A 131,499-nucleotide genomic window follows, 5' to 3' on the forward strand; every position below is an offset into this window, starting at 1 on the left:
TGGTAATCAGGGCTTTTATTTGTTTTGTGTTTGTTTTGTTTTTTAGGCAATTGTCCATTACACTGTCAAAAAGTTACTCATACTGTTCTCTTATTTTTTAAATTGCTGCCACACCTGTCATTTTATGCCCTTTTCATACATAGCATTATATAGTGTTCATTCTTTTTTCCTGGTTAATCTTGCCAAATATTTATTAAAGTTTCAAACAACTAATTCTTGCCTTTTTAAATATAATCTTTATTATAATTTTTTCCATTATCACTTAGTCCCCTTATACCTCCCTCCCCTCATCAATCGCCTCACTGTTGTCCATGATCCTTTTATTTTTTCCTATTTATGAATTTATTTTTAAAATTATCTTCATTGATTGATTTTAAAGAGGTGGAAGAAGGGAAAGAGACAGAGAGAGAAATGCCAATTTATTATTCTACTTATTGATGCATTCATCGGTTGCTTCTTGCAGGCGCCCTGACCAAAGATCAGACCCACAAACTTGGTGTCTCAGGATGATGCTCTAACCCACTGAGCTACCTGGCCAGGGCCCTATTTCATTAATTTCTGTTATCTGTATGTCTTTCTTTACACTTTCTTTAGATTTAGTCTGCTATTCTTTTTAACTTCTTCAGCTGAGTCCTTCTTAACTCAGTAATTTTCCATGCTTTTTTCTTTATAAGAATATAAAGCGACAAAATTTCCTCTCAATCTACTTTAGTTATATGTCACATTGTTGTGGCATGTAGAATTTGCAAAACTCTTCAGTTTTATATATTTTCTTATTTCTATCATGAATTCTTCTTTGACCCATTTAGAAGTGTTTTGTAATTTCCAAGCATTCTAATTACTGCTTGATTATTTAACTTTAACTCAATTTCATTGGGGTAAAAAAATGGCCTCTACTACCACATGCACATGGTCTTGTGAAACTTAATGAGGCTACTTTATAGAATTTTCATGAATTGCTGTATATACTATATATCCAATTCAGATCATTCTAGTTTGAAGTCTTCTAAATCCTTACTAAGTTCTTGTCTCCTAAGTTTATAAATTACCAAGAGTATGGTATACTCTGCTGTTATGATGGTGTTTTCTTCAATACTTCTTGTAAGTTGTCAATTTTTTGCTTTATATATTTGGGGCTAGGTTTTAAGTTTATGTGATTTTACAGTTGTAATATATTTCTGCCCAATTGAACATTTTTATCACTATGAAGTATTTTTATCTCTAGCAATGTACTTTATTATTTATCTTCACTCTCATTCAGCCTTGGGTACAATCTTTTGGAGTTAGTAAAATGGGAAGAACATCTGCCCTACTAACCTCATTGTTTGTTTAGAATTAAAGAGGACAAATAAAATAATGAATACAAAATCCTTTGTAAACTAAAGGGCACGATGAAAATGTAAGATAGAACTCTGGAGAAAAAATATTTTAATCCCATAGATACAAAGACTTTTTGACCCTGATACAAACGATCACATATACACACATCTGTAGAACGAAGTAAGCTTTAGTGAGATTTGGGTATAAAGGTTTAAGAGCTCAATTGCAGCCTGGTCATTACATTAGTTTTAGGTGATGTTTCCTTACCATTGAGGCAACAGTGGAAATACTAATAAATGCAGGTGGTGATAGTGAAATATTTTGGAAATTTGCTGTTGACAGAAATCAAGTGATTCTAGAGGTCTAATTACATATTTTCTTACCTATCATTAGAAACTACTGCACGTGTCTCTCATGCTGTTGTCTCCAGCTCTAACAGATTAGTAAGTTTTTAAAACTAGTGTCCACATTCCACAGTGTATTTCTACTTGGCTTAACAGCTACCAACAAACATTTCAGAACTATATTATTAGAATATATAGACAAAGGGATTATTCTAGTAATACATGAGATATTTAATTACTAATTGAATTATGAAAGTGAACTGAAATTTTCAGTAAAGGCCTTATGAAAGTTTGGTTCTCAAGGACTCCTTCTCCCTATAAGCACCCTGCCTTACACAAAAATAGATAAAAACAAAAAATACTTTTTCCATTTCTATGTAGACATAGAGAAACTGCACAATGTTATCTCATACTAATAAAGTCGTTAACTCATGTTGTCATTATTTTTCATTATCCAATGTACAGAAGTTGATAAATGACCATATGTCCCAAACATGTGTCCATGATGGTCATTTTAATGTAAAAATCAAATTGAATGTTGAATCTTTCTTGATATTTATGCATATCATCTTAAAATTCTGATCCAGGGTTTAGGGTTCTGCTCTTTGCCTGTCTTCATGTGCCACCTGCTTGGGTTAGAAGCAGTGCAAAGAGCTCTCATTGTAGCGTAAACTAGGACTATTGAAACAGTGACCTCTAGGCCTGGCTGCTGTGGCTCAGTGGGTTGGAGTGTTGTCGTGTAGACCAAAGGGTCATGATTCCAACCCCCATTTAGGGCGAGAATGACAAGACAAGCAATTGATGTTTTTCTTTCTCTCTGACAAGCAATGAAAAAATGTCCTCAAGGGAAGATTTTAAAAAACCAACATCATCATTTGATTCTATGGTAAGCATTATGCAAAGCACTCTGTGTGCATTACTTCATTGAAAAAATCACAACAGTCCTGTGACAACAGTAGTGTTGTTCTGCCCATTTTACAAGTGAGGAAAGTGACACTTACGGGAATCAAGCGGTTCGAACAAAGTAAAACTAGTAGGTGACACAATGGTGTTCCAATCGAGCTCTGTTGACTTCAGAGACTATCTTCTCCACAACCCAATGCCGGAATCTCTCCAGAACGCTCTCGGGGGAAAAAATGCAACATGACAAAAATGCAAGGCCTAAAATTTACATAGGTTATTCAGGAAACGTCTTTAAGCTCTCCTTCAATATAGGTTTACTCTTATTTTACTGACTGCAAGCTTTCTTAGTTACCTGAACACCAACTTCACAAAACAGAAGCAACAAGGAAGGCGATGATGAGCTTCTGTGGAAGGTCATTGATAGCAGTGTGAGAGCCGACAACTCGACCCTCCATAAGAAAAGTAATAAAAATAATAGATTAAAATGTTTGGAGTCAAGGTATAAGGACCCTTAATATACACTGAAGGAGCTCTGACCATTGAGTGGGGCACATCTTAACTTTGCTTCTGGTCCATCAGAGATGGAAAGCGAACCAAGCCAGAAAGGCCAAATATTCACTGTAGGGCGCTAGTGGGGCTAGGAAGTGACCACCAACTAGGCAATTTTCCTGGTTAGAAATTAATATCTTTCCTAAAGTCTCTGTTTCAGATATATGATGGATATTTAATTTTATGTTAATCATTCACAAAGTTTCCTATTGAACCATGTTGTTCCAACTATATGACCACCAGCTGTAGAAAACCCTTGCCCACCTCCAAACAGAAGAGGAGCATTTTTCTCAAGTGAGAACTTCAATAAAGAACAAAGAAAAGTAAAACGAAAAAAATATAAAATATATACAGTTTTACCTGCAACACACACTTAAATTGACTACTTATTTTTCTATTCTCCCATATTTTTGACTTGTTATTTGAAAAGAATTTATTATTCAGTGCTTTTAATACATTTTCAATGATCACACATTAATCATTTATTTACAGTATCAGTTGGGAATGAAGGCGAATAGATGGAACTAGAACCATAGGGTTTCACAACAATGCAGTGTACTAAGCCTTCTTTAGATGCTAGAAAGGTGGGCAGAACGCCCATTTTAAATGTAGTAGGTGGCATTTACTCAAACAAAATTACCATTGGGCATTATGCACAATGAGCTCTTGAGAGTTAGGATTTAAGAATATTCAGCCTGAAAAAAATGCAAATCAAATATCTTAGATGAAAATGTCCTTTCTAAAAATAAACGTTTAAAGGAGTGTATTTCTGGGAGAGACATGGAGTCGCAGGAAAAGAAGCCACCTTGTCATGGTGACTTGCTCACAGAAGAACACACAGCAGTTTTTTCTTCATTATGACCAGGAGGGAGCTAGTATTAGAGCCTGATCAAGGACATGACATGATCCCCATTTATGAGGCATCAGATTCATTGAAAAGCTCAAAGGAAAGGGATTTTCTGGTTCAAAGATAGTCCTATCTTATGGGCCATTGGGGTCTCATGTCATCTCTTTAGTTATCTTTGAAATTGTAAAAGAACATGGTACTAAAATATAAAAATCTAAACCCTTAATGCTTCAAAAAATGCTCACTTTTGAAAGAAAAAAATCACATTTAGGAATAAAATTGCTTGTATTTTTTTAATTTTAATTTTAATTTAATTTTTAATATATTTTATTGATTATGCCATTACAGTTGTCCCATTTCCCCCCTTCATTTCCCTCCACCCTGCACACCCCCTCCTCCACCTTCCCCCCCTTTAGTTTATGTCCATGTGTCACAAGTTCTTTAGATTCTATATTTCCCATACTATTCTTGCCTTCCCCATCTGTTTTCTCCCCACTGTCTATGCTACTTATTCTCTGTACCTTCTTTCCCCTTCTCCTCCCCCGACTCCCCTGTTGCTGACCCTCCATGTGATCTCTGTTTCTATGGTTCTGTTTCTGATCTAGCTGTCTGCTTAGTTTACTTTTGTTTTAGGTGTGGTTGTTAATAACTGTGAGTTTGCTGTCCTTTCACTGTTCATATTTTTTTGATAATTGGAAAAATTATGACTATTGTTCTTCTGAGGTCAGTTCACTCAGAAATAACAGATGGGTCTGTAAATGGCTGGTCTTGGCTCATGTTTCACAACTTCCTAAATCATCTTAAATAAGCAACAGCTGGCCCCAGTGAGCCCCCCTGCTGCCTGAACCTCTTCTAAGTTGCCCCAGGTCCTGCACTAGCACCAGTCAGCTTAGATTCATGGCTTAGCTTCACCTGGGAACCTCTAAGCCCAGCACAAGTAGCAGCCATCTCAGATTGCATCCTAGCTCATGTAGGGTGGCCCTGGTCAGAACACATGTTGGGGCTGACCTTGGCCTGCACTATCTGGGAAACCTCAAATCCCTCTCATTGACATGTCAACAGCAATCAAGGATCAACTACAAGAGGAGTGTGTACTCAGCCACACAAAATGTGCACCCTGAGTACCCAGCTTTGGTGATAGGTGAGGCTGTGCCATGGGACCCTACAGGATGCTTACAGATGACCATGTTACCGAAACAGGGAGTCATAGCAGCTTGACCTAATACATAGAAACAAACACAGGGAGGCTGGCAAAATGAGGAAACAAAGAAGCATGGCTCAAATGAAACAGATCAAAACTCCAGAAAAAAAAACTAAACAAAATGGAGGTAAGAAATCTATCAGATGCAGAGTCAAAATGTGGGTTATAAAGATGCCCAATGAACTCAGTGAGGACCTTAACAGCATAAAAAAGATCCAGTCAGAAATGAAAGATTCATTAATTGAAATAAAGAACAATTTACAGGGAATCAACAGTAGAGTGGATGAAGCCAAGGATCAGATCAATGGTTTAGAACTTTAGGAAGCAAAAAATAGCCAGAATAACAAGAAGAGAAAGAATCCAAAAAAATTGAAGATAGTATAAGCAGCCAGTAGGACAACACCAAGCATTCCAACATTTTCATTATAGAGGTGCCAGAGGAGAAGAGGAAGAGCTAAAAATTGGAAATCTATTTGAAAAAATAGTGAAAGAAAACTTCCTTAACTTGGTGAAGTGTAGGGGACCGGTTTGTTTTGGTCTGGCAAATGTGACTCAGCTCTGTATGGAAAACCTACAGAAGCAAAGTGGTGGACAGGGGCCAGACCTTCAAACCGGGTTTTACTGTGGGAATCAGGCCTAGAAAATGCACACAGACTGGCATGGCTTGCTCTTGCTAAAACTCCATCACCCTGGTCTAAAACAACAAATGTGTCTCGTCTATCTTCAAGGTAATTTCCAAAGCCTGTGTGAGTTTTCCCAAGGACAGAGCTAATCAGCTTATCGACATTCCCCTCTGCATGTTATTTTCATTTTCTTGATTGTACCTAAAATGTAGACAATAATATTCTATGTAATAGATAATAAATCTTTCTCTGATGTAAGACCCCAGGAGAATAATAAAAGCCTGTCTAGGCAAGGATCACAGCTCTCTCGTCTTGAGGGAGTGGCCAAGGCACCCATAGACACTCTCCCCTTGAGAGAGCAGCTGTGCCGTTCCCTTTTTCTCCACAGGATTGTTGTCGCCTCTGCATTTATTCTCGTCGTCAGCCACAACAGGCGGACTCTGCTGGCCAGAGTCCACCACAGTGAAGGAAATAGACATGCAAGTCTAGGAAGCACAGAGAGTACCAACAAGATGGATGTAAAGAGAACCACTCCAAGACACGTCATAATTAAAATGCTGAAGGTTAAAAATAAAGAGAGAATCTTTAAAGCAGCAAGAGAAAAGCAGAAAAGCAGGGAAGTTCTAATGAGGCTGTCAGGTGATTTCTCAAAAGAAACTTTTCTGGCTAGAAGGGATTGACAAGCAATATGCAAAGTCATGAAAAGCAGGGACCTACAGCCAAAATTGCTTTACCCAGCAAAGCCATCATTTAGAATCAAAGAGCAGATAAAAAGCTTCCAGACAAGGAGAAACTAAAGGAGTTAATCATCACCAAACCATTATTATATGAAATGTTAAAGGGACTGTTTAAGAAAAAGAAGATCAAAACTATGAATAAAATGGTAATAAACACATATCTATCAAAAACTGAATCTAAGAAACAAACTAAGCAAATGAGAAGAACAGAGACAGAATCATGGATGTAGAAAGTGTTTTGATGGTTGCCAGATAGGAGGGTGGTGTGGGTGAATGGGTGAAGAGGTGAGGGGATTAAGAAGTACAAATGGGTAGTTAAAGAATAGCCACGGAGATGTAAAGTACAGTATAGGAAATGGAGTAGCCAAAGAACCTATACGCATGAACCACAGACATGAACAATGGTGTGGGGATTGCCTGTGGAAGCGGGTGGGACTGGGTGGAGGGGGCAAAGGAGGAAAAATTGGGACAACTGATTGTGCTATTGATTAATAGCATAATCAATAAAATATAATTAAAAAAAGAAATAATAGATGGACCTTCTGATCCACTAATACGCTGTCAACTAAAGCAAAACTGAATCGGCAAAAATTACCCGGGGAAAAGCATCATACTGAGTATTCAACTAATGTAACTGATCCTCCCCACCACCAAATCTTTACTAAAATTTCTAAAGGGTATCCACTTGAAGAGAAGTGCTTCATTTTTAATGCTGACTTCTGTTGTAAGCAAAGTCCAAGTCCAAGGAAGTAAAGAAAAGTGAAAGAAAATTTGAACAAAGGGCCCATCCGGTGCAGGAACCAAACAACCCAGAGGCTGCACAATCCCCAGTTCTCGTATCAGTTATGTAAATTGTGGTAACAATGTCTGGGCTGCAAGAATGGCATTTATTTAGAACACCTTGTGAACATTGACAAAGTTAAAGAAATTTCCATTTTTTCAAAAGGAGTCACAATAGCAAGCCTGGCGATTCCCTTTCATTCAACTTTAACCAGGTGTACTAATAAATCACCAAACTAACAAATAAAATGTTTATTACTTATGGCGGTTTTATTTAAATAATTAGAAGAAATCAATTGTTCATAATGAAAATAAATCTGGCAATTTGCTTACAATCTCACATTTGGAAATAAGTAAAAATTCTGTGAAACACATAAAGGGAAAGGTTACCATTTTCATTAGAAAAAACCACTGGGGGGCAAAGGATAGTACTAACAGAAACACTGAAGTCTCTTGGGTTATGTTTTAAAATGCTTTCATTCACAGATTTTAAAATAGAAACAATAAGTCACCTAATTCTGAAGAAATAAGTTTCTAAATAAGTACATCTCTCATTAATTTAAAATACATTCATCAAAATCACCAGCATGGATAAGTTAAATGATAAGTGATAAATTAAATGCCTGCAATGCATCATAACAGTAATGTTAATATCCAAGCTATTTGATTGGATTATGCTAAACGTTCTGTCCAGATAAAAGAAATGATAACTGACTAAACCCGCAGGACTGCCTGCTTTAGTCCCAGATTGCTTCTGGAGCTGCAGGGGGAAAAATCGATTGACTACTGACGACAACACAATTTATAAAGCACACGTGTCCCCATTCGGTTTCTAATGAGTTATCTAGTGGTTGCCCCAGTTCCTCTGACTTGAAAATCTGTCGCGGGACTGCTTGAAGGAAGAAGCAAAAACATAATTTATATTTGTTTCCAGGATGCTCAGCAGGTGATTAGTGGTAGAGATTGTGGAGTCAAAGTTGTATTTTCCTCTACTTTCTGAAACAAAGTGACACAAAGTATTCCTGTCCACACATACAGTTAGCTCTTTTCCAACTCCCAGTTTTCACCGAGTCAGCTTCGTTTGGTGTGGTTGCCGTAATGGGTTAGCTGACCAGAGAGCATGGGGCTACTCAACCCCCACGGCAATGGGCTGCGCCCCATGGGAGGGGAGAGGAAAGCTACGCTCCAGGCTCTGGAGACCACAGCCACTGTCACTGGATGGAGGAACGCTGCAGCTGTGCTCGGTGCCTATACGCACCTGGGGCTCCTTCCTCCATGATGTCGGTTGCACTGACCCTATGTAGTAGAAACAAACAAACAAAGAAATTTTAGAATTACCATCATTCCCAATCTTTAACAAGGGAGACTCTAATAGTGGCGGCTGAAGAACAGGCCTGAAATATGCGACACAAAATGAACCCATTCCCAGGCCACTCTGGACTCGATTTTTAAAAAAAATTTTTTAGATTTTTTATTTATTTATCTTTAGAGGGGAAGGAGAGAGGGAGAGAAACATCAATGTATGGTTGCCTTTTGTGTGTCCCCTGCTGGGAGTTGGCCTGCAGGGAACCAGCCTGCAACCCAGGCATGTGCCCTGACTGGGAATCGAACCGCGATCCTCTGGTGGACTCGATTTTTTAAAAGTTAAAATAGTTTGGTTGCTTGAGATGACTCAAAGGACTGTGTGTTACCTGACATTGCTCTTTAGCATTCCCTGTGTGTCTCCTCTCTCCCCATCTGGCCCACAATGACTTGAGAACAGAGCTCAGGCGTTAACCGCACTTGCGTTCCTATCCCCTGGCAGGTCGCTCTGCCCCTCTTGTGCGGCTCTGCACTTAACCTGCACCAATTGATGTGGCTGAGGGCAATGGATACGGTTCTCTGGGCCCACCACTAATATAACCTGCGTTTTAATAGGTTTTCCAGGAGCAGAGAAGGAATGGGCAGAGAGCCAATCTTGATCTTTTATCTCATTCTCCACTCTCTTCCCACCTCCAGTTGCCATGTGCACTTTCACCACAGGCATTTATGAGACAGCTGGACATGATGGGGGATGTGCTCACTCAAGTTAGGAGACAGTTATACGAGTGGCCCGCAGAGAACGGATCAGATTGTTTGCAGTCGAGTGAGCAAAAAGAGAAATAGTCCAATCTATTCCTGAGTACTCAGCTGAGTCCTTTGCTCTTTTCTGAATTTAACCATACTCCGGTCAAATCGCTGTACCATTGGTCAATTTGCAAAATATATGTGCCTCTAAAGTAGATTACCTTTATAACAAAGAATTATGTGTTTTTAGCTCTTCAAGAAAAAGTAGTATGTTACTATAAGATATTCCATTACTTTCTAATGCTACTAGTAACAACAAAATCCAAGCAACTTTTGAAAATGAGGAATGTTTTCATTATCTAGGTAACAACACTGGTAACAGTGTATATAACACTCTAATATTTACCGTAATTTTAATAGTTAATTTTTAAGTGTATGTTAATATTCAGGGTCTTCCTCAAATTAGAAAGTGGAGTTCTACTGAATTGGATTCCATGGCAATACATGTATGAGCAGTATATTTATAGCATGTTTTTAAAATAAGAGGCCTATATTCTCTCCACAAGGAAATATGATGAGAGTATGGTTAGTAAGCATATTTGTGAAGGACAAATATCAGAAAATATAAGTGCAGCTTAAATACCAGCAGATGAACTATTTTTGTTGGCTCAAAGTTTCTCTGTACCTTTCTCAAGGCTTATGATACAACCTTGTTCTCTAAGTTATGAAACAGATCTTTGACATCTGAGACTAAAGCCAAAGAAGCTTAGCATAACACAACTGTCAAAGGTGTTGTGTCAAAGCATATCCAACTCCATTTCTACCTGAGGCAGATTGAGTTCCAGAGCAGCCTGAGGACATGGATTGATTCTGTGGGCCCCCTCCCAGGGGCATGGCTGGATTTCCCAGGTGCCCAGTCATCCAGCTGAGGGTTAGCCCCTGATAAGACCTGAACACTCCCTGATCCCTAGGAACCCCCTCCCCCTGCCCCGATCCACTTAAGTTTACAGGAACCTTTCCTACTACAACTTGAAACACATTTTCTAGGAGCCATTGGCAATTTCACTGCAGTTATTCTTACAGCTACTGATATAAACCCAAACCTCAAGAATGACCTCAAAACCCACCCTAACTCTAAATAAGGAGTCAACTCATGGTGTGCTTGCTCAGAGTTGTGAGTGAACACAGTAACCTCACTTAAGACAGGAATCCAGTCCAAATATCTTTCTCTGAGGCTCAGTGGCATTTCAATACAGCCCAGCTGCTCACATAGCTTATCCATTCTAACTGTTGTTTCTGTACTTAGATGAGACCTTTATCATTCAGGAAGGCATTCAGGATGAAGGTGAAGATAACCACCGGCCCGGCCCCTGGGAGAAAACCTGGCCGACATCTGCTGCCTGGACATCTGGAAGGGCCGCAGGTTGATTCCCATTGCTGAGATTCTGGTGTTCCTTCACAACCACGAACTACAGACAGCAAAAGTGAGGGAGAAAGAGAACATTGTACAACTCGTAAATTATTTCAACATATGTGAAATCAGAGTTTATGGCTTCCTCATGTTCATCCTACGGAAGCTGAAAGCTGAAAGAAAGCCCCTGTCAAATTTATTTCTCTGGCTAACGAAAAATTTAGTTTCAATTGGGAAATTTAATTTAAAGCAACCAGCCCCTATCAATACCTCTACTGAACAATCTATCCTGATTCTAAAATCCCAACTTTTGGGTCATGTGCTGTTTTATTTTAAGCAATCCAAGAATCTGTAAGTGTTCTAACCATGGCCAATGGGCCAGAAAAATAGTAGCTCATATATGTATGTGCTCCAACTTTTCCCACATATGTGTGTTCAGTTAATAAAATCCATTTAAACACGCTGCCAATTTCTAAGTAATTGGGGTCATGCGTGGGTAGTAATAACTAACAGTGCAACTACTATTTGTAGGGATCCATCCAATGCTTTTCCAGGCTGAACACCGTGGGAACCAAAATTCTAAATGGCAGGCTCAGAAAGCATTTCCCTGTAGTCAACAAAATGATTGTTTTTATTATTTGTATTATTCACAATTGATGTGGTACTCGCAATGGAGGCTGACCGGAGTTCACTGGCTCACACCAAATAAATTAGATATTAAAATAGATCAATGATAAAAGAAAAGAAAAGAAGTGACCCCAGACCCCAGGACAAAGGATGGAGTTTGGTGAAGTCCTTCCTTGAGGATCAGTGACTTCGAGGATAGGCTGCCCCAGGTTAGGTTTCAGCTGGCGAAGCTCAATTGGTTCAGACATGGGCCCAGAGGAAGGGCCATAAGTCAGCGACACAATGAAGAGAAGGGGATGGATACAAACCTTGTTCACATTTCTCTCTGAGAGAAGTGTAGAAAGGAATGATGAGTGGAGCTGATTAGGGAGGATACGTTGATCGTGGAAGAGTGGACCCCTGAACACGTGTTTTCATTTTCTTATTGTCCACAACACTAATCACCCTCCTGTTCTGCAAAATCAATACACGGCTCTCTGTGTATGGGCACATACCTATTATTTATGGCTCAAGTCAAACTCAGCCCTCTGAACTGCCCATTTCCAACTATATGTCTCTCTGTGAGAAGAACATAGGTCCCTAAGTCTCTGACTGAGATGGGATGGCCGCTGATAGAACCAGACTTGTTTCTGCTGCTTCTCCTCCTGGTCTGGGAGCTCAGCTCTGTCCTGCTCTCGCTGATTTCTGCAGCAGCGGTTGGCATTGGCAACACTTATGGTGGTGCCCTGGGAACTGCGCTCAGGAGCCCGGGCCGCCGACCGCAGCTCTGAGACCACAAGCTGCTCGGGACAATGGCAAGCACTTTTGATTTTTTAAAAAATAAGATATACACAGACTGTGTGCCTCCTTCTCCTATGATTGAAGTTGGATGAATTAAACTTGCTACCCCAAACCTGAATGAAACACGACACAGACCGATAAGTCAATCTAGAAATAATTTAGAAGTCCACTAGGTCATAAGGCCTGAAAGAACTGAGGACATTCTAGGGCTCAGTTCAGCCAGAATCACACACTCATGGAATCTCTAGACAGAAGGAGACTTGGAGCTGATCTAATTTAGATCCCTTGGTGTCCTGGAGATGAAGCAGCGGTCCAGTGACCTGCTGAAAATTAGACAGCCAATTGGTGGCAGAGTAAGGCTAGAATTTGTATTTCTTATTGTATTTCCATACTCAAATTCAACCATAAAATAAGTATATGCTGAATACCTATAACAGGCAGGACACTTGTTAGTCAAAAATATAGCTATAGGAAAGCTATTCTCTGGGAATGCACCTGAGGTGGAAATCGGGCAGAATGATGTGAGAAGGACCCCAAAACGTGCCTTTGCCCCTTCATAATCTCTCCTTAAGACCCTTTCCCTGCTTTCCCACAAGTTTCAATCCCTTTTGGACTTGCCATATATTCTAGCCTCATCCATGACGTATCCTGCAAATTATACCAATAGCACACAGTGGACCAATCAAGTCATCTCTGACAGGTTTCTGGAAACCAAAATTCCAAGTTTCAGGGGTTTAGCCTGTCTCAAGTCTGCCCTCTAGTGTTCTAGATTCAGTTACTGAAGTGGGTGTTCAGAACCTGAGTACACACTGATGCCAGATAAAACACAGGACACCTGGTTGAATTTGAATTTAACCCTACACTTCCGGGTATTCATTAGAATCGAACTAAGTGTCCTGTATTTTTGATTTGCAGAATCTGGCAACTATTTTGCTGCTGAAGTTCAGGGATTTAAAATGTTTGTGAGAAATGAAATATGAAGACAAAAACCTTGGGTTTTTAAGACATCCATCGGAAGGGGATCACCTAAAAATTGGGAAACACTTTTTGCTTACACATCAAAATCTAAGTTATAGGAAGAAACTACAGAATGGGGGGGGGGGAAGACTCCATCAGTTTCTCATGTCATTAAGTTACAGCGCTCCTGTTGCCTGTTGGGTTATTTCACTTTAGGGCAGAGATTCCCACCCACCCCCGCACCCACCCAGGATTGCCCCACTCACTGTGGTGCCAACAACATTAGCACCCCCTGGAAGCTATGACAGCTGCCAGTCTCTCTGAACTCAGAAGAACAGGAAAAAATGCACTGGGATTAATATAAAGCCAATTTCTTTATGTATTTTGGTCACATTACCCAAGGTTGGGGGCAAGAGGCCGTCCCAGCCTCTGTGTCTGCAGGCCTGCTAACGCTTGCTTCTCTGTTCGACTCTTCGTACGGGCTTTCTGGACTTTTTGATAGCAGCTTCTGAGTCCTGCAGCCAAAGAAAAATGCGAGACAGTCTCAAAACCAAACAAGAGTGGCCTGCTCAGTGGTGTGCGGGGACAACAACTATGTTTGCTACTGAAATTTAGGTACTTAAATGCATGGGAGAGAACAAATATTAAGAAAACTATGTGGAAACACAACTTTGGGTTTTTAAGGCACTATTTTCTGTAGAAGTTTCCAGATAATGTTTCACTTTTTCCAACGTTCGGTGAGATGTGGGGCAGCAGAGTGGGGGTGAAGTGGGGAGCCCTGTGTTTATTTATCTGTGGACAGACACGTCTGCTGAGTACCAGCTACACCCCGGACACTGTCCTGGTACTGGGAATGCAGCAGCCAAACAACAAAAACCCCAAGGCACACAGCTAACTAGGGCAGCCCAGGAGCTGGGTCATAATGGAACGGCTCCCAGGCTCCTTCCCCTGGGTCGCTGCATTCTGCTCACAGGCCTTACTGGCAAGAACACAAAGAGTGGAAGACCCGAGAGCGTATTGTCTCATAGTTGCCAAGCCAAGAAACAGGTTAGATCTTCCGCCCCTGAATTGGGTTTTACAAATACTTACTTGGTTGATAAACATCAGGCACTAAGTCTATACCATGTATGGTGTCATGCTCTAGGGAGGACTGGGGAGATGGAGGGGGCTCTAGTATTAAGGTGATATCCCTGTCCCCAAAGTAGTGGCTTCTAGAGGGAGAGAGACAGGTGTGTAACACATAAAGTAGCCGCAGAGTGCAGGCAAGGATGGAAATGGGGTGGTGAAACCGCCAGCCAGCCTCCAGATTCCCAAACTGCACTGCCGCCTCGGGTCCACAGCAGCCTAATTCCCTGCAGGAGGGCATGCCCAGGGCCAGTAGGCCTGTCTACACACCTGAACTAGGGCAAGAGACAGGTGGGAGCTGCTGTGGAAACCCCGTCTCAGGAGCTGTGAATTCAATGTGAGGGATGTTCCCAGGAAATGGTGTGGCTAGTTCCAGAACATTGAACCAAGTGGCTAATGTAATCAGTTTTAAAGTGGCAATGTTGCAATTTGTGACAGAATACTTCCTATTGTTTCAAAAATTTAGATTCATGAAGTAATAATATAACAATACCTTAAAGATTATTTAGTTTCACAATCTTTTGAGAGATACATGAGACAAATAGTGTCAAGCAATCTAGATGCGACAGACAAGGACTGATACAAAGTGAGGAATAACTGACTCTAAAGAGTGACAAAAACTCATAACTCAGTGTCAGGGCTGTATTTATTGGCATACTTTAGTGACATGGCAATATTTAGACTGGCAGTTTTAATTTTGATTTTATCAGAAACAATACAGCTACAGTACAAACATAGTCAAGAACATAGCTGAAAATCTGCAGTGGGATGAGTAGCTTCACTGGCCAGAAGCTTGGTAAAAAACCATAGGTAATATGGCTTGGTAAGTAACCAGAGATTTGTTCAGAAAAAACTTCACAACTCTGAATGCATTTCAGCCAAAAAAGAGGGAAAGAGTTCAGGTGAGTTTTCTTTTTTTTTAAAATCCTCACCAGAGGGCATTATTTTATCACTGAGAGAGAGAGAGAGAGAGAAATAGATATAGATAGATAGATAGATAGATAGATAGATAGATAGATAGATAGATAGATATTGGTTTCCCTCTCCTACATGCTCCAACTGGGAACTGAACCTGTAACCTGGGTATGTGCCCTGACCAGAATTGAACCCTCAACCCTTGGGTCTACAGGACGACACTCCAACCAACTGAGCCACACCAGCCAGGGCTGACCAGTGTTTTTTTGAAAAACTAGTCCTTATCATTTTTTATTCTAGGTGTACAGGGATCAGAGGCTAGAGACATTTTTATCTGTGTAAAGTCTGTGGTCATCTTTCAGCTGAGATGGTTTTTGAATTATAAGTAAGAAAAGCCAGCAATCTGCCATTGGCTCTCAATCCAGAGCTCTGAAGAACACCGACAGAACATAAAATATGCATACTATGCCACAGCAGAGTAAGAAAAAAATTTAATAATTATGGCACACATAAACTTAAGTTTCTTGCTCCCAATTTTTTCTACACTTTTATTTGCCAAGCATTTACTTTTCTTTTGTCATTCTGTCCAATGGGATGAGGCACTTATTATTTAATATTCTTTCCACAGACCTCTAAGAGACTGGTTGAATACCATGCTACAAACTACTGATGTACCACTGAATTAAAATTTCAAGTTGTGCCTGAGAATCTTATGTCTTGAGATTGAAAACAGTTTGGAACATGTGACTCTTTGGGAGCAGATTACAGTTCCTAGAAAGTCATAATAATAACAGATAGGTCCTAAATGCCAGACCCACACTAAATTCTTCACTTAGATTCACTCTGTTTCACAGTAACTCTGAAGTGCTATTTTTGTTCCCATTTTATAGCAAAGGAAATCATTGAAGACAAAGGTCTGGTGACATGTATTTAAACAGGAACTGGGAATCAAACCAGTGCAGTCTGTTCTAGAGCTCATGCTCTTAACCACGACACCAGGACACAGCAGGACCCCGGACAAGCACGTCTCAAATGCTATTTTGAATTCTCTATTATGCAAGACATTCAACATTTGAGTGTTTGTGTGGTACCAGCAAGTGTGGCTGGACTTGTATCAGCAGATGGTGCTGGGGGCTCTGTATATCCCAGAAAACCAGGACCATTTAAGTTAAGTGGGTCTGAGGTTTTTGGCCATAAAATGATGAGACCAAATCAGATAATTCAACAGAGCTCCCTTCTGCCGCAAAGCGTTAAAACTCACTGATTTTGTACAACACAAACTATAACAGAACATAAAATGTTCCTCAGTTTTGAGGGCAGTGGAGAGTGCAGTCCTACTTTCTAAGAAAATGTAAAATCAACATTGTAATGTTAATTAATTCACCCTAATGTAGTGTGGTTTTTTAAATCCTCACCAGAGGGTATTTTTTATTATTGATTTAGAGAGAGGGAGGAAGGGAGAGAGAGAGAAATATCAATGTGAGAGAGAAACATTGATCAGTTGCCTCCAGTACACGCCCTGACCAGGAATTGAACCCACAACCTTTTGGTATACAGGATGATGCTTCAACCCACTGAGCAACCCAACCAGGACTAGTGGCAATTTTTAAAAAGCAAATGTACAAATATTATTTCACAGTTTTTAACTTTTAACTTGTATTATTATTACTTTTTAAAGATTTTTATTTATTTATTTTTAGAGAGGAGAAGGGAGGGAGAAAAAGAGGGAGAGAAACATCAATGTGTGGTTGCCTCTAGCTTGCCCCCAACTGGAGACCTGGCTCATGACCCAGGCATGTGCCCTGACTGGGAATCGAACTGGAGACCCTTTTGTTCGCAGGCTGGTGCTCAACCCACTGAGTCCCACCAGCCAGGGCAGTACTGGTTTTCTTGAAATAAAGTTAATACTTTGTGGCAAATCCACTCAATGGAAGGCAGCTATGAAAAAAATGACCGTGACACAGGCTGTGGGGGTGCAGTGGAGGGGAGGAAAGCAGGTACAAGAAAAAGGTGGAAGATAAAATTGCACCGTGAAATGAACGATACAGGTGTGTGGACAAGGGCTGGAATGGACCAGGCAAAGGGAAACCACTGCAGCTTTAGAGCAGGGAAATCCCACACCACTTGCTTTCTGTTATTGTTATTCCACGTTTGAAATGTATTATAGTAAAGACGGAGATTGACTAGCTCTGTAGAAGGTAGGAGTTCTCCAGGGGTGGGGGGCTCGTTAGAAGCTGCACGTGCCAACGGGAAGAAAGTGTCACCTGTAGTAGTGAGCGCCCCACAGCACCAGGAGCAGCAGCAGGACGAGCGCCACCACGCAGACAGCCACCACGGTGATGTTCCGCTGCCGCCGCCCCTGGTCAGCATGGCGCAGCTCCCACCACCTCAGGTCTTGGTGCTGACATCGCTCCCCCACGTAGCCAACAATGCAACTGTGGCAGCAGACAAACAGAGGTCAGCTGTAAGCCCTCCGCGAACATGGTTATACTTCTCAGACACGATATTCAGCTGTCTCTCAATCTCGTGTCCAGACCCAGCTTTTCGGAAGCACACGGGAAATCCATCAGGGCTCAGCACCCTGCTTTACTGGTTGACGCTGCACGGACTCCGCCTGCGGTCTGTTTGCACACCGCCTCAAAGAGGCATTGCAGAACATTGATTAAAGATCAATTACTCTCAGGCTAAAATCCTGAGGAGTTACCTCTAAGACCAACACAAAGCAACTTTGCCCTAAGAGCCAAGAGAATTTTCGAACAAATGTTTGGCCAGAATGCAATGAAATCTGAATTCTAAGGAAAGGAAGAGTTTGAAAGCAGAGTCCTTTACTTGAGGGCAGGCCACACAACAATGTGAGTGAGAAAGCGCTGCCTACCCTATGGAGGGAACTTTTGTTTTTTTAATTACCACAGGCTCGAGAGACAAGCTCTCAGTGGCGACAGGCAAGCATTTCCCTACTTTCTTCAAGGGGGGAGGGGGGGCGACTAAATGGAGGAATAAAAGAGGCATTCACCAACAAACATCCTGCTATTTCAGTAGTAAAATTGTTACTAGAGTTACCAACAACAGCCAACAAACGTTGTGAACCTTCCAATGAAAGTAAATGAAACAATGCTGCCATCTACTGGGAATGTACGCTTCGGAAACTACTGGGACCTTGGGTAGTTTAGTTTATCATTCTCCACCAGAGCGTACATTTAAAAAATATCCTGTTAAATATTTTGTGATGCTTGGTCGTTAGGAATTTCATCCCCCTGCCCCTGCACCAACTATCCATCTATTTGTGCCGCCACCATCTTCCAAAAGGACATGAAGGAATGAATACACAGAGAACAGACACCAGACCCCTCAGTGGGAAGGGACAGCAGGGAAAAAGCAGGAGTCAAAGCCTCCAAGGATCTGCATTCTGCCCTAGTTCTACCTTGAGTTGGTCATAGGAGCTTTGGTGAATCACTCTCCGAGAGTAGGGAAATGACGTAGCATCCGTTAAGCACCTCATGTGTTTGACAGACACGGTGCTGGGCACTTCTACTTACTTTATTCTTGACAGCACATTCCCATTTTATAGATGAGGAAAGGGAGGTTCCGAGGGGCTTCCATAATTTGTGCCAGGTTGCTCAGCTAGTGAATAGCAGGTGCCATTCAAATGGTTCTCTGATTTCGAAGACTATGTTGTTCCTACCACACTGGCCTGCTTCCAAAAGGGGGTTTAAGCAACATGTACTTCCGAAAGCCTGTTCCTCTAGAACTGACCAGGCCAGAGAGGGCAGGATGTGAGTCACAGGACTATCCAGGGACTCCAGGCTTTCCTAGATACTGTTTCAATTCAAGTTAACTCAGTTATGGACATTTACAATCAGTGACTGGCACACATGTTTAAATGGTTGGCATTAAAGGGGCCACACCTCAAATTTTCTCGGAGATTTGAGGGTTTCAAGGAATGGAGGCCACAGCAGGCTGCAACACCTGAGCCTCTGTGAGTCTAATGAGGCCCAGAGCCTTCTGTCAGTAACTCAAAAGTTCGCAAGCATGGGCCACACACCACCATTTCTTTGGGTTATTGAGTTCTTATCTTAAACCAAACAAAAGATTCCCTGGCCAACTATGTTTCATTTGCTATGGTCAAGGAATTTCAAGAAATTCTAGACTAACTAAAGGTCAACGAGATTTTTTCACCCATTATGATGTGCCATGAATCAAAAATTGAAGGCTAGAGTATGCCATGCTTTTCAAATTGATCACACGACACATTTTCAAATGAAACATTTCACAGTGCCAGTGCTAGGGGGCCTTGGCCTGAGGAAGACCTGCCTGGAAGGGTGTGCGTTGGTTCCAAGCCAGACCAGAGTGAGTGAGGACCTCCCTGGGCTCAGGGGGTGCCGAGAATCTCCAGTTCAGGAACTGCTGAGGTAGCCCACTGGCATGGAGACCCCAGTTGTCACACCCCCACGTTCCTGGGCAGCCAGGGGCCCCCGTTTTCCAAGCAAAGAAAGAAGAGGTCCCTGTTTAAGCCCGTTCAGAGCACTAGGAACACTGTGTGGAATGCTCCCTACGAAGTGTTTCTAATGAAAGTGGGACGGGCAAGCTCCCTACAGATGGGCTTTTATGGAATTAAAAAAATACAAGGTAAGGTCTTTGGGAAGAGGGAAGGTTTGAATGTTTGATTAAACCACAGTTATATTAAATTCAGACTTCAAAAACAAAGTCCTGACCCAAATGAATGGGAACTCGTTCTATTTTCAATATTGCTTTTGATTAAAGGTCCTTCAATTTGAGCCTTATCTCCAGTTAGTCGTTTTGTAACAACTCGTACTCAAAAATATTACCAGAGGAACATATTTTCATCAAGATTTAATGACAGAAAGAAAAGTAATGTGCTAGAGTTTCTAAACTGTTTAATGAATTGACACTACCAGGTCCAAGTAGAAATATCATACCAATGGCAATACCTAACCCAGCAGTGCCCTTCATGTTATCATAAAGTCTTTTATAAAAACAAAAGACGACCTAATAAACTCGGACATGTGTTTTCATAACTTCATTATTTGGGAGAATAAGAAACCATGAATAGGTAGAAACAACTTCTTATTCTCAAAATCAAGAGTACTAGATTTATATTAGGTGGGAAAATGACAGCATGTGGATATGAATATAAAAGCAGATTTTTATTAGAACTGAGTTGTTTTTGCTAATATCCACAAGCATTTTTCATTACTTTTGTCAGGCTGACATGATTCATAATATAAGGCCATACGCTTTGTCACAGAACATAACTTAATTCTAATAATTTAGACTGTTTCTGCTGATAAATATGAAAAGCCTTTAAACTCATAGCTATTATTTGTGAGAACGAGAACACTGTATCACTCCTTCCTTAGACACAGAGAAAATTATCAGTGAGTCAGGCGTCTAGCATTAGGAGGCCTATTTGTTGCTCGGATTCTGTGAATTCCCTCATATTGCCTTCAAAACATGACAGCAACAGAAAGTAAAACTGATGCAGAGTGAGACACTGTGCGTGTCCCTCTCTGAAAGGCCCAGGGGGAGGTTCTCCGTGAGTGTGGCCGAGCACCTCATGGTGTTGGGACTTCAGCTCGACACTGCTCCACAATGACACTGTGAAGTCACTGAGGGGACCAAACGGGAGCACAAAGCAGTGGTGTTTGCATCCACAGTTGTCACAAAACAACAAAGGTTAAACATCAACTATTAGGAACTTAAAAAAAAATATATGTATATGTATATACGTGAGTTTTGAGAACTGAAGGCAAAAAGTCCAGTACAAAAACCTGCAACACGTTTGTAAATTCAGACACATACCATGGATGCTGTCCACATATTTGGCAGAAAGTAAATCAAAGTTTTAAGGAATTCCCTCAAAACCTAAGCTTTTAACCAGAATGAGAAGTTTAATTACCAGACTGCATCATTAGTGACATCAAGTTATTTAAGTCAAAGGTAAAAATCGCCAATTCCTTAAGTGTGTATTTAGCACTGGCAGCTGCGGGGTGGAGGGGTGGGGAGAGGAGGGGTGAGATGTGATCTGCAGGGAGAGTGCAGCACACATACAGACAATTTATATATGATTATTTATCTATTTTCCCTAAGGAAAAACCTAATTATTGAAAATTTTCCTTAATGTAAATTTTGCAAATGAGCTGAAAGTTATGGGCTGCAGTGGCACACTTCTGTGCCTCAGGAAGACGGTCGGACTTACTTGCACGCGTAGCTGTCCACGGATTCGATGTACATACACACACCGCCGTGGAGGCAGTACCCTGCGTGTGATGGGGGGCATTCTGAGTAAGCATTTCTCACAGAATAGCGGCTGTCCTCCCTGAGATGAGGGGCTGGAGTCGAGTCTAGAAGAATCAAAGGTGGTACTTTTATTTTCTGAAGCAATCAGCATCATCTTCCAAGTGCAGTTATCCTCCTGCTTTTCGGAAGTTTGCCTTACTCCATTTCACATTATGAAAGACCTATACTAATGCACTGTTTTGCTAACCAAAAGAAATCCGAAGAGGGTTTTTGTTTTAATAAAAAGAGGCGAAAGTGAAAATAGCGTTCAGCATTTGCTTTGCCTGAGCCCTTGGAAACCCAGAGCCCCACCAGCTGCCCCAGCAGCTCCTTCCCCAGGAACCAAGGGAGCATCTCAGCACCAAGCTGCCACAAGTTTGAGCTCTGTGAGCATCCGCGCTTCATCTCCGTTTGTTTTGTGCACCCATTAGCAGGACCTGTTCTAAGGCATTTTAAGAGCTCATGAGGACATTAACCCTTAGTGTAAAACTGGACATAATTAAGAGTATGAATGGACAGGTTATTTGTTTGGGGGGGGGGCGGTCAAGGAATGCTAAAAATTTTTTCCATATGAATTAAGGGTAGTAATTGCTCTTTCACTTTACTTCATTTCAGCTTTCGGATGGCAGGGGCAACCTGTATCATCATTGGGAACTAGTGGCTGTGAACACTTTGGGACCTAGTGTCTCTCAGGGACAGTAGAACTATCACAGCGACCACAGTTTCACTGTCCTAACCAGACTTTATGTCATTCACCATGAAGAGAGCCATTCTTTCTGCAGGTTCAGTGTTTTTGGAGGCAAAGAAGAGAATGGTCAATCCTAAGACACCGAATGCATGCAGAGTCACGGATCTCATCGTTAAAGCACATCAGTCATCCACACACACACACTGTATAAAATGACAGTGGGCTTTAAGAGGGTCTCACCGAACCGCAGTATCTCATTATGACTTATAAACCACCCACCAATACACAGCCCACTACCCCACTATCCTGGGAGTCTCAAAAATTTCTCCCACACAAGGATTTCTTCTAAAAGCTATTAAAGTTTCAGGGGAAACCTCCAAGACAAGACTGGTCATGTTGAGAGACAGGAAATGTTACTGTACACAGAAAATGCCAGAGTGGTAAAGTGCCTTCCACTGACTGGTTCACCACACAGTAAAAGGAAAACATTGGGATGTGTGGCTGACTGTGTAAATATTAGCAGGCTTCCAATACCTTTAAGAACAAATTATTTGAGGAAAAAAAAGACCCAAGCAAGCACAGAATGATCCTTTATTAGGAGACTTTCTGCTTGTAGAGCTGAGGGGGATAAATAGCTGGCAGAGGAAAGGGCCCTGACCCTGGTGCCCAGGTCTGGGAAGCCAGTCCTGCTGGGCTGTGGGTGCTAAGGAGACTGGGTTCTGGGGAGAGGCCACAGGAAGCAGGAGAAGACCACTGCAAACACTTTTAAAAGAAAGAAAAAAAAAAGATCTGGAGTCCTAATTCAGATAATCAAAAACAGTGACTTTTTAAAGTAATATTTTAAATTTCTTGAAAGTGATTTAAAATGCCGAAAGTCCAGTCATCCTCCCCAACCTACCCTGCCCTGCAGTTTTCCAGTAGCCCGAGAAACTGACATTACAAATCAGCATCTTAGCCGCATGGGTAAAGAGAACCCCCGTGTTGCCACTTTTATTGAACTGTGGGTGGTTGCCTCTCATGCACCCTCTACTGGGGACCTTGCTGCAACCCAGGCATGTGCCCTGATTGGGAATTGAACCGGCATTCCTTTGGTTCACAGGCTAGTGCTTAAACCACTGAGCCACACCAGCCAGGGTGTAAACCAAATGATTTCTAAAATCTCAAATGCAAATACACTTGGGTACAGAATTTTCCAGAATCAAGTTCCTCCTTTTGGATCTAGATCTCCCACCAACCTACCAGGGCAATTCCATCCGGGTTCAGACAGGCTGCTGGCACACATGCAGGTGTAGTTTCCCTCCATATTTGTACAGGTGGTATTTTCCCCACAGGTGTGCATGCCCAGTTGGCACTCATCAATGTCTGCCATAAAAAAAGGGAGTAGGGAACAAAAGAGTGGGGTGGAGAGGAAAAAGAAGGTTATGCAATTGGAACACCCAACATTCTAGAAGAGGAGCATCTTTAACTTCTGTTATGCTGCATGTTCTCAGAACTCCACACATTTCTAGATTCAAAAATTGTATCATGGACATTGGTGAGAGTGATGAGCTGGGTCACTTGGCTGCGTGCTCATTCATGTAAAGTCCTGACATAAGGCTGGAGGTCTTCCTACTGCTTGGAAGGAAAGGAAACTCCCAATGCTAGTAACTCAGTGAGAAAGTTGGAGATTGGTAAGCAACCTCTAGGCAAATATTTAGAAGTTCAGATCATACCAAATAAAACATTATTGTCTTTTTAACATAAATATAAACTAAGTCATCACTTTCTCCAAACTAGCCATCTTTTTCTTTCTAGGTTTCCACTGCCCTAACATTTAGGTCCTTTCTCTCTTCTGATCTTACATTACTATAAGAACAGCCTTCCCTAATTCCCTATGTCCCACTCTCCTCTGCTCCACTCCTGAACACCAGTGCCAGATTAGTCTTCCCAAACCGCAGCTTTCATCACTGTACCACTTGACTCAAATGCTGCCAGTGCTCTCTGCTGCCAAGAGCTCCACCGCCCAGTATGGTAGCGATGGCATTGGGTGAGCACTGAGCACCTGAACCACAGCTAGTCCATGTTGTGCTGAAAGTGTAGGGCACATGCTAGGTGGTGAAGACTTAGTACCAAAATAAGAATGAATGTAAACTTACCACAATAATTTTATATTGATTACATTTTAAAATGTTAATGTTTTTGATATATTAGAATGAATAAAATATATTTAAGATTAATTTCACCTGTTTTTTAAAAAATTTTTCTAATGTGGCTACTAGAACATTTTAAATTATACATGTGATGACTGATACTACATTTTTATCGGCCATGCTGGTCTAGAAATGTAAAACCCCAATGACTAACCCTCACATTCTAGTCTTCCACAAATATAGCCCAACCCACCTGTTACAGACTGAATTGTATTCTTCCAAATTCATATGTTGAACCCCTGACCCCCACAGTGTGACTATATTTGGAGAAATGGCCTATAAGGAAGTAATTAAGATTAAATGAGGTCATAAGAATGGGACCCTGATCCAATAAGTCATCATAAGAAGAAACATCAGATTCCCTCCCCTCTCTTCTTCCTCCTCCTCCTTCTTTCCTCTCCCTCTATCTCCTCTTCCTCCTCCTTTTCTTCTTCTTTCTTCTTCCCCTTCTCCTTCTTCTTTTTCCTCTTCCCCTTCTTCTTTTCTTCTTCTTCTCTCTCTCTCCCCCTCTCTCTCTCCCTTTTCCCATGAGCCACCAAGAAGAAACAATGTATGTATGCAGGGAGAAGGCAGCTGTTTGTAAGCCAAAGAGAGTCCTCACCCAGAACTGAGTAAGGCAGCACCTTGATGTGGAAAACCTAGCCTCCAGAACTGTGAGAAAATAAATGACTTGTTTAAGCCACCCAGTCTGTACGGCACAAGGACACCATCCTAACAGCCTCATTTTCTGCTTTCTCTATATACAACCTACACTTAGTGGTCAGTTAAGCTATTTTCTATTCCTTCACACTTCTGCCTTATAAAAATTTTGTCATGTTGTAGGTCCATCCAAAATAATGCTCATCCATAAAATCTTTCCTAAAACCTCAAACAGATATTTCTTCTGGTTCTGAACTTCCACTGTAGTTTTTACTTCTCTTACGATGCATAACTTTCTTCACCAATGATCACAGCTATATGTATTTCTTTAAGTATCATCTTGATTTTCCTCACAGTTCCTAGTACTACGTCTTTGCATTAATACCGGCCAATCAAATCTCTATTCTGCATTGCCAATCTGAATGGCTCAAACTGAATCTTTTTTCAAAGACTGATTTCCTGTTATTTTCTCTGTGAACTATCACCTTGAGAGTGAGAGAGAGCTTTTGCAAAAAGCAAAAACAAAGATGTACTCTCAGCAAGAGACACAACTACTTTTTACAATAAGAATGACAACAACACTTCTATACAGCAGTGTATCTCTATCTCTATCTCTATCTATCATATATAAGTGTATATGGAGAGGAAAGGAAGGAGAGAAGGGGAAAGGGAGAGGGAGGGGGAGAGAACAGGAGCACGCTCGCTGCTGCTACCCCAGCTGGGCCGTGACTCCCTGTGGCATTTTTTTTGATGCTGGAAAGGAGGTGCTTAGTAACAGAGTGAAAATCCAGAATCCAAGAAAGTATGCCTTCCTTTCTCCTCAAAGTAAATTAAATATAAAGCCTATTTGTCTAAATTATCCATGAGCCTGCTTAATTAGAGCAGTGATGTTTTCCTGACTAACAGCCAAATATGTGCTTAAAATAGCGTTTACAGAAGTCTGTGGACGCCACAACACTAATCTCCTGAAGGTCTGATTTAAACAAACCAGATCCAGAAAACTGACTGAAATTTCATCTTTAACTTCAACATATAGGAGAAAGCAGTGCCATGGCTTCTTATCAGGGTATCTGCCCTTCACTGTGAAAGATTTTTGTTTTCAGAAAGAAAAGTAAATACTCAAAGAGACAATTTAAAGCCCTGTAGAACTTCAGACAACCACTTCACGGGGCTATGATGGCTTTGGGCAGGTCTTCGCTTGTACGGTGATGCCACGCTGCTGACACCTGGACTGGGACAAGACATTCACGATGTGAACTCCCCCAGAGAGCCACTCCCAGACCTTGGCAGAGGATGGTGGTTATGAAAGAGGTCTTAATCATTCTCTGTTTGTATGCAAATGTCAGGAGCTAGAGTTTGTTGAGAGGCCCTTGCGGCCTTTTCACAGAACCGTGATTCCTCTCCTTACACACACACACACACACACACACACACACACACACACACACACACACACAGAGTGATGTTCACCACCATTCAATCACCAAAGTTGGTCACAAAGAAAATGTTCAATTCCCCTCATGATGGCTCAAAGCACGGAGTATTGATGAGGCGCTGGTGTTACTCAGACTCAGGGAAAAGAGCCAAAAAGGCACAGGGGTGAATTAGCTCTACAGGGTGTTTCTGCTGACTCGTGTGAGAACACATGGGCACAAACTTGACTACCTACCAGGAACTGAAATATGTCCGTTGGAACAGGTCACACAACTCCTCTTTTAGTTTTAACATGCATGTCACCCCAGTTATATCCTGTTTTTTCTTGGCCCACCACACCCAGAGCATTTCGTGAGTCTCTGAGGCCTGCCTCTGCCCACCTGCCTTGGCACACACACTCTTACCAAGACAGTGAGTCCCATTTCCTTGGTAGCCTTCTGAGCACCGGCACACATAGCCACCTTCGGTATTGATGCACTTGGAGGAGGGATGCGGGCAAGCTGGGATACCCATCTCACACTCATCTATATCTGTGGGGAAATGAGCAACTAATGAAATATATTGGCAACCCTGGTATAAATGAGCATACTAGGAAAAAATAAATATAATCGTATACATCCATTCAGCTGTTTACAGAGACTGTAAATCCAATGCAAATCCATAAAGTTCATATCTGAATCAATTTTTACAGATTTCTCACATTTGATTAGTTAAGCATGTGTAAATAAATCACTTTGCGCAGTTTCATACTATTAAGTCCTAAGATTTTTAGAGTAATTGCTAACTTATTTTGAGGCTATTGATATAAAAATAGAAGGCTATCCATCCTAATCTATTTATTAAACTAAAACTTATGAACTAAGCTTAGGGGAGAAAAAATGATTGTGTTTTTATTGGAAGTGTTGAGTTTATAAATTTGACTTGAACTCAAATTCATGTTTCTGAAATGAATTATAAATTCTTCTCCTTAATGCCAACTCCATATATCTCATAACTTTAACACAAACTCAGTGTCATGTAACAACATATTATATGTTTCATATTTTCTATGCATGCTATTCATTATTTTTTAGCTGATACCAAACAATTTATTCAATCCCACTGATCACATAAGTCTTTCTGGAGATTTGGAACCCATACGATCTCAGTGTTTCTGGTTCACTTTTTTACAATCACGCTCACTGGCCTTTGCTCTTACCAGAACATACTCTTCCATCTCCAGCAAATCCTGTCAAACACTGACACGTGGCGACCTCTCCCTCTGAGACACACCAAGAGTGTGCACCACATCCCACGGGACCACAGTCATCTTCATCTGCAACAGCAGGAATCCCATCAGGTTATTTCCAGACCTCAGAGGCAAAAATGGGCTTTAATGTTCTGGGTTCTACAGAACATTCCAGCACGTCTTTTTTCAAGTTCTGGGACAAGTTAACCCTCAAACAGAAACACTGTTGACTTCAGTTTTAACTGTTTGGTGTTCAAACAGCCCTGTGTGAACTCCATGTACAATTTTTAAAAGCATTTAAAATTTGATTCATAAAATTGCTTGGAGTAAGTGGATTCCAATTTCAAAAGGTTTATTGCTTATTTAAGCATTCCCAGCCATTATGACGTACCAAAGCAGTCAGTATGTTCTTATCCCTCAAAGTCACATGGAGTAATATACAGCAAGTAGCTTTGTGTACTAACATGGCAAAAAGATTCAATCATAGAGATTTATTATCAATTTACTAAAATTAGGTTTTATGTATCATAGAATATGTATGTCACAATGTATGTTTATTATCAAGATTTATGTAGTGACTTGCAAACCTCAAGGCACTTTTACAAAGTCATGAACCGTACAAAGTAAATGCTGTAAATGGATCAATTCATTTCATACTCCATTGAAATGCAAATGCCCCAGGGGACAGAGTTGCATGCTGAGCCATAAATATGAGTGAGTTTTTTTCCCTTGAACTACTTATGTATATAATCATCCTCCAAATGCCTCCTCCCTTTCAGAGTTGGGGGGATTTGACATACCACAGGAGGATATAATCTGTCATCTGTCTACTCACTGGTAAGTTGGCTCATCTGCGTATAGAAGCAGTCAAACTTGCCCATAAACTTAAAAAAAGTTAAGTGATCAAAGTAGGATTTGATGCCGTGTGCATGCAGACATTGGGTAATTGTGTTTGATTTGCTCAGCTATATGAGTAAGATTTCTCCTGTGGGAAAACATGCCTTCCAGGCTTCCTTGGTAATGTGTCACTCATGATTCTTAACGATGGACAACTTCAGACTAAGTCAATTACCCATTGGATTCAGCTTTTATTTTGAGGACGACCTTCCAAATCACACAGCTGTTCAGAGTGTGTGGTGCACAGTATCCAATTATGCAAGACATTTTAAATCACTTGTACAATTATCTTAAATTAGAATGATTCAAGATTTATCTGGTAACTTGCAAACACTAAGGCTGCTTCGCATAATGAAAAGCAATGGATATGCAGTTGTTGGAGGAAAGGGCTCTAGCCAAAGTCCTTTCTGCCACAAACCAGCTCTGGAAGAAAGGAATGCCCAGGCTCTACACTCCTCTTCTCTAAAATACACAGGTGATGACTTCTGCCCAGTCTACTTCACATGCTTGTTGAAAAAACTTGGAAAAATAAGAGATCAAAAAAAATCCTCTGAGAATATAAAATGTTATGCCTCTCTAAACAAGGATGATAAAGAAGAAGAATGTTGTGACAGCCTGAATCAGAATTAGCCTATCAGACTCGAAAACTACATTCTGGGGCCTGTTCATAAAACTAATGATTTTATTCAAAAGTATCTAATACACCCCAGGCCAAAAATACAGTAGTCGAGAATACAGACAAGAGCTTTGCTTTCTTGTATTGAAGAACAACTGTGACAAGCACTACTCATGAAACAATACCTATTATAGTTTGTGAAGTAGCTCTCACCTCACCTGGACAGGAGACTAGAAAAGTCTTTCTGAGTGAGAGTATATAATGCTGAAATCTGAAGGAGTAGCAGGATTTGGAGGGGTTAGGAAGAGCACTGTGGGCCAAGCACACAACAACACCTGCATGTTACGGGTAAGGCCAAGGTAACTGAAGCAGTTCACAGAAAGCTGAGGACGGAAGGGCACATGTTTAGGTTGTTAAAGTGTGTAAGGGCTAGTATATCTAGGGCCCTTGTAAGGGCTAGCACATCTAGGGCCCAACAGGCCACATTAAGAATTTTAAATTTTATTCATGAATTTGAATAACTCACGATGTTAGTAAATTTGACAACAAAACTTTTTAAAAGTATATTTACTGATTATGCTATTATAATTGTTCTAAAGTTTCCCTCTTTGTCCCCCTCCACTTAGTATCCTGCTTCCCTCCAGCAATCCCCCCTTTCAGTTCATGTCCATGGGTCATGTATGTAAGTTTTTTGGTTTCTCCATGTCCCATACTATTCTTAACCTGCCCCTGTCTATTTCGTATCTACCAATTATGCTTCTTGATCCATGCACCTTTTTTCCTATACTCCCTTTCCCCCCTCCCAGCTGATAACCCTCCAAATGATCTCAATAGCTATGATTCTGTTCCTGTTCTGGTTGTTTGTTTAGTTTTTGTTGCTGTTTTTCAGATTCAGTTGTTGATAGTTGTGAATTTGTTGCTTTTTAAATGTTCATGGTTTTGATCTTCTTGTTTTTCTTAGATAAGTCCCTTTAACATTCCATGCAATAATGGGTTGGTGATGATGAACTTTAGCTTTACCTTGTCTGGGAAGTACTTTATCTGTCCTTCCATTCTAAATTATAGCTTTGCTAGATAGAGTAATCTTGGTTGTATGGCCTTGCTTTTCATCACTTTGAAGACTTTTTTCCAGTCACTTCTTACCTGCAAAGTTTCTTTTGAGAAATCAGCTGACGGTCTTATGGGAACTCCTTTGTAGGTAACTCTCTGCTTTTCTCTTTCTGCTTTTAAGATTCTCTCTTCATCTTTAACCTTTCACATTTTTATTATGATGTGTCTTGGTGTGGTCATCTTTGGGTTCAACTTGTTTGAGACTGTCTGAGCTTCCTGGATTTTCATGTCTATTTCCTTCACCAAATCAGGAAACTTTCTTTCATTATTTTTTCCAATAAATTTTCAATTTTTTCCACTTCCTCTTCTCCTTCTGGAACCCCTATGATTTGGATGTTGGCATGTTTGGAGATGTCACAGGGGCTTCTTACACTATCCTTGCTTTTTAAAATTCTTGTTTCTTCTTTCTATTCTGGTTGAATGTTTATTTCTTCCTTATGTTACAAGCTGTTGATTTGAATCCTGGCTTCCTTCTCTACACTGTTGGTTCACTGTGGATTTTTCTGAATTTCACTTAGTGTAACATTCATTTCTTCCTTTATGTTGTTGCCATAATCAATGAGTTCTTTGAGCATCCTGATCACCAGTGTTTTGAACTCTGCCTCTGATAGGTTGGCTATCTCCATTTTGTTTAGCTGTTTTTCTGGGGTTTTGTTCTGTTGTTTCATTTGGGCCATATTTCTTTGTATCCTCAATTTGGCAACATTGCTATGTTTGTTTCTGTGTATTAGGTAGAGCTGCTTTGATTCCTTGTCTTAGTGTACTTGTTAAGCTACATGGGGTAGAGGCTTAGGATTCACTAGGGCAGAGTAACCGACTTCCCCACTTTGTGGCTTTGTGGGGGGGGAGGGTTCTGAGTGGGGACAATGCTGCTGCTTGGCTTCTAGAGGTTTACCCAGCACTTGCCCCATTTTCTTTCACTTCACCCACCTCCCATATGCAACTGGCACCCTTCTAGTTGTTGCCCCGGTGATGAATCCAAGAGTGGGTGGCTCTGTGTAAGTTCCATGTCCATGTGGACCCCTTAAACAGACTATCCTGAAAGTCTGGCAATTTATTCCACTACCCCAACCCCACTGGTTTTTACAACTAGAAGTTATGGGGATCTATCTTCCTGGTATCAGAACCCTGTGTTGTACTATAGGAGACCATTCTGCCTGGTATGGGACCAGCCCCCACTCAGAAAAGGCCAGTAAACAGCAAGGTCCAGTGCACAGGACCCATGTCCATGGATAGGTTCTCCCCTGGGGAATCAGGCCTGCATTGTACCTAGGCAACTTTGAGACTTGCTTTTTGCTAAAAGTGCCTCAATTCATTGTGAATTGAGGCAGCAAACATTTACTGCATATCTTTAAAGTAACTTCCTAAAATCTATGCTAAACCTTCCAAGGATGAGTGTAACCAATTCAACCATTTTTCTTTTGCATTTGCAAATATCCTTCTTCTGTGATGTGATTAGCAGCATCCTCTCCTTTGTTTTCTGTAAAAGGTAAACACCTAAAGTGAACCTGTGCATAGTAAATGAGGACCATCCTCAACGTAATGTGCTCAAAAAAACAATAAAAGCTGTCAAGGCGAGGTTCGGGGAGCTCTCCTCTTGAGAGAGAGGCCAAGCTGTCCCTTTTCCTCCACAGGACTCGGTAGTCCGTGTGAATTTGTCTCTTCTCAGCCACAATGCTGCAGACCCCACGGGCTGGGTTCTGCATCACTATACAGCCTGGCCTGGGGCTGGGATAGCTTACTTCCAAGGTATCCCTCCTGATTTTTATCCTCCACACATGAATGTGGAACCACCTGTTCTACCACCACTGCTGCCTCTCTGTGCTACACTACATCTCCTCACCTCTTCACCCATCTCTGCAACTCTGCCCCTTCTCCTCATCTGGATAAAGGTGGCTTCTTTATATCGTTCATTGTCAGACTTCCATATAGATTGATTTCCTGCCAGTTCTGGGTGTTTTTTATTTTGAGGTTTTCTTGTAATTCTTCTTGTGGTTGCGCAAAAAGGTGAAATGTGTCTACTTATGCCTCCATCTTGACTGGAAGTCTGCCCAAGGCAAGAGTAGAAGTGGTCTCCACTCTTTCCTAGATGCCACTGCTATAGCCCTCCAAAACTTTGTATGATTGAATCTCTTTGTGGTATTGTACACAGGTCTACTTGCTACATATCAGTCTGTATGTCTTTGGGCAGTAAGAATATATTGACATAAAATACAGTGTAGAGTTTTCAAATTTTTTTAGTATAGAAACTTTGTTGAAATGAAATCTCACTCATAATGAGACCCCTTAGCCTAACACAACTTTGAACTACAACTTTGAACTACAGCTTAGAACTACAACTTTGAAGCCAAAGAAGAAGAACACTATCCAGGTATGAAAAGATGAGGTAGTTTTTAACCAAAACAATCAATTCCATCTATTCTGCACAAGGCAGCGTATAACTTCCAGGTATGAAGCCAAACACAGCCTATGATATATGTATTCCAAATCTTTGGCCATTTCATCACTCCCTCATCTCACCTATATGCATAATTTACTGTCATTCATCTTGGTCTTTGAGTCTCCCAAATATTAGTTTTTTAAAATATGCTTTATGAGCCTCTAGGGATCCTTAGTGGCTTTTAAAGTTTCTCCATACTGCTAATACTTGTATTGTTTTATTTCATCATATTGTTTGTCTCCACATCAGACTGTGACCTTGGAGACTGGGGCTATATTTATCTCATCATGGTATCTGCAGCACTCAGTATAGTGCTGAGTTTGGCAAAGAAATAGCTGTTAAATGAACAATATCCCTGATGGGACAATGTTTTCAGTATTTCTTTTCTTGACATGAATTAATTATTTAGTCTTAATTAAAAAAAAACTTTGGTCAAGTCACTAACTTCATATATCTTAGTCTCAGTTTTCAAATCAGAGCAATGATGTGTTGTGATAAAGGATCAAATTAGAGGATAAAGTACCCGGTAAACTCTAAAGCTCCATACAAATTATCACTACTAAAAATATCCACCTCTTTGTATATTTATCAACTATCACACTCTAAGTTCTTTTGAGGAGGGGTATGAGATCCTAGGGACACATACATTGACAAAAGAGTCTGCAGATCACAGAAGTTTGAGGAGCACTTGGTTAAGTGCATGTAATGTCCTACCATAGAGTTTCCAAACTTATTTTTAGTCACAGACATTTTTTTAAAATCTTACTCAGCTGCACTGACTGTAGGTGAGAGACCTAGAGAAGGGGTGGGATTTTCAAAAGACCTCAGGCTGAGCTAAATCCAATTTGGAAACCACTGGCCTCGTGAGCGAACATACAATATAAAAGAATTAGGTTCCCTAAAGTTGTTACATGCTGAACAATCACTTAGCATTTTGGTGATAAATGTGCCATAGAGAAGAAAAATTCTAATATTTTCTAATTGTGGATTTTCTGGAGCAGCTGAAGGAAATAACCTATATTTTTTAAATCAATCATTATTTACTTTTACACTAATGGAAGTACAGTTGCATGAGCCAAATACAAAATTTACTAGGTACAGAGGGATACACTCAGGTCTGCTCTGTCTTATTTTTCACCTTTGTCTCCAAGTTAGATTTCTTCCAAGAAGGTTTAAGTCCAAAGAGTCTCATTGAGTCAAGTTCATATGGTATCATCTTCCTCAGACACACAGTTCAGATAAGAAGAACCAAAGTTTGGCTTTACTAGCTTTGTGTAAATTTAATCAACATTAAATTAGAGAGATAATTCAGAATTTCTGATTGGTGGGATGGAAATTGTTGGGCCCGAAGCTGTACTAGAGACTCGTTATTCATACCTGACACCATGATTTCAGCCACAAGCATATGCTGAGATTGTGTAGTGTTATCTTCAAACTCTTGACTGCTGGGTAAGAAGTCCGATGACATTTCTTGATGACTTAGATCTGCTTCACTACCTATGGAAGGTCAACAGATATAACTAATTTAACTTTCATGATTCAAGAAAAGTTTTATTTAGTTTATATTTATGGCTCTTTGTTGGTTGACAATTCAGATCCATCCTTACAGCAACAGCATTCAAGGAAATTACCAGGGTCTTGGTGACTTTGAAATCCTCACTGGCTAGATCACACCATCCCAGCTTTACTCTGTGCAACTTACCATTGAGGGAGGGGGCCAGCAGGGAAGAAAGGCGGGGCATTTTTAGGTACTGGCAAAAAACCCAACCCAGAATCCTTATGAATACAATCAGCTTATAATCACAGAATGCCATTCCAAGGGAAAATTGAGGAGAAGTCTTCCATACATACTCCTCCTTTAGGCTGTTTTGAACACTTATTTTAGCCTGATTTTACTTGTATTTAAATATGTGGCTGGGCATAAACAAAGCATAATTTAACACAGGCATAGGACCTATGTAACTTCCCAGATATGGGAGAAATGGATCCCTTAAAGCAGCAGGCGTGTTCTCTAAGTGTGGTGCATGGATCTCGGGGGTCCCACTGCATGGAGTTCATAAGGTCAAACTATTTTTATAAAAGGCAAATAATTTTGAGATGATTTCCCTTTTTTCACTGTATCTGGATTGATACTAATGGACAAGAGCAATGACGGGTGGAACTGCAGTGCTTTAGCCTGAATCAAGGCCATGGCACCAAACTCTACTAGTTGTCATGTTCTTCACTGCCACATCTAAGCTCTCTCTCTCTTTCTCACACACACACACACACACACACACACACACACACACACACTTCTTTCATTTAAGAGGATTCTTGATAAAGAGTAATAATTACTGCCCTGGCCAGTGTGGCTCAGTTGGTTGGAGCGTTGTCCCGCAGACCAAGAGGTCTTGAGTCTGATTCCCAGGCAGGGTACATACCTATGTTGTGGGTTTGATCCACAGTCTAGAAGGCAACCAATATATGTTTTTCTCTCTCTCTCCAAAAAAGCAATGAAAAAATGTCCTTGGGTAAGGATTTTTAAAAAGTAAGAATTATTAATCTTTTTAAATCTTCCCCATGGAATATTTGGCTGTTTAACATTCTTGTAATAAAGTGGAAAGTACACATAACACAATATCTGTGAAGATACTGAATTATGATGGTCATCTGAAGGAAAATCACTTGTATGCTCTTTGAGTTGCAAGTTAAAGCTAGTCTCTTTTTTCACTGAACCTGATTTTTACTTGAAAGGATAACTGATAAATTGTGTTATTAACAGTTGGGGATTTGGCAAGCTTTTTTTTAAAAAAAAAATGAATGAAGTGAGCCCGTCACCTCAAGAAAAACAACTCACAGTACTTGCTACCATAATAAAATTTGAGCTTTCAAGTGAAAAGTAGAATACTATTATAGAAAATTTTCTCCAGTACCATGAGCTTGACAAAATCTGAATACTCAAAACTTTTCTGATGAGTTTGATGGTGACACTTAATAAATGTACATGAATGATTTTTGTACATGAATGTAACAATTGGAAGATCTGCATAACTCAACCAAATTTTCAAATGACTAAAATATGATATGACCAAATCATGCAAGAGAAAAGAGCCACTCAAAGTACAAAATAGATCGTTGATACGTCAGAAGACAAAAAAGTTTGCCTTTCTTAACAAACTTTTTAAAAGTTTGACAATTTTAATATGTCAGAAGACAAAAAAGTTCAATGATATGGCTTCTGATTCCACATTGCAACCAAGTTCCAAGAAACTACCAAATGTATAGTTCTGATATAGTATCAAATAAAAAATGAAAAAAAAAAGCATCTGAAAAAGCTGTTAAACATTCCTTCCTCCCTTTCCCAACTCCATGTCTCTGTGAGGCCAAATTTTCTGCATAGGCTTCAACTAAAACAACCCAGCAACAGACTTAACCTGTACACAGGGGTGAGAATCCAGCTGCCCTCTATTAAGCCAGACATTAGATATAAAGGTAAACCAATGCCATTCTTCTTACTGCATAGTTTTTTCTTCTGGAAAATATAATTATTTCACTTATTTCTATAAAATACATTATGTTAATATGTAATGGAATATCAGAATCACTTTAATAAAGATATTTTAGAATTATTTAAATTTTAATTTCTAATATAAATGTTGATAGATGTAGTTCAAAACAAGAAAAACGCTGGGGTTCTCAATAATTTTTAAGAGTATAAAATGCACCTGAAGCCAAAAATATTAAGAACTGTTGTCCTAAGGCATTAATAGAAAGTTCTGAAAATCCAAAATATCCAATTCTAGTCCATGACCTGAATAGAGACTTCCCCAAAGAGGACATAGAGATGGCCCACAGACAGATGAAAAGATGCTCAAGGGCACTAATCATCAGAGACATGCAAATTAAAACCATAATGAGATACCATCTCACACCTGTCCGAATGGCTACCATCCATAAGTCAATGAACAACAAGTGCTGGCGAGGTTGTGGAGAAAAGGGAACCCTAGTGCACTGCTGGTGGGAATGCAGACTGGTGCAGCCACTGCGGACAGTAGTATGGAAACACCACAAAAAATTTAAAATGGATCTGCCTTCTGATCCAGTAATCCCACTTCTGGAAATATATGTGAAGAAACCCAAAATATTAATTCAAAAGAACACAAGCACCCCTGTGTTCTTTGCAGTGTTATGTACAATGGCCAAGATATGGAAGCAGCCCAAGTGTCCATCAGTAGATGAGTAGATAAAACAACTATGGGACATTTACACAATGGAATTCTACTTGGCCATAAAAAAGAAAATTTCACCATTTGCAGCAGCATGGATGGACCTGGAGAACATTATGCTAAAAATAATGTGAAATAAGCCAGTCAGAGAAAGACAAATACCATATGATCTCACTCACATGTGGAATCTAATGAACAAACTGAACTAACAAGCAAAATAGAGACAAACCCATAGATAAAGAGCAGCATGACAGTTACGAGGGGGCTGAGAGGTGGAGGAATCAAGCAAAAAGGAAAAGGACTCACGGACATGGACAACAGTGTGGTGATTGTGGGGGAAGGGAAGTATAAGTGGGAGAATGAAAAAAACACAATTAAAAATTGTGGTAAAATTTTTTTTTTAAAAAGAAGCCCATAGTCATCAGAGGAAGGAAAAAAAAAAACACTTGGCATCCCTAAAATCAGAGGAGCTTTTAATACACAAAATATTAAAGAGCAGCAAGTGCATAAAGTTCAGTGTAGAATAAAACTATATTCCTTACCCAAGGTAAGACACATAATTTATTATATTACCTGTTGGTATCTGGTGGACATTTAGAGCCACACACATTTTCCCATCTGAGGCTTTCACAAAACCTTCACGACATGAGCACTGAGCAGTTCCAAACTCCTCTTTGCAAATGTGTTCACAGCCTCCGTTTTGATATAAGCAGGGATCTGCCCCTAGTGGAAGAAAAGAGATGCATTCACAGAAGGGCTTGGAGATCAAAGAAGTGCCCTTGATACAGATCACAGTGTACAGCTTTGGGGGAAAGAAACTCGGTGTATCTAAGTGGAGCCCATATCAAGAGCTATTTCAGAAGAGTTCCTATAAGGAGCCATTAAGATTAGCTCAGAATGTTATTACCTTATGAGTTATTTAAGTACAACCAGTACATTTGTCCAAGAAGCTCTTTAGGCAGATGAGATGCCTATTTCCTAGCCCATGATCTAGTCAAAGTGACGAAGGGCAGCAAGGAAAGAAGAGTTACTGTAAATGACTAGCCACCTCCTCTATTTGCTCACTCCCTGGCACTGTCAGGGAGTGGAGGAAGGCCTCAGTGTAGATCGAAGCTCCCACTGCAGGTGTCTAAATTGTCCCTCCCCACCCCCACCCTTAGTTCCTTTAACACCAGAGTCTTTTAAAAGGACCACGGAAGTAACAGTTGTCCAGGAAGAGGAAACATGAGATTGGAAGACTAAAGCCCAAATTCACTACCAGAGAGTTTTAGTTTAAAACAAGATCCAAATCTCAGGAAATTTTAACATCTGCCTAGATTAGTGAGAACTGCAAAATCTCCCCTCCTCCCTTGTGATCAAACAATTAAAATAGTTGCCGATTCCAGTCAAAGAAAGGCTGTGTAACATGTCCAGTGTACCTGGTTTTGCCAATGGATGAACTACAACCAGTGATGAGGGCTTCAGCATGCTGCCTCGGAGACGTACCCTGTTTTTGCCAGTCCTCTTGTTCACCCTTATTACCGATGGCACAGTCCAGTCAGAAAACCACACGTGATCCTCAAACACAGCCACAGCGAATGGGTGACCTGGAAGCAGTTCCGATCCATTACAAACATCTTGTCTTTGCCATGAATAAGTTCAAAAGGACAAGGCTTGAAATGCCTATGCAATCCCTAGACTAAATCAATTCTTCAACATAACTGCTAAGCAAGGTACCACCTGATGGGGCAACCTTGTCTCAGAATGGAAGCCTGCTGGTGTGAAGTCCTCGCAGAGGCCATTGTCACCCAGCATTCAGAAAACTGGAGAACATGGCCTCATGGAAGTACAGGGTGGGGTGAAAGTAGATTTATAGTTGTGAGTACACAAATTACAGAGTTCATTCTTGTATTATTATTTATTAATTAGTGTATTATTTTCTTTAAGAACAACTCTAAACCTACTTTGGCCCCACCCTGCAATAGCACCAAGATGATGAACAACACAAATGTTGTTCAGTGATTCTGTCACTATTTATAGACTAAACTTCAGCAAATAATCTTGCCCGTCTTTGCCTTCAGTTCCTTGGCTTTTGAATGGCAGGAATAGGTAGCACACTAATTCACAGGTGGCCGTAAGGATACTTAAACATTTCAGGTAACTGAACAACAGTTTCCTCAAATTCCCAGCTCCGCCAACACATTTCCCTGATCTGGATGCCCACCTCTTTCCCTATCTCGCCTCTTTTCTAATATTCACCCATTGACCTGTGCCCCTGGTGTCCTCTGTCCTGCTTCTCTAGGCCATTGTTCAGTCAATTACCCCTTTTGTTTACATCTTCATTCTTTTCATTCTTAATTTCCTCATCCCCTTGACTCCTCCCCCTGGCTTCTTTTTGTCTCTTTCTTTTCATTTTTAGCCAAGGGTTTTGAAAGTCATTTATTATCTGCTCTTGCCATTTTCATCACAACTAACCCCTAGGTTGGCCCTTCTGACCCCACCTTAACTAAATCCACTTCTCCCTGCTGCTGAAATTGCTCTGATAAGATTTTCCAATATTTAGTAAGCAAGGAAATGTTGTAATCTACCATGTTAATGTAGATTAACCAGTAGTTAATCTACCAGTAATTAAAGACTAAAGCTAACGACACCCAAGTTTCGAGGCTTTAATCACGTCTCATCACATTCCCCAGGTCGGTCTTTGCTGACGAGCAATGGATTTGGTGGATTAGAATGAATGTCTCTCTCTCCTGGCAGCAAAGGCAAATGCCGTCTGTGGTTGACCCGGATCCTCCACCCACGGTCACTGACCAGGGCCATTAAGATTCATTTTAGTCTCCAGCCCACTGTCCCAAATTAAAACCATAAATGCAGCAAGGAAATTCTTTTATATAGCTGTTGTTTTTTTATCTAGGTAATAAAAACAATGACACAATATTTACCNTTAGAGGCTTTAATCACGTCTCATCACATTCCCCAGGTCGGTCTTTGCTGACGAGCAATGGATTTGGTGGATTAGAATGAATGTCTCTCTCTTCTGGCAGCAAAGGCAAATGCCGTCTGTGGTTGACCAGGATCCTCCACCCACGGTCACTGACCAGGGCCATTAAGATTCATTTTAGTCTCCAGCCCACTGTCCCAAATTAAAACCATAAATGCAGCAAGGAAATTCTTTTATATAGCTGTTGTTTTTTTATCTAGGTAATAAAAACAATGACACAATATTTACCACCTTGGCCAGTGTATAATTCAGCAGCATTAAGTACATTCACGTTGTTGAGCAAACAAATTCCGGAAACTTTTTATGTGGTAAAACTAAAACTCTATACCCATTAAACCACAGCTTCTCAGTTCTCCCTCTCCCTAGTCCCTGACGAAGCCCATTCTACCTTCTGTTTCTATGAATTAGACTATTCTAGATACCTCAATAAGTGGAATCATACAACATTTATCTTTTGTGACTGGCTTATTTCACTTAGCGTCATGTCTTCTGGGTTCATCCATGTTGACGCCTGTGTCAGAATTAGCTATAGTTTGTCAATAAATACCCCACACTAGACATAATACTTCTTATTTTTTTGGTTATGAAAAAGCCACAATTGCATTTAAAGTGAAGAATAAGTTCCTTCAATCTTTACATTAAAAGTCTTGAACTGGCAGTTGAGAAGCCTCCATTTACATGCCTATAGATGGCACTGTAGTGATGGGAATAGTTATTCAGACATTCAAAAATTCTCAGTTATTTGATAATGGCCTTTAATAAGAAGCTGCATCAGTCACAAATTTGAGTAACAATACAAATTATTTTCTTTTAAATATCTGCTATGATTTTGGGTTTGGAATAGTATGCCTTTGCATTCTGGTTAGAATATTTCATATCCTTTAGGGCACTCATATATCAAAGCTACAATTTCACATTTATCTGGCAGATGAAACTTTGAAATAGACCCATGGCTTCACAGAAACAACATTTGTGTAGCTCTCCATTGATATCAGCTTCCCACAATGACTCAATAAATACCTGTTATGTACGTGGATGAGTAAAGTCTAGAATTGTACACGTGCTTATGGCTTATTGTGAAGCATCTCTTTAATTTTTAAGGAAAATTAAAAGTATGTAAAATTTTCAGTTGTACTTATCTTGATCTACTTAATGTATAATACAAATCTAGAAATTCACTAGCTCTAAAATCAGAGAGTGGGCAAAATAAATATTTTATACATATTATTAGCTTGTTAGCTTGTTCCTCAAAAAAGAAACCATGTGTTTCATCTTCCCAAGCAACCAGTTTGTAAAGCTCCAAAGCATCTTTAACATCTCCTTGGCCCTCATTTCTATCTCCAATTTGTTAGTAAATGCTCTCAATTTTTTTATTCACAGTGATTTTTAAAAAAATATTCTAGCTCTCCATTTTACTGTTAAATGGTGATATTCCAGCTCAGGCCTTCACTAGCTGTTGTCTGGACAACTTCGTAGTTTCCTAAATAATTTCCTTCTCTCCAGATTTCCAGTCCGACTCTCACACTGTGGAAAACCTAAGTGGTTGTCCTGAAATACCAACCTTATATATATTTCCTGCTCAAGGATATGTGATGGCGCTCTAATGCATTCAGGATGAAGTCCATCCACGTATCTTGGCAAAACTAACATACAAATACCAATTTTTGCAGCCTTATTTCAAATGACACACTTTTATCACCATCAATTTATCACATGGCCCAGTTCAAATGTTTTTGCAGATTCCCTGAGGCGAAAATGAGTCTTTCAGTGAATCTCAGAGCCATTTGTACTTCTTTTTAAACAGTTACCATAGCTACAGTATATTTAAGAAAATACACACATGATAACCTATGTAAAATCTGAAACTATATAAGGAGGAAAACTATATTAATCTTTGCACATGTGATCAATAGCTATTCACTAATCTCTGAAGGTGATATATCACTGTTGTAAAAATGACATTTTCTAAAGATAAAAACTGAATCAAGTTCTTATTCTTAAAGAAGTTTTTTTTTAAAGGTTTTATTTATCTTTAGAGAGGAAGGGAAGTAGAGAAGGAGAGAAACATCAATGTACAGTTGCCTCTCGTGAGTCCCCTGCTGGGAACTGGCCTGCAACCCAGGCATGTGCCCTGACTGGAAATCGAACCATGATCATGTGGTTCGCAGGCCCGTGCTCAATCCACTGAGCTACACCAGTGGGCAAGAAGTTTTAAATATTTTAACATTTTCATTCTGATTTTTGGAAAACTTGTCAAAGAGAAGTGATTATATATCATAATTTTTATCCAATATTTCAATGTCCAGGTAACCCTCAGAGCTCATTAATCCCTGCAGAAGTCTATCGGCCTGTTTGTCCCCACTCCTGTCTCGCTGTATGGTTAAGAGCGTGTGCATACTCGTGTGTGTGTGTGTGTGTGTGTATGTATAAACACGTTTTGTATTTAACACTCATCAACTCTCAGGCAAGATAAAGAATCCCCCATCCAAAAGCCTCACCTACATCATTCTGGGCAAGTCTTTGGCGTTTTGAACCATCCAGATTGGCCATTTCAATCACAGACTGCTTGGCATCGCACCAATACAACTTGTCGGTTAAGAAATCAATTGTTAGTCCACTGGGCCACAGCAGCCCAGAGCTGGCGATAACCAGTCGGCCAACGCCTCGAAGGGAAGAACTTTCAATTCGTGGATTAATCCCCATGTCAGTCCAGAATAGTCTCCTTTAATCAAGAAAGAAGACAACAAATAAAATTTGCACAAAAATTCTCCCATTCTTTCATCATTGGGAACATCAATTTAAACCATTCTAGGATAAACTAAGCAATATAGAAGAAAGAAGTATAGCCCTGTATGTTGAACAAATAATTTTCCCAAAGCAAAAGCTCATCTTTTCTAGGTAGACCATCTTGGACAGGAAATGATGAACTAAGGCTCAGGTCATTTGATAAAAAATGAACTATTAATTTAAAACACTGCAGAATATAACTAACTGAAAAATGTATTCAAGTGCATACTCTTAAATTAGTGTTTCATGCTGCAAAAGGCAATGATATCTTGCTAGTTTGTCTCTCTGCTGTGTGAATGTAAAACTTACTGTACGTGTAAAATTACAACATAAGGGAAAGAGCATATTTATCTATTATCCAGTTTCATGTAATGTGCCCAATGAACTTGGTTAATTTTAAGGCCTGCATATCACATCCTATAACAGTACTGAGAAACAGTTTTTTTGTGGTCGATATCTTTTCTCTGGACTGCTTAGAGATGGTTATACTCTCACTCTTTCAATCATGTGGCCAACTCCGTATCAATGATCACTTATTACCAATATGTATTTTTTATTGTTCTTTAAAGATTTTATTAATTTATTTTAGAGAGGGGAAGGGAGGGAGAAAGAGAGGGAGTGAAACATCAATGAGTAGTTGGCTCTCACATGCCCCCTACTGGGGACCTGGCCCGAAACCCAGGCATGTGCCCTGACTGGGAATCTAACCAGTGACCTTCTGATCCGCAGGCTAGCACTCAATCCACTGAGCTACACCAGGCAGGGCAATTACTACCAATATATTATTTCTCATAGACCATCATAAATAAAATAGAGTTCATTTTTATCTTTGTTTTTCAAAATGTAGGAAGAAATTGGTTATTCTCCTTAATTCTCTGAATCTAAATCAACATTTGTCACTAATTCATATCGAACAACATAGAATCTTCTAATCTTTCATGATTTTTATTTTTTCTTGTCTAAATCTAAAAATGACCTATCACTTGAACTCATCTTATGATTTTCTGAGTAGAATTAATAAATCATACAATCTAAATGTTTTCTACTGCTTCAGAATGCAATAATGTAGCTTTTTAAGGAAAGCAGCTTATTGGCCTTAGGTCTAATTGGTCAATAAACTATAGCCCCTTTCTTTTCAGAAAGAAATTGAATCTGAATAAAATGAAAGGATGTCTAGACAATAACATTTTCATATAAAAATAGAAAATGAAAAGACATTTAAAAATGGAAATAGGATGGTAGCCACATCATTTCTGAAAATGTGGACAAATCTAGTGGATTTTCTTCATTTCTGATTCCGCTGACCACCTGCGATCTTAGCAGAGATTTCGGACATGAACATTTCAAATGTGAGGGCTGCTGAGGGGCGTCCGAATTTCCCAGGTACCTACTTGGCCATTGGATGAACAGCGATTCCTCGTGGCTGAGAGATGTCCTCCTTAATGATTATTTCACGATGTTTTCCATTTAAATCACTGCCTTCAATGACAGATTTCCTAGAATGCATGTCATATAAAGGGGCTTGTTACATTAACTTTGTTTTTTTAAACAAAAGTACTCCATTTCCTTGTTTCTCACTGAACGCAAAGACAGGCATTCTGAACTACCCCCTTGTGCGGTGTGTGCGCAGGCACTCACTCATGCCCAGATCAGGAGGACCAAACGCCCATCTTTACCACATGCCCATATGGGCCCCAGGTGATGAAAACACACAGTGAACGGGTAAGGTAGGAGGGGACGGTGTCGGTGTCCTCGCAGGGACGAAGCCAGTGGTGTAAATCCCACCACCCGTTTCTGCTCACAACCCACCATGTCCTCTGGAGTCAGTGGTATCCTGCAGGGAGAAGGTGCCAGCCTCCTGGTCACAGACCTTGGGGAGGAGAGAGAGTACCCCTCCCAGGGCCACAGAGAGGGCCAGCACAAGGGCAGGAGGGGAATTTAGGCTGACTTCAACTTTCTCCCACAGGGCACTTAGAAAAATGAGAGTACTGAGCTATTATTTGCTGAACTTTACATTTAAAAAAAACAAAACTCTGGGATCAGGCAGAGAAGGAAATTCTTGTTTCCTAATGCTTCCATTTATTTGTGAAACAACCCTTTATTATCAGACAAATATTTACCGAGCAAGCACTACTCTATATGTCAGGGATCTGCTGAGGCGCTGGAAACAAAATAGCCTGTCTCTGTCCTTATCGACTTCCTAGTTGAGCAGGAGAGCTGGGGAGGGAGAGGAGAGGGAGAGGGAAGGTGAGCAGACAGGGAAAGAGCACCCTAAGCAGAGGCCTCAGCAGGTGCCAAGTCTGGGAGACCTAGACGAGTGTGGAATAGCCAAAATCTCGTGTTAGAAAGTCTGCTGTGGCATTAGTGTGGAGGGCACAAAGCAGGCAAGATGATGGTGACTGAGCTTGGGCAGCAGCAGTGAAATGGAGAAAACTGAGTGGAATCAAATGTGAACCTCTATCCTGTGAAGCTGACCCCGCCTTGGGCCGATGGGGCAACCTGGGCTTCTGAGCAGCCTCTGGAGCCGCCGGGACCACAGGCAGAGGGGGCAGAGCAGCACCCCCTCCCACCAGGGGCTGCCAGTTCCCCGTTTCCCTACTGAAACTAGAAAGTGTAACTATCTTTAACCCATTCAACAGACATGTGAGAAGGGCCTATCTTGTTCTTGTGAGCTGCCTGCTGGCCCTGTTTCCTTGCTACAAATGAGGAAATATAACTATCTTGAAGTCATTCAGCAAGCATCTGGGAAGGGCTTACCCCCTTGTTCTCCTAGATAACGTCTGCATAAGGCAGGCTTGCCCAGAAGCACAAGGCAGGACCATTCTCTCTGCCTTATTCTACAAAATGTTAAGGAGACCTCCTGCAGGTGACTCGTGGGAGTGTAGTTTCTAGCCACTGGGTGAGGAAGGGGTTTTATAGATTCCTCCCCACAGGCTACAGGAAGGAGGGGGGGTGAAGGTAAAACAGCTCAGGACCTGTGTTGGGTCAAATACGCTTTACAAACCTGCAGTTCAGGGCAGTGGATCACTGTTAAACCACTTATATTCCAGGGCCACTTTTAAAAGATCATTTCATTCCCAGATAAAGTGGTTGTCAGAAAGATACTGCTGGGTAGAAGGTATTTTTGAATGCAATGTGTCAAAGTCACTCAGCCACAACTGTCACCGTGCCTGCTCCCTGGTGGGAGCGACTTGCCTGTGGCTGTTGGCTCTGTGCTCACTGTGACATCATCTCTAAACCCTCACTGTTTGGGGCAGGAGTCAGGTGATGGCAACTGAGACCCACACAAACTCCTGACTCTGGAGCTGTTCGCACCACACTGCGCATCTACGTGATCCAGCCAGAAAGCAAACCTCAGCCTCCAGCGTCGGTAATGAGAAAGCCAAGAGGACTGTGCACCCTGGGCTCCTCCGAGTTCAAGCACGACCTAAATCCAGTGGAACACCTTTCCCTTTGTGTCCGCGACCCGACTGGGGCCAACGTCACCTGGACCCTCTGCGACCCACACCCCTTCCAGGGCAAGAGTTGGCCATCCAGAAAACTGGAAAAGTGATTTTTACCTCATGGTAGTTTTATCTCAAAAGAATGAATAAATATATTTTTCCCCCTCTTGATTCTTTTTTACTGGGCAATTGACTTTAGGAATCAGGATTCCTTAGGACAAAATAGTAGCATTGCCAGTGAAATTATCAATTAGCCTCCTTCCTACTGTTGGTAGGTGTTCATTTGAATCTTGTCTTTTCTGAAGCCAATATAAACTAGAAGCATCCACTCTGGTGCTTTTACTGGTTACGAGTTACCATATAACCTAATATCACAAGCTTGGAATCTCAGTTATTTAAATCCAATTTCTAGCTAACACCAAGGTTTTCAAACTATAAACCTTTCATTTCCAGATAAATGAAAGGTTTTCGTTTAGCAGCTGCCTTTGGGAGGAAAGAGGACTTAAGAAGGGCATGTCATTACTGAAACCGGTGAACTAGGGACTGCTTCTGGGGGTGCGGTGCCCGTGTATGTCCTGAAGGCATCACCTCAGCAGTTGGTCCCACAGTGCTGTGAATCAAACACCAGGAAAATTAGAGGTGCCAAGCAAGTGTGGGAAATACGATGAGACCCGGCACCCTCAGAGGAGTTGACAGCGACTGAGATCCGCTGTCCTGATCAACGTTTATGCTCCTGAGGACAGCTGTGCACAAGCTCTGTTATTATGCACAGCTGACATTTTTAAATGTCCTTTTAAGTCAGTTCCACACAGAGGAGGCTGTTATTATAATCTTGAGCATTATTACAACTGAAGCCGACTTTCATTTGTTATATGACTCTGGGTGGAGCACATTGCAATCAACAGTACCTGTCTGTGATTATTAAAAGCATAAGCTTTGGAAGTTGTTGTCCTTGAGTTCAAATCCCAGATCCACTACTTGTGGGCTGCTTGACTTTGATAAAGTTATTTTACCTCTTTGATTCTCAGTTTTTTCAATCTTTAAGTTGGGGATGAAAAAACATCTTTTGAGGACTGGATGGTATGATGGATATAAAGTTCTTAGTGCCGTATCTGCAGCATTTCAGTTAATAAGCAAACACCCGAAGAATAAAAGAAGGAAGGTATGGTTAAGTGAACAACAGAACGAGTGAAAATATACTCACTCTGGTATAGATATGCCATATTATTGATAACTGTACATCACATCATACATCTGGCTCATTTTTAAAAATGCACTTGTTTCCAGGGTTATCCAGAGCAAGAGAGCACTTCTGAAACACAGAAAGCCTATCTGCAAGCATGTAGACCTGTTTCCTGGGACTTCTCCCTCTGGGTTGGCACGGCCGATTTCACAGATGTGAAAGGCTAATTAACTCTCCTTTCTTTTAACTTAACACAATGGCGTGGGTACCAGATGTTCAGGTTGGCCACCATTGCACTTTAGGGTTTTAAGTGACTCTGGGAAGATATCACTCCAGCCCAGAGCATCTCTCACACTGCCCTGTGAGGTGCTCTGTGGTTAGCACCCTCTCTTCCCAAAACGGGGCAGTGGGCTCTCACAGCACGTGCGGGGAAGTGCGGGGTGTTTTCCCGTGTTCCAAGTGGAGGATGAAGCCAGTGATACTACCTACCCCATCCCTCCTATCCCACATGGCTAACAGGAGCATACCCCCTGTCTGTCCAATAGAGTTTACGGTCAATCCAGTCCACAGCAAGACCTTCTGGAACTTCCACTGCTTCCTCGATAAGCCTTTCTCGTTGGGAACCATCCATATTGGCTCTCTCTATCCACTTCAGGGCCGTATGGGCAAAGTAGACCTACAAAAGAGAACACATTTATTTGTTTTAAAAATGAATATGTGATATATACAAATGGGGTGAGTATCATACAGTGGAATTGTTAAGAGCTTGGCTTTGGACATAGATACACATGCAACTGAACTTCAACTGTGCTGCTTCCCAGATACTTATAAACTTAAGCAAGTTAGTCGATGTCTCAGAGTCTCAGTCTCCTCATTGGTAAAATGGACACAATAATACCAAGTACACTAGTTTCACGTATACAACTTCTTAGGGGGGCACTGGGAGAGATTAGCCAAAGAACATATATGCACATATGCACAGCGTAGGGACACAGACAACAATGTGGTAAAGACTGGGGCAGAGGTTGGGGGCTTGGTATAGAGGGCAAAGGGGAGGAGGGAAATGGGAACCATCTGAGAGAGTGTCAACAATCAAAACAAACAAGCAAACAAAACAAAAACAGCAACAACAACAACACCAACACCTCCTTAGCCCTGTGCCTGGCATATAGTTCTATTGTGACTGGGAACTTATTCATCTTTGATCACTGGTCAATAACAAAGCCATCGTACTTGAACTCTTCTTAGGCTCCTACAGCCTGAAAGGGAGCCACGGCTTTCGGTTCAATGGGAACCACACGCCGGGCTGCGTGCTCCCTGCACAGCCCCCCGCACTCTGCTGCACTGAAGTCAAGGGACACAGCTCCTCCCAGTTTTACCACTCACTTGTTCCATTGCCTTGCCAAGTCACTGAACCTCAATTTTGTCAACTGTAAAAAGTGGAGTTAACTCAATGTATGAGTTAGGCTAAATATTTGCTAAAGTTTTTTTATCTCTTACCTAATTGCATTTTAATTAATCCATATTGGATATTGTCCAAAAGACCATGGTTTGAAAAGCAAGAAAATAAGAGCATTAACCAGAAAAATTAAAAACTGCCATACAACTTAAAGTTCATTCTAGGACCTTTTATTCACCTAGTTGTAAAAATACTGTGCAGGGAAAAGACTGGTTTGGTAATAAGTGAATCTTGAACTGATTTTTTCTATTAATTATTTTTTTCTGTTAATATAATTCTTCCATGGAGTGGTATAGATTCAGCTCAGGGAAAGGAAAGATGAATCGATCACTAGTGTTTAATGACTCAACTTCTATTTGCAAAAGTAATTATAGTTGGCCATTACTTATACCAATTAAACACAGAATCAGTTTTCTTCCTTCATTTCTGGCCATTTACCAGTTGCTTCAAATCAGGAAAAAACAAAAGCACAAAGTTTAAAATTCTAAGAATTAATCTAGTAATAACTGAATAATTATGGAGGGATATTAATAACTATGTACATTTATAAATATGGGTGACAAATCCCCAAAAGATGCTATAACATGTTATTTAAGTACATTCTACAGCTTCTAAAACTAACAAAGATCATATGGTCAGCTGATTGGGTTCAAAGTATAAAAATTCTAAGTTTTATACAAAAACTGCATGAGATATATCAGTTTTATATTCTAAGATATATCTAAACTTAGATATATTCTAAGTTTTATACAAAAACTGCAATGACATATATCAAATGCAAATTACTAACTCGTACTTCCTAAGCCCCGCCCCTACCTCCCACTCTTCCCTATTTATGGGCTTCTCACTCTATGTACGGCACTGGACCAGCTCCCATCACTGTGTCCAGAAACAAAACTAAACTTGACATCCTGCTCAATCATCTCCAGTAAAATGGCTGAATCACATCAAGAACCAGGGTTATGATAACAGAAAATCCTTTACATTTCTCAAATGATGTTTCAATGTCTATATTTAAATTTTTCTGTGCCTCAGCGTTTTGAGCCTCGCAGAGGATTTTCAAGTAACCCAGGTCATCTGTTAAGAAAAAATTCTCTACTCTATTCTTAAAGCATAGCCACATCTGTTCCAGTGACAAAGTCATACCTTATTTTCCACAGGGTCATGATCGAGGGCAAAAACTGCTCCCATTTGCTGGCTGAGCAGGGATACATAGTCTGTTCCATCAAAATGCATGTGTCGAATATCTTGAGAATTGGCAAACAGCAAAAACGGTTGTGGTCCTGATAACCAAAGTCAAACATGGCTCCATTTAAAATATGCCTTGAAAGCCAAGAGACACTGTGACTCTTCCCTTTCATTGTGCCCTCTTCCTTAATGTCTGCAGTAGTTGTTTCCTTACTTTCCCACCAGTGTGTGTAGGTTAAGACAGGCAACAAGAATCTCTCTTCCGTGAGGTAACATGGTGCCAGAATGTCATCACTGGATTCCTCCCTGTCTAGAGACCTGCTTTTAAAATGCAAATTACTCAGAGAAAGAGCCAGCACTAAATCACAAACACCAGAACTAAACGATAGATGCTTTAGTACTGTAATCTCCCTGATTCACACCTACTGAAACATGCTAACATTAGCAGATTGTATTAATTCATGTCCAAATAAATACCCTTCTCTGGGTTGAGCACTTCTAAAAGGGAAGCATGATTATTTGAGTTAATAACAAGACCCTTGTTCATTTCCAGAGCTCAGATTATGCAATATTAACTAAGGCTCTGGGAAGTTCAGAGTATTGAGCTCTGGCTAAGGCGAGCTCTGCAGGCTCATCATTATGTTAATGCTATCCCAGATTACAAGCATGATGAAATGTCAGAAGAGATGAAATCAATTTGGTATAAATCTAGGATTTCCAAGGCTGTTGAGGACACAAGAGATATAGCATCAGCAGATGAAAAAATAGTTGAAGGATACAACTTCATGTTAAATTTTGACACGAAAAATAAACAAAATTTGTTGAAGTATTATTATTATTACATTTACTGGAGAATTGAAAGTCAAATCAATCAACAAATATTTATTCAGTTCCTCTTAACTATAAAGTGTTGAAATCTATTCTGGTTATGACTTTCACACATACTGGAATACCACACTTGATGTTATAGCAAGTCTTTGCTGAATGCTAATTAACTTCTGAATATTCCTCAAAAACATGATTATTATTTATATAATTATTATATATCCTATTTATACTTATAATGCAATTTGTTTTTCATTTTCAAAAATTAAAAAAAATCAGACATTCTATCCAGAGGCCAAAAGCAATTTAAGTATCTATCTTTCTAAATGCAATGTTATCTTTTCACACTTTTGCAGAGACACACACAAACGTCCACAGCACCAACCTGAAGCTGCACAGCTTTTTCTGTCCGGTTGCAGGTCATACCCAGGAAGGCAACCACATTCCCAGGATATGGGGCTGAGAGCAAGGCAGAGCTGGCTACATCCCCCATTATCAGGTGATGAACAGCCTACAAAAAAGTTAGGTAGTGATGCTAGGTGATGATGTTATAGCATTCAAAAATACAATTATCTATCAGAATATTGAGGTGAACCAAGTATATGTTAACTTTTAAAAACACTTCCACAGTCATTCATACTGCTGCAATCAAATTGTTTTTCAGAGATTAGAAGAAAAATGTCACTATATCCCCACTCCCCTGTAACCTAACATCTTGAATTTAACCCTTCACACCCCAATGGCCCTTGTCCTCTTGTTCCACCACTGAGTTGAAGAATATGAGCTTTGGCAGCTGGCTGGAATATGAAATACATTTTGATGAGTTCGGCAATTGGTCTAATTTTTCCTAGTAAGTAATATATTTTTCTTTCTCACATTTTTGGCCTCTTGACTTCTTTTGCTTTCTTTGTTTTTATTTTTTAAAAAGCCACACATAAGTCTTCTGCTAATTTACAGTTACGTCTATCCCTTCACACGCTTAAGTCTATGAAGATAAAAGAAAAGAGGTATTTAGAGGTGCGAGGAGCAGGCTAAGCACTTTGCTTCTGCAATCTGCTTAATCCTGGCTACAAATCCAGGAGGCAGGTATCATTAACCTCTACAGACAAGCAACTGAGACCAAGAGAGAGCAGTGACTAGTCCAAAATAACACTGCCAGTAACTGGGAATGCTCCCTCAAGGTTGTATGATTTCAAAGTCCTGTCTCATAATCTTCACACTGTGCTATTTAAAATCAAAACAAAATGAACAAACAAAACCCCAAAATATCATTTAAATCTATGCTAATCCATTGCATAAATATCTTTCAATGTGCAGTGTTAGAAAATCGATTCTTCTTTGCGAGTAATATGCAAATTTTAGTTGTCACTTAGAAAATAAATATTTTCAAACAAACAAATGGTAAATAAACTTACCACTACATGTTTTTCCATCTGTCTCAAGCACTGAGCCTTCTGGGCAGAAACACATTGGACCATCTGAAGTCAGAACACAGCCATGGCTGCATTCAGATGCATTGCTTGGACAGGAAATAAATTCTAATTAACAAAGAATAAGGTCAAGATTAATGTTCAATCAGATTGCAGAAACTGAGTAAATTTAGTTGCCACTAAAATATTATACCCTAAAAATAGTAAGTAAAAATTAAACATTTATGAATTACTGTGATAATGAAGATATCAGAAATCTTTCAGAAAAGATATCAGATATCTTTCTTTCAGAAAGAAAAAATTTCAAATCTAAAAAACATTTAAAAAAATCTCTAATTTTAGAAAATGATTCTAGTTTCCTCTAAGTTTCTTTTATGTCAGATAATATTTTTAAAGTTATTAGTCATCAGAATTCCAAAATATTTTAAATGGAACTTGAGGGAATGATTCTCAAGTTCATCTGGAAAACAAACTGTATGTATAGAGAAAACTAAGAATATTGTATAACTGGTGAGGTGTCAGAAGAGAATAGGAGGCTCTCAACAAATATCAAAATGTATCATAAAGAAACAATAATTAAAGTAGTGGGTAATGAATACAGGAAGAGACAGAAAGGATATTAGAACCAAATAGTAAACTTATTTTAGAAAAGACTCAAGTACACATAAGAATATAGCATATGATTGAAGTATTGTATTGGCTGAAAAGTTCATTATGTTTTTTCCATACAATGGCTCTAGTAGTGCCTAAGTGTCTTTAACTTCATTTGAAACAACTTAACAACTTTGGTAGATTGTACTGTGACACCTGTCATATCAGTGTGCATTATAAAAAAACATCATAATTGGTGGATTTTCATGCAGGCATTTTAATATTGAAGATGGAAGAAGATATGCAACAATTTCAGCATATTATGCTTTATTATTTTGAGAAAGGTAAAAATGCAACTGAAACACACAAAAAGATTTGTGCAGTGTATGGAGAAGGTGCTGTGACTGACCAAACGTGTTAAAAGTGGTTTGTGAAGTTTCTTGGTACTATTGACATTTTGGCCAAATAATTCTTCACTGTGAGGCTGTCTGATTCACTGGAAGATGTTTAGCAGCACCCCCGGCCTCTACAGACTAAGAAGCCAATAGCGGCAGATAGATGATAAACTTAAAATATCCAAATCAACAAAGTTCTTGGTGAAATGAAAAATGTGCCTCTTATTTTACAGAAAAAAAAATAAATGTTGGATTGACTGTTTGCCAACCCAATATTTTAAATCATTGAGCATGTGAAAGATGATCCAGCCCTGGCTGGTGTAGCTCAGTGGATTGAGTGCAGGCCTGCGAACCAGAGAAGCCTGGTTCTATTCCCAGTCAGGGCATATATCAAGGTTGCAGGCCAGTTCCCAGCAGGGGATGCACAAGAGGCAACCATACATTGATATTTCTCTCCCTCTCTCCTTCCCTTCCCCTCTAAAGATAAATAAATATTTTTTTTAAAAAAAGATGATCCAATAAATGGTAGACAAATAACCAAGTAATGACTTAGGGCAAAAGTTAAATTCTTATTCTACAGTATACAACAATGTAAATTCCAAGTAAATCAAACATTATAATGTAAAATATACACTATAGATGTTCTAGAAGTTGGACAATCAAGTAAGATTGTGTGTGTCATGCTTGGCACACAGTGGACTCCATGACATATAACACCACAACCTGAGTGTATTTGCCAACAGGTAAACTACATGGTTTTAGAAGAAGGGCAAGTACCAAAGACAGGCACAAAGGTAATAGGTAATTTCCAAGAAATTCATGACCATTTGTCCATTTTTATGTGACTGATTTTATAAGCACATATGAGACCGAGATTGACCTATGTTCCGTCATCTCTGAAGCAGGTCTAGACAATATACATCATTTACATTTCAACTTAGTTTTTCCTTTCTACTTAGCTAGACTCGTATATTCTATAAGAATTCTGTAAGAAGGTAACTGAGTGTGTAATTCTAAATTTGAGTTGAAAATATTCATATAAACTCATAACACACTTAAAAAACAACAGTGCATTCCTAGCTCTGATTCCAAAAACACTTAGAAACAATGATAGTAGTAGATTATATTCTCTAAATACAATTTCTTATGTAAGGGAAGGACTGTACCTTCAGAGGTTGCTAAATTCGGGTCTAGGACATAGAATATAGAAGACAAACCTGGAAAATATGTGCTACAGATACAAAGGAAACTATCAAAGACTACTGGGGTCAGGAACCCATTTTCGGAAGCTCCCACTGGACAAAAGGAAACGGTTTGCCCAGCAGTGAGGATAACAACCACAATGGGTGGAAACACATCAAAAGTGTTGCAAATCCAATATTTATCCTATCTTAACTGTACGAATTGTATCTTACAGTAACCAAATAGTTATTGAAACTTTTCTTTAAAAAGGTATTTCAATGAATAATTATGAGTTAATATTAGAACTAGCTATCACCACTTGAAAATGCTTGATGAAATAAGGAATCTAGCCCTGACTAGGGTGGTGCATTTGGCAGGGGACCATCCCTCAAAGCAAAGGGTTGCTGTTTCTACTCCCAGTCACAGCACATGCCTGGGTTGTGGGTTCAGTCCCTGGATGGGGCATGTATGAGAGGCAGCAGACTGATGTTTCCCTATCTTTCTCCATCCTTTCCCCTCTCTCTAAAGATAAATAAAATCTTCAGAAAGAAAAAGAAATAATGGATCTAGGAAGTGATTGGTAATGGCTGCTACAATCATCCCTGAGAGACAGCTGGGCTCTTTCTTGCCCCGCCCACTAGCCATCTTGGCAGCCTGCCTTCGGTTGGTGGAAGTCCTGCACCGAAGGAAGGAAGGTGGTGACTGAAAAGAAGACAAAAAGTCCCTGGAGTCAACTCACCTCCAACTCTTTATAAAAAGTGAAAAGCCAAAACCACCTAACAGAGAAAAGAAAGTCTCTTCAACAAATGGTGTTGGGAAAATTGGAAAGCCACATGCAAAAAAATGAAACTAGATTACAGTTTGTCCCCTTGTGCAAAAAACTAATTCAAAATGATTCAAAGACTTATATATAAGATCTGACATAGTATAGTACACAAAGAAACATAGCTACTAAACTTATGGACCTTGGTTGTAGGGGACATTTTATGAATTTGACCCCAAAGGCAAGGACAGTAAGGGCAAAAGTAAATGAATGGGACTGTGTCAAACTAAAAGGCTTCTTCTGCACAGCAAAACAAACTGACAACAAAACAAAAAAGCAATCAACTGAATGGCAGCTGTTATTTGCAAACAATAGCACAGACAAGGAGTTAATATCCAAAATATATAAAGAACTCATACGACTCAGTGCCAAAGAAACAAACAATCCAATTGAAAAATGGTCAGAGATCTGAACAAACACCTCTCCCAAGAAGACATACAAGTGGCTATCAGATATATGGGAAGATGTTCAACCTCACTAACTATTAGGGAAATGCTAATCAAAACTACCTGTTGGAGTGGCTATTATCAACAAGACAGTAGTAAGTGCTGGAGAGGTTGTAGGGAAGAATGAACCCTCTTTCACTGCTGGTAGGAATGTTAACTGGCACAACAACTATAGAAGACAGTATAGCAATGCCTCAAAAAAGTAAAAATAGAGTTACAATAAGATCCAGCAATCCGTCTTTTGGGTGTCTACCTGAAAAACTAGAAAACATTTATCCTCAACAATGGAGGCACACCAGTCAAGGCTGTATTATTTTCTGTAAGAACAGATGTATACCTACTTTTGCTCTACCCTGTATAGTAAAATATCATAAAAAATGGATAGAGAAACTTGTTTCCCAACCTTGGAGCTTTTGATTTAAAAGGTCTGGGGTCCAGTCCAGTCATTCATGTTTAAAAAATAACAAACACAAAATAAAACTCTATGGCAACTCTGATGCATACTGATCCAGGACCATTAATCCAGACCAAAGCACCTCAGATACGTCAGTGAACATGAAGGAAATAACACAATAAATACTTGTGACTTACGGTGACACCGTTTCCCATCAGGAAGCAGAACAAACCCTACAGGGCATGTGCAATAATAGGATCCAGCGATGTTTTCACACCCAAGAGTACAGCCATGATTCCAAAAGGCACATTCATTGACATCTACACAACGACAACAGCAGAACACAGATGGTTACTTTTGAAAATAAACTGTCGTCTCCTTAATAAGTCGGCCTCAAATAGTTCTCACTTATATCCTCTGTACCTGACCATGGAAAAGCTCTGTTTGCTCCTCTAGCAAAGGGTGAGAGTAAGTCAGTTCAATTACCGTGAAAGTCATTTTTATTCTGTCATAGTTTAAACTTTCAAATATAGAATTACCCTTGAGAAAACAATAGTACAATTTCCCCTGAAAATAGTACAATTTCCCAAGATACAGCAACTTAAAGCCAGCTAAGGAAGAACTGTTGACAGTTCTTGACAAGAATAGAACGTTCCTGCTCTGCTGACAGAGCCTGAGTAGAACATTCGGCCTCTCAAAGCTGACAGGAGACCTCACCTGAAGGTGCGTACACTCAGCAGCTTCCTTCGGGCTGGGACCCAGCCTTTGAGGTCACTGTTCTATGGGATGGCTCCCTCAGATTAGTCCCAGGTAAGCAGTGGACTATACTTAACATGTAAGTGTCACATTTACCTAATGTCTCACCCCTGGATTCTTGTCATCAGTAGCTCACTGGAGAAAGGACCGATGTTCATCCTGGGTTCATTAAATGTGGCCTGGAGTCTCAAATAGGAGGAGCCCTGATGGCCAGCCTGCTTCCCAATAACTCCAGATTCTCACTGGACCTCCATGGGATAAGATGTGGAGTTGCATACTCTTTGAGAATATTGACAGCTATGGAACTACTTCTCTAAAATATTTGAAAACCCTGACATTTTACACACAGTCAAACCCATGGAGGTCCATGGAGTCCACTCAGAGAAACCCTGTAAATGTTAACCTCTGAGTAGCCTCTGAAAGTGGTTGATCTAGAAGCAGAAGATATAAAAAAGACCTGAAAGTATTACAAAGGCTTTTAAAACAGGGGCAACAGGGCTGGTTGGTGTGGCTCAGTGAATTGAGTGCTGGCCTGTAAACCAAAGGGCTGCTCGTTTGATTCCCAGTCTAGGACACATGCCTAGGTTTCAGGCCAGGTCCCCATTAGGGGCCACACTAAAAACATTGGGGGAGGGTGGATAAAATTGTTTTCTGGATACAAAATGTGGGGAGAAATACTGCTTTCACATTAAGGCTCTGGATGGCCCACTGAAGAGCAGCTGCGGTCATTGCTTCAGAGAGCCATCCGCACCTTACCTTCACAGTACTTTCCGTCCTGGCTTAAAGCATATCCCTCCGCACACGTGCACAAATGGGACTTTGGGTCTTGCCGGCACACGTTGTCTCTACAGTTGCTTTTCCTCAGTTTGCAGAGTTTCTGATCTAGAAAAGAAGAAGGTTTATTTGAAGTAGAAGTGTGTTTTTTTTGACAGGAGAAAATGCACGGTTCCACCATGGTTCTTAAGAAGGCCATTCTCCTTGCGACAGTAGCAGGGAGCCCACCGCTCTAGGGTCAGATCGCTGTCGATAGATTCCACAGCGTTCCAAAACCCATTTGTATTTCTAATTGTAAAAGAATATCTTTTCTTAACTGTAATATTTATGGGTCAAATCTATATATTTAGCTGTTTTTAGGATCATTATTTCAAGAACATCTTTCAAAATTAATAAATATCAGTGTGATATGTGTTATCTCAAATGTCTGAGTTTATTGCTTCCAGCATTCCATGTTTTACAGAATAGCCCAGAGTACACAGTAAAATCTGCTTAATGAGGAAGGTTCTTGGGCTGAATTAGCCAAATACAATGAACAACAAATGTGACCAATGTGGCCAATGTGATATCTTTGATTATCAGAGCCAGAGTCAAGGGCTAATCTAGTAACACGTATATCTCTGTTCAAATTGCACTCCTTACTCTTTGCATTTTTAACAATGACAAAACCTTTGCAAAAATGCTCTGAAAAGTACTGAGATAAGCTTGAATCTGAGGGCAGATTCCAGGATGCAGGTAGTAATGGAGGCCAGAGCTCTGGCAAGGGGTGACTTCGAGGGAAGAAGATGGGTGTCATGGACCCTGGTTCATACATGGCTGAGGTCAGTGAGAACCTGTGAATCAGGAGAAGAACCACACACCTAGGGGGCAGGGCTGCTGAAAACAGCCTTGCTGTCAAAGGCGCAAGAAACAAACCAGCAAGAGCCTGAGCACAGTAGAGCAAGGGGTGGAGACCAGTCCTGACTTACGTCTCTGTTTAATCACTTGTAAATGTCTCCTCACTCTGACTCTGTTTCCTTCTGCTTTAAATCATTAAACACCTCTCTTCACCAATACCAGGATGACACAGTAGAAACATACTCCTGCCCCTTGAAAATGCCCCTAGAGTGCACTGAGACCACCTGAAGGGTATGTCACACCTTAGAGATTCCGATTGGTGAGTCGAGGGAATGGCCCAGGAATCTGCATTTTTCACAGTTTTGGAGTGATTCTTACGCTGGGAATCTTCTCACCACGCTCTTGGAAACAATCTAATGTTCTAATGAAACGTCTCTCCTTCATCTCAGTTACCATTACCTCCTTGTACCTAGTCTGTGTTACTTCCTTACTTATTTTAAACGTGTTTATTCAGATCTCTTTACACAATTAAATCCACAATCAATTTTTCCCATTATTCAATAGTGTTGCAATAAGACCTACTAAATAAGTTAAGATTTATACTGAAGAGTGTTTTGGGATATTGATTCCAAAATTTTGCTTCCTGTCCATGTTTTTTGTGTCAATAATTATGAATTATTGTTTTCCATGTTCCCACAGGTTTCAAATATTAAAGTTGTAAGTAAGCAAAATTAAAAATAACCCCAAAATTTACAGTAAATGACTAAAATTAGAAATTTGTAAATTTATTGGAGACAAAATGTACCCACTGCAAATTTCTTTTTTAAAAAAACACACAATTTTAACTTTAACTTTAATTTTTAAAAATGCTTTCAAGTAAACAATGACAAAAATCCAGGAAGTCTGATTTGGACTTTTGGTGGCACCAAAGTACAATTGCTTTCATGAAGCAACAAAAAATTGAACTTTTATGCTTCCTGTAAATATCCCTTATAAAAATCTTTCCAAACCCAGCGTCCTGGATGACCACTGGATTAAGAATCAGGAAAACCGAGTTCTTCCTTGGCTCCACCCTTTACATTGAATGACTTTTCTTTTTGACCTCAGTTCCCTAATTCATGAAATTAAAGCACTGAAGTAGATACTGTTTGAGATCTCTCACTTAAGAAAATGTTTTTTAATGGTTCCATACAGAATCAGATGTCTGTAGTGCATTCCGCTAAATTTATACCTGTAAAGATTCTCAAACTTTAATTACTGTTTATGGTATGTTAATGGAGATTCAAACTGACTAATGAAGAAAATAATTAGTATCTAGGGTACAGGAAACCCTCTTTTCTTCATCCAGATCCAACATTTTGGGGGAGGGTGATACTGTTTTACCATCTCTTCCCCTTACGTGTGTTTTTATTATCATCACCATTGTCACCAGCATCATCACAATTATGTATATTCACCTTTTTTCCATTAATGAGTAAAATTCTGAGAATAAGGCATATGCATATATTCCATTCATATTTTTTTCTTTCCCTTTTCTTTTTTTTTAATTCCTCCATTCACATTGATAGTCCCACTTAGCATGGTGCCTTGTACAACAGGTGTACTGCAGACACCTGGAGCACATGCACAAAAACCTGCCACCTGCAACCTAACTCCTTTGTTTGGTTTCTCGTTCAATGTCCAGTCCACCTTAGAGATAGAACTCAAACAGACAGTCAGACTATGCTAGCCCAGTACCCTTTCCACTGTACCATGCTGCTGATGGTTTTAATGATCTTATTAATAACATACATCACTCTCCAAAGATGAGCATAGGCAGGAAAGCAATCACTATTTTCCTCCGAATGTGCTGATGATGTGACCTGAATTCAGACAGTAAACACTTTAAAAGGTCATTTTAGGAAGTGGCAAAACATAGAGGATTGAGGGCTATATTTTTGGTTAATCACCTTAATCTTCTGCTGTTCTTTAGCTTCGAATTAGGCTGAGGCTGGCACTCAGAATGCTGTTGCTGACCTCAGATAATACCCCTTCCCAGAGCCCAGCAGTGGGGCTTAATTAGCTCTTAGATCAAATTAAAGCTCCCAATCATGGAGTTTAACGTCCACTACCAACTGTTCCTTCAGTAACTGTCTGACTAACACAGGCTCTCAGGAGCTTTACCACAGCCAGATGAATCTATGGATTTTACCCTGGCCCAGTTCTGAAACAATGTGCACATGATCTCTTGTCCTCCACTGATCACACCTGCTTTCTGCTTGCCTCATCCGAAAAGCCTCCCTAGTCTCTTCATTTGTTTTTTCTAAAATATATTTTATTGATTATACCATTACAGTTGTTCTATTCCCCCCCTTCAATCCCCTCCATCCGCACCCTCCCTCCACCACCATTCTCCCCCCCTTAGTTTATAACCACGTGTCTCAAGTTCTTTGGATTCTATATTTCCCCCACTATTCTTGCCCTCCCCCCTATCTATTTTCTACCTACCATCTATGCTATTTTCTGTGCCTTCTCCCCCCTTCTCCCCCTCCCACCCCCCTGTTTCTAACCCTCCATGTGTTCTTCATTTCTATGGTTCCACTCCTGATCTAGCTGTCCTCTTGGTTTGCTTTTGTTTTAGGTGTGGTTGTTAATAACTGTGTGTTTGCTGTCCTTTCACTGTTCATATTTTTCATCTTCTTTTTCTTATATAAGTCCCTTTAGCATTTCATATAATAAGGGCTTGGTGATGATGAACTCCTTGAACTTGACCTTATCTGAGAAGCACTTTATCTGTCCTTCCATTCTAAATGAAAGTTTTGCTGGATAAAGCAATCTTGGCTGTAGGTCTTTGGATTTCATGACTTGGAATACTTCTTTCCAGCCCCTTCTTGCCTGTAAGGTCTCTTTTGAGAAATCCGCTGACAGTCTGATGGGTACTCCTTTGTAGGTGACTGTCCCCTTATCCCTTGCTGCTTCTAGGATTCTCTCCTTCATTTTGGTCTTGGCTAATGTAATTATGATGTGCCTTGGTGTGTTCCTTCTTGGGTCCAACTTCTTTGGCACTCTCTGAGCTTCCTGGATTTCCTGGAAGTCTATTTCCTTTGCCAGACTGGGGAAGTTCTCCTTTATTATTTGTTCAAATACGTTTTCCACTCGTGGCTGTTTCTTTCCCCCTTCTGGTACCCCTATAATTCGGATGTTGGAACGTTTAAAGATGTCCTGGAGGTTCCTAAGCCTCTCCTCATTTTTTTGAATTCTCATTTCTTCATTCCTTTCTGGTGGGATGTTTTGTTCTTCCTTCTGGTCCATTCCATTGATTTGTGTCCCCGTTTCCTTTCCATCACTATTGGTTTCCTGTGCATCTCCCTTCATTTCAATTAGTTTAGCCTTCATATGTTCCTCTAATTTGTGACTTTGTTCCTCTAATTTGTGACTATAATCTACCAGTTCTGTGAGCATCCTGATAAACAGTGTTTTGAATTGTGCTTCTGAGAGGCTGCCAATTTCTCAGTCGCTTAGAGTTATTGGCTCTGGGACTTTGAGTTCTTCTTGCGCCATCTTTCGGGTTGTTAGTGTCTGTTCCATAGCAGGATCAGAGCCCTAAAGTTTTCACTAGAACAGGGCAACTAAGTCGCTGGGTTGTGACGTTGTATGTGGGGGCGGGGTCAAAGAGGGACTCTGGCGTCCTGTCTGCCGCCTGCCATCCTAGCCCTCACCAGTGCCGCAGTTGCTGCCGTCACCGGGCTCACGAGTTTCGTCCCACTGCACGCGAGTGTGCCACCGCTGTCAGCCCTCGCCCCCCGGGGGCCTGCGTGGTCTGTCTCACTGTGTGCGAATGTGCGCCCGCGGTCAGTCTGCCCCGCACCCCAACTGGTTCCCGTCTGCCTGGGAGCCTGGGTTGGGGGCACTGTCCTGCCTGACCCTGCTCGCTGCTGGCTCCGCCCCTCTTACCGTTCCCATTGAACGGTTAGATGTAGTCGGACTTCTGTATAATTCAATTTTCTGTCCTTTGGTTGTGTCTTTGTTTCTCCAAACCTTTGTTGTATTCAAACTTGGTTGTGGGAGAAGGCACAGTGTTTCCACCTATGCCTCCATCTTGGAGGAAGTCCTCAAATCCCTAGTCTCTTCATTTGAATCTGTTGGCTCTAATCACTATGGTAACTAAATATTTAGCACCCCCAATATATGGCATATGCAATAAAAACTTTGAACATTTATAAAGCATTTACATGATCACATTTGATTTTCGTAACAAGCCCTTGAGCTACGTAGAGTAAGTACTAACCTCCATTTTACAGGTTGAAAAATAGAATCTTAAGGATCGTGCACAGGTAATAAGGGGTAGGACTCAAGCTCAAGGCTTCCAGTTGCAGACCCTATCTCTTTACCATGCATAACTCATTTTATTGTGCTTACCTTATTGTGTTTTGCAGCTATCAGGGCTTTTTATGAATTGAAGGTTTGTGCCAACCCTGTGTTGAGCAAGCCTGTCAGTGCTGTTTTTTCAACAATTGCTCACTTCTTGTCTCTTCATCACATTTTGATAATTCTCACAGTATTTCAAACTTTTTCATTATTATTACATTTGTTATATGATTTGTGATCAGTGGTCTTTGATGTTACTATTTTAATTGTTTACAGTAAGATAGTGGGCTTAATTGATAAATGTTGTTTTATTCTGGCTGCCTGGCTGACTGGCTGTTCTTCATCTCCTTCCCTCCCCTTGGGCCACCCTGTTCCCTGAGACATAACAATATTGAAATTAGGCCAGTTAATATCCCTACAATGGCCTCTAAGTGTTCAAGCAAAAGGAAAACTCCACATCTCTCACTTTAAAACAAAAATTAGAAATGATGAAGCTTGGTGAGGAAGGTATGTCAAAAGCTGAGATAGGCCGAAAGCTAGTTATCTTGTACCAAATAGTTAGCCAGGTTGAGAATGCAAAGGAAGAATTCTTTTTTAATTATATTTTGTTGATTATGCTATTACAGTTGTCCTGAATTTTCCCCCTTTGCTCTCCTCCTCCCAGTGCCCCCTACTCCCCCAGGCAATCCCTCCACCATTGTTCACATCCATGTGTTACACATGTAAGTTCTTTGGCTACTTCATTTCCTATATTGTACTTTATACCCCCATGGCTATTCTGTAACCACATATTTGGGGTTCTTAATCTCCTCACCTCTTCACCCTTTCCCCCACATACCCCTCCCAATTGGCAAGCATCAAAATGCTCTCCGTATCCATAATTCTGTCTCTGTTCTTCTCATTTGCTTAGTTTTTTATAAGATTTTATTTATTTATTTATCTTTAGAGGGGATGGGAAGGAGAGAGGGAGAGAAATATCAATGTATGGTCACTTCCCGTGCGTCCCCTGTTGGGAACTGTCCTGCAACCCTGGCATGTGCCCTGACTGGGAATCTTAGTTTGTTTTTTAGATTTAATTGTTGATAGATTTGTATTTATTGCCATTTTACTGTTCATAGTTTTGATCTTCTTTTTCTTAAATAAGTTCCTTTAACATTTCATATAATAATGGTTTGGTGATGATAAACACCTTTAGTTTTTTTCTTGACTGGGGAACTCTTTATCTGCACTTTGAATCTAAATGATAGCTTTGCTGGGTAAAGCAATCTTGGCTGTAGGCTCCTCCTTTTCATGATTTGAATATTTCTTGCCAATCCCTTCTAGCCAGAGAAGTTTCTTTTGAGAAATCAGCTGGAAGCCTTATGGGAACTCCCCTGCAGTTGACTAACTGCATTTCTCTTGTTGCTTTTAAGATTCTCTCTTTATCTTTGACCTTTGGTATTTTAATTATGATGTGTCTTGGAGTGGGCCTCTTTGCATCCATCTCATTTGGAACTCTCTGTGCTTCTTGGGCTTGCGTATCTTTTTCCCTCACCAAATTAGGGAACTTTCCTTGCATTATTTTTTCAAACAGATTTCTTGCCCTTCCTCTTCTTTTTCTGGCACCCCTAAGATGCAAATGTTGGAATGCTTGCTGTTGTTCCATGGACTGCTTATACTATCTTTGTTTTTTTGGATTTTTCTTCTTGTTATTCTGACTGGTTATTATCATTATTATTTTGCTTCTTTATGTTCCAAATCATTGATTTGATTCTTGGTTTCATCCACTCTACTGTTCATTCCTTGAAAATTGCTCTTTATTTCAATTAGTGTATCCTCATTTCTGACTATATCTTTTTTATGCTGCTGAGATCCTCACTAAGTTCCTTGAGCATCCTTAAAACCAGTGTTCTGAACTCTACATCTGATAGATTTCTTATCTCCATTTTGTTTAGCTCTTTTTCTGGAGTTTTGGTCTGTACTTTCACTTGGGCCATGTTTCTTTGTCTCCTCATTTTGGCAACTTCCCTGTGTTTATTTCTATGTATTAGGTTGAGATGCTATGACTTGCTATGACTGTTTTGGTAGCATGGTCTAATGTAGTAGGTGTCCTGTAGGGTCCAGTGGCAAAGCAGCCTTCCCTACCACCCAAGCTGGGTACTTGAGGTGCGCCCTTCCTGTGAGCTAAGTACACCCTCCTCTTGTAGTTGACCTTTGATTGCTGTTGCCAGGTCAATGGGAGGGATTTACTCAGGCCAGTCACATGCAAGGACTGGCTATGACCACTGGCCACCAATCTCTACCCTCTGTGGAGGACCAAGTGTGCAGGGGCAGGGTGGTGGTGCTCTAATGTGGTCACAGCCACATTCACTTGGTGCACAGCCTCTGGGGTTTCCTGGGTGGTGCAAGCCAAGGTCAGTTCTCACCTATGTTCTGCCTGAGGCCACCTTATATGAGCTATAAAGCAATATGCAGGTGCCTGCTACTTATACTGGGCTTAGAGATTCCCAGGCAAAGCTAAGCTGTGAATCTAGTCTGGTTGCTGCTAGTGCTGGGGCCACTTAGCAAGAGGTATGGGAAGCTAGTTGCTCACTGAGGATGGCTGTAGCTTGTTTGAGAGGATTCAGGATATTTTGAAGCATGAGCCAACAACAATCATTCATATGGAAAGGTCACTGTTAACAGTTTGGGTGGGCCAATAAATTGGGTGGGATGGAGTCTCAGAGGATCTCCAGAGTCAGGAAAACTATGTTAGCTAGGTTGATGGGGTCTCAGTTATGATACCCACCTTTTGGCTCTGTGGCTCTGTGGTGGGAGGGTTCAGAAAAGGGATAGTAGCTCCTGCTCACTTTTTTTGTCTGGGGGAAAGATGCCCCCTAGATCTTGCCTTGATGCCAAACACTTCACTTCCTCCCTGTTTGCTACTGGTGCCTTTCAAGCTGCTACCCTGGTGCTGAAGCTCATAAGGAGTGAGTCTGAGTAAGTCTGTGAATGGGTTCTTTAAGAGGAACTGCTTGGGACTCCAACCAACAGTTTCTTCCACCGACTCAATCCCTGATGGTTTTTGCAGCTAAAAGTTTTGGAGACTTATCTTCTTGGCACTGGAACTCTGAGCTGGGGTGCTTGGTGTGGGGCTGGGACTCCTTTCTCCTGAGATATCCCTCCTGAATTTTTATCCACCATTCACGGGTTACAACAACCCATTCCACATCTCTGCCCCTCCTACCAGCCTGGATGGATGGGATTCTTCAATTTCATCATTGTTGGACTTCCATTCAACTCAATTTCTGACAGTTCTGAGTGATGGCTGCTCTATATTTTAGTTGTAATTTTGATGTTGTTGTGTGAAGAAGTGAACTGTGTTTACCTACGCTGCTATCTTGACTGGAATTTCAGGAAAAGTTCTTGAAGGAAATTAAAAGTGCTACTCCACTGAACACATGAACAATAAGAAAGTGAAAAAGCCTGACTGCATCTGATACATAAACATTTTCAGTGGTCTGGATAGAAGCCTAAACCAGCCACAACATTCCCTTAAGCCAAAGCCTAATTCAGGGCAAGGCCTTAATTCTCTTCGATTCTAGCAAGGCTAAGAGAGGTGGAAAAGCTGCAGATGGAAAGATTGAAGGTTTGTTCATGAAGTTTAAGGAAAGAAGCTGTTTCCATAACATGCAAATGCAATGTGAAGCAGCAAGTGCTGATGCAGAAGGCAGCGAGTTACCCAGAAGATCTAGCTATACTAAACCACAAAATTTCAATGGAGACCAAACAGATTTAGATTAAAGAAAGAGTCCATCGTCCTGGCTGGTGTAGCTCAGTGGATTGAGCACAGGCCTGCGAACTACACGATCGCGGTTCGATTCCCAGTCACGGCACATGCCTGGGTTGTGGGCCAGTTCCCAGCAGGGGACTCACGAGAAGCAACCATACATTGATATTTCCCTCCCTCTCTCCTTCCCTTCCCCTCTAAAGATAAATAATAAATAAAAAAATCTTTAAAAAAAGAAAAAAAGAAAGAGTCCATCTAAGACTTTCATAGCTAGAGAGAAGTCAATGTTTGGCTTCAGAGGTTCAAAGAACATGCTGATGCTCTTCTTAGGGGATGATGAAGCTGGTGACTTTAGTTTGAAGCTAATACTCATTTGCCATTCTGAAATTCCTAGAGCCCTTAAGAATTATGTCAAATCTACTCTGCTTGTGCTCTATAAATGGCACAACAAAGCCTGGATAACAGCACATCTGCTTGCAACATGGTTTACTAAATATTTAAGCCCTCTGTTGAGACCTCCTGCTCAAAGTAAAAAAGGATTTCTTTCAAAATATTACTGCCCATTGACAATGCATCTGGTCAACTCAGAGCTCTGGTGAAGGTGTACAATGAGATAAAGGTTGTTTTTGTGCTTGTTAACACAACATCCTTCTGTGACCCATGGATCAAGGAGTAATTTTGATTTTCAAGTGTTATTATTTAAGAAATTTCATAAGACTATAGCTATCATGTATAATGATTCCTTTGATGAACCTGGGCAAAGTAAATTGAAAACCTTCCAGAAAGGATTCACCATTCTGTATGTCATTAAGAACATTTGTGCCCTGGCTGGTGTAGCTCAGTGGATAGAGCACAGGCCTGCGAACCAGGCAATCGCGGTTCAATTCCCAGTCAGGGCACATGCCTGGGTTGCAGGCCAGTTCCCAGCAGGGGACACACCAGAGGCAACCATACATTGATATTTCTCTCCTTCTCTCCTTCCCTTCCCCTCTAAAGATAAATAAATTAAATTAAATTATAAAAGAACATTTGTGATTCATGGGAAGATGTCAAAATAACAACATTAACAGGAATTTGGAAGAAATTGATTCCAACCCTAATGAGTGACGTTGAGGGGTTCAAGCCTGCAGCAGAGGAGGTAAATACAAATGTGGTGAACATAGCAAGAGAACTAGAATTAAAGTGGGCCCTGAAGATGTGACCAAGTGGCTGCAATTTTATGATAAAACTTGAAACAGAAGAGGCATTGCTTCTTATGAGTAAGCAAAAAAAGCTCTTTCTTGAGATGGAATCTCTTCCTGTGAAGATGTGAAGATTGTTGAAATGACAAAAGGTTTCGAAAATCACATAAACTCAGTGGATGAAGCAGAGGTTTTTGAAAGTGACTCCAACTTTGAGAGTAGTTCTACTGTGAGTGAAATGCTATCAAATAGCATCACACGCTACAGAGAACCCGCTTGTGAAGTAGTCCATCAATGTGACAGACTTCAGTGTGTTCATTTTAAGAAATTTTCGCAGCTACTCCACCCTTCAGCAGCTACCACCCTGCTCGGTCAGCCGTCGTCATCATCAAGGAAAGACTTCTCACCAGCCAAAGGATTATGACTTGCTAAAGGCTCAGGTGACAGTTAGCATTTTTTAATCAATAAAACATTTTAATTAACTTAATTTTGGTTATGCATTATTAATTTTGTATTTTTAGTATTATGTCTAAAGAATTAGACATTAATTATGTCTAATACCACACCACAGTATAGTGTAAATAAACTTATATGCACTGGAAAACTTAAAAATTTGTGTGACTTGGACTTCTGCCAAGATGGAGGCGTAGGTGGAAACACTGTGCCTTCTCCCACAACCAAGTTTGAATACAACAAAGGTTTGGAGAACAAAGACGCAGCCAAAGAACAGTAAATTGAACTATACGGAAGTCCAACAACAACGAACCATTCTACCGGATGGGTAAGAGGGGTGGAGCCAGCAGCAGAGCAGGGTCCGGCGGCAAGGATCCCCGACCCCAGGTGCCCAGGCATCTGGGGTAGCACCGGCGGACCCAGTGAGGGCTTGGGATGGCAGGAGTGAGAAGTGAGACAGACCTAGCAGCCCCCAGCAACAAACCCAACAGCGGCTGACCACGGTCGCACATTCTCCAGCAGTGGGACGAATCGTGCGGCCCGAGGTGGCAGCGGGAGGAAGCAAAGGGTGTTCATCATTGCCTTCCTTTGCCCCCCCCCACATACAGCATCACAACCCAGCGACTGGGTCACCCAGCCCTGGTGAACACCCAGGGCTCTGCTCTTCATATGTAACAGGCACAAACAATCCAAACTATGGCTCAAGAAGAACTCAAAGCCCCAGAGCCCATAACTCTAAGTGACCAGGAAATAGTGAAACTCTCAGATGCACAGTTCAAGACACTGGTGATCTGGATGCTCACAGAACTGGTTGATTATAGTCACAAATTAGAGGAACATATGAAGGCCAAACTAATTGAAATGAAGGGGAATGCACAGGAAACCAATAGTGATGGAAAGGAAACTGGGACTCAAATCAAGGGGGTGGACCAGAAGGAAGAAAGAAATGACCAAACAGGAAAAAGTAAAGTTACAAGAATTCAAAAAAATGAGGAGAGGATTAGGAACCTCCAAGACATCTTTAAATGTTCCAACATCCAGATTATAGGGGTACCAGAAGAGGGAAAGAAACAGCCATGAGTGGAAAACGTATTTGAACAAATAATAAAGGAGAACTTCCCCAGTCTGGCAAAGGAAACAGACTTCCAGGAAATCCAGGAAGCTCAGAGAGTCCCAAAGAAGTTGGACCCAAGAAGGAACACACCAAGGCACATCATCATTACATTAGCCAAGATTAAAATGAAGGAGAGAATCCTAGAAGCAGCAAGAGAAAAGGGGACAGTTACCTACAAAGGAGTTCCCATCAGACTGTCAGCTGATTTCTCAAAAGAGACCTTACAGGCAAGAAGGAGCTGGAAGGAAGTATTCCGAGTCATGAAATCCAAAGACCTACAGCCAAGACTGCTCTACCCAGCAAAGCTTTCATTTAGAATGGAAGGGCAGATAGAGTGCTTCTCAGATAAGATCAAATTCAAGGAGTTCATCATCACCAAGCCCTTATTATATGAAATGTTAAAGGGACTTATCTAAGAAAAAGAAGATAAAAATAGGAACAGTGAAAGGACAGCAAACACACAGTTACTAACAACCACACCTAAGACAAGAGCAAACCAAGAGGACAGCTAGATCAGGAGCGGAACCATAGAAATGAAGATCACACAGAGGGTTAGCAACAGGGTAGTGGGAGGAGGAAAAGTGGGGAGAAGATACAGAAAATAAGTAGCATAGATGGTAGGTAGAAAATAGACAGGGGGAGGGCAAGAATAGTAGGGGAAATATAGAATCTAAAGAACTTGAGACACGTGGGCATAAACTAAAGGGGGGAAGGGTGGGGGAGGGGCGTGGAGGGTGGAGGGGATTGAAGGGGGGGAATAGAACAACTGTAATGGTATAATCAATAAAATATATTTAAAAAATTGTGTGACTTGCTTTATCGTGATACTTGCTTTATATTTCAGTGATCTGGAACTGAACTGAAATTTCTTAGGTTTTCTTATATATACGAGGTCTGTCCAGAAAATGTCCAGTCATTGTTTATGTAATGTTTTGTGCAACATCGATGTAACCTGGCAGCCAAAGAAAGTGGACTGGACTGCACATGCATGAACAATGACAACTTTACTGTACTAGTCAGCAGGGGCGGTAGATGCTGTTGAGTGAGCAGGTGTGCTGCATGGCTGTTGCATTTAAAATGACTGAGCAGGCAGAGCAACAAAAACAGGCATCAAGTTTTGTGTTAAAATTGAACATTCCTCTGTGGAAACTATTCAGATAATGCAGAAGGCCTCAGCTATGAGCAACTGGTGATTGGCAGCCTCATCACAACAATGACAATGCAACCACTTATGAATCACATCTTGTACAAAGTTTTTGGCAAAACATCAAATCATCTGGATGACTCAGCTCTCCTACAGCCCAGATTTAGTGCACTGGTACTTGTGGATTTTTTTAAAGCTAAAGACATCTCTGAAAGGAAAGAGATTTCAGACTGTTGATGAGATTCAGGAAAATACAATGGGGCAGCTGATGGCAATTGGGAGAACTGTGTGAGAACTTTGGAGACTGAGGCATCATTGTCCTATGTACAATGTTTCTGTATCTTGTATCTTCTTCAATACATGTCTCTATTTTTTATATTACATGCTAGATACCTTTTGGACAGACCTCATACATTATATACAATGTATTATATATAATATATAAATATAAACATTAATACACATATAAATACTATATTTTTCTATAAGACCCAGAGTTATATTTTTGTTTTATTTATTGTCTTTCTCATTAGTGAGTTCCCAAATGAGAACTCAAAAAACTTCCCAAACTGTATAATATAAAAGTTTATTCTGTTTTCTTAATAGAAAATAACAAGGAAGAAAATATAAGTATGATCATTTGTTGCTCCTGGAAATCTATCTTAATTGTAGTTTATAAAAATCAATCAGCCCAAATTCATCCACTTGGTATCCTTAATCATCTAAAGATCAGAAAGTCAACAAATCAACAGCCTCCAAGCAGTTAAAGAAATGCTCTTGATTCTCAGGAGAGCCCCTCAGACTCACTCAGTCATTTATATTTTACACCCATTTCTGACAAGTTTGGCCAGCCCATAGCACAGAATAAAAATGCAAGGTGTGTATCGTTAACTCCCATTATCACCACCCCCAAACCACTGCATTCCCTGCCAGCAGAAGTGGCTGCATGGTGCGAGCTGTCTTTCTCGTGACCCCAGACACAGCCTCAGCCCAGCTCCCAGACCTTCCAGGGCAGCTGCTGGGAGAGTGCAAGTGAGATGACCCTACTGGCTGTCTCTCCCATGGGGACTAGAAGCCTCAAATCTGGGATATTTTTCCTAGAGAGAGAGAGTGCAATTTGAGTGTCCAAATGATATTAACTGCAATGAATAAAAACATGTCAAATATTTTTAAATCCATGAGTTTATAAAGATGCTTTGAGAAAAATCACCATTACAACTATACTAATACTTATTCTGAAAATAGATAAATTATGGGGGAAAACTAAGCTTTTACCTTTCCTATAAAAGATTCTTCTCAAATGGCTAATGTGAAAACAATTTCTTCAATGGAGAACATATTCACTGACACATCTGATAAGGGACTAATATGCACAACATAAAAAATAAAACTCAACACCAAAAAAATCCAAAAAATTCAATAAAAAAAAGGCAAAGGACCTGAATAGACACTTCAAGGAGGACATACACATGACCCATAGACATATGAAAAGATGCTCAATATCAGTAGTCATCAGAGAAATGCAAATTAAAACTATAATGAGTTATCACCTCATGTCAGTCAGAATGGCTATCATCAATAAATCAACCAACAACAAGTGCTGGTGAGGATGTGGAGATAGGGAAACCCTAGTGCACTATTGGTGGGAATGCAGACTGGTGCAGCCCTGGGAAAAACAGTACAGAGTTACCCCCAAAATTAAAGCTGGAACTACCTTGTGACTCAGAGATTGTACTTCTGGGAATTTATCTGAGAAAACTCAAACCACTAATTCAAAAGAATATAAGCACCCCTAAGTTCATTGCAGTGTTATTTACAATACCCAAGATTGGACGCAGCCCAAGTGTCCATCAGTACATGAGTGGATAAAACAACTATGGGACATTTACACAATGTAATACTACTTGGCCGTAAAAAAGATGAAAATTTTATGTTTTGCAACAGCACTGATAGACCTGGAGAATGTTATGCTAAGTGAAATAAGCCAGTCAAAGAAAGACAAATCCCATGTGATTTCACTCATATATAGAATCTAATGAACAAACTGAACTAACAAGCAGAACAGAGACAGATAGAAAACAGGCTGACAGCTCTGGGGGTGGCAGGGGTGGGTTGGGGGATGGAGGGACCAAGCAAAACAGAAAAAGGACTCACAGACACGGACAACAGTGTGCTGATTGTGGGGGCTGGGGGAGATAGGTGATGGTGGAAGAGGGTCTAAGGGGGATAAATATTAATGGAAAAAGTACAATAAAAGTTAAAAAATAATTTGTTCAGCTAATAAACGCATACGTGATGATAGGCTTGAGTGCCCTCACTTTGAACCAGTAACCAAAAAATGGCTGTAGGCAATGTTAAACAATAGCCTCTAAAGCCATTTGCAAATGGCTGATGGGACACTTTATGATGGATGGGCCAGGTTGGCAACACCAGAACTTCTGAGGAACTCAAACATCTCAAAAGAACAAAAACCAGCCACCACGTGCCCCTGGTGTGGCTAGTAGGAAGCATACACCGCTGCCAGCAGTAGCTCCTATTCAATGTTCTTGCAAAAAAATCTGAATCTGACCAGGCTCCTAGGCCGAACCTACCTGTTTAAGGAAATACAGAATCACATGAAATGACACCATGGTGATACCATCTGCAAAATCCAGAATGTGAACAATTCTACAAAACAAAGGATCTGGTTTCCTCAATAAACAAATGGCAAGAAAAAGCCCCGGATTAGAAGATAAAGTGAGGTCACAGCCAGGCATGTGAAAACCAGCAAGCAATGAGAGGCGACAGCAAGAAAGAAAACAAAACTGATAAGGAGCCATTCCAGCCTTTGAAAAGGCGTTTCAAGGGGCAGTCGTTTGGGGTCAGGGCAAACCCGCATCACTAACCCAGCTCTGCCCCAAACCAGCCCTATGGTTGCCCCAGGGACATGTGTCTGTGGAAATGTGACCCTGTCACTAAGAAAATGTCAATAACTATCTACGAATATGTAAGAAATATATAGCAATCCATAGTTTGCAAAGATTTCTACGAAAAATACAGAGCTTTGGGAGTTTGATTTGATAAGTTTTAACTATACAGAAACAGAAGAAATTGAAATCTCGTGGACTGTTGGTGAGAATGTAATATGGCACTGCCATTGTAAGAAACAATATGAAAATTTCTCAAAAAATTAAAAACAGAAGTGTCATATGATCTCGAAATTAACTTCAAAGGAATTGAGAGCAGGGTCTTGGATGGATGGACAGGTTGGCAGGGCCCAAAGTGCTGATGAATCTTGAATATCACAAACAGAACAAGAACCAGCTACTACATGTACATGTTCATAGAAGCATTAGTCGCAATAGCTATACATGGAAGCAGGCAAGTGTTCGTCAACGGATAGATGAACTAGTAAACTGTGGGACATGCATAAAATAGGATATTATTCTTTGAAGAGGAAGAAAATTCTGATGTGCGCTACAACCTGGTTCAACCTTGAGGACACTAAATGAAATGAGCCAGTTACAAAAGACAAATATTCTGTGATCCCACTCTATGAGGTACTTAGAGCGGTCCAAATCATAGAGACAGAAAGTGGGATGGTGGTTGCCAGGGGCGGGGAGATGTTGTGGTTAAGTGGATATGGAGTTTCGGTGTCACAAGACGAAGAGTAATAGAGACAGGTGGTGCTGATGGTTGCCTAGCGATGTGAATATACATCATGCCACTAACTGTACACTTAAAATGACAAATTCCATGTTATATGTACTTTACCATGATTTAAAAAATAGGAAAAATTGTGTCAAAAATTATTCACATGGCTAGGAAGATTCTTTTCCAAACAACCAGGAGTTCACAGTAAACACTCCAACTAGAACATAACCAAAATGAGTCAGAGTCTCACCTGGGCAGTTTTACTAGACTAATCACTCACAAAAGCAGGTACATTTCCAGATGAAGGAAATTCTCCTTCATGAACTCTCGGAATTAAGGAAATTCAGCAATATTTTGCAAAGAAAATGAATGTGACGTGTTTGTGCCAATGCTGATGACAGATACCTTCCATTCCCCAAAGGAGGTGCTTTTGAAAGTCTCTTATGAGCTTAAAACTGGAATCTACATTTAAAGGGACCCAGAAGAAAGCAAAAATATTTGTACCTTAAAAAAAATATCTGTGTGCAGTGAAACTAGTTGTAGTATCACCAAAAGTTGAGCTTGAGATAATGCCATTTGGATTGTAAACAAAAAGGTTCTCACACTGGTTCTGAGATTTGTATAATAGTCGAAGCACCCCAGCAGCCCGGGGGGACCCTCGGCCTGATCAGCGTGCAGTGCCAACAAAGCGGGAGACCGGTTCTGGGCCTGCTTTCCGACAGTCAGGGAGAAGTGGGACTCTGTGTGTGTGTGCGTGTGTGTGTGTGTGTGAGAGAGAGAGAGAGAGAGAGTGTCAGACATTTTCTGAGTTCCTGAAATGGAAAAAAATGTTTAAAGAGAGAGAAATGAGATTTGGCCCCATCACCTGTGTGAACTGACACACTTAACCACTGAAAAATCATCATAGACAATATGTCGAATTAAAGGCTTTCCCCAAGTAAAAATAAGAGAAAATATGTAAAATGACAGACAACAGTGAAAGTATTTTAATAACGTTGGGGAGGCAGCATAGTGTTGCTCTACCTGGGTTCAAATCCCAATTTTACCTCAGTGTGACCTTGAACAAGCTAATAATCACACCTAATTCATTGGGTTTTCATGAAGATTAAATGAGATAATATAGGTAAAGCCCAGAGTGGATAATTCTGTATATACTCAGTAGTTATGGCTATTTCTATCACTTCTAAGGGTGATATCCCCTGTGTCACTTTTCTATTTTATTTTCTATGCAGTCCATGTCTAGAAAATAAAAAAATCTATCTCCCAAATCTATCACTTATAGCTCAGACCTCTTTCTTGAGATCTAGATTGTGTTTTGTGTGTGTGTGTATATGTGTGTGTATGTGTGTATTTTTTTAAGGAAAAAACTCTGAGGTGCAGTGAGAATGAAGCTGGGACAATCTACTACAGAGCTAAGCTTCTGCAGTGGAAATGGACCTAAAACACTGAGAATATCTTCAGAATATACAAACGGGAGCAGCCCCAGTGGAGACTGTCTGACCAAAGCAAAAGTGGGGGCTTACAACCTGTAAGGAAGACGACACATACTTAGGTATTAAATATCTTTAGAACCTGTTCCTTTTAATATCTTTTACAGGATAGGGCAAACAGTGGTTTTGTTTTGAACTAGGTGTTTTTCCACTATTAATGAATGTCCTCTGGGCACTGGGAGTCCCCTGGAGCATTGTATTCCCTGTTCTCATTGAACCAAGGAAGTTTAGGAAAGAAGACAATTCCAGCAAAGCATGACCGAGGACCACGGGACAGAGGAAATCCGTTGTTCTCTGAGGGTGTTCCTGAGCCCGCCTACAGGCCGGGAGGAGAGAGCAAGCCTGCCTCTGGTAGGACGTGAAATCTTTGGAGGTGGCTGCGGCACAGAACGTAAGGCGGAAAAAGAGAGGGGGAGCGGAGAAATGAGCAGAGGACCTGGCAAGCACCCTAAAGAAAGAGGCTGGGCTTTCACTCTTGGCAACTGAGTGTAGCCGTTGGTTTCAACCAAGGGACTCCATGACCGGTTTCTCACACTTGAATGGTTGTGCTCCCTGCAGGATAGAGAAGGGAGGCAGGGTACAAATTAAGGGTACAAACCACTTGTTGGAAGTCAGGGGGACTGTAGCACAGGAAGTAAAATGGGAAAATGCCCCGGGTCGTATCGCCCTTACAGATTAACAATGCACCTAACCATCTAAGTGGTTCTGAGAAATCAGTGAAGAAAAAAATTTGTTTAACTTTATTTAACCCAGCCCGTCTAAATTAATTAACCCTGAAATGTTCTTTTCCCAAATAACCTCATTAAATCCCACGGAGCTAGTGTTTTGTAGACCGTTCTGGTAAATGATAGTGGAGGCATGTTGCACAAAGTTTACTGATATTCTTATGTGTACAAACACATTTTATAACAACAATAGTATCAATGACACTTCTGTTAACTCCTTGTCTCACTACCACTCACTACTAAATGCCTTGCAAACCAAATTACTGCTCCTGTCCTCCCCAGTGGAGGAGCTGCATTGTAGACCTGTTGTTGGGAGGAGCCACCTGTCCTCTACACTCTGAGGACCTGATGAATGTTGTATCTCGTATTCCCAGGGACACAACTGCATATTGTCATCTACCACACACACTCAAGAGATTCACAGACACTAAATCCCAGGTGAAGAATGCCTGCTCGAAAGGCACAGAAAACAATTCAAACCCGTTTCGTAATGACCAAAGCAACGGTACTCTCGAAATCCAAAGTCCCGTGCGTCTGGAGCACGGGTGGATCACACTGTGGGTCCACAGTGGGAGACAGCAGCCCCGCTGCCAACCACCTCTGGAGCCCGGGGTTGCCTGCAGCTCTGCCTCTGGCACGGGCTTCCCCAATTCCATTGTATGATTTGCCACATTGTTTGAAACTGTTCTGTGATGAATCACTGTAGATTTTCTTTTGGAATTCATGCTTTCAATTATCCTATTTAAACTCCTCATCAAGGAAGCTGAGTGATAGTGAAGGACTTTGAAGAACTAAAGTGTTGTTAGGAGAAAGAACACTACACTGACAGGTTGATCACCAGGAAGTTTTCCCAGCTCCATCATGAACAAGCTGCACAGTCCTGGAAAAGTCACTCTATTTCTGCAGGCTTCAGATTTCTCGGTTACGGAACGAGCGCAATAATGGCTGGCCTTTGTGTGTCACAGTGTTGCTGTGACAAACCAACAAGATAATGGCCACAGAAAAGTGTTGGAAACTATGAAGAAACTACATGTAAATGTAACAGAGGGTGATGAGGATGAGGCTGGACACATCTATAACTCTTATGAATGAGACTCATAGTTACTTATTTAGTAAGAGTGGTTGTTGGTTCTCACTTTGTTATGAGTCATCACCACTTGGGCCATGAATTCGAAGACAGCCTGAGTCCAAATTCCCCCTGGAAGGTATCTGGCATAAGGTCATCATCTATTTTGTAGTGTTGCCACTAGGTTGGTGCTGTTTAGTGTTGTGCCGTGACCCACAGTTGAATTATTTCCCGTAACTCTTGCTTTCTAAATTCAACTAAATCGACTTAAAAAAAATATCTTATTTGAATAAGTGCTCCATCATTTGGAATTTATTTTATTCATGACACTTCCTCATTACTTGCATTAAAAGCTTAGTCATTATCAGATAAGACACATTCCCACTACCAGTTACCTTCCTGAAGATAGAAGAAATAATACGGTCAGTTTCCCCTAGACGCCTGTCTTCCTGTTCAACCTCCACAGCTCTCTCAGGAGCTATGTCTGGGGCTGGTCCGAACACATTTATGTACAAATTGTGTCAGGGACTCAGAGTCCGCTTCCCACCTTGTTGCTGAACCCCGGTGGCATCCAACAGTTAGGAAGAACACAAAGCAGACATTTCCATCTCCACTTCAAAACCTCATATGGCTACTTGGGGATAAAATTAAATATATTTGAAAACCTTAAAATAAAACTTTTACACAAAGCAAAAGCTAGTCTCACATCATTTTTGTGGTATATAAGCCATATCAAGGAGACCACCTTATAAAAAAAAGTGTATGCTAAAGAATTCAACTGGAGAAGACTACATTTAAAAATAGAATTTGGGACTGTGACTAGATTCAGTCAATCCATTCATTTTACTAACATTATCTAACAATAATAAAAGACAATACACATTTACCAACAATAATAAAAGAAAATAAAAAAGAAAGCAAAATAATATGTAATTATACCTTGAAAGGAATTCAGTGAAGGGTATAGGGAAAGAAAAAAGGAGGTGAGGGGCCCACTTTGATTGGATGCCCGGAGAAGGCCTATCTGAGGACATGACAAGCTCAGAGCTGGGGAGACGCGTAGGCAGAGGGGAGAGCGGCTGGAGGAGCGCAAAGGCACGAAGCGCCGGGCAATCCGAGGAGCTGCGGAAAGACCCCTGTTGGAGTCCAGCCAGCGGAGGAGGGAGACGGGGTGCTCAGACATTGTTAGGCCTGCCAAAACATTACATTTCAATCCAAATGCAAAGGAAAGCTTTTGAAAGATTTTAGGCAGAAAAGCTAGTGGATCCAATTAACTATTTAAAGGCAAGAGAGGAAAAGAGAAGGAGTGGCTGATGAGTGGGTACTACGGTAGGCCAGAAATGCTGGTTATCCAGACTTCGATGGGGGCAGTGGAGGAGAGAAGTGGTGGGAAGGACTGGAAAGCAGATGGGAAACTGGGGATGAGGCAGTGGGAGAATCAGGGATAACCCCACCGTATCTGGCTTGAGCAAGTGAACAGGAGGCCACTAAGTGTCAGATCCTGTTCAGGGTGAAAGATGACTCACCAGCCACCCAAGCATCACGCTCCGCCTCAGGCTGTACGAGTGGGTGCACTGCTTTAATGCCAGCAGGTGGTGCAAATGATGAGTTGAGGTTGATTCTAACCATATTCTTCCCTGTGTGTTTGTTAGCTATCCAGATTGTCTTCTTTCGCCACGTTGAATAGAAGATACGGTCACCAAAAAGGGACATTGCAAACACATTGTGCCTAAAAAACAACAGGGAAAAAAACCCATAAAGTATGGCAGAATATTTCTTCCTGGGCTTATTAAAGTTTCGCTTCATTTCAGTTTATTAGCTGAATTTTAATTACGTATGTTTTCAAATTTTTTTAGGTTTAGAAACAAATACTAAGTTTAACATTTTATGTGGTCATAATCTGAAGTGATAGGATATTATTTCTAGATCCAAATTCATTGTCTCATTCCTTTGCTAATCAGCACGTAAGTGTGATGGAAAGAAAATAGGAAAGAAAATAGGAACAGAACAAGACTTGTGGTTTTGTCCATTTCACAGGACTAATTTCTGCCTCTTGCCAAAAGCTGGAGAACTGGTTACTGGTAAGGTAACAAACCAAACATGTATGATCTCACACACCCATGATATAATAATTCCAGAAAGATTAACTATAACTAGCATGTGCAAACTTGTTGATGCCAAATACTCTGTTAATTATTTTTATTTACTAAATTTCACAATAACCCCAAGAAATAGTACTATTTTTAAAAAGATTTTATTTATTTATCTTTAGAGAGAAAGGGAAGGAGAGAAGGAGAGAAATATCAATGTATGGTTGCTTCTCATGAGTCCCCTGCTGGGAACTGGCCTGCAACCCAGGCATGTGCCCTGACTGGGAATCAAACTGCGATCGTGTGGTTCGCAGACCCACTTCAGTCCACTGAGCTACACCAGCCAGGGCAAAATAGTACTATTATTATCCCCATATTAAAAGAAACTGCGGATAAGAGAGGTTGTGTAACCTGCCTGAAGTGACTTGTGTGATAAATGGTAAGTCTGGGACCTGAACTCAAGACTCCAAAATCTGTCCTAAACCACTGTATCAGTTTAACTAGGAAAAGTACAATTGAACTATCGCACGAACTTCAAATGGCAATTGCCTTATTTTACAGCAAAACCAAAACTTACTGTGTAAGACGTTTGCTGAAACGGACAGAACCTCCGTCATAATCACAGGAACAAATACGAGAATCGCTTCCTTCTCTGCTGCGCTGGATCCAAAAGAGCCGTTTATCAAGCACATCCAGCGACAGGGCTGTTATTTTCTCCGACGTCTCTAACAGAAGCTTCACTTCGGCACCATCGAGATCTGCTCTGTGAAGGCTGCCGGCCAGCTCCGAAGACCAAAATACAAACCTGTGGGCAAACACATTAACCAGACACACGACTGAATGTAAGGTCGCTAGAATTTGCCAACTCTCTGTGTTTCAGCAGTCCCCAGATGTCTGCACAGGACAAGTTCAACTATTTTGAATGAAAATTCAATTCAACAAATGTTTATTGCCCTATCATAGATTTTCCGTGTGATTTCAAGTGAGAGGAGAATTTTGCTTCTACAGTAGGAAGCCATGGCAGTCAGGGGTGCTGTTTGCAGTGGGGGTCTGCCGTGGTTCACATCCAGGCAAACACCCTTTCTACCTATTGGACTATAAACGAGGGCCTAGGTCTCAATGAGAAGGTCCCTTTGAGTCAAATGTTGTGATTCTATGACTTTTCATCTGAAAACAGCAGAATTTACCTTTCTACTGGATCAACCGCTACATTTGCAGGGTATTTCAAGGTGCTTAAGAGAACGCGGGAATTGTTTCCTTTCATATCTGTTACTGTAATGATTCCTTCCTGTTGATTTGACCAAATAAGTTCTTCATTTATCCAATTTATTGCCATTCCTGAGACATTTTTCTCTATATTGCATACTCTCTGTAAAAACCAAATTTCAAAATTGTTAACATTTCCCCATTCACAACAAAATTGTTTCTACAAAAGCCTATTCTTTTAAGTGCTTGTCATCCTTACGCATTCCCAAAATTATTTTAATGGTAGGATAATCACAGCCACAGTGCTGTGAATATTTGTTTGGGTGCAGCAGTGTGGACCCTCCCACGTGAAGACTTCTGGGCATAGAATTAATAGCATGGCTTTGAAATGGAAAGTTATTCTGTACTTACTAAAATTAGGAAGCCAATCATAATGCATTAATAATGTCAACCATAGTAACAGTGGAATTTCGATGCTACCTTAAAGATTGTTTATTCAGTTCCATTTGCTAATAGGATCTTCCAGATTCTCACCTGAATCCAATTCCAAGCTTTACCAAATTCTGGCAAGATTCCCTTGGAGTCTGTGATCAGAACTCTGACGTAGACGAATCTCTCATTAGGGCCCCACTTTCCCTCTGTCCGCTCCTTCTCCATCAGGCCCCTCCCTTTCTACAATCCCAGTGCCCTTGCACATGACCTTATGACCCAAAGAGCAAGGTTTCTCTTTATTTTTCCTGGGCAGTATTTCTCCCTTTTTCACTCGAAAACCACCCAACCATAACCTCTGTTATCTCCTAATTCCATGGTATGCAGGTAAACCAGTCTCTTTTGGGGGTGGCAGGTGGGGGGTGGAGCAAAGCCTCAATGTTACCGGTTGCAGATATCCACAGTGTAAGTATTCCCACCATTGCTGCTTTCCAGCTGCTGACCTGACCACCCTGAACCCATCTGGGTAGAGATCTGGCATTCTCACGAGTCTATACTATGCCTACATCTCAAACAGAGTAATCTGGCCAATTCATTTAACCAATTGCTAATATATTAATATATAGTTCACCCAAGTAAATTGTTTACATTTTAATGGTTGTCCTTTATAAAGGAGGTTCTAACCCAAAGGTGGGAACGCCATAGTGGATTTTAGGCATCCGGCCAATCCTTTCCCAGCAGCTTGACATAAATTCACAACTATTTGACTTTTTTTCTTATTCAGTGACAGGAAACAGTCCAGATTCTTAGACTTAAGATTTTGAAACAATTCTACAGATGGCTGGAAAATAATGAGCAGCCATCCTTGTTGAAAGTGAGATTAGCAAGTATTAAAGATGTGATAAAACAGATTAGCACCTAATTGAAGCTTTTAGGGATAATTGAAAAGAGGAGGTTTAGTTTTAAAAAACAGTGGGCACTTTGTGCTGGGAATAAATGCTTAAGGTTTCTCAAATCACACGCTCTTTGTAATCTATCTCCCAGGAATAGAAAGAACATTGCTCCTGGGACTTCTTTAAGTGTTCTACCAGTTCAAAAGAAAGATTAGAGATCTTTCATATGTACTTCAAACAAAATACTTTATATCTATCTGCTTTATTTTTTTCAGAGTACAAACACCTTGAGAATACAAAGAAAAAAGATTTTCTCCCTAAATCTAAAATCGTTCTCCCTAAATCAGGTGCCTGAACCCCAACAGATACCCTAGATAGGAAAGCAGGCTTTCTCTGCCTCAGAGGATGGGCATTTGGGGGTGGATAATTCTTTGTTGTGGGGACCGTCCTGTGTTTGGTGGGACGTTTAGCATCATCCCTGGCCTCTGCCCGCTAGATGCCTAGCGCACCCTCCCTCCTCCGCTGTCCAGTTGTGACAACCAGACGTGCTGCCCAACATTGCCAAATATTCCCTGAGGGGCAAAATTTTCCCCAACTGAGAACCACGGAAGTAAAAAATAGTCATGCAAATAATCTGCTTTAACCATAAAATAGTGATCTGACTTCAAAAATTGACGTATTTCCAAAAGGACATTGACATCCTCACCTTCTAGTTTTGGAAACTTCTGAATAACAAATAGCATATTCATGGGCTTACTCAATAACAAGTCACAGATGCCGATTAAATAAATACCTACACGTGCTACACACACATTCAAGTTATAATGTAGTTTTCATTCATCTATATGTTATTCGTTAACTGCATCATGTCTGTCAGCTTATACACAAGTCCCTCAAATACTTGGGGAATTGACACTTTACCTCTTGCCTTGTCCCATTCAGAAAAACTCTTTGCAAAAGTTGTTTTTCTAAATCTACCCAATAGATTCTTCCTTTGTGGTAGTGAAAATCCATGATCACTGATGCACCAGCGTCTGCCACCAATTTGTCGTGATTGGTTCCTTCCAGGTCAATTCGAAAGATGCTATTTCCATGAGAAAAAATTAAGAAGGGTGCAGGACCTGAGTGGAAAGAAAGAAACTAAACTGTGTATATTTAATGATATTTTGTTTGATTCAGACAAAATACTTCCCCATGACAACTAACATGTGTACTATTAATTTTTAATTCTTGGTTTGATATTTTACATAAAGACTACCATATAGAGAATAAAGAGTTTCTATACATGTTCACAATTAACTTTGTAAATTACCTTCTCCGCAAATTGATTGTAAAAAAGGAACATTGCCAAATTATGAAAAAATAACTATTTGAAGAGAAAAGCACTTTCTTCTTTTATCTATAAAATGCTGTTTTATGTTTAAAAAGAAACAACATACAGTATTCTACCATGGAAATGGTCTATATGAATGTACGTTTTAATTACATAGGTTAGAAATATCACAGATATTATCATTTTCCAAATGTGTCCCCCCCCTTGAGCCTCACTCGGGAACAGAGCCTTCGGGGCAACGACGGGGAAGAAGAGGGTGAAAACCAGCAGGAAAATCTCCAGTGGGAGCAGCACAGACTGAAGCGCTGCCTGTGAAGGCTCTGAACTGCTTTGTCCCTGTTAGCACTGCCTGAAACACAGGGTGCTCAGTTAAACTTGGACTGTGCGTACACTGCGTGGGACATACTTACACTAAAAAATCATTCACTTTACCTGAAATTCAAATTTAACTAAGTGCCGCATATTTTTACTTGCTGGATCTGGGTGGAGCGCCTCACTGGATCTCTTGATTCCTGCAGGGCCTTGCAAAGCTCCCCAACCTGATGCCTGGGTCCTGTCCTGTTTCAGGTGGTAGCTGCGTGCCCACTCTGACTTCCAAGTACTTAACACCTGTGTGAGAATCTGACACCTCTCTTTGGAAACTTCAGCATAAATCACCAGCTGACTCCACAGAAAGCTTGCCTTGGATACTCCAAGAGGCTGCCAGGGAACTGTCCCGCCCCCTGTAGCCAAGTGAGTTTCCTTGGTCTCTTCTGTCTAAGGGTGAGGAAACTCTTGCCACTCTGCTTTCGGATAGCTACGGAGTCACTAGGATAACTGGGGGACTGGAGACAGTTCTAACATACTCGTGCTTCCCTGCCAGGCGCACTCCATTCTGTTTTCGCACTAGACTTTAATACATTTATATGACATAATACATGTATTTACTATTTCAAATATCAAGCAAGACGATGAATGAAGAACATTTCACTAAGGGATTGTGTTCTACAGTCAGAAAATATTAACTCTATTTTAGAGGATGTGTCAGAATAGAGGCACAAGATGAAGGAAGAAGTGTAAGATTATTAGAGTTTGAAATAGATGCCAGCATAAATGTCTGAGAATCAGCTCAAATCACTCTTCTCGAATCTTTTCCCTGACACCAACGCCCTGCACAGATGTGTAGGAGAGCCTGTGCCGCATGGCCACCCTGTTGTGGAATCAGAGGAATCGCAGAGGAAACGGAAAGGGCCTTGGGCTGAGAGCCAGCAGGCTGGTTTCCAGTCCTGGTTCCATTTGCTCCTCTGGGCATCTCATAGGACCCCCTGCCCATATCATTGGATATCTAAGGAAATAAAATTACGGGTGTGAAAATATATCATTAGTTGTGGGGCACTACACAAATGTGATTCATCATTGCTTATTCCCACAGCCAAGTTCTCACTAGTCAGGTTTGTGCCATGGTTGAGACTTGAACCCATGAACTAGAATGTCGGCATAGCCCCCCTCTCCCATAGCCATGTGCCGTGGAGAAAGGGAAGGCAACAGAAAAAGGTACCCTTGACCAAGAGCTAATTTGTAGGCCACCGATTGCTGTGAAGTCCTCTTTTTGAAATGTGTATCAGGCATTCTCTATTAACTAAATAAAGGTTCCCAACATATATTATTAATTTCCTAACACGTTTCTACATTGATGAGAGCAAGAAAATATTTTATGCATTGAAAAGTATAACTAAATGAGAGATTTCCAGGTTTAGAAAAAAAGAGAAGGGGCCCTGGCTGGTGTAGTTCAGTGGACAGAGTGCGGGTTGTGAACCAAAGGGTCACTGGTTCAATTCCCAGTCAGGGCTCATGCCTGTGTTGTGGGTCAGGTCCCCCCAAGTGGGGAACATATGAGAGGCAACCACACATTGATATTTCTCTCCCTCTCTTTCTCTTTCCTGACCCCTCTCTCTAAAAATAAATAAAACAAATATTTTTAAAAATAAAAATAAAATAAAATTTAAAAAAGAGAAAGGAAACATAATCTAAGCATTTAGTCAGAACATATATATAATAGGCACTCAAATTTTTTAAATAAACATGTTAACTAGTGGAGAAATCATTGTCATTTGTCTATTTGCCTGGGCTATTACCAAAAGGAACAAAGCCCAAAACACTAGCAGATCTAGCAAATTCATAGAAGCAGAGTTTATCCTATGATAGTTATTTTACCAGCAATAACAACAGTGACAACAGAGTTTCATCTCCTGACCTCATTTATCTATGCTATGACCCCAGGAGCTAGACAGGCCAGATTTGACTGCCAGTAAGTAAAAGAGAAAAGAGAAATCTGAAGAATACTTAGAGCCATAAAGCACAAACCATAGCATTAACTTCAGTAACTTCTCAAAGCACAAATAAAGAGCATTTATAAAACACTAACAAATACGAATTAACAAATTTTATCCTCAGATTTTTCCTATTCACTGTGAATCACAGCCTCTAGGCTTTATCATAGCCTCTCAGGACCAGACGGTCCTAGTCAGCAGCTCGTTCAGTGTTTCCCCAGACTGTTTTCTCCTGGGAGCCCCGCAGGGCACTGCATGTGGGTCTTTCCCTGGTCCTTCCCTTGAGAGTCCAACTCAGGGTGTCTGGGCTGAGGGCTAAGAATCTATTCTTTTGAATAGACACACATCAGGTGATTCTCACATATTGATGAATTTGGAAATCATCATCAATCCAGTTCGGATGAGGAAATTTAATAATGTTTCCCGAAGTTCCACTATTAGTTAGTGGCACAGTTGGGACTGGAACCCGGGTACCAACCTCCCAATCCAGTACTCTTTCCTGCTTTGGTCTGGGTTGTCCTAGGTCAGGATGTTACCACCTTCATTTCATCTATGTGACTGATTTTAATTCCACTTCCCTCAAAACACTGTTCATTTTTTCTACACTGTCTGCATCATTTTACGTAAACCAGGGCCTGGGCTGAGTATCACTATTTGTAGACATGAAATGTAATATGACCTAAAAGAAAATGAAAGACTGTGAATTAGGCTTGGTGACATAAGCACTATTCTGTACCGCCGCTGGAAACGATAAATAGGTTAGTGTTTTATCGGGCCTGTCAAGGACTATGAACAATGGCACGTGGTAAGTGTGGGGATCTGAATGTCAGCACGGTGTGCATGTTTGAACAGCTAAACTTTCCCACATCAAAACCTGCAGCATTTATTTTGGGTGCAGTTCAGCAAGAGGAAAAGTGCATAGAAAAACATTGTTTCTAAGGAATACAACCCAAAGACAGCAAACAGGTCACAAGAAACCAACTGGAACCTCTGACTTCTCAGCCTGGGGATTAGGAGGGGATCTTCAGCAGTCACACAGGAGCCCAGAATGTTCGGAGCATAATGAGGATTTTTATTAGTGACCACCAAGAACCAGGGCCTCCATGGCTCAAAGTCCAGTTACGAAAAAGCCGGCTTTGACTGAAGCGGGTGGCAGACACAGGCTATTATTTCACAACGGGCCTTGGTCATCTGCTCAGAGTCTACGGGAGTGGCTCCACACGGGTCAGTGGGAAAGAAACGGAATGCCTTCTGCAGGCCCTGGGGCAAAGGCTCATGGGAACTAGCTACAACATACCTGATGCTGACATCCAGGTTAACAAGAAATCTTAGTCTTCTCCCAGGCTGACTCTGCCACCTACCCTCACCAGCATAGGTTCCTGCTCTACATCTGGAAACAGACTGAAGACTCACAGAACAAAGAGTGAAAAGGGAGCTCGGGCCCTGGCCGGGTAGCTCAGTTGGTCGGAGCGTCATCCTGGACACCAAAAGGTCGTGGGTTTGATTCCTGGTCAGGCCACATGCCTGGGTTGTGGGGTGTGGCCCTTGTTGGGGCATGTGTGGGAGGCAACCAGGGATATTTCTCTTTGACATCTCTCTTTAAAATCAATAAACATATTCTTAGTGAGGATTTTAAAAAATTAGGAAGAAAGAAAGAAAGGGGAGCTCTGGATCTTCGGGATTCAATGACCCCATGAAAAAAGAACTTAAATGGATGGACCTGATGGCAGAAAGCCTCATGCCTTCTCACACCACCCCTCCTGAAGGCCCCGTGGGGGGAACTCGCGTGTTCCTACCTCTAGAAGGGCTGGCATAAATGATATCGTGGGTCTTGGGAAGTGCAGAAAGTTTTGTTTCACTCAGAAAGACTACCTCCATTTCTCTTTCTCCATCATGATACTTAAAAGGGCACACACCTGCTTCTCGAACCACCCCACCCTTATCAGCTCATTCACGGGCGTCAGAATTCAGGGCCAGTGAGGCGGAAAGATGCCAGGTGGTTCAGAAGTAATACGTTCAGAAAGAGCAGCCGGGAAATGTAAATTTAAATCTTAATTCTGTAAAGCACGCTCTGGGACTCAAGTTTTGCTTCCTGAAAATTGTGAATGAAGATTGCCACCCTGGAACCTGAGTGGCAGAAATGGGCCATCCAAAGCAGAAATAGCCCCTACCTGGCCCTCCTATCAACTGTATTCTCATTACCAAGTCTACCAAGAGGCCTGCTCCCAAGTTCTCAGGATAGTAACTGAGACTAGCAGGTTCTACACAGTTGGTTTTTTTCAACAGGACTTCTCAGAGCATTTAATGTGCTGTTACACATTTTGATTCTCCGAGAAGGTGGGTGGTGAATAGCCTCAGAAGAGTAATACCCAGAATTTGTGTGTTGTCTCTGGGGTCACACATGGAAAGCATTATTTCCTTTCATTGGGTCAACTACAGGAGGTAGGAGCTCTCAGCATCTTCATTTTACAGAAGAAGAAACAAGTCTAGAACAGTTAATTGTCATAGTCACATAATAATACCAATACACACCAATAATAACAAAGTGGAGGTTTAAAGCCCTGTCTTTCTGATTACAGATTCTAGCTTTACAACACCATGCTACTTGTCACAAATTGAATTCACCCGAAGCTCTTACTGTTCAGCGACCCACAGTTCAACTGTGTCAAGGAACCCCTTTCAGGAAACCCTGTTGTAGCGATGTTCACCATCAGGCCAGATTCTCTGTACCCATGTTCCAGGAACTGATTAGAAAGTGGGTCCCTTTGAGTAGATTCCTATAATTACATCCCCTGGATAATTTTATACTTAGTTCTGTAATATATTGCATCCCAATTCAACGTGTTCCCTGACTAATGGCCCCTTCCTCCGTCTTCAAAACTAGCAGTCTATCATCTTCAAATCTCTCTCGGCTTCCCTTGCCTTCTTTCTCCTTTGATGTTATTGCCTTCCTCTCATAAAGACATTTAGGACCCACCTAGATAATCCCAGATAATCATCCCACCTCAGATGGCATTCGGAAGTCCCTTTTACCCTGTAAGGTAATATTGACAGGCTCCAGAAACTAAGACGCAGACATATCCGGGGCCCACACTCAGCCTACCACAGCTAAAGATGTTCAGCACCTCTTCCTAGACTTATTTACCATCTGTATATCCTCTTTCTTGAGGTATGTGCTTAAATCCTTTGCCCACTTGTAAGTGGGTTATTTATTTTCTTGTTGTTGCAATTGAGAAGATTTTTTAAAACTATATTTTGGCTACAGGCCCTTTGTCAGATGTGTAATTTGCAAATGTTTTCTCCCAACATGCAGCTGTCTTTTCATCCTCTGGCATTGCCTTTGCAGAGCAAAAGGCTTCATTTTGATGAGGTACAATTTATCGATTTTTTGTTTATATCATTCTTTTGGTGTCATTCCTAAGAACTCTTTACTTGACCCCAGGACACAAAGATTCCTCTTAGGTTTTCTTCTAAAAGTTTTAGAGTTTTACATCTTCAGTTTAGATCTATGATCCATCCTGAGTTAATCTTTGTATAAGGTACGCACTTTAGGTCAAGGTTCATCCTTTGGCTCACGGATGCCTAACTGACCCAACACCAGTAACTGAAAACACCGTCCTTTCCCACTGAATTGCTTTTGCACTTCATCAAAGATCAAGTGACCGTATTTGCATAAGTTCTCTTCTGGACATTCTAGTCCAACTCATTAATTTATGTGTCCTTCTCTTGGCTAATACCACAGTTCACATAACTTAAAAAAAAACTAATATTAATGCAGTTTGGAAGAACAGTGAGCTATGTTTTAAGGTTCCTGTGCTATAGGGAATTTTTCATCTTTAGTAAACATGTTTGAATATCTCTTACTGTATTGGAATAAATTATGCTCAATTTTATTTAAAGACTATTGCTACCAGACTAAAATACTCTTGCTAGCCTTAAAGTATTAGTTTCCCAGATGGTACAGACACTCAGACACACAAACAACAAGACTCTGAAATCCATCTTCTGGGTTTTGCCACTATGTTCTCTACTCTCCACTGGGCATGCCCAGTTGGAAAGGTCCCACGGCCCCCAAAGTCCCTCTGCATTTCAAAAACTGAGATTATGCCTACCTTTTTATTAGTTTCCATTTATTGAAAAGATGGAATTTGACATAGAAATCTTAAAAATTAAGCAAAAGCTCCATCTGTTTTGATGTTTTTAGTCATTGATAAATATTATAGACAAAAAAGATATTTCACAATTGTATCTGCATCAAATAAAAAATGCTTCACTGGCTGTATGTATAAAAATCACAAAATAGACTGTTTAATTAAACCCACCAGTTATTCACAAATTTTGTTGAATTAGACTAGCAAATTTCTATCTTCCTAGATTTTAATTGGCAAATGCAAACTAACCAGACGGTATTTTATATTTTTATTTATTTATTTAAAAATCACTTTAATTCATTTCACATTACAAGCGGTCAGTCAGGCAGTGGAATGTGCTGTGCTATGCATTATATCACTGAGCTTGTAATTGCTGGCAAAAATATACATCTGTGCCACCATAAAAAACTGTGTCTGCTGCCCCTCATGTCTTACATCAAGTATAAAAAATTATAAATATTTACACCCTTGTCCTTCCCCAACATGAACACTCAGGGGTCCGGGCCCTGGGTAGCGGGCCAGCCAGCACGAACAAGGTCTACGCACAGGGAAGCCCCTGGGCCCGGGGAGTGCAGGACTACACAAGGTGGAGGAGACAGCTAAAACTCACGGGCTGTCGTTGCACCTTCAGGCATCCCGACTCTATAGGCACCCAAAAGACAAGAAACTCTGGTCCAAAATTTTCAGGAAAAAAGATGCCCCGAACATTTAAGAGCCCTTGTGCTCCCAGAGGGAAGACAAGTTAGGTGTAAGGCATTCAGAGGCCTCCGGCCCTGGGCTCTCTAGGAAGGGCCTGGCTCTTCAGTGGGCTCTGCTGCGTCTACCCTGGAAACTAGATGTTGCCCTGCAACTTAAGCACAAGAAATAAAATTAAAAGTACAGTATACAAGGTCATATAGGGAGGACATTTGGATTATACTCATTCCATTTTTATCATCTTGTTAAGTAAAAAGTTACTTAAACTATTTCCTTTGCATATAAATGAAGATTAGAAGTCTTGCTAGGCACAGATGTCTGCGACTGAGTCAAAGCACAATACAGAGATTTATGATGAAACAAAGCTTCAAGCTGAAGAAGCACCAGGGACCCATAGGGATCTCGGCCCAGGAGGCGCATCTCAAGCCAGGGGTGGGAAGAATCACACAGTGGATTAAGGAGAGGGCCAGAATGTCCGCAGACCCTATTCCTGCCATCCCAGGCATGTGATCCCTACGGGAGGCTGTCTGCTCAGTCCCCAAACCCATAAGCACTTGCTACTGCGAGAAGGCCCTGCCAGAGCAGTTGGTTTTAAGGCACCAGAAAGCTGACGGAGGTTTGGAACCACCTACCCTGCAGGCTGCAGAAGACCCAGGCCAGGGACGTGGGAGGAGCAGGCATACTGTCCACGTGCCACCGAGAACCTGAAACTGGCACCCTGACTCCCCAGGTGAGCAAGGTGAATTAGATTTAATTTTTTTAAAAAGGTAAACTGATTTCTTTTTTTAAAAAAGTAAAATCTCTGATCTTTTAAGGTTACTTCAGCTGTTTTTAAAGTGGCTATTTTCTGGAATGATGGAAGCTGTCACCAAGACCTTCTGGCAGGCTGGTCCTTGGCGATGGGGCCTAGATGGTGGGCTGGGAGAAGGGCATCCACGGGTGGTGGTTCTCACCCAGACTGTAGTTGTGCCGGTCGATAAGCTCCTGGATGGCCACTCCACTGAACCCATCTGGATCGGCGTCATCCAGTAGACCCTGTGGAAGAACTCGAACCCTTTGACTGCTGTGCTACAGCTATAGAAGAGGGTCTTCTGGTCATCCTCAGATACGGAGGGTGAGATGTTGCAGATATGCAGGGTGGCTGAGGGTGGGAAGATGTTCTGGGAGTTCTTGGAGCCTGGCTTCCTGAAGCAGTGCAGGGGTGAGTTCCTGTAGTTCTTCGCTGCACGTTCTGGTGCCTGGAGAGCCTGATGCCAACCAGTTTCCCACGCAGAATGTGCTTGTTGAGGTGGCTCGTGGCCATCTGGGCCTGGCTCCCATCGGCCATGTGCACCAGGCCATTCTCCTTCCGATTAAACAGAATCTTCACCTGCTGCACATCAACATGCAACTGAAAAGAATAAACAGGCTTTGGGGTGGAACCATCGTGAGGCTGAGGCTGCTGACCAGCGGGACAGAATTTCCAGCCCCTGCCAGGCCAGGGATGGCGATCTGCTGCTGCCATTGACGGGATGGCCAGAGGGGCCAGGGCCCCATGCACATTAGGAACAGAGAGGTGTGCAGCTTGAAGAACAGCAAAGGTGGGAGGGACGCCAGTTCCTGCATGGGGAGAGGCTGACATTACACCAGGTGCACTGAAGGCGGAGGCCATGGTCTGGTCCTGCAAGTCCTGGCTGTCACCGGAGGGCCGGTGGAGTCTGTTCCAGTTGCAGTCTTTGTTGCACTTGACAGTTGAGGCTGGTGAGCTTGGAAAAGTTGATGCAGAGTGTTCAGCAAGTGTTATATATTTTCTATTTTTTTTAAATAGATTAAAAGAGACAAAAAATTCTCTACTTGGAAGTTTTTAAAATAGTTTGGAAAATTCTATTTACAGGGCTTTAAAAAATACTGTACACCTGAGAGTTTTTAAACGATATGTTGACTTGGTTAAACAACCTAATCTCATAACAATGGAAACATTTCCACCATCTGTTTCCAACTGTTCTCTTCACACACAAATTTCTCACTATCCACAGTCACTTTCTCACTCACTGTTCGAATGTCACCTTCAACTTGGAGAGAGTCCTGCTGCTCTACTTATTTTTTGAAAAGCATACTAGCGAAACCTATTTGTTATTACAAAAAAGGTCCAAAGTATTGAAATGCTTCTGCTTTTTTAAAAAGAAAACCCTGTGATAGTTGATCGTTCTCTTCAGTGCTTTGATTCCAGAAACTCTGTGGGAAGCACGTGGGACAAATGTTTTCATGGTTGTTCCCCATCCGATACAAAGCATTGTGAAGAATCCAGTCTATTCTTGTTTTTATAGGAGTGATGACAGCAATAGCTCCTGCTGCACCTCGTGCAATTCCATTTTCAACTTCCTTCCTGCGCTGCTTCCCTATGAGACTGCGGCCAACTGTATTCTAGGGCCCATTGTGAGTTCCCCTGAGAGCCCTTCTGTCCACGTTCCACTGAGTGCAGTGGCCCATCACCGCTGCATTCGTAATACATTTGTTAATATGTGAAGAAGTCATTGACCGTGGAGGAAATCTCTTCTCTGATGCATTTTTTAAAACCGGCTGATGAAAAAGTGTCACAGGCAAATACGAGAGTGGCTAAGATCACCAGCACTGGGCTCAGAGTGTACCCATGTCGACTCTTTACTGGCATTACTGCTTATTAGCTAAGTGGCTGGAGGGGTTCAAACAAGTCACCCCAAGATGTGCCTCTGTGGCATGCAGATTATTTCTGAGCTAAAGGCAACTGAAACCCTGCGGGCTCAAAGGAAACTCTGCCTCTTCCTAACGACCTAGAAGAATTTGAATTAGGGGCCTTGCCCAAATTAGGCGATGATCATAAATAACCTTTTCTGACCTATCTATATGGCAGGGCAAGCTACCAATTACCGAACATCTGCTCTTCTTATTTTCCGGCAATTACCCTCTGAAGCCCAAGGTGACTTACCTCACCCCAGCCCAGAATGTCACACATATCCCATTTTAACTTTCTGGCTCTAAACCTCTCATGTATGCATGCAGTTACATTTTATTTTCTCTTATAGATCTGTCTCACGTCAATTTGATTTTTCAACCAGCCCAAAGAACCAGAGGAAGGAAGGGGCATTTTTTCCCCCTTTCCCTATAGATTCAGCTTCACATCTCTGTGCATCAGTTTCTTCATCCTTAACATGGAGCTGATACAGCACTCATCTCGCAGGATTATTATGAAGACTAAATGAACTAACTCATGCCAAGTGCTTAGAATATTTCCATATTAAAGTTAACTTAGGTTTTAGAAAATACTATAAACAGGTATGTTAGAAAACACTTTTATTTTCACTCAGCTGCACACTTTTTCTAATGCTTATTTCTTGAAAATCTTAGTAATGCTTTTTGTGAAGTTTTCAATAGTATTTGCTGACAAATGAACACATTTTAATCTGTTGTCATGTGGTTTCCCACATATTCTTTTAGCGATGTTTGATCATAGCAGGGAGCAAAAGGAACACGCATTTTTCTAAAAGGACAAGGCTTTTCCATTTCTGTTATAACGTCAGGAGCCTCAAGAGAGCCTTCTCACTTCTTATCATAGTAAGTGTAGTCTTAGATATCATAACTTTGAACTGTGAAAATCATAAAAGTTGTTTTCACATTCTGAATACTTATTTTCCAACAGCTTCCTTGTCCTGGTGGCTTCATATTACCATTAACCAATACCCTGAGGCAAATTCTAAACTTCTTGTGAGGTTCATTACTACTAATGATCAGCATAAGTCCACGTTTAAAGCGGTCTTTTTGTTAATTTCTCTGTTTTGTTAACTCTAGAGAGATGTACGTTGTTTTTACCTCTTACGCAATTAGTCAAAGAGCTTACTCTAAGAATAAGAGAAACATCAGCATTGTCCTTGCCTTACTGTTCTCTTGGACGTGCATTGTGGGCTGCAATCTTCAGTTCCTTTGAAAGAAGGATTTAAGCCACTTTTTGGATTTTGTAAGAGTTAGTTTTGCTAAATCCAACTGGTGCATGGTTTATAAGTCACTGGGTAAGCCGCAGCACCCTCCACACCTGGGCCTCTGAGCCAGGCACCTCCCTGTCCCCTCAGGAAACCATGGGCATCTGGGTCAGTGATGTTACCACTGTCCGTCCAAACACATAATTGATGTTGAATAAAATTTGTTTGATTGATTTGAATTAATATATTGGTATAATTTATGCAAATCGAATCTCAGTCCTACTTACAAGATGCTTTCGACATAAAGAACTAGATATAATAAGAGACTTTCTTTTATTTGTATTTTATTTCATCTTGATTGTATTTTTTCCATTACTCTTTAATCCCTTATACACCCATCCCCCCAGCAAGCAAAGCTTTCCCAATTTACTATTGTTAATACTTTTCAGTAGAAATGGCTAAGCATTACATGGGTGAGCTTTCATCAATCTACTATGTCAGGAGACATATGTGTGGTAAATTTTATAAAATAAGAGCCCAGGGTCCTGATTTCTGGGTCTCATAGGATCCTGACAACTTAGTTCATCTCCCTGGATCTCAACCATCATCTGTAACATGAGGCAATTGGGTTAGATGATCTTGAAGGTCTTCGTAATCTAACATTTATCAAGTCTATTCCTATCCTTCCTGTCTCACCAAATTCGATAGTTTCTTTGTTTGCAGCATTTTGTAAAGAAGCCTAAGCTAACGGTAAATTCATAAACAGGTGTTATTCACCCTATGTCTTATTTTCTGTGAAGTATTTCCTTCTCTCTGCTTCTCTAAACTTCAAATACCAAATCAGTAGGGTCTATATGAGCTCTGCTAAAGGGGAAAAAACTGTAATGCAAAGCAAACGACCCCCTCGAAGAGACACTGAAAGCTCAACCCTCTGAAGGAAGTCTAAAAAATTCATAAATTGATTTAATTTGTGAAAAATTTCTTAGAGGTTCAAAATTTGGTGTGAGTCTCATTTGTAATTAGCATATTATTTTCTCCTTTTACTAACTTTACAATAATGTTGCTCAAACTAAAAGGTTAAACAAGTAAGTATTTGCCTATGAATACCACATTCTGAGTGTTCCTACACAGACAAAAAAAAAACAAAAAAACAAATTAAGCGTTGTTGGAGTTTAGATTTTTTTTCATTCAGTTCCATTGTTCTCATCAATCCCACTCCGACCAGGGCTGAATTCTGTGCTCCAGCTGTGTGTTTAGATATATAAGTATCGAGAAAAACTATGCCATATAATTTTCTTAAAATATTGAGAGTCACCATTACTGTAAGAGTAACCATTACAACAACAGTAACCATTACAACTTCCCTGCACAACACGGAGAGTTTAAATTCCTTGGTATTGAAAATTTATAATAAACAGAATAATCATGCGCTTTCAGAGGAAGGCAGAAAATGCCAGAAGGTCTCTGGTAGGTTCTGTCTGTGGGCATGTTTTTAAATTTCATAAGGGAACCACCCCAAATACACAGGATTGGTGTCGGCAGCCACATATTATGACAATGTTGAGTTTCATTGATCTTTTGTCTCTCATCTGTTTATAGAAGAATGGAGTCTATGGAAGAAAAAAGATCCTTCTCCACGCGTTAGAAATTTTAATCAGAACAGTGTTGAAGTGAATGACGTAAAACACTGTTTCTGCACTGACACGCCATGTGCTGAAGGACAAGGCAGCTGCCATGATGTTGTCAGAACTGTCCGTGTCCTGGCGACTGTCCACTCACAAAAAGAACCACCTCATGAGGAAATCCACTTCCTACACACAGAGCTGGTCTGTGGCGCCATGACAGGCTGTCGTGAGTGGACGAAGAAGGTAGGTCTTTCCTCTGAAAGGCTTTTTCTCTCCTGCCACAGAGAGGCGAGTTTGCAAATCAGTGCATACCCTGGATCACTGTCACAGAAGCCTGCTGGGTCTCAAATGCCTTCGCACTCACACAAATTCCAGTGCACTGAGTGTCCTGGGAAATACTTGGAGACCCTGGGCACTGAGAGACATTAGTATGGTTGGCCAAGTTTGGGAGAATAAGAAAATCAAGGTGATAAGTGAGAGCAGACTCACACACCAATTCAAATTCCAGGCTTAGAAAGAAGGTCAAAGGTGATGAGAGCAGAAGAGTCTGCCTTAGATTTAGCTAAATGACTGAACTTTCTATACATTAGCAATTTCCAGCATCAATGGCAAGCTTTGAATAATTACATAAAGAAAAAACTCCAAAAGAAAAACATTCACATGCATTATTCCAAAATTGCTGTCAAAGCTTAGTAACATTGTCCATATAAAATAAAAGTAGAAATGTCTCTTCAAATATAGTGAGTTCTTTCCAGAAGTGTAAATGTCTCTTCTATTTGATGTAACTTTTTTCTTTTTCTACAGCTGACAAAATCATTGCTAATTTTTTGAGGCCCAGATCTCGGTCATACCGTGTTGTGGGCCCCAGCAAGTGTGACAGCTGGGGACGGGACTGGAACGGCCTGCTGCACAGCCACTATGAACGTTACTGTTCATGGAGAATCTGCATTCTCCATGTACAAAATGAATCTGCATCCTTGGTTCACGTCAAATCTGGTAATACTTCCTTCATGGTGAACAGTGTTATCATTCTGGATAAAGTATTGATGTGAGGGCAAGGAAGAAACTGACAATGGGGACGATTACGTCCCAACGGGCAAGATTTTTGTCGTTGTTTTGTTGCTGCTGTTCCTGGTTCCTTCTTAAAATTAATTCTAATTCTAACAACAGAAACTATAACATAATTAAACCGACATTGTGTTTCCTAGCTCTAGGATTTCTCAAATTTGGAGTAATAACTAAAGTCAACATTAGGCTGCTTCACAGAATTTGTGAATTTCTTGAAAACCATTTAGAAATTCTTTGAAGAAAGTACCTTCTTTAAGGTACTTTCTGAAAAATCTCTCCAATGCAGTAGTTTCCAACTGTTGAGATTAGTTATTGAGTCTTTAAATTTTTTCCCCACAAATTTACAGAAACTACCTCATTAAAATAATTGCTGAAATACCTTAGATCAGGTAATTTACACATATTGGAAAGTTACTAGTTTCTTTTCCTACCTTTTTCCACTATAATCAAAGTGACTAAAAGGTTAAGAACGTTGAACAGACTTTAGAAATCTTATTTTCCAGGTAAGAAATTTTTGTTACCTTTTGTCTGAAGGCTAATGTTTGGTTTTGCAACTATCTGGATTTAGGAACAACATATAAATTAATCTAAATAAACTGGTACAAAGAAATCTACTGAGTCAATGACAAAAATGAGAGAGGAGATATAGTGAGCGATTCGCAGTCAACTATTTGATAGTAGTAGTTGGCCACTGACTGAGGAATACTCTGCCTTTCTCACCCTCCCCCACTGGTGGTTCTCATCTGACCTCCTCCACCTCTAGCCACACCACCCTGAGGCCATGGTGTTCCTGGAAGGCGGTTCCCTCTCACCTGCCATGCTTTGTACCATTTCACCTAAATAAAACTGGGTCTGGCCTCCTCATTTTCCTCAGTACAGCATCAGTCTCTAACTTTTTTTTTAAGATTTTATTTATTTATTTATCTTTAGAGGGGAAGGAGAGAGGGAGAGAAACATCAATGTATGGTTGCCTTTCGTGCATCCCCTGCTGGGAGTTGGCCTGCAGGGAACCGGCCTGCAACCCAGGCATGTGCCCTGACTGGGAATCGAACCTCGATCCTCTGGTTCGCAGGCCCGCGCTCAATCCACTGAGCTACACCAGCCAGGGCCTTCTAACTTTTAATAAGACCCTCATTAAGGAATGGGCATAAGGGGAAAGAGCAATACAGAGAATACCTTGCAATCTCCAGGCAACACCAGGTCTATGACTGTCTGTTCTGATGTCAGTGTTCTGTCTCACTCTGACATTGTGTGCAGGAAGCCAGAGAAAACCTCCCTAACCACAGCATTGCTTCATAGCCTGAGCATCCAGGGAAATGTCCTCTTTCCAGATAATCCCCCACCCCCTGGGACCTACCTTTGAAAAGCTTTGCTTCCGTCTTAAAACTAACATTCTCCCATTGTGGGGAAAAAGAGGAAAAACTTGGTTTAAAATCGGTGGACAGAATTTTCTTCCAAGAAACGATTGTTTTGTTTATCAAAACACTTCATTATGCTCTTTTGTAATTTTTAGGTTTCCTTTTTTATTTAAAAAGGAGGCCCAGAATCTGATCCGGAAAACAGAGTTGGAGGAGGAGGAAGAAATCGAAAACGTTCTGCCTGTATGTAGGTCATCTGAAACAGATCAAGGGGGTCCAGAAAAGAGGGCTCAGTGTAGGTCAGCCTCACCAAGGTCAAGCAAGAAGGCAGAAAGCTGGCACCTGAGAGAGATGGCTGGTAAGTCTTCCCACAGAAAACAATCACTTAAAATGTAAGAACAAAAATGAATTAAGGACAAGAATGAAAAATAGTTTTAGTTGTTTGATGTGCTGGACCAGGGTGTGGCCAGGATTTTTTTTTTTTTGGCCCCAAACTTTCAGTCAACATCTGTCTCCTCACGATTCATAGCACTGGCTCTTTCGAGAAGTAAACCAAGGTGGTGTCAGCATGAAGCTGGGAAGTGCAGGGAAAGGATGGCACAGGGCGGGAGCAAGGTGTGTGGAAGGTCTGTAATCCAGTGGAAGGGCCAGCAGGAACACTCGAGCTTCCCCTTCCTTCCACGTCAGCATTCCCACGTCCAAAAATCCTCTGTCTCAGGAGAGACACACGGGGTTCCCTCAGGACACAGCAGGAAGGCACAAACCATTTTTCAATTAAAATCCTCAGATATGGTGACTCCAGCACCATGGACCTTGGAATTTTGAACCTGCAGCCCTTCTTTAGGAGTGTGGTCTCTCTTTCTGGTCCTGGTGAAAGACTCCCAGCACGCTGTATTTCCTCCATTATGCACTCCGAGAAAAGTCACTCACTATGAAGAACTCCCCTTTACTTAGGGGAAAAAAAGGAAGAAAAGGCAATCCTGTTGCTTATCTCTTCTTGCCTACGCAAAAGGAGCTAAGAGCTAAGAAAGACAAAGCATTTTTTCCATCATCTTATTATTTCTCTAGAAGAGTCTCTCCCAAGTAGAATGTGTACCACTTACAGACTGTAAGAAGGCTCACTATTGAATGGAAAGAAAACATTGAAAATATTGTGTGTAGTGTAGTGTTCATAATAGTAGTGTATCTAACATGTAACTGATAAATAAACACACATTGAGGGCATATGTCCATATTTTGATTTTTTATAGATGGAATGGAGTTTGGAGACTACTAATATAAAAATAAAAACCATTCATGCTAAACAAAAAATTATTTCAAATGGATATTCATGAAGGCAAATTTTAACCAAAGTACTTGTTCATTATTTTGATGGGAAAAAAAAATCAATTATTTGCTCTCCTTTGAACACAGAGAATTCTCACTGACTCCTCAATTGAATGTCATATATTTAAAAACTCCCAACTAGCCCCACAATAGAAATTCATTTAAAAAATTGTTTTATATGCTCTCAACATCTTCTAAAAATTTTAGAGAAGTAGGTTCCAAATATAAAGCAAAATATATATGAAATATAAATGATCACTTTCAAGTGTCTTGTTTTCACTGTTGTTGCCAAATAAAATTAGTACTAGTAAGAAAGCTACAAGCATGTTTAATTTGCAGTTGGTGGAGTTTTTTATCAGTTGATGTCACAGAAAGACACACGACGGAGCTGCATTTCCACATGGACACTCACTCAGGTCAGTTTGGTAAGTTTTTGTATTTCTAATAAACATTACTTCTAGCTATAAAGATACAAGCTATGAATATGAAAATGATCTGGACTACAATTTTTAATATTATAGAACTATCTCAGAATTTTCAGTGTGGTATTTTCCAAGTATAAAAAAAAGTTCGATTATTTAGAGGAAACCAAGCCACGTGTGGAAAATACTCGTACAATTAGCACCAGTAAAAATTATTTTAACAATGATAAAAATGCTAACAGCGGCTAAGGCTTCCTGAGTGCCTGTTAGATGCCAGGCTCTGTTTCATGCGCTCACTCTACCCGTACTAACTTAGTGGTCTTAAACTGAGGCTGCCCACTGTGCCTGTCAGAATCCCCAAGGGAAAACAGCAAAGAAAATGATGCCTGGATTCCACCCCCAGAAGAGACTCTGACCCCATTGTGTTACAGTCAGTATTTAATTAATTATTCGTAGGAAGGGGGAGCAAAGGAACTGAAACACTGAGTGTAATGAACTGGGGAGCAGGAGCCTGTTTGATCCACCAGGAAGCTACAGCTTCCCACGCCAGGGCATCAGTCAGGGCACTGCTCCACCAAGGGGATGAACACTCCTCCCTTCCTCTCTCCAGTATTGGATCGTAGTGGGACTCAGGGAAGGTGCTGGGCCACAGAGGCCCGTCGGCTGGCTCACCCTGTGCCCCACAATCTCTGCTGCAGCCAGCTCTCTGAGGTGTGGCCTGTACTTCTCCTTCACCCTTTATTTTACCAAGAAAGTTCATATAAATAATGCAGGTAGAGACAGCAAACAGGAACAGTTCCTTTTTTCAACTGATATTTCTCCTCCAGGGCAAATAGGCTTAGTTCCGAAGCTACTTGCCAGCAGTTTTCTTTATTGCTCTTCTTGCCTACTGGAGCTCAAACAGAAGCTGACAAAACACTCGGTGGATTTTTTTATAAAAGCAGGAGTACCAGGGAGGCGGGTTATGAAAAGAAAACCCAGTTCTGTGTTATCTCTTGGTTTATTCGGCTAGCAGTCACATGAGTGACAACCTTGCATAAAGTTACCTGAATCTTGTCAGACCACAAAGCATTCTTTCTGCTGGGTCAGGCTGGCCAGAGGTGGTCTGTCTCAATGCCAAGGGCACGAAATAAGGCAAGCAGAACTTGATGGTAGAGGGGGTGATGATGGCACCATAGCTATTTAGAAAGGAGAAATACTACCCTCTGAAATGCAAGGGGCACAGGGTATGATCCAGGCAGTTACCAGCTAATATGAGACGCGAAGTGTAAAGTAGGTGGTTTAAACCAGTGACACGCAAGGATCAAGGGAGCAAAGAGACAGAGTCACAAAGTGGCATCCAGACATTCCACACCACATGAGGTCTCTGCCGTGCCATCGCACTGTTCAAATGAAGCATCTGAGGGTATGAGTCGATCAAAGGACTTTAGCCAAGACGTGGAGCCAAGAGGACATTTACTGAGCACAGTCTGTCAGCCCCTGCACTAGGGGCATTTCACGTGGTACCTCACGTGATCCCTGCAACAGCCCCGAAAGGGGAGGTGTTATTATTCCCTGCGGCATTCCAGTATAACTCAAGTATTAAGTGGGGAGCACGGCTTTGAAACGAGATGTATTTGCTTCTAAAACCTGCGTTCCTGCCACTCTGACACAGTCCCCTTCACTCTCTGTCTCTGCCCCGGCCTTCGGGTTTACGTGGGGCGGCCCCATAAAGGTTCTGAGCCGTGGGCAGGCGTGGCGGGGAGCACACGCTCACTTGTGAATGGGAGTCGGGTTGTTCGCAGAGACTCTAACGCTATATGCAGAAGTTCATTTCTATGGGGTGTTTCCCCTCTTAAGTTCTGCTCCTTGGCTGGCTCCCACCATCTCCCCTCACGTCCATGCAAATGGCAGTGCCTGATTCTAGTCATTGGCCACCTACTCTTGGAACAGTTCACCCAACCCAGGGAGGCTCCCGTCCATCTGACACATCTGTGTCCAAAAGGTTTTACTTCTGCTTCCAACAGCTGAGCAACAGGAGGTCATTTTTCTCTTTAGTCACTCCCTTTTGTTGCTGTTCTTTAAAACTCTGTGAGCAGCAGGTCAAGGAAAGCCTCCTCGTTCATTCAGCAAGACTTTACTGAGGACATAACACAAACATGGAAATGTTTCCAGTGCTATGGTGAGAATTTAGCCCTTTCCTCTGATACCCTCGGGTTCTGCCCACCCGGTCTGCTCTCATAGCCAATAAGACTCTAGACAAGCTCTAGAGCGTGGCCTGGAGACAGTCCTGAGATTCAGAGCAAGCGCACCTGACTTCCTTCCTGGTAACTTTCTTCACACGGAGCCAGGGCAGGAGCCCAACGTCAGCAGTCTGGCTCAGAACTGTTCTCTTTATTTGCACTGCTCTGTGCTATCCAGAGGTTTTTCTCCTGGACACTTTACTATGATTTCCTCAGTTTACCTCTTGTACAGAGCCAGATCCCTTTTCAAAAGGGCAAAATGACAAGAAAGGAGTGTCAGGGCAGTTTGACCTCTGTAACGGATGGAAGCGGCTGCCATAAAAAATGAATCAAAAGTGAGAGAGAGAAAGGTTTATTCAGGCAATGCTCTCAAGTGACTTTTTATTTTGCATTCAGTAAAAATTCCTCCTTCTGAATTAAAAGGCCACTTAATGTGGGAGGGGCGTGTGGCATATTGTCATTTCTTAGCAGTTGTCCAAGTTATAATGCACCTGTTACTGAAAACCTGGAACAGGGTCAGAGCTTCAGAAAGGGAAGAGTGCGGTGGGGAGAGGGGGGGCAGGAGGTGTAAGGTGAAACATAGCTTGGCTTTCAGAATAGAATCACGTTTGTTCCCAACTCTCATCCATTTTTTTCACTGATTTTTAGCAGCTTTGGAGTTATTAGAGGCTATTAGAGGCTGTTTTTCTTTATGCTTTAGAAAGAGACAGTTTTTTAGAAAAAGCACCATCTGTTTCCCCAGTTTCCAATAAAAAGCTGACCAACTAAGTGTTTAGTTGCTCCTTAAGTCATAACAAAGACATGAAAAGAAATGTTTATCTAGTTTAAAATGAAACACATTTACCCCCACACAGTCTGAGAACCGAGAATTTTTACAGCTGGTAGCAGAGTAGCTGTCACAGCCAGTAAGAAACTACACAAACATTAGAAAACAAAAATTAAGCAAATATACACACCCAAAGACAAATCAGGAGAAAAATGCCCAACTTTACAAGAGAAAATGAACAGGTAGCTGAGGGCAGTTCCAGGAAGATACGAATTCGGGTTAGCGGAGTTACTCACCCACACAAGCAGAGTCCCCGTCTCCTGAGGGGCAGCTCCAGGGCTGGAGTGCTGAGACACTAACAAAGCTGGATTTAAAAGCTACCGGCAACAGAACGACAAGGAAGAACAGCATGATCTCGATGGGCTTGAACTTTCAATAGAAAATAACTTGACTTTGGTGGAGCATAGCAAGGTGTGTGTGTTTGACTCCAGGAGCGCTCACAGGGCTTGGCCTGCAGCCCTGGGGCATTTTCCCCTGCGTTCTTTGCTGCTGCCCTCCACCTCCTTCTGCTTCAACTCAAGACAGTGTCCAAATGCAACCTCAAAGGGACGCTCTGGGAAAGATTTCTTTATCTAAGTTTTTGGGAAACCAGTAAGAAATACCTGACATCCTTACGACACATTTCGCAATTGAACCTGCATGCTCTGGAGGCTGACTTCACTGTGACAGACGGAGACAGCAGTGGTAAAGGCTTGAGGGAGAAAAAAAAAGGAAAGAGTCGGTGGAAAGTTCCAACCACGACCCTTGATGGAGCTGAAAGAAGAAATATGAAGATCCAATTCCTCCCCAAACACAGTTTCTCTTTTTGAAAAGTGGAATGACTCCCCTTTCCTTTTTAAAGCCCTTTTGGCTCCACCCCTCCTTCCTTTAGTGACACTTGAGTGAGCCTCTGTTTGCAAATGCGAATGCAGGCAATTCCACCCCACAGGAAAGCAGGGCCGGCTGCCAAAGAAGAGATAACTGGCTACTCACCATAAATATTCTGGGCAGAACCAGGGAGAGAGCAATTAGGGCACTGTGGAGTTGCTCCTGGTGTTCTGCAGGTACTTGCTGAATGACGGCTCTGTTTCAGTATCTTGAAGGATGGAGACAGAGTTAAACCACGCTGTATAATCCATGGTGTGCAACACTGCTGATAATTCAGACTTATAGTAACTGATCCGTCACTTGAGCAATACAACAGAAAATTTATCTTCAGTTCATTCTTTGAGCTAAATGTCAACACTGGTGCTCATTCCTGGAGCTTAATCTTTTTTCTCTCGCCTGTATATTTTATAGCGGAATTTGAAAGATTATTCTTTCCAAATCAAAGGGAAATCCCTGGAGCCAAACGAAGAGGAACAGTGTGCACAGACACCTTTTCTTTCAGCACGTGCCTAAAAAAATATCGTGAGGGGCCAGGAGTGCAGGGAAAGGAGTGGGCTGTTATTATAGAACCGTGTTGGAAAAAATAAGCTAATAGCACAAAATCTGGGAAGCAGTGGGAATCCAGCAGAGCTGACTGCTGTTGCTTCCTGAACAGTGTAGGCTATCTTCTCTCATGGTGATAGAAAATAAAAGCCTGAAGTATCAATTAGCTGTCTCCTCGACCCCTCTCTACTGGGAGCAGCAACAGCACTTACTTCTTCAGAAGTACACCCAGGACCCCAAAACATCCAGCTCAGGCAAACCCCAAAACACCAGATCTGATGAACAATGGAAGTTTCTACCAGTTTACTTCATCCTGGAAAACAGCCTGTCATTTAAGTTGCCCAGAGGTAGCATTCCAAGTGCTGGTCAAAGCATTGATAGAGCGATAGTCGCAAACACCCTTTATGGAGGAAAACGGGAACTAGTCCAAGCCTTCTATTCATATCTAATTCTGTCCGCATCATTCCTCAAATACTGGGGTCACTTCTCTGAAACAGTTAAAGTCAGGATTTCTCTGATTTCAGCCTGACTCTGCCAGGCAGCTTCCAACCCTCACAGGAGACACAGACCCTGAGGGCGGCAGAAGTCCTGTGTGGTTGGAGGGGTAACACATGGAATATTCCGTTGCTTTCTGGACCTCACTCAGACTCCAGACTCAGAATGAGTGCCCTACAAATAACCTGTACTACATTACTACCCTTGCTCATGACCTTCCCCTTCAGTGACATTCATTGCCAGTTTCACAGGTGACAGCAAGAGAAGTGGCTTAGAGTAGTCATCCCCCAACCTTTTGACACCAGGAACCAGTTTTGTGGAAGACAATTTTTGCACGAATGGGAGGCGGAGGGGATGGTTTCAGGATGATTCAAGCATGTATTACGTTCAAGCTCACCTCCTCCTATGCATCCAGTTTCCTAACAGGCTGGGACTGGTACCAGTCTATGGCCCGAGGTTCAGGACCCCTGGCTTAGAGGACAGTCAAATACCTAGCTCTAGAGATGAGAATAACAGGAACACAAATACAAAATAATCCACCACTACATTCTGTTTGGATCTGGAATCTCTTGATATTATTTGGGGTTGTAAAAAGGTACACTTTCCTAGTCACACATCACTGGGGCTAACATGGTCACGCATGCCCCTTAAGAGGTGATAGACTCCACAGGGCAGTGGTAGAAGCTGAGACTGGTGACTGATAGGAAAGATCAAACCCAGCTAATGCACAGACAAATCAGGACCACCCACCATAGCAAATCAACGACAGAGCCACCCTCTCTGAAAGGACTTTCAGAGATATCTAGCAAGTCTATATTCTTATTTCCAGGTAAAGCTGAAACTGTCCTGGACAAATGAACATCTTTCTTATTTTAAAGTTGCTCAGAAATCTGTTAAAACTTGATGGCTTTGAGCTGCCAAACACCTTTTAGTTTCTGGGGTTGAATTAAATTCATGAATTCATTCATTGAACAGTTGTATATGACAGGACACGGTGTGGAGCTCAAGAAGTGGAATTCATGGATCCCTAAGTTCAAGTGGACTAACAACAGCAAAAAATAGTTTAGGAGTACCAGCTGATGAATGGCCAGTCACCAAATATTCTGAGGGTGTCCTAAAAGAAGGGGGAATTACGAGAAATTCAGTAGACTGGAACATGCAGCAAAGCTTCATGTGATAATCAGGAAGCCTCACATCAGCATGGAGAAGCAGGGAGGCCATGGATGTGCAACAGGAATGGACAGAGCAATGAAATGCTCATGTATTAAATCCTTAGATCCCAAGGGGCCACCGCTGGACGGGAGGAAACTCTGCTGGCAGGTCGGTCAGAGAGTCAGTAATGGCAAGGAGACAGCTCTGAATGCACGCAGGTGTGTGGACATCAATAGAAAGGAGGCTACGGGGAGACATGTTTATGTGACCTGGGCATCATTCTTATTGTTCAGACAAAATTTCCCTGTTGAAGCACAAAGCACCCTCTTCTCCTTGGTGATATGTTTGCTGTCCAAACATCACCACCATCACAGCATTAACAGGTTGCCCCCAATGTGCCAGGCTTTATTCACATCCCTTCCAACCCTCAGCACTACCTTGCAAGGTGGATGTTATTGCCATTTCACAGGACACTGAGGAGCAGGAAGGCTAAGAAATTTCCCCAATATCAAACATATTTATAGAGCATACGGCCTTTGAAGTCCTTATTCTCTCCTTATTAGACAGTGTGTTTGGTCAGAATAAACAGGCTGGGACATCATTAAAAGAGGCAGAATTTACACTATACATGTGGTTATGACTATAAGAGTCAGAAGTGACAAGGCAGCACATTTTGTCAGGAATAACTATCAGCGTTAACATCCACCTGCAGAAAGAGCACACAGGCTATTTCCTAGGCCACGTCTATCAATGCGCACCAAGTGTTGGTCCTTACAGGAACAAGACAGTTCCTGTAAGGTTTTCAAACATCTTCTCCTTTATTAGAGACAACGTGGCTGACCTGTGTCTGGCATTCCCATTACTCATGTGTGGCAGAAACTGCAGTGGTACTAAGGGAAAGTGACTGAGGGGGTGTGGGAGCTGGCTACAAAGGGCAAATTATAATGTATCAAGATATTCATACCAGATGTAAAAGTTTTCTTGAAAAAGAAGAACAGTTTTTCCCCTTGGTATTTGTTCATGTGAGTTGAAAACTATGTCCCCCCAAAACCCTACTAATGAATATTTATAGCAGCTTTATTCATAATTGCAAAAACTGGAAGCAACCAAAATGTCCTTTAACAGGAGAATGGATAAGCAAATTGCGGTACATTCATACAATGACATAGCATTGAGAAGCAAAATTAAATGAACCATCAAGACACTAAAGGCATGAGAGAATCATAAACGCATATTGCTAAGTGAAAGAAGCCAGTGTGAAAGGCTACATACTTTATGATTCAAACTATCAACATTCTGGAAAAAGACAAGACTATGGGAGTAGTTGGAGTCAGGGAGAGAGAGAAGAACAGGCAGAGCACAGAAGACCTTTAGGGCAGTGAAACTGTCCCGTGTGATATGTACAAGTAGATACATGTCATTCAAAATTAGTCAAAACCCACAGAATATACAGTGAGTAAATCCTAATGTAAATACAGACTTTAATGAATAATGCATCAACATGGGCTCATCAATTGTAACAAATGTACTGCATTCATACAAGGTATCTATAATAGGGGAAGTGGGGAGGAGGGGAAGGAGAGGCAAGTTTGGGGACTCTGTACATTTTGCACAATTTTTCTGTAAACTTAAAAGTGCTTTTACAAAAAAAATCTATTAATTTCTTTAAAAGGAGAGTCCCTGTCTGATTAAGCAATGCACAGATTAAGTAATACCATGCTTCTACCAAAGGCAATCAGATTTTTAAAAACACCTTATAAAGGAGACATAGAAGAGGAATCCTGTCCAGGTTCCATTTTCCAGCCCAGCCCCAGTACCCGGAAAGTTGCCTCTGAGCAAGAGGGAAACAAGACTTCGGAAACTGGATACATAGAAAGAAGGCATAATTTATAATATGTAATTTATACTTCTATGAGACAACAACAGAATCTGAATGTTTTTTCTTTTTATTTTTTATCGTATTTTTTCCATTACCATCGAGTCCCTTTTACATCTCCCTCTTCCCAGCAATCACCACACTGTCGTCCATGCCCATGAGTCCTTTTCCCTTTTGCTCAATCCCTCCACCCCTAACGTCCTGCCCCCTTAGCCGTCGTCCTGCTCTCTATGAGTCTGTCCCCATCCTCTTTCTTAGTTCAGGTTTGCTCATTAGATTCTACATATGAGTGAAATCATATGGTACTTGTCTTTCTCTGACTGGCTTCTTTCAGTTAGCATAATGTTCTCCAGGTCCATCCATACTGCCTTGAAGAGTAAAGGGGAACCCTTTTGCACTGTTGGTGAGAATGCAGATTGGTGTATCCACTGTGGAAAGCAGCATGGAGAAACCTCAAAAAATTAAAAAATGAATCTGCCTTTTGACCCAGCTATCCCACTACTGGGAATATAGCCAAAGGAACCCTCAAAAAACAATTCAAAAAACACAGGCACCTCTATGTTCATTGCACCATTATTTACAATTGCCAAATATGGAAGCAGCCCAAGTGTCCATCAGTAGATGAGTGTGTAAAAAAGAAGAAAACTAAGTCCTTTTTTTTAAAAAAAAGCTCATTTTAGACTACCTTGCATTTATTTACATAATCTCAGCATGGGTGTTGGTTTGCAACCTCAAAGTTCTCACCAGATGAAACCTGAAATTGCCCCCACCCTTTGACCCCCATCCCTCAGGGGGCAGGAAGAGAACAAAGAAAGAGGCAGACCAGACCAGATTGGGAGGTAGCAAGTTTTGTTTTTGCTTTTTATTGTTCACTCTTGAAATGCAGAATTTTGTTTAGAAACTGTTTAAAGTAGGGGGAAAAAAACCTTGTCAAGAAAGACCAGGTAGAAAATGTGTTCCCAATAAAATAAAATTTTAGGCCAACAGAAGTCCAAAATACCACAAAAGAGAAAAAACACCACTCTTATTCGAACAATGCTAGTTACTTGCATTTTTTGTCAATGTTAGTCACTGAATATGGGTTCTCCTGTGGAGGAGGTTTGTCCTATAGAGCCCCACTGGCCATCGTGGGTGAGAATAAGTCTACCAAGACATGATCTGCTTGGGGAGGAAAGGTGGCCAGTCTCTCAAAGGAGAAGGGCCAGGAGCTTGTTCCTCTAGGGGCTTTTACTGGGTTCAATTTGCACAGGAATACAGGTAAAGTCCATCAGTCATTGTCAGGCAGTAATGATCAAACAATAGATAACATTCAAAGAACTATGAGGGCTTATTCTGAGTCAGGGTCAGATAGCTAAAGAGCCATAAAACTTTGGGAAACAAACTCATGCTTGGACCCTTATCAGAAACTTGAGGACATTCTTAGCAAAGCAGTTTTCACAGGAGTTTAAGCATTCTTTCTTAGGCCTGATTGCCCCGGGGAACTGCCCATTCCTGCCCAGGGCTGCACCACCCTCCAGCATCGTTTCAGTCTGAAGTCAGGCAGTGGGAAGTAAGGCAGCCAAGAGATTAGGAGACTTCTCACAGACAGAATGAGGACTCAGGCTATGTCAAAGCTGAGGGGTAAGAGTCCATCACCCCCTTTTTCTATGATCCCCCAAGTCCTTTCCTGATGGCCCCTTCTCCATCATGCCTGTCGTAGGTCATCCCTCCCTTGAGGAATCTTATCCATCATTGGTTAATCAATTATCCACCCAGGGTCAAGCAGGGTGAAGTAAAGGGGGCAGAGGTGGTGCCTCTGCTGGGAAGATTAAGCTTTATGTCCTTAGGACTTACGGTCCCAAAGTTTTTTTACTCAGCCTTAGCCATGGGGGAATTACGGCTTCTGAAACCAGGCAGAGCAGGTCCCAACATTCTCCTTCAATCTACACACAGAGCAGGCACTGGGCAACAAACGTATTACAAATGCCTGCTTTCTACACACATTTTAGTACAAGCTAGGTAGTTCACAGGTTTAATAATTAAGGGAACTTACAGACAAGGCTTGAGCATCACAAGTAGAATTGGTCTCTGCACCCACCTGTCAGAATCTTAAAAGCCTGTCTAGAGACCTTAACCAGGTTCAGTCATTTTTACTGTCCAGATGGTCTCAACAAAACAGTGCTCCGTAGAGGCTGTGTCTTTGCAACAGCTCTTTGTGGGAAACGGTAGGTGGACTGTATCATTCAAGGATGGGGGTGGGGTGGGGGTAAAGAGCCTCTGATTGCAGGGGTCTAGTTCACAGGTCAATTGGTGGTCCTCCAAAAATGCCTCATTCGTCATTCACTCAGGTATTTTCACTTCTAAAAATGTCAACGTTTAGGGGAAGAACTCTGGCTTTCCTATCAACCACAACACACCCTTCCCCCTGACCTTTGATCCTGTCGAGTCCAGAAGAAGCACAGTTCCATTAAGTATATGGCATTCGAAGGCACGGCAAGAGTACTAGAGGTGCTATAAACTTCATGTAATTAAAACTACTTTCTGGAAATTAGTGAAAAAGTAAACCATAGTTGGCTGCTCTTCCTTTGCTCTTACTATATTTATAGAACTGTGAAATAGTATCTTCTCTCCCTTTTCTAAATTTCAAGGACTGAAATTATTTAAGTAAAAATAATCCTGGTCTCTACCACTTGAAACTGCACAGATGTACCAAATAGTTTGCACAAGAGAGAGAAAATATTCGAGTCAAGGATATAGTTTTTGAATTCCAAATACCAGAGAAACAAAGTGAATTAAGCTGCTCTTATTTAGTTTTCCCAGCCTGACTGGACTCAGATGCATTCATTACATTTACTAAAGTAAACTTTTTATTAAGTGAACAGATCTTAAGTATAAATTGCCACTGAAATTTCCTTTGCACTCACTCCAATCTCACTCACATCCACAGGCACCATTGTTTTGATTTCTACGATCATAGATTAGTTTAGTCTGTTTTTAAACTTTACATCGATGCCGTCATAGAGTAGGTTCACTCGGGTATCTGGCTTTTGTTCGACATGATAGTTTTTGATAGTCATCCATATTATTGTCTGTATCAGTACTTCATTCTTTTTTATTATTGGAAAGTATCCTTTTGTATGAATATATAATAATTTGTTTACCCATTTTTCTATTGTTGAACACGTGGTTTGTTTCTAGATTAGGATCAGTGAGTGTTTTCATTTCTCTTCAGTTAATTGCTGGGTCATTGGGTAGATATGTGTTTAACATCATAAAAAACTGCAAAACTTTTTCCCAAAGCGTCTGCTCCATTTTATATTCACTAGCAATGCCTGTGGGTTCCAGTTGCTCCACCTCCTCACCCCCATTTGGAATTGACAATCTTTTTAATTTTAAGCATTTTAGTAGGTGTGTCTTAATATCACATTGCCATTTTAATTTGCCTTTCCTTGATGAATGGTGTTTCACCATCTTTTCATGTATGAATTGATCACTCATATATCTTCTTTTGTGAGATGTCTATTCAAATATTTTACCCACTTGTATATATTGGGTTTCTTATTTGTTTATTGATTTGTAGAAGTTCTTTATATATATTCTGTATTCAAATCCAGATCTATGTACAACAAGCATGTAAACATGTATGTCAGATTTATGTATTATATATATCTTCTCCTGGTCCATGGCTTGTCTATTCATTTTTGTAAGAGTGCCTTGTGATGAGCAGATAATTTTGATGAAATCCAACCTATCAATTTTTATCTTTACAGTTATATTTTGCCTGTGAGTCCTTTTGAATAAATTGTTACCAACTCTAATCTCTCAATTATATTCTCCAAAATTTTTAGGAACTTTTAGAATTTTAGCTTTTATGTTAGGAGTTTTGATTCATCTTTATTAATGTTTGTATGTAATATGAGACTGGAGTTGAGGCTCATTTTTCTCCATACATACCTTTACTAAATATATAGTTCAATTTGGGACAAAATGACATCTTAACAATAACAAATCTCCCAATCTATGAACACTCATGAAGATCTTCTTTATCTCATCAATGTTTTCAACTTTTCAGTGTAGAATTTTACATATCTTTTGTTATATTTATTTGTACACTGTTTTTTAAATGCTCTTATAAATAGTTCTTCATTTTTATCTTTAGTTGTTTTTTGCTCTTTTCTAGAAATAAAATTGAATTTTATGTCTAACTTCATATCCAGCAAATGTGCTAAATATTTTATATATACAAGGAGTTTTTTTCATTGAGTCCACAATACCAGATGTAAAATTAGAAGAAAAAACAAAGTCATGTTTTCTCAGACTTCAGATATCTTTGCTTGCCAGCAATCAGGAGCTTCCATCAGGAGTAAGATCTGAAAGAAAAGTTTTCCTTGAATTCCTACAGAAAGTAGGCATTAACTGCATCTTCTCTAACTTCCAAGGTTAGAGAAGTTAAAGATCTTGCCCAAAGTCTCAGAGTTAGGAAGTGATGGAGATGGACACAAACTCCACATCTTTCTGACTCTAGATCACATGCCCAAACCCCCTGCTCTCTGGAGCCCTTTTATTCACTAAAAACGCTAAGGTGAGTGCCCATCCCCCATGCTGGCTCCGAGACCAAAACAGCAACAGAAAAATATGGATTATCGCACCCACCCTCCTGTTCTCTTTTGCCAGTGTCTTCGGTATCCCCCCATCATTTAAAACTCCACCTGGTGAGGTCCCTCTGGCTGCTGTGTGTCATTTGAGAAATGAAGTCATCTTTTTTAGTGATCCATAAAGATGTATCTGGAGATTATTTAAAAAAAAAGAGGTGGCCATTACATTTGGAAAATAGATGTCCTGACCTTCAAGGAAGGTTAAATCAATGGTCAGCACGTGGAAGTCATGTATGAGACAACAACCCTTAGAACGAACACAAAATATTGGGGAAGGAAGAGAGGAAGAGATTCAGTCACCTTTGCTGAGACCAAGACACCCTGGAGCACTTTTTGAAACCCGAAATTCCAGATCCTGTGATAGCTCAGCTGAATTAAATCCATGTCTTGAAAAGGATCCATTCTCTCATAGGTCACCTGTGGCTCCAGTTTCCCTGGGTGCTTTTATGCATTCACTTTAGCCCTTTCATGAAATGTATCTGCCAAACCAAGAATAACAAAATTATGCAACTCTGGCATTTTTTGCAGAAGAAAGCCTTTGTGCGCAGTATTTTTAAACTATACACCAGAATCTGACTGCCCAGAGTTTGGAAACTAGCTATAATCTTCATCCTTAATTCCCTCACATGAAGGAGATTACAAAGGAAAATCAAGCTCACCGTGAGTACACACAAAAATATATACATGGCCTCAATCCTCCCATCTGTACTGAGGCAAAAAGAGAATTGAAATTTTGTATCTGGGTCTTAGGCTTCAGATTGTCCAAAATGTAACTTCAGGAAGGAGGGATTTACTTTGCAGTTATGACCAAAAGGAACAGAAGTGAGATTTGTGATTACCTGGCCCACTCACAGTATGACGGACTTGGGCATGATTCCTGCATTATGTTCTTATTTTATATGTTAAGAAATGATAGGTGTTGGTTCTCACCAGTTGATAAGTGGTTCAGTTTAATGTAACACATATGTTGATCTTGTATCAAAATAAATCTGACCTTTAATTAAGAGCCAACTTGCATTTGGTACAACTCTTTTAGCAAACAGCTTGGCAACACATTTCAGAGCCATAAAAATATTCATAGGCGTTGACCATGTAATCTCACTCCTGGCAATTTCTCCCCAGAGGACTAATCTCTCCACTAAAAAAAGAAGTTATAATCATACAAATAGGTATTGTAATGTTATTCATGGCAGCAAAAATTAGAAACAGTTTTTACTGCCAGTAACAGAAATAGTTAAGAAATTATGAGAATACAATATAAGCATTAAAAAGGAAGTGTTTACCACAGAATTAATAGAAAAAAATACAAACTCTCATGATTACATTTATTATTTTGTATAACAAATAAACCCAGAAAATTGAAGCTAGTTTATCTGAATAGGCAGTGAGATTATGCATTTTACTGCCTTGTTAGTTTAAGATTTGTTGCTTAAAGTTGTCATTTTATAGAAAATCTAGTAAGATATCCACTGACCTTCAGGTGAAGAGCATTATGTTTGGTTCTCTTATGATCTGAAGACCCGGCCCTGTGCCCCGCTGCCTCTGAGAGTGCTGTCCTGGGGATTGCCTCAGTGTTGAGAGGAAAATCGCTCTTAGATTGTAATCCCTTTAGAATGGCTCCCAAGGCCTCATCGGTGAGGATTCTACATCCCAGTCTCAGTAGTTCAAGAACACTGGGAGTCCCGAACACATGCTGTTTAAAAATTGAGGCCAGATGAATCTCAGAAGGCAAGTGGTTTAAAATTTCAAATCTCTATCTAGCCCACTGCTAGCAAATTAATTTCCATCCAACGTATTACCTATCTCCAGCATAAGAAGAGAAGCACAAAGCCTCAACAAGAGAGTTTTTTTTTCTCTGACAATTACTAAGAAAGTAGATGTTTACTTGATTTAGTTATTAAAACTAAGCATGTAAAGGTGAACATGTGCTTAATCAGCACTGTTTTATATGATCATTTTATATTTATACCTTACTTAACTCAGTCTACTTTTTGAGTTGTATGTACAGATTTACTAAAACATTGTCTTCAAAATTCTCTTTGACAATATTTGGGTTTCGCCCACAGCTGTGTCACTTCAAGATGGCACTTCCCATTCAGCTCGTCTGTGAAGCCGTGTTACATGTTTCTCTTTTCTTCAAGTAAGTGTTAAAGTAATAATGTAATGTGATTATGACTTTTTAAAACAAATTTCTGTGTGAAAAGTTTTATACGTAGCAAGGATGAGCTATATAATAATCTGGGTCCACACCTGAGTGTTCACGGAGAACAGCTGGTCTCTTGACTCACTGTTCTTTGAGGAAAAAATAAGTACCTGGAGGAGCAAACATTGCCCCCAGGAGGGTAACCAAATTTGGATTATATTGGCGGAGGGATTAACCGACAAAGTCAGGGCTTTGGACGGACTGCAAATTGAAGGTTTTTGCACCTATAGGAAAAATTAATTTGTTATCTCCCACATTTGCTGAGAGGAGTACCCAAACAGAGAAGCAAATTATTTTTTAATCTATTGATGATAATTCAGGTATTAAAGTTATAGGATCTGCTGGGTTTGAAACATATTTACGACACGCCTGCTATTAATCTGAAGGGATTGGTGTACTCGGCGTTGTTCTCCCAGCACCACACAAATCAGGTCCTTCTTCACAAGCCAAAGGGTTCCTCTCCTCTTCGGGGGGGGGGGGGGGGGGGAATCAGCTGCATTAATTAACGCATGATCACATAACTAAGGAAGCTCATGCTGGCCATAGTACCTGAATATTATAAATTTCCCATTCCCTTTCATGACTCTTTAAAATGATGACTACTTGATTACTGGCTTGTTTTTATTTCAAGTTAATTATCTCAGAGGGAGCTACTCCCAAGTGCTGCAGTCACGTAACCAACCACGCATCTTGTCAATACAGAGTTAGTGCCTGGCACAGAGCAGGCACTGAGTATATCTCTGTCAAGGGAGGAAATAAATGCCCAACAGGTTCAAAGTAAAAAGAAACAGCAGAAAACCTCTTGCATGGTGTATGTGTACACATGTGCATGTACCTCTAAACCACACAAATATAGAGACTCAGAAAATCAACCTAATAACAGGAGAATCTTCCATGCAGCCGATGATGGATTTTCCCCCATAGAAGCATCCCTTAAATGTCACCTCAATCCAAGGGAAAACCCCATCTGGGCATTTGGAAAATTCCGAGACATCCCCAGGGAGAAGGGAGATGCATCAGTTCTACCCTAAAAGGAAACGAGACCACTGGGAAGGGAAAGCAAGGCACCATGTGAGAAGCCCTGTGACCCTACACAACCTCCCAGCTGCCCAGGAGCGAAGCCAACGTGTGAATCTCAGCCTCAAATGCCACCATGAGAGAGAGAATCTAGTGAGTGGCATCTGAGCCCCATAGCCAAAGTCACACCCTGTTTACCACCACAGCTGTCCCTGCTGTTCTTGGATGGGGACAAGGAGGAGGCCAGCTGAGAACAAAGTCAGAGGGCACAAGAGTGAGGTTGGTGCCTGGACTCGTTAAATCTTTGAACAAATTGTTCTTTGCTAGAATTAATCCATTTTAAAGTAGAACTTTATTTGATGGCTCTGTTCCTATATTTTTCCAGCATGCCACATGGCTTGGAGCAATTCACACTCATTGCCCTGTCCTTGACTTCTGCCTGGAAGTTACTGGCAAAGTCAAGAAACAAGCCAAGAGTTAGAGAACACCAAGTTCAAATAATAATAATAATAATAATAATAATAATAATAATAGAGTGCTGTGAACACGCTATTTATTCTGAAACAAATGAAGGAAAATTTTCAGCACCTAGTCTATTTCACACCCTTTTTAGTGTTTCTGAACACCCGGTTAATTGCATTCCTGAGAAAGGTGACATTTCTGGGGCACCGAGAGAAGGGGGCACAGCTATTTCCCCAATCACGTTTCCAACCTGGTGCCAAGAATGTCCAGTTTATTGCTGAAGGGAATTATCTCACCTGAGATCCCCTTGGACTGCCTGCATTTGTTTTATGCTGATTATGCTGAGTCAAATTCTACTGGGCATTTAATCCAGCAACTCTTAACCAAATTCTATCCTCCTGGTCCAACACCTGCCTTCGGGTAATTCACCTGCACAAAAGTGCGGAAACCTAGGTGCCAGTAATGGCCCTGACCTTGGGTAAAACATTTATCCTTCTGGATGATGGTTTCCTTCTCTGTAAGTTAGAAGAATTGTTCCAGATGACTTGTAAGGTGTCTTTTGACTCAAAGGTAGTATGTGCTATAAATGGTAACACAAGAGACTGCCAGTTACAGTTCATTGTTCATCTGCTGAAGGGAAGAAATCACAGCATTTTTAATGGAACTATGGAGAGCTGATTCCAACACCTTCTGTTACCAAAAAAAAAGGGAAATAGGACCTATAGGAAAAAAGGAGTCCCAGCTAGTTAGTGGCAAAACAGGCTGATACCCAAATCTCTTGCTGTGTTGACACGTACCTCTCCAAAACATGCTCCTAAGCACAGTTGCCAAATTTCCCACTGAAAATGGAGGTCTGACTTCAGCTAAGGGGTGGAAGAGTCAAGGCCTCCCTTACCTCAGCTCTCCTTGCTTTTTGCTAATATCCTTTCTAGAACTCACCATGTTGCTTTGTATTTAGTTGGGTGCAGGTTTAAACAACACACAGGCATGCACACATGCTCACCCCCACAGACTCTTACCCATACTTTAGACTGTGAACTCTTTGAGTACTTTGTCCACTCCACAGTGCTTTACACATGGTAGATGCCCAATAAATGCTTACAGGGTGTTGCCGCATGTGTGAGGGGTAAACCAACAACTGCCCCTTCTTCTGCTCTGTGTTCTATTGCCCTCCCCGATTTTGCTCCAATAGTCCATAAACACAAACCACTGATGCCTATACAGATATCACAGGGGCAGCCTTATCACCAGAAGACCAGTAGATCTCAGCATACAAGATGCCCTGGTGAAGGTGCACTAGTAAATATGGATTGAAATCAGGCCAAAACAAGGCTTAAGCCTTTGGAACCACGGGGACAAAAATGGGTCAATAAAGAGACTAAGCATACAAAGGACCACAAGCTGCCTAGGCAGCCACCCAGGCACCCACAGAGCCCACAAGTGGGCTTGTCCCCTATCCCAGTTTGCTTGTGCATCACATAACACCAGACACCACAGAAGACACCTGCTGTCAATCAGTCCAGGAGGCAGCAGTGGGGGTTGCAGGAGTAAGGACGAGTTAGGTGTGTGAGGCTGCTGCCCAGTACCCAAACCCACTTCATGCCTGACTTTCCCCAGGTGCTTAGCAGTTCCTCCTCCTTTGAAGAAGAGGCTTGAAGCAAGGGAGAAGGGGAACAAATAGAAAGGAAATTAAAACACCAAGAGAGCGTACCATAATACCTCCTTGCTCAAAAATATCAAGGTAGAAAAAGAGATTATCCTCCACCTTGAGAATTAAACAATTATTGAAATTGTAAAAAATTTAAATCAAATAAAAATATAAAATAAGATTCTTTTTAGACAGAATACTACTTATATTGTTGTCTTGGTTTTATAGAATGAAAGCTATTAAGAATATTTGGATGATTCATATGAGCCCATTATAAATTTTTAGTTTAAATAGTATCTTTTTCCTTTAAGAAATAATATGCAATTATGCCAGAAAACTTGGAAAATGTAAAAACACAAAAAGAGGAAAAAATTAATTGCCCATCATCCCAACCCTCTGGCAGCAAGATCTTGGTATAAAATGTGTCGTGGCAAAATTTGTTTCGTGGCTTCTGCTCCCGGAGCAGAAGGAATATCGTGCTGCAGCTGGGAGAACTGGGTGAGGTCTCAAGGCGCCTACTTTGAAGGGGACTGAGACATCATTGTCCTATGTACAATGTTTCTTGTATCTTCTTCAATAAATGTCTCTATTTTTGATAGTACACAGTTGGATACTTTCTGGACAGGCCCCACCATTTATCTGTTCTCCACTGCACATCATATATAAATCAGATTGCGTATCAATTAAAAACTTCAGAGTACAAGACAGCTCTAAAAAACTGCAAAACAGCTCTGACTGGTGTGGCTCAGTTGATTGGGCATCGATGTACAGAGCAAAAGGTCACCAGTTCAATTCTTAGTCAGGGCACATGCATAGGTTGCAGGTTTGGTCCCTGGTTGGGTACACACAAGAATGACCCATCAGTGTTTCTCTCCCTCTTTTTCTCCCTTCTCCTTTCTCTAAAAAAATTAATGAATGAATTTTTTAAAGACTCAAAACACTTGGAGAATACATAAGCAATTTGGGGATGGGGAAACCTTTTTTAAATACTGTAATAAGGCCGAAACCAGAATGGTGAATATGAACTGATTTAACTACACAACAGTGTGGAATTTTTCTATGCACAACACGATAAATAAAGCTAAAAGACATATGAAAAGCAGAGAAGGAATATTTGCAACATACAGGGTCCGGCAGAAGTAATGTTTGCTTGAGTGCGGTTGGCAGGGTAATAATATGGGTATAATAATTTGTAGTTTTAATTTGAACATTTCACTTAAAATGTCATATTGTGTTCTTGAGTGTGATCTTGTCATGTTACAGAATTACATGCTTATGATTTTGTAATAAAAATGTGGTGTCATTTGTGCTGGACCTTGTATATAGATGTATAATTAATTAATATACTTAATATTTAAATATTCTTACAAATTAAAAAGGCAAAGACCATCAATGCAATAGAAAAATATGAAAAGTCCAAACTAAGCTATTCACAAACAAGTATAAACAACCAAGATATATAAAGGTAGAGGTTCAACCTCAGCAAGAAAACAATTGAAATAGCAAAGAAATGTTTGGCCACTTGTGAGACAATGAGAATGACTTCTTTTGGTGGAGACCTAACTCCAAAATATCCTCTGCCGAGATTCATCACTTGTCAATATTTTGCCACATTTGCAACATCAGATAGATACTGAAGAACAAGTTGCATACATCATAATACATCATGTGTGTTTGCACCTCAATATTATATGTATATCTCCATTTTAATCTTTCAATTATCCTGTAAAGAATTTTTTTTGCCATCAGCTAAAAAGTTAATAATTTAGCTTAGCTTGTTAATTATGTTAGTGAGTAACAAAGCCACAAAATTATTCTGCAAAAGAATTTCCTTGCTCATCATGATAACACTTATTAAATAACCATGTGTGATATCTGGCAAATTGACAGATGTGGCCCCTTCCATCCGAGAATTTGGCCTCTAAAANTTGTAGTCTTAATTTGAACATTTCACTTAAAATGTCATATTGTGTTCTTGAGTGTGATATTGTCATGTTACAGAATTACATGCTCATGATTTTGTAATAAAAATGTGGTGTTATTTGTGCTGGACCTTGTATATGGATGTATAATTAATTAATATACTTAATATTTAAATATTCTTACAAATTAAAAAGGCAAAGACCATCAATGCAATAGAAAAATGTGAAAAGTCCAAACTAAGCTATTCACAAACAAGTATAAACAACCAAGATATATAAAGGTAGAGGTTCAACCTCAGCAAGAAAACAATTGAAATAGCAAAGAAATGTTTGACCACTTGTGAGACAATGAGAATGACTTGATTCTTTTGGTGGAGACCTAACTCCAAAATATCCTCTGCCGAGATTCATCACTTGTCAATATTTTGCCACATTTGCAACATCAGATAGATACTGAAGAACAAGTTGCATACATCATAATACATCATGTGTGTTTGCACCTCAATATTATATGTATATCTCCATTTTAATCTTTCAATTATCCTGTAAAGAATTTTTTTTGCCATCAGCTAAAAAGTTAATAATTTAGCTTAGCTTGTTAATTATGTTAGTGAGTAACAAAGCCACAAAATTATTCTGCAAAAGAATTTCCTTGCTCATCATGATAACACTTATTAAATAACCATGTGTGATATCTGGCAAATTGACAGATGTGGCCCCTTCCATCCGAGAATTTGGCCTCTAAAACATGACCACAGACAATAAACTTGTAGCCATACATAAAAAAGTGTATTTGAATTCCAACAGTGTACTAGAGGGTCAGTTCATCAAGGAGCAGACTGCATGCCCATAAATACACACACACAGATGCACATGCGTATTTGAAGAAGCTAGGACACACCCCTTAAGTAATGCTAAATGCTTTGAAAATGAAAACCCTAGGTGTCCAATTTTACAAATGTACAAACTGCTAAAGTGAAATAAGACTCTGCTAAGGGTAAAACAATAACAGAATCAGCAAGAGTGTATGGGAATGTGGCAGGGATGGGGTGGAGGGTAGGAAGGAGTCCTAAGGAAAGAGAATGCAATGAATGTTGAGTTTGTAAGTATTTCCCTGGGCTAAGGAAACTCCATTTGTCTAGAAGAAAGAGAATCAGCTGCTGTGTTTGGACATTGGCTATATATATATGGTGTGTTTGCATATATGGCACAGATCATGTTTAAATAAATACTAAAAATACCTGCTTTAAGCAGTCATAATCTAATAATACATAAGTACCATTGAATTTAGACTAAAGATACACCTTAATTGCATTAATATCAAAGTCAATTTCAAATTTTTAAATTGTCACTACTTCCTAATTTTTCGATTTTTCACAAGCTGGGGAAGCTGGCCTAATGACTTACGTTCATTGAAGTTCTGATGTTCCTTTCAGTGCATGTTTGACATGTAAAAAGTGATTATAATTATAACTCTGCAAACCAGAACAAAAATAGTTTCAATACAAATTTCTGGCTGTAATTCAGAGATGGAGTTTTCAGAGGGTTTCCATGTCAGCCTTCACTCATTTTGGTCTATTATCATATATATTTGCTTTTTCTACTTGGAAACAATTTGAACTCACAAAAAAATTGCAAGGGAACTCAAAAATATTGTTTATCCAGATTACCAGTTGTTAACCTTTTGCCAGTTTTGCATGGTCAGCTTCTTGCTCTCTCCAAATATATATTGAAGTATATGTTGCATACATACATCATAATACATCACATCCTTTCACTCCTCAGTATTACATATGCATCTCTTAAGAACACAAATATTGGGACTTTCAGTCAAGATGGTGGCATAGGCAGATATGGCTCACCTTTTTGCACAACCACATCAAAACTACAACTAAAATATGGAACAACCTTTGCTCAGGACTGACAAAAATCAAGTTGAACTTAAGTCCGACAACTACGGAATTAAAGAAACCACATCCATCCAGAACGGTAACTGGGGCACAGATGTGGAATTGGCTGGTCCCACACCCATGTGTGGTGGACAAAAATTCAGGAGGGATATCTCAGGAGTAGGGAGTCCCAGCCCCACACCAGGCCCCCTCAGTCCAGGCTTCCAGTGCCATGAAGGTAAGTCCCACAACTCCTGGCTACAAAGCCCAGCAGAGATTGAGTCAGTAGAAGAAACTTCTGGAGCCCCAAGGAGTTCGTCTTAAAGAACACAGACACAGACTCACCTGCTCAGACTCACTCATGGTGGCTCTGACACCATGGAGATAGCTTGAGAGGCACCAGTGGTGTGCAGAGGGAGGCTGTAATGTCTGGCATCAAGGTGAGCACAGGACAGTGTCTGTTTCCTAGGCCCTCTGCCCACAGAGCCACAGGCAGGTGCCATATCTAAGATTCCATCAACCTGGCCAAGTCTGTTTGACCCACTCTGGAGGTCCCCAGAGACTCCATCCCACTCAGCTTATAGGCCCACCCAAGCTGCTTTTTCATATGAATGGCTTGTCTTGGCTTAAACTTCATAACTTCCTAAATCCTCCCAAACAAGCAGTAGCTGGCCTCAGTGAGCCACAGGCCCAGCACTAGCAGCAAGCAGCCTAGATTCACAGCTTGCTTTCTCTTGGAAATCTCCAAGCCCAGCACAACTAGCAGCCATCTCAGATTGCTTTATAGCTCAGGCAGGGTGGCTTTGAGCAAAACACAAGTGGGGACTGACCTTGGCCTGCACCACCCAGGAAACCCCAGGGCCAGTATGCCCAGTGGACAGCTACTGACCACATCAGAGCACCACCACCCTGCCCCTGCACAGCTTTGATTCTCCCCAGAGGGTAGAAGTTGGTGATCAGTGGTCACAGCCAATCCTTGCAGCTAACTGACCTGGATAAATACCTCTTATTGACATGCCAACAGCAACCAAGGATAAACTAAAAGAGGAGGGTATACTCAGCCCACACAAAGCTGGGACCTCGAGTACCCAGCTTGGGTTATGGTGGAGTCTGAGCCATTGGATCCTATAGGATACCTACTATGTTAGGCCACACTACCAGGACAGGGAGCCGTAGTGACTCTACCTAATATGTAAAAACAAGAACAGGGAGGCTGCCAAAATGAGGAGACAAGGAAACATGGCCCAAATGAAAGAACAGGCCAAAACTCCAGAAAAAGAGCTAAACAAAATGGAGGTAAGCAATCTCTCAGATGCAGAGTTCAAAACGCTAGTTATAAGGATGCTCAAGGAACTTAGTGAGGACCTCAACAGCATAAAAAAGGTCAGTGAGAAATGGAGGATACACTAATTGAAATAAAGAACAACTTACAGGGAAACAACAGTAGAGTGCATGAAGCTGAGAATCAAATAAATGATTTGGAACATAAGGAAGAGAAAAAACAACCAATCAGAACAATAAGAAGAAAAGAGAATCCCCTCCCAAAAAAGACAAGGATAGTGTTAGCAGCCTGTGGGACAATTTCAAGCATTCCAATATTCACATCATAGGGGTACTAGAAGGAGAAGAGAAAGATAAAGAAATAGGAAATCTATTTGAAAAGATAATGAAAGAAAAGTTTTCTAATTTGGTGAAAAAAATAGACGTACAAGTCCAGGAAGCACAGAGAGTCACAAACAAGATGGATGCAAAGAGGCCCACCCCAAGACACATTATAATTAAAATGCCAAAGGTTAAATATAAAGAGATGGGAGGGAAGCTGTGGGAAAGCAGGTGGGAGGTGAGGGGATTAAGCAGTACAAATAGGTAGTTACAGAATAGCCATGGGGATATAAAGTACTATATAGGAAAGAGAGTAGCCAAATAACTTACGAGCATGACCTGTGGAGACGAACAAGGGTGGCGGGATTGCCTGAGGTAGCAATAATGTGTCACTAAACAATGAATGAGTCGACAATGAGATTCAGGAAGAAATCAAAGATACCTTGAAACAAATGATTGTAACATGTTATTTAGACAATAAATGTCTAAATGTCTCCATGTCTTTGTGCATTTTTCAGTTTTTTTCCTGTGATTGGTTCTAGTTTTATACCATTATAGTCAGAGAAGATGCATGATATTATTTCAATCTTATTAAATTTATTGAGACTTGTTTTGTGTCCTAACATGTGGTCTCTCCTAAAAATATTCTATGTGTACTTAAAAAGAATGTATATTCTGCTACTTTGGGGTGAAATGCTCTGAAGATATCAATTAAATCCATTTGGTAGAGTGTGTCATTTAAGGCAGCTGTCTTCTTGTTCATTTTCCTTCTTGAAGATCTATCCATTGATGTCAATGGAATGTAAAAATCCCCTACTATTACTGCATTACTGTTATTCTCTCCCTTTATGTCTATCAATATTTGCTTTATATATTTATAAATATATATACATATATTTATATATGTACCCCACTTAGGTGTTCCTAAGTGGGGTACATAAATGTTTACTAGGGTTATATTTTGGATTGTTCTTTTTATCATTATTTGGTGTCCTTCTTTGTCTCTTACTATAGCCTTTGTTTTAAAATCTACTTTGTCACCTTTAACAGGAACCTAAACAATAAAACAAACAAACAAGCAAAATATAACCAAAGACACTGAAGTAGAGAACAGGCTGACAGTGACCACAGGGGAGAGGGGAGGGAATTTCAGGGGAAAAGGGGAAGAGTTTACAGGAACAAGTATAAAGGACACATGGACAAAAACTAGGAAGGGTGGAAATGGGAGGCAGATGGGGAGGAATGGGTGGGTGGGCCAGAATGGGAGTAAAAGACAGAAAACTGTACATGAACAACAATTAAAAAAAATTTTAAATCTACTTTGTCAGGTATAAATATTGCTTGCTACCTCTTGTTTTTTCTTTTTCCATTTGCATGAAATATCTCTTTGCATCCTTTTTAATTTTAGTCTCTGTTTATCTTTCATTATGGGTGGATCTCTGTAGATAGCATACTTACAGGTCTTGTTTACTTGTCCATTCTGCTACCCTATGTCTTTTGATTAGGGCATTTATGCCATTTAGCTTTAAGGTGATTACTGATAGGTAGATATTGATTGCCATTTTCTTCTTTTAACTATGTCTCCCCCCCCCTTCTTCTTCTTCTTGCAGGCCCTTTAACATTTCTTGTAATAATTTGATGGTAACAATCTCACTCAACATTTTTTGTCTGAGAAGCTTTGCTTCTTCTTCAATTTTAAATGATAGTCTTGCTGGGTAAGGCAGTCTTAGTTGTAAGTTCTTTCTTTTCATCATGTTAAATGTTTCATGACAATCCCTACTGACCTGAAAAGTTTCAATTGAAAAATCAGCTGACAGTTTTATGGGAGTCCTCTTGTAAGTAACCGTCTTTCTTTTGCTGCTTTTGAGATTCCTTCTTTGTCTTAACCTTTGATTTTTTATTATGATGTGTTTTGGTATATGTTTCTTTGGGTTTGGGATGCTCTGCACTTCCTGAACTTTTGTTTTTTTTCTTCCATTAGGTTAGGGAAGTTTTCATTCCTTATTTCTTCAAATAGGTTCTCAATCTCTTGCAGTCTCTCTCTTCTCCTGGTACTCTCATGATGTGAATGTTATTATGTCTCATGTTATCCCAAAGGTCTCTTGAATTATATTCATTTTTTAAATTCTTTTTTTCTTTTTGCAGTTCCGATTTTTGTTTTCTGCTATGTTGTCTTCCAAATCTCTGATTTGATGCTTTGCTTCATCCTATCTACTGTTTATTCCTTCTGGTGCATTCTTTTTTTTTAAGATTTTATTTATTTATCTTAGAGGGGAAGGGAAGGAGAGAGAGAGAGAGAAATATCAATGTATGGTTGCCTCTCGTGCGTCCCCTGCCAGGAACTGGGAACTGGCCTGCAACCCAGGCATGTGCCCTGACTGGGAATCGAACCGCGATCATGTGGTTCGCAGGCCCGCGCTCCTTCTGGTGCATTCTTTATTTCAGATATTATATTCTTCATTTCTGACTGGTTCTTTTTTATGGTTTCTATATCCTATTTTAGGTTTGCTAGCTCCTTTTTAAAAATTTATTTTAGAGGGAAAGGAAAGAAAAAAGAGAGAAAAAGAGAGAAGGGGAGAGAGAGGTCTGTTGTTCCACTTATTTATGCATTCATTGGTTGATTTTTGTATGTGCCCTGACCAGGGATCAAACCCACTACTTGGCTTATTGGTACAACACCCTAACCAACTGAGCTACCTGGACAGGTAATGTGTATGCTATCTCTGTTGAAGTTCTCACTAAGTTCCTTAAGATTCCATATAACCATTATTTTGAACTCCATCTTTGGTAAATTGCTTGCCTTCACTACAGTTAGGTCTTTTTCTGGATACTTCTCCTGTTCTTTCACCTAGGGCATGTTTCTTTGTCTTCCCACTTTGGCTGCTTATCTGTGCTTATTTGAATGCATTAGGTAGATGTAATATGGCTTCCAGTTTTGGTAGGGTGGCGTTATTAATTTAGTAGCTGTCCTGTGGGACNTTCCTTATTTCTTCAAATAGGTTCTCAATCTCTTGCAGTCTCTCTCTTCTCCTTCTGGTACTCTCATGATGTGAATGTTATTATGTCTCATGTTATCCCAAAGGTCTCTTGAATTATATTCATTTTTAAATCCTTTTTTTCTTTTTGCAGTTCCGATTTTTGTTATCTGCTATGTTGTCTTCCAAATCTCTGATTTGATTCTTTGCTTCATCCTATCTACTGTTTATTCCTTCTGGTGCATTCTTTTTTTTTAAAGATTTTATTTATTTATCTTAGAGGGGAAGGGAAGGAGAGAGAGAGAGAGAAATATCAATGTATGGTTGCCTCTCATGCGTCCCCTGCCAGGAACTGGGAACTGGCCTGCAACCCAGGCATGTGCCCTGACTGGGAACCGAACCACAATCGTGTGGTTCGCAGGTCCGCGCTTCTTCTGGTGCATTCTTTATTTCAGATATTATATTCTTCATTTCTGACTGGTTCTTTGTTATGGTTTCTATATCCTATTTTAGGCTTGCTAGCTCCTTTTTAAAAATTTATTTTAGAGGGAAAGGAAAGAAAAGAGAGGGAGAAAGAGAGAAGGGGAGAGAGAGAGAGGTCTGTTGTTCCACTTATTTATGCATTCATTGGTTGATTTTTGTATGTGCCCTGACCAGGGATCAAACCCACTACTTGGCTTATTGGTACAACACCCTAACCAACTGAGCTACCTGGATAGGTAATGTGTATGCTATCTCTGTTGAAGTTCTCACTAAGTTCCTTAAGATTCCATATAACCATTATTTTGAACTCCATATTTGGTAAATTGCTTGCCTTCACTACATTTAGGTCTTTTTCTGGATACTTCTCCTGTTCTTTCACCTAGGGCATGTTTCTTTGTCTTCCCACTTTGGCTGCTTATCTGTGCTTATTTGAATGCATTAGGTAGATGTAATATGGCTTCCAGTTTTGGTAGAGTGGCCTTATGAATTTAGTAGCTGTCCTGTGGGACCTACTAGCACAGTCTCCTTGATCACCTGAGCTGTGTGCTCCAGGAATGTCCCTTTTGTGGTTTATTTGGACACTCTTGTTGTAATTGAATCTTGATTCCTATTGGTCCATTGGGGAATGGGGTCAACATTTAGACTGCCTGACTAGGAGGATCACCTGCAACCATAGTGTGCAAGGTGCTGTCAAGGTGTTGACCACACAAAGTAGTATTTGCCTCAGCAGACTCTGGTGCCTGCTGAGATCTCCTTTAGGATAAACTACTTGTGAAGTTCATTGTACCTCACTTTGATGTTCTATATTCTGCCCAGACATCAGCAGGGAGGGAGTTGGGGGGTATTTGGACCACCAGCGTGGGGCTAGCAGATCTCCCATGGTGAGGAGGCACCAGTCAGGTTCATGGGAAAATGGGGGAAATGACCCCTGCTCCAAAGCCACGCCACAGTCACTGACATTCCCTGAGTCTGCCCAGACCTTTACACCATAGTCCAGGCAGCTGACTCTTCAATAGGGCATGAGCTCTACAGGGTGGGATGACAGGGAGTTGAGAGGATTGAGCTACTGCATTTCTCCAAGTTGGTGTGGTAAGGAGGTGAGCACTCCACCCATCTTTCTTGGTGGTGTGGGGCACTCTGTGGTGTGGAAGAGAGACTCGCCTCAAAGGCGCAACCCCCAGTCTCTCTTCATACGACTCTAGTCTGCTCTGCCCTCCATCTGCCAGAGTCCAGGATGAGTGGCTATGAGCAAGATTTTGTGCATCGACCCCTTAAGAGGGGATGTGTGTCTCTAGCAGACAGCTGTCTCTCCCTGGCAGACCGAATCCCTGCTGAATTTCATAGCTATATGTTATGTAAGCGCCTGTCCCAGCTCTGGTACTCTAAGCTGGGAAGGCCAGCATGGAGTCAGATGCCACACTCCTCAGGAAGAACCTTTGCAGGTGAGATAGGCCTCTGGGATCTCAGCTGCCACCCATGGGAGTGGGGCCAGCCCTTTTCATGTCTCCATCCTTCCTATTAGTCTTCTGTGAATCCTTGGTTATAAGATTTCTGTTCAGTCTGTCTTCAGCTGACTATTCAGGTTGATTGTTCTATGTCTTAGTTGTAATTCCAGTTTGATCCTGGGAGGAGGTGAGCGTAACCGCCACCTACTCTGCACCATCTTGGATCTCTCATGATGGAAATGTTTCTCGGTTTGGGTTTGTTTGTTGTTTTCTCATGACTAGATTCACATTATTGAATCCACAGCTAGAATATTGTATGTGAGTGATATTGTGGCTTTCTCAGGACACCCCATATAGAAACTGGTTATGTCTTTTGTCCCCTTATCAGTGATGTTAATTTTGTATCCCCAGCCAAAGGGTCTTTCTGCTAATCCATTATACTGTTACTATTTTCCCCTATTGCTATAATATATTAAACAATCTGTGGAGAGACATCTGGAAGGCCATGCAAATATCTTGGTCCTCCTCAAACTTTCCCCCCTTGATTTGTCATCTATTCGTGATACTTGCCCAAACCAATCTTTACCATGATGGCTACCGGTGCTTTTCCAAACCTTCTTCTCCCTGCAGGTCTATCAATAAGCTTTTTGTTGTAAGAAAAAAACTCTTACTTCTTATCTATCTGTTTATCTATCCTCCTACCTACCTAACCTATCTCTTTACTATATATTATCAGTAATAATGCATGATTTCTATTTTATTCAGTGGGTTATAATTCATTACTGTCTTCACTTATTTATTTTTATGCTCAAATTGTAAGATTTAGCCAGGAGGAGAACTTCCAAACTGGTTTCAAGGGGGCTTTTGACATTATCCCATCACTTTTTTGAGCACTTCCTCAAAATTCTGCCACAATAAGATCTTTCAGATTCAACTCTTACAGTCCCTAACACAGTCTCGAAATCAGCTATTTCTTCAAGGAGTCCTGGCTCATTTTGGTGGGAAAGCTATTTAGAAAGCAAGATTTGGGTGCTAGTTGTGCTCAGTACTGTTGGAGTGTAACAGAAACATATGTAGATAGAGGGGGTGACGGATGACAGATAGATGTTACATAGATAGATGAGAGACAGACAGACAGACAGACAGAGACAGAGAAAGAGACGTGAAGTACTCAGTTTACACCTTCAATTCCAAAATCCAATTAACCCCACAGCATTTTTCCCTGCCCTTTCCTATCTTGTGTTTGTATCCTCCTTCACAGTAAATATCCTGCTTTCTAAGATTATCAGTTCATTTGTTCATTCTCTTATTCCTACAATACAGAGAAAATAGTTTTAGAATTGTTACACTTGTAATCACCCAAAAAACAAATCTACCAAAAAAAGAGTTCGAGATTTGTTTGCAGTTCTTTCTCTCCCTTAGACTGAGATACACAGTATCTCACATAGTACCTGTGCAGTAGCCTTTGACAGTCCTTGTAAAAGGACTGTATCCCAGAGTTCTTTGGGAGAGACTCCCACTTTTACTAAGGTGGAATAGACATACTATTATTCACTCCTTCTGTTCAGTACAACTAAAAACCTTGAACTCGCTACGTAAAACAAACAAGGAGAGTCTGAAAGGTGGAGAAAAGACAGCCAGCCAGGGACCTCAAGACCCGAAAGACGACACAATAGTGAGGGAGTTCCCTGGTTTTTCTTTTTGCATATATACATTCAAGTCAATACATGTGTGGATATATGTCAACCATAATCGTAAATAATTCATGCTATATAAATATCACTATCAATGATTTGTGGTATATAAATGTCATACATTAAGGAAGTATTCATCCATTTTTATTTTCTTGAGAGTTTTTATTAGCAATGAGTGTTGAATCTTTTCAAAGGCTTTTTCAGGCCTATTAATATATTAATATACAGCTGACCCTTAAACAAAATAGGTTTGAAGTATGCAGGTTCAGTTACATGCAGTTTTTCCATGGGAAATTTAAAAACACCTGCGGATACCAATAAGCCTAAACCAGACATGGCATCAACAAATACGGGACAGCTCTGCAAACCTACTTTCCCTATGATTTTCTTCATAACACTTTCTCTTCTCTGCTTTGTTGTAAGAACACAGTATATAATACATACAATGCACAAGATATGTGTTATTTGACTGTTTAGGTCAGTGGCAAGGCTTCCAGTCAACAGTAGGATACTAGTAAAGTTTGGGGGAGTCAAACATTTTACATGGATGTTTGAGCTTGCAGGGGCTTAGCACCCCTAACCCATGGTGCTCAGGGTCAACTGTAGTGGTTTATTTTAATACATTTCCTAACACTGAACTATCTTGACTTTTTTGTAAACCTTCATGAAGTTTTTTCTTAATGAAGTCTGTTCACTTAAATTTTATATTGGACTTTTCATATCAATATTCATAAATGACATCCATGTGAAATGTTTTTCTTTTTAACTGTCTTTTTAGCATATTAGTGTTACAGTGGTCTTTAGACATTAGTGCTATACTTGCTTCATAAAAAGAATTTGGAAATTGTCCTTCATTTTCCCTGAAGGAATTTAAGTAGCTCTAAGACTGTCTGTCTCTCTGTAGAATTCCCCTGTGACATCATCTGGACCTAGTGCCTTCTATGAGCTAGTTCCCTGCTAACTTCCTTTAATTCTGTTATAACCACAGCTATTAACAACAAACCAAGAACAAAAACAAAAATGAACTAAGCAAACAACTAAAACAGGAACAGAATCACAGAAACGGACATCACATGGCAGGTTGTGCTTCCCAGCAACACTTGTGCACATTTTGGTAAATTGGGTTTTCCTGTGAAATGATGCATTTCATCTGGATTTTCTAACATTTTACATAAAGGTATGCAAAGCAGTCTTCTATGATTTTTAATTTTTTCTGTATATTAACAGTTATTTCTCTTGTCATTTTATGTAGTATATTTGTGCTTTTTCCCTTTTTAAAATTAAATTTGTTAGTGGTTCATCTCTCTGGCTGACTTTTTTAAAACACAGGACTTTAATTTATTTTATATATTTTTTATTTTCTGCCTCATTAGCACCCACTGCTACTTCATTTACTTCCTT

The 131,499-nt window shown here is 40.7% G+C and overlaps 1 protein-coding gene and 1 pseudogene across 5 annotated transcripts; both read right to left on the reverse strand.

The window, feature by feature from the left end:
• Nucleotides 1-8,297: 8,297 nt before the first annotated feature.
• Nucleotides 8,298-104,007, reverse strand: EGF (epidermal growth factor). Of its 5 annotated transcripts, none has more exons than XM_037031830.1 (24): nt 103,428-104,007; nt 82,845-83,044; nt 80,583-80,764; nt 79,973-80,200; nt 78,832-79,034; nt 57,550-57,675; nt 56,235-56,357; nt 52,192-52,314; nt 51,162-51,287; nt 49,910-50,046; nt 47,832-47,980; nt 44,070-44,174; nt 42,390-42,613; nt 38,330-38,497; nt 37,485-37,634; nt 34,081-34,200; nt 27,611-27,727; nt 26,817-26,942; nt 23,390-23,512; nt 21,383-21,527; nt 17,430-17,600; nt 13,523-13,640; nt 10,664-10,819; nt 8,298-8,600 (listed from the first exon to the last, which is right to left on the reverse strand). In XM_037031830.1, the coding sequence occupies exons 1-23, from the start codon at nt 103,540-103,542 to the stop codon at nt 10,685-10,687; spliced, it is 3,414 nt and encodes a 1,137-aa protein (XP_036887725.1). In that variant the 5' UTR covers nt 103,543-104,007; the 3' UTR covers nt 8,298-8,600; nt 10,664-10,684. The 5 variants fall into 5 exon arrangements, with proteins under 5 accessions (XP_036887725.1, XP_036887724.1, XP_036887726.1 ...); XM_037031829.1 differs by having other exon boundaries at nt 10,658-10,819; nt 103,428-104,006; XM_037031831.1 differs by lacking the exon at nt 23,390-23,512 and having other exon boundaries at nt 10,658-10,819.
• LOC118977079 (polypyrimidine tract-binding protein 1-like) lies at nt 91,152-93,383 on the reverse strand (annotated as a pseudogene).
• Nucleotides 104,008-131,499: the final 27,492 nt, after the last annotated feature.

The sequence above is a fragment of the Sturnira hondurensis genome, unplaced genomic scaffold (assembly GCF_014824575.4).
Source record: "Sturnira hondurensis isolate 20B ecotype Veracruz unplaced genomic scaffold, ASM1482457v3 Scaffold0021214, whole genome shotgun sequence".
Taxonomy (NCBI): domain Eukaryota; kingdom Metazoa; phylum Chordata; class Mammalia; order Chiroptera; family Phyllostomidae; genus Sturnira; species Sturnira hondurensis.

Coding starts and splice junctions, on each gene's coding strand:
- EGF (XM_037031830.1), bottom strand. CDS start 103,542: ATGCTGTTCTTCCTTGTCGTTCTGTTGCCGGTAGCTTTTAAATCCAGC. Junction 50,047..51,161: donor AAAAAGCTGTGCAGCTTCAG/GTTGGTGCTGTG, acceptor TTTGGTTATCAG/GACCACAACCGTTTTTGCTG. Junction 21,528..23,389: donor ACCCGGATGGAATTGCCCTG/GTAGGTTGGTGG, acceptor TGATTCTTCTAG/ACTCGACTCCAGCCCCTCAT.